Raw genomic sequence first — 107392 nt, forward strand, 5'->3', positions numbered from 1 at the left:
GTTTGGAATGTATGTATGAAAACACAAAGTTTTCGCCGTATCCATATATAATTCGTCTTTCCGGACGTTTTTTACAAGGAATGACACCATCCGGAAAGAAAGGGTTTCACTCTTCACAATTTTACTGCCAACAATGATTGATCGTTGATTAATTCTGCCGAATGTCGCTAACACCACATTCGTTGACGCATATAGAAAACATGGTTAGGATATGGCGTGTGAAAATCAATTTATGCTTCTCAACATACGTTAAGGTTTTTTTATTTCGCTTGCTGCAGACATGTCACTTTCACTGGTGGCCTCTTTGTTAATCTCCTTTGTGTCAAAGGCATGCAACTACTTGTGCTAATCAGGTTATCATGATACACTTCAAGAGTGTTTTCTCATGATAAAAATGAGGAGTGCACTCTTCCTATTTATCACATCTATTTTAAGTGTGAATAAGAGAATTCGTATGCATTCCATGTATTGCATTGAAAAGGTAATTTCAGGTGACATGCAAGCACAAACTAACTATCGTTGGTAACGTATGACCGATAGAAGGTGAAGTGCAATCGAAAGTTGTACGAGTATGTATTTTCTAATTGTTTATAAAAGAGTAACCTCCTTGGACTGACTAGTTGGATGTGTCATATTTGAATATAAATTGTTCTGTGTAGTGCTAAAGAAATAATATTACGATGATTCAAGAAAGAGTTGGGTACAGTGTAACATTTATTACAAACGATCCATTTCTTTTACATGAAGCAAATCAGTATCTACAAAATAGCACCATTGTATATCTATATATCACAGTTACAATTGGCCGTGCCAAGGTGTCATGACACAGATTGGTTGTTTGGCAGCTGATTACGATCAGAATTCATGACATAGTCCACTGGTGTTCATGGGAGACGTCAACGTCATCGACATCCACATTCAGAGGCGATCATGTCCTCGTGATGACGTACAACAACTTCGCCATCCTCCACGTACATCATGCTGAGAGGTTCCAGTTTGGTTGGGACACAACACAGGTCGGGAGCGGCGTTGGAGCGCTTGCTTCTCATGAGTGACTGCAGCATGGCGTGATTGGTGGGTTTGAATCGGATGTCGATGGGGAAGGGACAGTTTCCGTGGCAGAATTTGGAGTTGAAGCGTGTCGGGTGGATGATCCACTGTTCCCAGCCGATCGTCTTGAAGTCGACGTTAAAGTCGTACAGACGACAGCCTTGTTTCTTCCCTGACTTGTTCCATCGTCTGTTCTTGCGTTCTCGACGTCTGCTTGTGGCATGTGCCGATCTTTTAGCGCGTGATGCTATATTACCTAATCCATCAAAAGTGGAATGCTCTTCGACTTTGTAGGTTTCCAAAAGGTTTTGAAGAAAGTGGCGATTTCCAAATAAAATACAAGTAAGTATCCATAAGTTTCGGATGCTGTTTTCAAAAGAATTCTGGAGAATGTCCGTGGTATTTCCACATGAATGGTGGCGTCACCGTGGTAACCGTTGATGAAGGAATTGATGGCTCGACTGATGTCAAATACATAATATTCACCCTGTGTAATAGGTTTGACCCTGATGTTAGCTTTTCGTGCGATATTCTCTCCCTTGCGAATGATGACCTTGACCCTGTACTTCTTTAAAGGAGATACAGAGCGTCTGCACCGGAACTCAGCTAATCGGAGACGTTCGTTCTCAGGTAGACTAGGAATCTTGAACGATAGCTCAATTCTCTTTCTTACATTCTTTTGTGTCATGTCTGGAATTAAACATACATTGCATGAAAACCAAAGTTGTACACATAAAACACTTTCATCAAGAATATTCTTGCAGTGAATGCTTAACGTCTGCGAGCCATTCATCTAATTTCCATCCCTATTTGGCATTTTATGCGCATTGCAATTGTTTCGGCAGACAATCGAGACTGATTATTCCCTGGCCTTGATATATTGAATTTCTTACTTTTTTCATATTGTTTGTTAATGATTAAAATCGTATGTGATCTGACTCCAGGTTAAAGATTACCTTTGGCCGTGAAGCTCCTGATGGTGTCTGCTTTCTTGAAATCAGCTGTGTTCAGCTTTCTGCCTGCCGCTCTTGCAAGTGGTGCCCCTTTTTGAAGAATGTTAAACAATTGTACCATGAATTGTGTTGAAGGCTTTTGAAAATTAACTGGATGACTCAACCTTCCAACAATAGGGGACAGATCTGCAAGAGGTCTTGCACCATTCCCATAAGTATCAGTTAGGACTCGAACATCTTGGGTTAGCAATTGTTTGGGAAAATCAATACCTCGTCCTCCAACATTTCCGACACATATCAGAAAGAAAATTGCCATTTTAAACTGCGACATTTTCAGACAGTTGGATAGATATTTTGGTGTTCAAGCGTAGGATGTAGCAATGCAAGTGATCATGTGATACCTCCCGTGTAGCGTTATATACCAGACCCAACTACTTGTGTATACAAGACAAGTGGTCATTCAATGGCCGGGTGTTGGCGAGGTGTTCATATTCCTTCAGGCAATGCTTATAATCTGCTATAGAGAAATGGTAGTCGCGTGTATTATGTGTAATTGTACGCATCGTATGTAAAATAAACACGTATCTGCTACATTAATATATTTTTAAGCGTTACTGTGATTTGACAGATAATATATTTTGCAAACGAATAATTTGAAAAAAATAATTACATAGATCTTATTACCATATGTTTCAAGCAAGGTGTTTATGAAAATATTCTGTAATATACTACTGTGGAAGTTGTCTTCTTAAGGCATGAAATATAGATTCTCTGACATTAAACATTGTTATTTTAATATACGCATAAGCTATATACAGGAATCCGATGTTGTCAGATTGAATTACGCTTTCTTGATTCAATGAAATTGCACAACTAATTCTGATCTTACATGTATATTCAGTATATTTATATATTGGTGCCAAGTCCCAGAAACTGTATATGCTTCTTTAAATCACGGCTTATGCATATTCACAATTCGTCAGTGTAAGATGGCCTTCATCTTTACAGGTACATACTCTTTTCACTATTCAGTTCCCAGACAGCGGCTATCATGCTCCTCCACAGTAACAAGCCCGTCTCCCTGTCTCATCTGACTGTCGAACAATCACTGTCTGATCCTGTCTCCCGGATCACACTCATCCCGTTAATCTCAGCTAGTTCCTAGTTTCCTTTAAGAAAACACCTCGTCAGCTTTTAGAGTGAACGATTACACGCCTCAGTGAATATTCATCAAAGCGATTCTTAAATGCTGATTGCAAGGTTTCATTGCACTGCTGTTATTGTGAGCACATATTCTCATAGTATGTAACAATCAAGTTAAGCATATAGAAAGTACCCAAATATAAGATATTAGTTTCATATTTCTGAACTACAATGTTCCATTATTGCTATCTCTCTGTTTACATGTTGCTACCTTCTGTAATACACTGTATGTGTTAGTTCCTCGCCAAAGCTATTCATAAGAGGAATTGAAGGATGCATTTCAATTGCAAGCAGTTAAGTTCACCAAGCTTGTTAGGAATCCAAAGTGATCAACACAGCAACATTTTCTCCCGTTTTATGAGGATAAAGCATGTAATGACACATGTCGTGATAAGAGATTATCTATCATCAAAACATCATAAAGATCAAGTATTTTTAATCCTCCTCAACTAAGTGTGTATCAGTATCCCGCCATGCCTTGGTGCAACAACGTCGATGTAGACGTCGCCATGTCAGACAACACACTCAGCCTCAGTATGTTAGCATGTCTCCTGTCTTATTATTATTATCATTGCTCTGTGGCCCTGTGATCTTGAAACAACATGAAATTGTTAACACTGAAAGGACATTATTGACTTCTTTGTTAAATAAATAATTGGCACATCCCTGAATGTTTTACAAATTATTACTTACTTATTGGCGTTATTGGAATTCAAAAATGGATTAAAACTATCAGCTAATCACTAACCCGAGAAAAAATAAAAATTGCCTTCATTGCCGAAATATATATTATAATGAAATAAAAAGAGGGTTCCTGGAACATACCATAATATTCTGAATAAGATTCTTTTGTCTTTGATTTGGAATCCTTAATCATAGTCCACTTTCAATTGGTGGTAAGTAATTAAGGAACAGACAGCTACAGAGGTTTCGAAAACATTGTATGACTTGTAGCCACTCTAGTTAAATGATGCAGTCTTGTTTGGAATGTATATATGAAAACACAAAGTTTTCGCCGTATCCATATATAATTCGTCTTTCCGGACGTTTTTTACAAGGAATGGCACCATCCGGAAAGAAAGGGTTTCACTCTTCACAATTTTACTGCCAACAATGATTGATCGTTGATTAATTCTGCCGAATGTCGCTAACACCACATTCGTTGACGCATATAGAAAACATGGTTAGGATATGGCGTGTGAAAATCAATTTATGCTTCTCAACATACGTTAAGGTTTTTTTATTTCGCTTGCTGCAGACATGTCACTTTCACTGGTGGCCTCTTTGTTAATCTCCTTTGTGTCAAAGGCATGCAACTACTTGTGCTAATCAGGTTATCATGATACACTTCAAGAGTGTTTTCTCATGATAAAAATGAGGAGTGCACTCTTCCTATTTATCACACCTATTTTAAGTGTGAATAAGAGAATTCGTATGCATTCCATGTATTGCATTGAAAAGGTAATTTCAGGTGACATGCAAGCACAAACTAACTATCGTTGGTAACGTATGACCGATAGAAGGTGAAGTGCAATCGAAAGTTGTACGAGTATGTATTTTCTAATTGTTTATAAAAGAGTAACCTCCTTGGACTGACTAGTTGGATGTGTCATATTTGAATATAAATTGTTCTGTGTAGTGCTAAAGAAATAATATTACGATGATTCAAGAAAGAGAGTTGGGTACAGTGTAACATTTATTACAAACGATCCATTTCTTTTACATGAAGCAAATCAGTATCTACAAAATAGCACCCTTCTATATCTATATATCACAGTTACAATTGGCCGTGCCAAGGTGTCATGACACAGATTGGTTGTTTGGCAGCTGATTACGATCAGAATTCATGACATAGTCCACTGGTGTTCATGGGAGACGTCAACGTCATCGACATCCACATTCAGAGGCGATCATGTCCTCGTGATGACGTACAACAACTTCGCCATCCTCCACGTACATCATGCTGAGAGGTTCCAGTTTGGTTGGGACACAACACAGGTCGGGAGCGGCGTTGGAGCGCTTGCTTCTCATGAGTGACTGCAGCATGGCGTGATTGGTGGGTTTGAATCGGATGTCGATGGGGGAGGGACAGTTTCCGTGGCAGAATTTGGAGTTGAAGCGTGTCGGGTGGATGATCCACTGTTCCCAGCCGATCGTCTTGAAGTCGACGTTAAAGTCGTACAGACGACACCCTTGTTTCTTCCCTGACTTGTTCCATCGTCTGTTCTTGCGTTCTCGACGTCTGCTTGTGGCATGTGCCGATCTTTTAGCGCGTGAGGCTATATTACCTAATCCATCAAAAGTGGAATGCTCTTCGACTTTGTAGGTTTCCAAAAGGTTTTGAAGAAAGTGGCGATTTTCCAAATAAAATACAAGTAAGTATCCATAAGTTTCGGATGCTGTTTTCAAAAGAATTCTGGAGAATGTCCGTGGTATTTCCACATGAATGGTGGCGTCACCGTGGTAACCGTTGATGAAGGAATTGATGGCTCGACTGATGTCAAATACATAATATTCACCCTGTGTAATAGGTTTGACCCTGATGTTAGCTTTTCGTGCGATATTCTCTCCCTTGCGAATGATGACCTTGACCCTGTACTTCTTTAAAGGAGATACAGAGCGTCTGCACCGGAACTCAGCTAATCGGAGACGTTCGTTCTCAGGTAGACTAGGAATCTTGAACGATAGCTCAACTCTCTTTCTTACATTCTTTTGTGTCATGTCTGGAATTAAACATACATTGCATGAAAACCAAAGTTGTACAAATAAAACGCTTTCATCAAGAATATTCTTGCAGTGAATGCTTAACGTCTGCGAGCCATTCATCTAATTTCCATCCCTATTTGGCATTTTATGCGCATTGCAATTGTTTCGGCAGACAATCGAGACTGATTATTCCCTGGCCTTGATATATTGAATTTCTTACTTTTTTCATATTGTTTGTTGATGATTAAAATCGTATGTGATCTGACTCCAGGTTAAAGATTACCTTTAGCCGTGAAGCTCCTGATGGTGTCTGCTTTCTTGAAATCAGCTGTGTTCAGCTTTCTGCCTGCCGCTCTTGCAAGTGGTGCCCCCTTTTGAAGAATGTTAAACAATTGTACCATGAATTGTGTTGAAGGCTTTTGATAATCAACTGGATGACTCAACCTTCCAACAATAGGGGACAAATCTGCAAGAGGTCTTGCACCATTCTCATAAGTATCAGTTAGGACTCGAACATCTTGGGTTAGCAATTGTTTGGGAAAATCAATACCTCGTCCTCCAACATTTCCGACACATATCAGAAAGAAAATTGCCATTTTAAACTGCGACATTTTCAGACAGTTGGATAGATATTTTGGTGTGCAAGCGTAGGATGTAGCAATGCACGTGATCATGTGATACCTCCCGTGTAGCGTTATATACCAGACCCAACTACTTGTGTATACAAGACAAGTGGTCATTCAATGGCCGGGTGTTGGCGAGGTGTTCATATTCCTTCAGGCAATGCTTATAATCTGCTATAGAGAAATGGTAGTCGCGTGTATTATGTGTAATTGTACGCATCGTATGTAAAATAAACACGTATCTGCTACATTAATATATTTTTAAGCGTTACTGTGATTTGACAGATAATATATTTTGCAAACGAATAATTTGAAAAAAATAATTACATAGATCTTATTACCATATGTTTCAAGCAAGGTGTTTATGAAAATATTCTGTAATATACTACTGTGGAAGTTGTCTTCTTAAGGCATGAAATATAGATTCTCTGACATTAAACATTGTTATTTTAATATACGCATAAGCTATATACAGGAATCCGATGTTGTCAGATTGAATTACGCTTTCTTGATTCAATGAAATTGCACAACTAATTCTGATCTTACATGTATATTCAGTATATTTATATATTGGTGCCAAGTCCCAGAAACTGTATATGCTTCTTTAAATCACGGCTTATGCATATTCACAATTCGTCAGTGTAAGATGGCCTTCATCTTTACAGGTACATACTCTTTTCACTATTCAGTTCCCAGACAGCGGCTATCATGCTCCTCCACAGTAACAAGCCTGTCTCCCTGTCTCATCTGACTGTCGAACAATCACTGTCTGATCCTGTCTCCCGGATCACACTCATCCCGTTAATCTCAGCTAGTTCCTAGTTTCCTTTAAGAAAACACCTCGTCAGCTTTTAGAGTGAACGATTACACGCCTCAGTGAATATTCATCAAAGCGATTCTTAAATGCTGATTGCAAGGTTTCATTGCACTGCTGTTATTGTGAGCACATATTCTCATAGTATGTAACAATCAAGTTAAGCATATAGAAAGTACCCAAATATAAGATATTAGTTTCATATTTCTGAACTACAATGTTCCATTATTGCTATCTCTCTGTTTACATGTTGCTACCTTCTGTAATACACTGTATGTGTTAGTTCCTCGCCAAAGCTATTCATAAGAGGAATTGAAGGATGCATTTCAATTGCAAGCAGTTAAGTTCACCAAGCTTGTTAGGAATCCAAAGTGATCAACACAGCAACATTTTCTCCCGTTTTATGAGGATAAAGCATGTAATGACACATGTCGTGATAAGAGATTATCTATCATCAAAACATCATAAAGATCAAGTATTTTTAATCCTCCTCAACTAAGTGTGTATCAGTATCCCGCCATGCCTTGGTGCAACAACGTCGATGTAGACGTCGCCATGTCAGACAACACACTCAGCCTCAGTATGTTAGCATGTCTCCTGTCTTATTATTATTATCATTGCTCTGTGGCCCTGTGATCTTGAAACAACATGAAATTTTTAACACTGAAAGGACATTATTGACTTCTTTGTTAAATAAATAATTGGCACATCCCTGAATGTTTTACAAATTATTACTTACTTATTGGCGTTATTGGAATTCAAAAATGGATTAAAACTATCAGCTAATCACTAACCCGAGAAAAAATAAAAATTGCCTACATTGCCGAAATATATAATATAATGAAATAAAAAGAGGGTTCCTTGAACATACCATAATATTCTGAATAAGATTCTTTTGTCTTTGATTTGGAATCCTTAATCATAGTCCACTTTCAATTGGTGGTAAGTAATTAAGGAACAGACAGCTACAGAGGTTTCGAAAACATTGTATGACTTGTAGCCACTCTAGTTAAATGATGCAGTCTTGTTTGGAATGTATATATGAAAACACAAAGTTTTCGCCGTATCCATATATAATTCGTCTTTCCGGACGTTTTTTACAAGGAATGGCACCATCCGGAAAGAAAGGGTTTCACTCTTCACAATTTTACTGCCAACAATGATTGATCGTTGATTAATTCTGCCGAATGTCGCTAACACCACATTCGTTGACGCATATAGAAAACATGGTTAGGATATGGCGTGTGAAAATCAATTTATGCTTCTCAACATACGTTAAGGTTTTTTTATTTCGCTTGCTGCAGACATGTCACTTTCACTGGTGGCCTCTTTGTTAATCTCCTTTGTGTCAAAGGCATGCAACTACTTGTGCTAATCAGGTTATCATGATACACTTCAAGAGTGTTTTCTCATGATAAAAATGAGGAGTGCACTCTTCCTATTTATCACACCTATTTTAAGTGTGAATAAGAGAATTCGTATGCATTCCATGTATTGCATTGAAAAGGTAATTTCAGGTGACATGCAAGCACAAACTAACTATCGTTGGTAACGTATGACCGATAGAAGGTGAAGTGCAATCGAAAGTTGTACGAGTATGTATTTTCTAATTGTTTATAAAAGAGTAACCTCCTTGGACTGACTAGTTGGATGTGTCATATTTGAATATAAATTGTTCTGTGTAGTGCTAAAGAAATAATATTACGATGATTCAAGAAAGAATGTTTGGTACATTGTAACATTTATTACAAACGATCCATTTCTTTTACATGAAGCAAATCAGTATCTACAAAATAGCACCATTGTATATCTATATATCACAGTTACAATTGGCCGTGCCAAGGTGTCATGACACAGATTGGTTGTTTGGCAGCTGATTACGATCAGAATTCATGACATAGTCCACTGGTGTTCATGGGAGACGTCAACGTCATCGACATCCACATTCAGAGGCGATCATGTCCTCGTGATGACGTACAACAACTTCGCCATCCTCCACGTACATCATGCTGAGAGGTTCCAGTTTGGTTGGGACACAACACAGGTCGGGAGCGGCGTTGGAGCGCTTGCTTCTCATGAGTGACTGCAGCATGGCGTGATTGGTGGGTTTGAATCGGATGTCGATGGGGTAGGGACAGTTTCCGTGGCAGAATTTGGAGTTGAAGCGTGTCGGGTGGATGATCCACTGTTCCCAGCCGATCGTCTTGAAGTCGACGTTAAAGTCGTACAGACGACAGCCTTGTTTCTTCCCTGACTTGTTCCATCGTCTGTTCTTGCGTTCTCGACGTCTGCTTGTGGCATGTGCCGATCTTTTAGCGCGTGAGGCTATATTACCTAATCCATCAAAAGTGGAATGCTCTTCGACTTTGTAGGTTTCCAAAAGGTTTTGAAGAAAGTGGCGATTTTCCAAATAAAATACAAGTAAGTATCCATAAGTTTCGGATGCTGTTTTCAAAAGAATTCTGGAGAATGTCCGTGGTATTTCCACATGAATGGTGGCGTCACCGTGGTAACCGTTGATGAAGGAATTGATGGCTCGACTGATGTCAAATACATAATATTCACCCTGTGTAATAGGTTTGACCCTGATGTTAGCTTTTCGTGCGATATTCTCTCCCTTGCGAATGATGACCTTGACCCTGTACTTCTTTAAAGGAGATACAGAGCGTCTGCACCGGAACTCAGCTAATCGGAGACGTTCGTTCTCAGGTAGACTAGGAATCTTGAACGATAGCTCAACTCTCTTTCTTACATTCTTTTGTGTCATGTCTGGAATTAAACATACATTGCATGAAAACCAAAGTTGTACAAATAAAACGCTTTCATCAAGAATATTCTTGCAGTGAATGCTTAACGTCTGCGAGCCATTCATCTAATTTCCATCCCTATTTGGCATTTTATGCGCATTGCAATTGTTTCGGCAGACAATCGAGACTGATTATTCCCTGGCCTTGATATATTGAATTTCTTACTTTTTTCATATTGTTTGTTGATGATTAAAATCGTATGTGATCTGACTCCAGGTTAAAGATTACCTTTAGCCGTGAAGCTCCTGATGGTGTCTGCTTTCTTGAAATCAGCTGTGTTCAGCTTTCTGCCTGCCGCTCTTGCAAGTGGTGCCCCCTTTTGAAGAATGTTAAACAATTGTACCATGAATTGTGTTGAAGGCTTTTGATAATCAACTGGATGACTCAACCTTCCAACAATAGGGGACAAATCTGCAAGAGGTCTTGCACCATTCTCATAAGTATCAGTTAGGACTCGAACATCTTGGGTTAGCAATTGTTTGGGAAAATCAATACCTCGTCCTCCAACATTTCCGACACATATCAGAAAGAAAATTGCCATTTTAAACTGCGACATTTTCAGACAGTTGGATAGATATTTTGGTGTGCAAGCGTAGGATGTAGCAATGCAAGTGATCATGTGATACCTCCCGTGTAGCGTTATATACCAGACCCAACTACTTGTGTATACAAGACAAGTGGTCATTCAATGGCCGGGTGTTGGCGAGGTGTTCATATTCCTTCAGGCAATGCTTATAATCTGCTATAGAGAAATGGTAGTCGCGTGTATTATGTGTAATTGTACGCATCGTATGTAAAATAAACACGTATCTGCTACATTAATATATTTTTAAGCGTTACTGTGATTTGACAGATAATATATTTTGCAAACGAATAATTTGAAAAAAATAATTACATAGATCTTATTACCATATGTTTCAAGCAAGGTGTTTATGAAAATATTCTGTAATATACTACTGTGGAAGTTGTCTTCTTAAGGCATGAAATATAGATTCTCTGACATTAAACATTGTTATTTTAATATACGCATAAGCTATATACAGGAATCCGATGTTGTCAGATTGAATTACGCTTTCTTGATTCAATGAAATTGCACAACTAATTCTGATCTTACATGTATATTCAGTATATTTATATATTGGTGCCAAGTCCCAGAAACTGTATATGCTTCTTTAAATCACGGCTTATGCATATTCACAATTCGTCAGTGTAAGATGGCCTTCATCTTTACAGGTACATACTCTTTTCACTATTCAGTTCCCAGACAGCGGCTATCATGCTCCTCCACAGTAACAAGCCTGTCTCCCTGTCTCATCTGACTGTCGAACAATCACTGTCTGATCCTGTCTCCCGGATCACACTCATCCCGTTAATCTCAGCTAGTTCCTAGTTTCCTTTAAGAAAACACCTCGTCAGCTTTTAGAGTGAACGATTACACGCCTCAGTGAATATTCATCAAAGCGATTCTTAAATGCTGATTGCAAGGTTTCATTGCACTGCTGTTATTGTGAGCACATATTCTCATAGTATGTAACAATCAAGTTAAGCATATAGAAAGTACCCAAATATAAGATATTAGTTTCATATTTCTGAACTACAATGTTCCATTATTGCTATCTCTCTGTTTACATGTTGCTACCTTCTGTAATACACTGTATGTGTTAGTTCCTCGCCAAAGCTATTCATAAGAGGAATTGAAGGATGCATTTCAAGTAGTTTAGTTCACCAAGCTTGTTAATAAACCAAAGTGATCAACACAGCAACATTTTCTCCCGTTTTATGAGGATAAAGCATGTAATGACACATGTCGTGATAAGAGATTATCTATCATCAAAACATCATAAAGATCAAGTATTTTTAATCCTCCTCAACTAAGTGTGTATCAGTATCCCGCCATGCCTTGGTGCAACAACGTCGATGTAGACGTCGCCATGTCAGACAACACACTCAGCCTCAGTATGTTAGCATGTCTCCTGTCTTATTATTATTATCATTGCTCTGTGGCCCTGTGATCTTGAAACAACATGAAATTGTTAACACTGAAAGGACATTATTGACTTCTTTGTTAAATAAATAATTGGCACATCCCTGAATGTTTTACAAATTATTACTTACTTATTGGCGTTATTGGAATTCAAAAATGGATTAAAACTATCAGCTAATCACTAACCCGAGAAAAAATAAAAATTGCCTACATTGCCGAAATATATATCATAATGAAATAAAAAGAGGGTTCCTTGAACATACCATAATATTCTGAATAAGATTCTTTTGTCTTTGATTTGGAATCCTTAATCATAGTCCACTTTCAATTGGTGGTAAGTAATTAAGGAACAGACAGCTACAGAGGTTTCGAAAACATTGTATGACTTGAAGCCACTCTAGTTAAATGATGCAGTCTTGTTTGGAATGTATATATGAAAACACAAAGTTTTCGCCGTATCCATATATAATTCGTCTTTCCGGACGTTTTTTACAAGGAATGACACCATCCGGAAAGAAAGGGTTTCACTCTTCACAATTTTACTGCCAACAATGATTGATCGTTGATTAATTCTGCCGAATGTCGCTAACACCACATTCGTTGACGCATATAGAAAACATGGTTAGGATATGGCGTGTGAAAATCAATTTATGCTTCTCAACATACGTTAAGGTTTTTTTTATTTCGCTTGCTGCAGACATGTCACTTTCACTGGTGGCCTCTTTGTTAATCTCCTTTGTGTCAAAGGCATGCAACTACTTGTGCTAATCAGGTTATCATGATACACTTCAAGAGTGTTTTCTCATGATAAAAATGAGGAGTGCACTCTTCCTATTTATCACACCTATTTTAAGTGTGAATAAGAGAATTCGTATGCATTCCATGTATTGCATTGAAAAGGTAATTTCAGGTGACATGCAAGCACAAACTAACTATCGTTGGTAACGTATGACCGATAGAAGGTGAAGTGCAATCGAAAGTTGTACGAGTATGTATTTTCTAATTGTTTATAAAAGAGTAACCTCCTTGGACTGACTAGTTGGATGTGTCATATTTGAATATAAATTGTTCTGTGTAGTGCTAAAGAAATAATATTACGATGATTCAAGAAAGAATGTTTGGTACATTGTAACATTTATTACAAACGATCCATTTCTTTTACATGAAGCAAATCAGTATCTACAAAATAGCACCATTGTATATCTATATATCACAGTTACAATTGGCCGTGCCAAGGTGTCATGACACAGATTGGTTGTTTGGCAGCTGATTACGATCAGAATTCATGACATAGTCCACTGGTGTTCATGGGAGACGTCAACGTCATCGACATCCACATTCAGAGGCGATCATGTCCTCATGATGACGTACAACTAATGCAGCTTCGCCATCCTCCACGTACATCATGCTGAGAGGTTCCAGTTTGGTTGGGACACAACACAGGTCGGGAGCGGCGTTGGAGCGCTTGCTTCTCATGAGTGACTGCAGCATGGCGTGATTGGTGGGTTTGAATCGGATGTCGATGGGGGAGGGACAGTTTCCGTGGCAGAATTTGGAGTTGAAGCGTGTCGGGTGGATGATCCACTGTTCCCAGCCGATCGTCTTGAAGTCGACGTTAAAGTCGTACAGACGACACCCTTGTTTCTTCCCTGACTTGTTCCATCGTCTGTTCTTGCGTTCTCGACGTCTGCTTGTGGCATGTGCCGATCTTTTAGCGCGTGAGGCTATATTACCTAATCCATCAAAAGTGGAATGCTCTTCGACTTTGTAGGTTTCCAAAAGGTTTTGAAGAAAGTGGCGATTTTCCAAATAAAATACAAGTAAGTATCCATAAGTTTCGGATGCTGTTTTCAAAAGAATTAAGGAGAATGTCCGTGGTATTTCCACATGAATGGTGGCGTCACCGTGGTAACCGTTGATGAAGGCTTTGATGGCTCGACTGATGTCAAATACATAATATTCACCCTGTGTAATAGGTTTGACCCTGATGTTAGCTTTTCGTGCGATATTCTCTCCCTTGCGAATGATGACCTTGACCCTGTACTTCTTTAAAGGAGATACAGAGCGTCTGCACCGGAACTCAGCTAATCGGAGACGTTCGTTCTCAGGTAGACTAGGAATCTTGAACGATAGCTCAACTCTCTTTCTTACATTCTTTTGTGTCATGTCTGGAATTAAACATACATTGCATGAAAACCAAAGTTCATGTGAACGATTACACGCCTCAGTGAATATTCATCAAAGCGATTCTTAAATGTTGATTGCAAGGTTTCATTGTACTGCTGTTATTGTGATCACATATTCGCATAGTATGTAACCATCAAGTTAAGCATATAGAAAGTACCCAAATATAAGATATTAGTTTCATATTTCTGAACTACAATGTTCCATTATTGCTATCTCTCTGTTTACATGTTGCTACCTTCTGTAATACACTGTATGTGTTAGTTCCTCGCCAAAGCTATTCATAAGAGGAATTGAAGGATGCATTTCAAGTAGTTTAGTTCACCAAGCTTGTTAATAAACCAAAGTGATCAACACAGCAACATTTTCTCCCGTTTTATGAGGATAAAGCATGTAATGACACATGTCGTGATAAGAGATTATCTATCATCAAAACATCATAAAGATCAAGTATTTTTAATCCTCCTCAACTAAGTGTGTATCAGTATCCCGCCATGCCTTGGTGCAACAACGTCGATGTAGACGTCGCCATGTCAGACAACACACTCAGCCTCAGTATGTTAGCATGTCTCCTGTCTTATTATTATTATCATTGCTCTGTGGCCCTGTGATCTTGAAACAACATGAAATTGTTAACACTGAAAGGACATTATTGACTTCTTTGTTAAATAAATGATTGGCACATCCCTGAATGTTTTACAAATTATTACTTACTTATTGGCGTTATTGGAATTCAAAAATGGATTAAAACTATCAGCTAATCACTAACCCGAGAAAAAATAAAAATTGCCTACATTGCCGAAATATATATCATAATGAAATAAAAAGAGGGTTCCTTGAACATACCATAATATTCTGAATAAGATTCTTTTGTCTTTGATTTGGAATCCTTAATCATAGTCCACTTTCAATTGGTGGTAAGTAATTAAGGAACAGACAGCTACAGAGGTTTCGAAAACATTGTATGACTTGAAGCCACTCTAGTTAAATGATGCAGTCTTGTTTGGAATGTATATATGAAAACACAAAGTTTTCGCCGGATCCTTATATAATTCGTCTTTCCGGACGTTTGTTACAAGGAATGGCACCATCCGGAAAGCAAGGGTTTCACTCTTCACAATTATACTGCTAACAACGATGGATCGTTGATTAATTCTGACGAATGTCGCCGACACCACATTCGTTGATGCATATAGAAAACACGGCCAGGATATGGCATGTAAAAATAAATTTATGCCTCTAAACATACATTTAGTTTCTTTATTTTGCTTGCTGTGGCCATGTCACTTTTACCGGTGGAGCCCATGTGAATGAGGTTTAACGAGGTAAAAGCGCTATACTATTGCACTGACATGGCGATGCATGTGTGTGCGTGTGCATGTACCAGTCCAGACTAATACTGGTTTTATAGTGCGAGCCCACTGAGATACAATGCCACAGTTTAACATGAATTCCCCACTCAGACACAGTATACTGACTCAAAGCTGACCAGTCCTTGTTTTATCCTCTGTAATCCAACTGTCAGGGTAACAACAAGCACCATCTTATCGTCTCTTGGTATGACGTGGCTGGAGATTGGTATATTTGTGGGAACAATGCATGGCCTAGGAACCTCCAATGCAAGTCGCACCTCATATTAGTATTACAGACAAAAAGACATTTGTTATGACTTTCTTTTATTAATAATCAATGACGCATTTATAACAATACTTATAAACAAAGCAGAATATGACTCTTTAAACAAATGTATCATATGTACCTGGAGAGTACAGGGAATATTGGAACTTGAACAGTATGCATGGGATAACAAATGGTAAAGCTCAAATCTTTCTGATACAATTCAACAACTGGTTTAACCAGGAATGTACTCTCGTATATAATCCCTTGTCTAACAAAGGCCCATACGTGACATAAAATACAGCATTTGATCTTCTTACAACTGTTCTGTAGCTGTCATAAGATGTTGTTTGAACAAACTTCAAACGCTAACCTATGTAACAACAGAATCACCACAATGTCACAATACTGGATAAGGTGGGAACTCTAAACTAAATCAACTAGGGAATTGTCTTTCTTATCAAATCACGTACTAACCATCCTTATCAGTGTCAACATAATACCCACTTTGTCATAACACAATCACAAAAATCTTGTTTATCAAAACACATCGTGAAATTTGTCTTTTCTAAAATAAAAATTTCAAACAAAGTGAAGTCTTATTTGCCAAAATAACTACTATTCACCCCCCAACCCCTACCCAATACACACACACGTCCCTTGATTTATAAGGTGAAACTGAATAATCTATTGTTGTAATAATACACACACCATCCTCAGCCTTAGTAAAATGTCATGAGGAATTATAGAGATGTTACCAAAACGAAAGTACATGTCGATTATGTTAATCAAGGATCAACTACTTTCATTTTTTCAAAACCATTAAAGTTAGTGTTTGTTTGTTGTTTAACGCGGCACTCAGCAATATTCCAGCTATATGACGGCAATCTGTAAATAATCGAGTCTGGTCCAAACAATCCAGTGATTGATATTATGAGCATCGATCCACGCAATTGGGATACGATGTCATGCATCAAGCAAGTCAGCAAGCCTGACCATCCGATCCCGTTTGTCGCCTCTTACGACAAGCACAGACGCCTTTTACGGCAAGCGTGGGTTGCTGAAGACCTATTCTACCCCGGATCTTCACAGGTCTTAAAGTTTGAGAGGTCCACACAACTTGGGTAATGTAATACATTCATTATAACCTGTGGAGGATGTGCACCCAGACATATTTGAGTTCTAACGGTGTTGATATACCCTCAGTTTTATGGAATACAGAGCTTAACACTACGAAAAAAACTTCCCAACCACCCATACTCTGGTTTTCAGAATATCTGAACTACATAATATGTCAATGAATATAAATGTAGAGGAATATTTTGAACTGAGATCAAGACAGGTCATAAGTGATTATCTATGACTGCCTACATTAACATAAGCTAGCTACTAAGGAACATTTCCCAAAAAACAAAATATTGGAAAACACCTTAGACATGGGTAACAACATCAAAGTATCATAACACCAGCAAAAGAATCCACATCACCAATTCCTATCTGATCACAGAACTGGAGATCACACAAATTCAAAAATAATATCTGAACCATCTACTAACATGTCAAAATACTGTTTAGAAAATAAATGCTGATATATGTGTACCCATGTGGCAATTAATTAACAAAACACATGATAAAAATGTTTTTAAACCTTACTGTCAATGTTCTGACAATTGGGATATTTCACAGGGTATATCACTAACTGATCAGTGTTGTGAAATGTCAAGACCAGACCAATTTAATTTCTTGTTGAAAAGAGCGAGTAGAGTTGTACACTGCTTTTAGCAATATCACTGCTGAAGACACAAGAAATGGGAGTGAATGCTTTAATCATAAATTACTTCACTGGCCCATGTGGCAAGGACAAACCTGCCATAAATTATTTTTAAAGAACAAATGTTTTTTATGAGTGAAAATAACATCTATTGGTGAATTATTGTTTGGTTTCAACCTCCACATGTTTAACATGCACAGCTCAACAATCTCGTTTTTCTGAACTTAACCTCCTGCCTCTTGGGATATTGACCGAGAATATCTTTAAACAAGAACCTGAATTGGTCTGGCCTAATGTGTTATTACAGCAATACAAACCTACTAACTTTTACACCCAGTCTAACATAGAGCCAGTCCTGTAATATTGTGAGTCATCACCTGTGCCATAACTTCCTCCTATTTACATTGTAGCAATGGTAATCATTATCCATAAGCTCATTAGTTCCTTAAACAGCTGATCCTGAACTCCCAACTGTTATTGAGTATTACATACACAGCCAACCATAACTATTACCATCACTAATCAGGCACAAACAGCAATTACATGTGTATGAGGTACAAAATTACAATGAAATACATGAAGTATATGACCTGCCCTAAAATACATACATTATTGCACACAAAGAAAATAGAATGTTCGATTTTATAAAAAACTAGGTGCTAACAAAATGGTTCAAGTGTAAGAATTAGTGTCTGTTTATTGCTGCCTAACTCTGCAGTGTAGGTAGAAAAGGCTGGAGCTCCACAGTTTAGCTCAACATGAGCTGATGGTCAGACGCAATGACACACTAGAAAAATGACACACTATTCAGTCAGGAATCTCATGAAGTCTTTGAGAGGCACTTAGACGTTGTAAGACCGTGATGACACGAAACTTTTATGGATCCATCACAACTCCTTTATTATTCATAACAATGTTTCATTCATGTGACATAGCAGTGAAATGTCATTAAAAATAATAAAGAAATTCTTTACCATAAGAAATTTCATGGCAACACAGAATATAAGTAAACAGTGTTGTTCAAATTATTCTTCAAATCTACAATAAATTGAAATGATCTTGCATGTAATTGTAACAGTTGGAACTGTTAGAGGCCTGGGCGTTCACAAAAAACACTATGGCCAGGTCTTTTGAATAAAGCAATGGTTTGTACGGGGGTTTTACACCATTTTCAGAAATATACAACACTATCATGGCAGGGGACACCTGAATGAGTGCCACAACTTGTACCTAAATATGGAATCAAACCCTGGAGATAAGCATAACAATTAAAGAGTTTAACCACTAAGCTACCACTCAGTCCTCAACATCATTCTGAGGCAAGGGAGTTAACTGACCAAAATGTCCAGTTTCAACCTTTGCCGATCTAGGCTGAAATAGAGTAATATTTTGACTGGACTAACGAGTCTATGCATAGTCCAATCAAAAATCTTATAACCAAATTGACATTGACAATTGACAGACATAAACAACATGGCGACTGCCATGCAGATTACACTCCATTGCAGAGCATGTGTACCCTCAACTCGGTGTCAACAGATATTTTCCAAATCTTTTCGTTTTCTTAAACAAGGTGTTTAAGTGATTTGATGCACTTCGCGAGGTAAGACCTGTTTTATTACAATAAAGATCTTGACTGGGCTCTGCCATTTTATTTGAATATGAGGTGTGGAATCTGATTGGTGAATAGGAGGGACAAAAGACATATATACATATCTATATACATCTTCAGAGGGACATAGAAGGGACGGAACTCACAGCCATGAAATTCCAGCTAAGTTTGGCAATGGTGGAAACTGGGCTCATAAAGACTCCCTTGCCCTGGGAAGACGGTCCCCCTTGGCCTGCAGATTCAGATCATGTAGGTCATGTAATATGTTTAACTTCAAAATGGACAGTACACTCATTGCAGCAACTAATGTAAACCAAAACATGTAGCACAACAGCCTGCGACCTGGTGAATTACAGCCTCAAGGTCAACCCCACCGTGGACTGAAACATATGCCACACATGAACATACTGGTAAGTGGAGTCAACCAGGTCTCCATGTGTTGCAATGGTAGATGAAACAAGTGGCCATAACAAATGAGAATGAACCTCCCATTTCAATATACAGATGATTTTTAATAAAATCAAAGAAAATATATTTCAGCATGTAATTTTGCCATTATGAAAAGGAACACCATCTTTTTAATCAAACCTAAATCTAAAAACTGCATTTCATATTTATCCCAATGCATATTTTGTATCTTCTTAAATAAAAATATCGTGATTTCTTTGCAAAACTAAGGCACTTTGACCATGTTCTAAAAACATTAAATATTAAATATAGATATACCCTGCACAAGTGAAAGCATTATTTCATACACGGTACAATAGTTTCACATAGAGCAATGAACATGAAGAAAGCCTGTGATGTATATCAATATATCATAATGATTAGTAACACAGCCACAATACATTATACTCATTACACAGTAGCTGTCATAGCTGCACTATGTTCTCACTGATACAGCATTGACAATAAATAATTTACCGATACATCCATATTGTGATCTATGATGACATGCCTACATAGCTGTATACTGATGTCAGAGTGACTGTTTAATGCACAGATGGTCACTCTCACATTTCATACTGTCTAACATGTAACAGCCTAGTGCTGATTAATCACCATCACTGTTGAAAGGTAATACTCACAGTGGAAGTTATTACTTACAGTAATGAAATTATAACTACTCTACTGGAAAGTGCTACCTGAATCACATGATCGTGACAATCTCAAATATTTATTCAACAACAGAAGAGAAATTACAACAAACACTACATATGCTGATCGATAAACGTAATTATTTTTTTCAAATATATTATCAGTTTTTGTCATCATTTCCTATTTGATATACAATGTACAACAATTTGTCAAATTCACAAGAGTTTCTTGAAATACTTTGATTGAGCACATCACGTTATGTCTGGTGCCAGTCTCTGGTGATGACAAAGACATGCCTAAATAATACAAATATTGTCAGTACTTGGTGTTTTCACTGGAAGAGTAAAACGTCTGTAAATATCGCCTCTAAAATAACACACACTCCCACAAAATAAAGGAACCAGGTCTTCCCCTTGGGTAAGTCTCCTCTTCGAATAAAAAGGATCTGCAAAAAATGTAAGATTAATCTTTTATCTTAAGCTTCCTCGGTACCTGTTTCTTTATTTATCAATTAATTATTTTTTTCGTGGGGTGCTTAATTTTTTTCTGTTTTTTGCTGTTGTAAAACATGACATAATCACATGGTAATGAAGCTCAAGGATAAAAAAATAAAATATACATATATATACCTAAACACTGCTGAAAGTAAGTTAAGCACCACTGGAATATACACTATATATTTCCATATATTATTCAATAGCGACTTTTTAAGACATCATATCCTGTATTAGTTTTCTGACAAGTTGACAACATACTCCTATTGAAAAGGTTAAAAAAAACAGAATCGATTGTGTAATGACGTGTTTTGTGACTCTTCCATGGCAATAGTTATTTAACTACCAATAAGACTGCTTCCTCTGCTTCTGTGCATGATCTGCACATGCTACCATCTGGAAAACATGTTTTTTGTACTAACTATTCAGCAGGTGACATCACACAGACACTTATCAAAAACAGCATATCATAAGTAAATCTTTCCATAAAGATAAGGGGCGGTCGGGTAGCCTAGTGGTTAAAGCGTTCGCCCGTCACGCCGAAGACCCGGGTTCGATTCCCGACATGGGTACAGTGTGTGAAGCCCATTTCTGGTGTCCCCCGCCGTGATATTGCTGGAATATTGCTAAAAGCGGCGTAAAACCGTACTCACTCACTCATCAAGATAAATGAAAATACGAACCATGCAAATCTCTATGACAACGAAACCAATGAGACTGATGCCAAGCATGAAATACATGGACCCTGCTGTTTCCATGATGACGCCTCGGTAGATGCTGAGTATGATACTGATCTGAAGGAAGAGAGAAACTGTTTTTATATCAGACACTTCGAACATTTTACATTTCATAACAGATGATTATATAACACCTTTATAGTATCAAACAGTGCAAACTACATAATCTGTTTAATCAGTGAATCTCAACTATAGTATTATTATATTCTAGAATTATTTGCTCTTGTTGAATTGAAACAAGTGAAGAGTAAATTTGGGTTGAGACTAGGTTACAATGTAAACTACCACTCATCTTACACAGTAGGTCATCCATTGTACTTGTATTAAGAACTGACTTCTATATTTTCTGTGTTTATGGTGGTATAAATATAAAATAAATGGTGTGCAAACTGTACACATTTTTATGCTTGTAACTACACTGTAATAAAAATGAAGTCAATTCTTATAAATATATATGTCAACAATAATAACTTCACAAGACTGCTGTAAAAAATGAATGTAGACAACAGTACACAATCAATGACATGGTTCAGCTCAGTAATGCAACACAAGGCCCGTCCATTCTATATCAGCCAATCAGGAAACATTTTAGTGGGGAAATGACTGGTGTGTCGGGGAAATGACTGGTGTATCGGGGAAATGACTGGTGTATCGGGGAAATGACTGGTGTATCGGGGAAATAACTAGGTGTATCGGGGAAATGACTGGTGTGTCGGGGAAATCACTGTGTCAGGGAAATGACTGGTGTGTCGGGGAAATGACTGGTGTATCGGGGAAATGACTGGTGTATGGGGGAAATGACTGGTGTATCGGGGAAATGACTGGTGTATCGGGGGAATGACTGGTGTATCGGGGGAATGACTGGCGTATCGGGGGAATGACTGGCGTATCGGGGGAATGACTGGCGTATCGGGGAATTGACTTGCGTATATATCGGGGGAATGACTGGCGTGTCGGGGAAATGACTGGCGTGTCGGGGAAATGACTGGCGTAGCGGGGAAATGACTGGCGTGTCGGGGAAATTACTAGTGTATCGGGGAAATGACTGGCGTATCGGGGGAATGACTGGCGTATCGGGGGAATGACTGGCGTATCGGGGAAATGACTGGCGTATCGGGGGAATGACTGGTGTATCGGGGAAATGGAGCAAGTGTACCATCATATATGCGAGACTATCAAGATACAATCAGTGACTTTCGACATTGTCAGTACTTAAAATAACATATTGACTTTAGTGTATACCAGGAAGCTGTATGTACAAACTTACCAGTACCATGACAACCACAGTTACAACAAACAATATCTGCAGGAGGCGCTGAAAGAATAAATCGCATGTTGAAGTAAAAAGTAAAAATCATTTCATTTCAATAATGTGACATACAGTATTTGATGTACTAAGCTCCCTGACCAACTTCTGGACCCATCTGTAAGTAATCCTTGACAAGTGCCCCCTACTCAGACCGAATATTTACATGTCAGTCAACATGTTTTTGCACTTATTTCAGATATGTTTACAGAATACTCGATCACAAAAGATGTATCTATGATTACCTTGTAACTATTAGCAAATTAGTTTGGATGTTTGAACTAGGTTTGTTCACTACTACTCGATCTCTGAACACAACCCAACTTTGCCAATTTTCTAAAGGACCCTGGTGCTTATTTCGGCAAAAACAGTACATTATAATAAACACTGACAACTTGCTTGTTTCGATTCTTCTAATATTTTACTACTTACATTGTTGCAATGGTATGGTTTCAATATGGTAATCGTATTAGAAAACTGTAGAGTAAAACTCTAAATCCTTAACGCATGAATGATTAAATTATGCATTACTAGTGTTGGTTTCTATCCCTGTATAGGTAGTACGGAATAGTCTAATGTCAAGCTTCCTATTACTAGTATTAGTACTTATGTATTATCACTATTTAGACTAGTACCGGTACATCCGGTACATGTAGCCGTACTGTAGTAGTAGATGTTTTAGGTTAATTCCTTCCATTGATGCTCATGACAAGCATCATGAGCATAGATTAGAAGGGACCAATTTAGGGCTGGGACAAGTCACTCAGGTACACAAGTTGGGTGGTACTGAGTTGGACCAATGTACCCACAGGACTACCCGGACCTGTGGTAAGTCACGTGATATATTGTTTTAGGAAAAAAATTCCCTATAACTCCATGCATGGTTACACTACAAGTCACTAATGTTTGCAGTTCTTTCTGACTGTGCACACATTCATTCTGATTTTTATATGTTTGAATAAATATAAATAAATACTTTTTGCTCCGGTAAAACAATTACCAATCGGACACATTGTACCTAACTCTTGAGACCTACAGCGGGTATACCTGGGTAAAAGGGGGTCGGCTACACAGGTAGTAAATTTTGACTCGTCACTGCCCTAGACAAATTCTATCCCAGAATCCCCAGAGTTGTCTTGCAATGATTAACAGCACAGGTTGTGCGCACTAGAAGATGATGATATATTGTCATTATTGATTGGCAGCAATCACTTACGTGGGTTTTTAATATATATGGAGTAAAAACATGCGAGTTTTCTCAGTTTATTCTACACATTATTATCCATATTTATGCCCATTATTATTTTTACAATCTGTCAGTTTGTTATTATCAGATGTTCATTTTTAACAAACACATCTAAAGTATTGACATCAATAATGTATTTAACTGAGAGTGACACTGATATTGTAACTTTCATGAGCTCGTGACAGGAACTTCCGACATCATGCTACAGGTGCGTTTCTGTCAGCAGGTCTTGGTCAGGTGGCTGGCTGAAGATCTTACCGCTTTGGGAGACTGGGAACTGTCATGGTAGATTGCATCTGGGTCACTGGATGGTGTAGTTGAAGTTTGTCTACCTGAAAGAATCGATGACCTTTCGTCCGACATTGTGCGAATCTGCAAATCAACCTAAATATCACAAAATCCAATAATAACTATCGGCAATACTTCCGTGTTGACAGATTGACAGAAATCCTCGTGCCTCGTCTGCTACAGGTGCATGGATGGTATACGAGCGGTGATTGGATAACCTCGAACAGTCAACCAATCAACATAAATGTAACGGAATTCAGTCGTGGCAATGGTCATATGACATCAAGATGGCGGACCCTAGCAGTACAGCGCCAGTGCGTCCAGCTTCAAGTCAGCCAAGTTCAGCAACAACAACAGATACTTCTGCGATCTACTATGACATTTCACCAACCATTGTACGTGTATTCATTTTAATTGTCTATTTTCCCTGTCATATTACCCTGTGACTATGTATCATTCCCCATGCACATGACCGGTGTTCATTACGTCTGTCACGCGCTTTCAGAGATTATTAGGCGCTTCAATTGATATTGAGTTTTGAAATATTGCTTTTGCTCTCGATTTGTTTTTCTAAATTGTTTTCAGATGTGTTCCGTAATTGCTTAATACTGTGGTGCAGGCATTCTTATTTAAATGAGTAGTTTTTCTTTATTTTTTTTCTTTAGGCCTAGATATATCCACGTTTGTTTGGACAAATTATTGTTATTTTAAACAAAAATCTTAAATATCTTAAATTTCTGATATTTTATTGTTGATTTTTTAAAATATTTTTATCTTATTTTTTGGTGAATATGCTTTGAATACCTATTACCGTATTCGACGTAATAAGCGCCAAGGGCGCTCTCAAAATTAGAAATAGGGGGCTCTTATTTGAATAACACGTACGTATTATACACGAATGAATAAGTGTTGTGTACATTGATCAATCGGAAGGGGTGCTAATTGGTATTGTTCACTAGCCAATATATTAGCAAATATCGCCGTGGGCGCTTATTAGAGCAGGGTGCTTATTACGTCGAATACGGTAATTTCTTTTACTTGGCACTATACTTATGTAAATAATGAACTTTTATTAGTAAAATATGCATATCCCGGATATTTAGATAAAATAAATGACAAGTACCACGATACCCAGATACGTTTCTGTATTCTATATTTTGGCTAGGGTACATTTCTGGGCAACAATGCAGTTTACCAGGCGCAGCCCAAGCGCCTCCATCCACTTAATTACCATGCTATAGTGCGACCACTGTCTCGCTATACCGTTACCGTGGCTCATGCTCCAGTGGCTCTCGCTTTATGATCCAAGACCCCTTTTTCGGTCTTAGGGAAACTGACACGCCTTTACAATCAAACATCCCTTTTCAGTCTCAGGGAAACTGACACTCCTTACGATCCAACACCCCTTTTCCCTCTTTAGGGTTAGCCATAAATTCTCACCTTTTCAAAGCGTTATCCTAGTAATCTGATTAGGGTAATCACACGAGTGATGCAATCGAATGTGGTGTGAAACATTTTGTCATACACCATAGCGTTGCTCGATTGGTTCGTCATGTTGATATAAACAATGGCGGGTGTGGCTTCAAGAAAAGATGAATGGGATGGCAGAGCGTGACGTCACACGCATGCGCAAGTCATTGTTTACTTCCTTGCGCATGCATGTTCAGGGGGTGCTTATGACCCGTTAAACGAGCACTGATTACATGTGATAGCGCTCATGGTCCAGAGGTAGAGCATCGGCCAATTAATACATTAATTAGCCAAGCCGGTGAGCTGGCGAAGCACGTTGGATCTGAAAAAGTGCGCCCCGTAAAGTTCACTACTACCCATTTCTGTATACAGAAACATACCTGGGGTACATATCTGTACCCATGCCAACAAAAAAACACCTTCTGCCCTACTTTTCCAAGGTAGGTGTTTAGCCTATAAGTAGGATGGCGTAAAAGGATCACATGTCAAGACTATCTCAATGCATCAATGTGAAAATATCTAAATGAAAAAGAAAAGTTGTTATTGTAAGTCCTACAATTATTACAGTTGCAGTTCTTTAATAAAAAAATCAAGATTTTTCTAATGTTTATAGACAATAAACTTTTCCAATTTGAATTTTCAGTTATGAACTAAATCTTGTTAAAATGCTGACAAAAGTCACATTGATCAAATGTTTTCTACACTAGCAAAGCAATTTTGACATCTGTTGCCATGAATTCTATCACTTCTAACTATATATAGACAGAACCAAACATAAAACATATTGATCCATACTTCAAGCTGTTGCTAATGGTTATGCTAGACCTACATATTTGGTTTATAGGAAATTCATTTTACTAGAGGTCTGGAATATTTTTATCCATACCATTATCATGTTCCCAATTGTTCACCTGGCTGAAAGTCAAGTGAGCATATGTCATGGCTTGTTTGTCTTGTGTCCAGCGTGTGTTTGTCCGGCGTAAGCATCTTCTCCTCAGAAACCACTGGACAAATGAAGCAGAACCTTACAAACGTGTTCCCACAAATGATGACACCTTAAATAAATTTGTTTAAAGGTTGAAATCCAGTTTTTAATATGGCTGCCATGGCCTATTTATGGCCATTATTCCACCATTTCAAATGTGGTATGTATTAGTAGTAGGACTCAACATACTGGTATCTGTTCTGTCTTTTGTGATATTTCAAATTTTCCAAGCTACATATACTTTGCACTTTGACAATTCTCCCAAATTCTCTCCAAATGCATTTCCTCTCACTGAAGGTGTACACATCATCTCCTCAGATGCCACTCAGCAGCCATGTTGAACAAGCAATTTACAGCAATTATGTAGCTATTCTTGTGCAAAGTTACTGTTGAAATTGATGTTTCCAAATGGTTAAGTGTGCCTCATTTCTAAGCTTGTTTTAAGAAGTACCAGTTCTGTATTCCTTAAAAGATGTACAGGCGGTGCGATCATCCAAGACAATGTAATCTGCTAAGCAGAGTTGTGTCCCTTAGTTGTACCAGAATCTGAAGATTTTGTATTCAAATCCCCAGATTTGTCATTGTTTTCCAAATCTTTGGATTTCACCAAACTGTCAAAATCCTTGTTAATCTGCATTGCTTATATAACTGAAATACTCTTAAAACAGTGTAACACCTCTCTCACTCATTCCCTTTGTGCATCGTGATTGAAAAATGGGTAAAAAACTACCAGGGGGAACTATACAGTGATAATAACAAATGTTGTTAACTCCTACAACGATACAAACCTCAAAGACATCCTATTCTACTCAATCTATCAACACATGATTAAGCAGTCAAATATGCTTATGCTTTTGGTGCTTATGAGGTATTATGCTTAGCTCCGTCTCTACATCATTGTTGCACACCATTGATACAAATGAATGAAATAAATAGCAGACATGGAGTTGGTGGTGTATGGCTATAACCAGACATATGTGGTGGCATAAAACTTCATTCAGTGAATTAGTTGCTGGCGATCTATAGCCCGTTTTTATAATGTCAAGTTTTGTATCGTGCTATTGATTTTATGATTACATACTAGTTTTAACTTTATTTCTGTGATAAGTCTAGTTATTTTACTGTCCCTCGTTGGCAGTTTTTTATATAAGCTTCAATATATGTATTATATTTAACCATTGATAGTCACGATATGGCTGAAATATTGCCGATGTGACTTAAAATTTTAACTCACTCACTCACTCACTCATTCACTGAATTTCAACTTATGTATCCTTCGGTTCATCTGGAAATAGAAAAAAATTATGCTTTGGCAGTTTTACCCCAAAAAGTATATCATGAACAAAATATTGATACTCTGATATATTGTTACCGATTTGATTTTAATGATAAATTACGACATTTCAATCAGTTTCTATGGCAAAATTAAAACATTTCTGTCTGGAAAATTTGCTTCATTGATGCTGCTTATTGATTCCGTGTCACTGTATAGATTCCCCATGCTTGTCGTAAGAGGCGACTAACAGGATCGGGTGGTCAGGCTTGCTGATTTGGTTGATGCATGTCATCACATCCGAATTGCATAGATCGATGCTCATGATGTCAATCACTGGATTGTCTGGTCCAGTCTTGATTATTTACACACCGCCGTCATCTAGCTTGAATATTGCTGAGTGTGACGTTAAACAACACACAAACAAAGCATAGATTCAGTTCATGGTATTGTTCATTGATGATGGCTTGATGGGAACTGAAAGGTGTATCCAGCATCAGGGAGACAAATGAACATAGTGTTGGTAAGTATGTGCCGGCTATCAACTATAGCAATTGATCATCGATTCCCTGAATCAATTAGGGGGAAATAGAAAAAGGTCACAGTTACTGAATTATTATTTAAATTTATTGTGGTATATGCCATGATAAACGTTTTGTTTTGAGATTGGGTTGTCAGAGCTTGCTTCGTGTCCTCTTCTTAAGCAGTTCAACACATCACAAAACTCATAAACCAATATTTCTTTGTATACACATCAGTCATGCATGTACTGGAGTAAGAATTTTCTTACTTTTAATTTTTTTTCTGTTTCCAAGGTAACAAGTTAGAATTAGGTTCAAAGAGGGTAAGGTGAATTTCCAGAGTATACATAAAGAAGAGTTCATTATTTCTGTGAAAAACAATTCTTGTTTTACTTATTTCAACTCACCTCACCATTTGTGATAATTTGATTTTGATTTCAACCCTACAGTATTTGTTCTATAATATAATATCCAAACTACATGTGAACTACAGAGCCTAATGCGATATCAACTGGCAGCAAATGTTCCAGATGCTGAGTTTTGATGTTTTACATTCATCTATAGTGTACCGGTACTTGTGTATTTAACTAATTATGATCTATCTTCTTTCATTGTAGGTGTTTCTGGTCCGAATGTTCAATGTCATCGTGCTGCTCATGGTTGGGGTAAGATTTGATGTCCAAGAGAAACTATCTCAGTAAAATATTAGCCAATGACTTCGAAAATAAAATAATCACTCTCTGTGAATATGAAGATCAGAACTGATCACTTCACAGGGATTTATCCAGACCTGCTCAGAGACCAATATTGAGCCCCAAGTCTCCAAATATCAACAAATTCTGACACATATGATCTGGGTGTTTTATGACAATGTGGACAGTGTTTTTCTAGACCTGCTCTGATATTCAGCCACAAGTCTATAGCAAACGTCATTCAGAATTTCCAAATTGTAATTATGCACATTTCCCAATTCATGCAACAACTAATAAATACTTTTATGGCTGTGTAGAGGTAGCCTGTATGTGTATATATATTCATGACATGCTCCATTTGAGGAAGACTGCAAATATTGTGATGTAAATTATGATATTTCATTAAACAAGAATAATTCAGAAATCATGTTACACAGTGATCCTGGTTGTGGTTATGGGAAATTTGTAATTCCAGTTTGGCAATTTTTACTGACAGTTGCTGCAGACTTGGGGCCAAATCAGCATCTGACCAGGTCTAGATAAATCCCCGGAACTGTAACAATGATATGTCTTGAGCAATGGTTTTTTTTCTGTTTGTTGTTAAACGCCACACTCAGCAATATTCCAGCTATATGGCGGCGGTCTGTAATTAATTGAGTCTGGACCAGATGATCCAGTGATTCACATCATGAGCATCGCGATCCATGCAATTGGGATACGATGACATGCATCAACCAAGTCAGCAAGCCTGACCACCCAATCCCATTCCTCTAACCACAAGCATAGTTGCCTATTACAGCAAGCGTAGTCGCCTTTTTTTGGCAAGCATGGGTTTCTGAAGACCTATTCTACCCCGGATCTTCACGGGTCCTTGAGCAATGCCTCAAGGTGGTGGTTGTGTATGACAGTGAAAGTAATTGAATTTGGTATATGTTTATGGTTTACCCAATTCAATGTCAAAAGATATTTTCTAAGTTAACAATATCGCCTTCAGGGTAGGAGAGTTCCAATATAGTTATGGTATTACTGTTTATACATTACCCTGTTTGTTAGAGCTCTGTATTTTTCCCCAACAGATTGCGTTTATCCTGTGCCTTATACAAGCAAACACAACCAATAAGTCCTACTATCTGTTGGCCTGCAATACTGTCAGTAAGTAATCTACTAATGACACTGAAATACAAGGTGAAATAATAGTGAAAATATTGTGGTATCATCTTTCACCTTTGGTCACACGCACTGACAGAAGTTGTTTGTTGTTAATGCCGTATCTCCTGGGGCAGGTTTTCTCACATTGCTCACCGAACCAGTAATCATAATTGTAACGGGAACAAGCAGACACATGAACCTTCCTAGTTTGTTTTATGTTGCGCCGCGATCAGCAATATTACAGCTATATGACGGCGGTCTGTAAATGATAAAAATCTAGACCAGCAAATACAATCATGAGCATCGATCTACACAATTGGGATACGATGACATGAGGTGAGGTGAGGTGAAATTGGGTTTAACATCGCGTCCAAGATTATTGCACTTATATAGCGACGTGCATGCACGTGTATGTGTGTGTGTAGCTGCTTGTACTAGTCCGGACTGATGCCGATTTATAGTGCTAGCTCACTGAGATACCATGCCGCAGTTTAACATGAATACCCCACTCAGACACAGTATACTGACTCCGAGCCGACCAGTCCTTGTTTTAGCCCCTTAATGTCGAGCGCCAGACAGGGTAACAACAAGTACAATCTTTTAACGTCTTTTTGTATGACGCGGCCGGGGATCGAACCCCGGACCTTCCGCTCTCCGGGCGGACGCTGTTCCACTAGACCACGGAGGCGGTCACGATGACATGAAACAACAAAGTCAGCGAGCCTGACCACCCGATCCCGTTAGTCGCCTCTTACGACAAGCATGGGTTGCTGAAGACCTATATTCTAACCCAGATCTTCAGTGCCACGTGTTTCAGTCGTCCATTTGAGTATCATTGTCATCTATGACTTGTAATTGCATGAGACAGCCTGACTGGTTCACTGGCTGTAGTAGGTCTTTCTTTGTATCACTTTATTTGTATCACACTGATACACATCTTCCCGAGTCAAGGGAGTTAACCAACTGTAAAAGTCCAGTTTCCACACTTGCCGATCTAGACTAGAATTATGGAGTTATATGTTGGCTGCATTAACGAGGCTATGCATATTCAAATCAAAATCTCGCAATGAAATCAATATCCGGTTTCGTAAGCTGCCGTGCACATTTCAGTCAATTGGAGGATTTGTAAAGCATGTGTACCGTCCACTCGGCATCAACAGATATTTTCCACATCTTTTCATGTTTATAAACAAGGTACTGACACGATTTGATGCACTTCGCGAAGTAAGACCCCCGTTTTATTGCAATACTGATCTTGATTATCAGTCAGATCGTCTTTACTGGGCGCCACCATTTTGCTTGAAGCAAATGCAAGTGATATGATAGGTGGAATCTGATTGGTCAATTAGGGACATACAAGGGACATCACTCATAATAGCCGCTTCAATTCAAGCCTAGTTTGGCAAGGTGGAAACAGGACTTTTATGGTCAGTTATCTCCCTTGCCTCGGGAATTCCGCGGATACACTATTGTAATCACTCATTTCTTATATTTCAGTCAGCAGTTTTGTTGGAGTCGTAGTGGTAAGTTTGTGATATTTGCATTGCGAGAAACTATTTATTTCCAAACAAACAACCTTGAAATACAACATGTACCAGTTGTAACACAATAACAAACAAGACACAATATTTAGCAAGATCATTTGCATACATGGTATAAGGAATGTATTACGTGTACCTTTTGTCCTCTCCTCACGTCCAAAATATGTTACTGACTTTTTAAAAAAGTTATGGAAAATGCCTTATGTTCCTATTATTGATTTCAATAATATTACATTATTAAAACATTTAGTCTCCAAAGTTTTAGTGTTATATAAAGTCTGTTTTCCAATTTCTGACATTTGATAACAATACAGCTGGTCCAAGACCCTTTGGTTTACCAGACATACAATGTAGTACATGTCAAAAGTCTGCTATGTAAGATTATCATCTTCAGGTCAGTGTCCTCTCATATTTGGATCATCTATAGCACATACTCTAAGTGCCTGTGTTTTATCTCTGTCAGTCTTATCACTTAAACTGATAGGATATAATATTCATGCAGCTGATTTCTTACTTCTTTTTCAGAATTGGTGGTATCGAAATGGAGACTTAGTAAGTATCTTTCTCCTCACCTTTGTGTATATTATTTTAGGTTAGGTATGTTAACTGAGGAATATATAGTCAAGTCCTGTACATCTGACATGGTTGGTTGCATATGGTTAAGTCCTATTAACGAGTATGTCGGATAAACGAAATTTAAGTAGTATCAACGTTCATGATCTAAAATCGGGCAACTACACGACAGGTAATATACAATCACGTTGTAATAATAAAAATGAAAAATGAAATAATCCTATTGTTATGTTACAATGTTAGCGGAATATTTTTTCTAATCATGCAACCTCTAAAGCTCAACACAAGACTGCTGTTACGGGCTGTATGACTGACTCGAAATACTTTAATAAGCTAAGACTTGACATGTAATGGGATGTTCTAAGCGGTAGTGAGAATTTGTATCTGTTTTGTTTATTTAAAGTATTAATTGTTTATTGTTAAGCAAGTTTATCTCTGCAGCCATTGTAATATGCAACTACCAGCTGACTCGTCTCGCATCAAAACACGGAGCTGTGTACTCGCAGGCAGATGACAACGGAGTGTGTCGGTTTAACGAGACTGATTAATGAGTGATTTCGATAATTTGTTACGAATTAGGTGTGTCAGAGTCGGAGTACGTGCCTTTCCGATTAACGGGTCTAAATAGCACTGATTTAATTAGTTCCCATGATTAGTGTCGGATAAAGCCGATTGTCGGATTAACGAGTGTACGATTAACGAGACTTGACTGTACTTGGAAACGTGTACAGAGTGAAACCTTGCGAACTTGATCTTCAGTATCCCTTATGGTCCAGGGAGTATCCTTCTGTATTTATCTAGCTTCTTTTACTCCGCTTATGTTGGAAGTCAGATGAGTCGGCCAAGGTTGTGCTGAACAATAAATACATGTACACAGGTCCTGTACACACCAATAATGAGAATCAATGCAAATAATATTTGCTGCGAATCCCATGGTATGCGGAACAGCATGGCTGTTTGAATCTAACTACAGTAAACTACATTTAAAACGAACACGCTTATAACGAGCTGACCGATATAACAAACTTACTTTTTAGTCCCGACCATTTGTTATGTAAATGCTGTATATATGCTTATAATGAACTACGGTTATTACGAACTAAAATTAGCACTCCCTTCAAGTTCGTGTTAACCATAGTTTACTGTAACTGTTTACTGTAATGCCTGTTATATTTAACTGACATTTCTGATTAGTTCTGACTGTCAGATTTCCTTCACATGATCACTAAGTTTTGTTTCAAGCAAAGAAATCACTTAGTTTATTGACACAGAGATGAGAGCTTTTGTAATATTACGATGTCATTATAATTCTTGAACGTTAATTGTGCCAGCATGTAGAAGATATGTAGTTACCGTGGTCAACCTGGGCTCCCGTTTACATCCCTAGAGTTATCCCTACTGCTCACAGGATTAGAAATTGGCAGTAGTCCTGCAGTCCTTGCCAAACTGCCCAATAGTTAACGTATCATAAGGACTAGTAGAAATTTGCCATTTTGAAGGGTTTTGCTATATGTTATCATTATATGAACTAGTGGACAAAAAATGTTAGTTTCTACCACTGGTTCACAAACAGACAGACCCAGTGGGTGAAGCGCTGTTGAGTAGGTAATGTCCTTACAGGCTGCCATTGAACAAAGTGATCTTAAGGGCTAAGGTGATCGTAACTCCCGTACCTTCACATAGACCTACGACTGTCAAAGTGCTAAGGTTGTTTGTACAAAGGCACCCTGGTCCCTCATTTTTCTCTTCCCAAAGGCAAGGGAGGTTACTCACTATAAAAGTCCAGTTTCCACCCTTTCTGAACTAGGCTGAAGTTTCGGAGTTATGTTATGGTTGGACTAACAAGTCTATGCATAGTCCAATGAAAATCACGTGACGAAATCGACATCCTGTTCGTAAACTGCCATGCAAATTTAAGTCGATTGCAGGATTTGCAAAGCATTTGTACCTTCAACTCGGGGCTACAGATATTTTCCAAATCTTTTCATGTTTTTAATCAAGGTGCTCAAATAATTTGACCCATTTTATTAAAATATAGATCTTTGTTATCGATCAGACCACCTTGACTGGGCACCGCCATTTTATTCGATTCAAAGGCAAGTAATATAGGTGGAATCTGATTGGTCAATAGGAGAGCCATGGAAGGGACATAACTGGTAATAGCTAGTGGTGGCTGTACAATCGTGCCATGGAATTCCAGCCTAGTTTGGCAAGGGTGGAAACTCGACTTTTAAAGTCAGTTAAATCCATTACCTTAGAAAAAGGCTAATAATAACCACTTATGTAGTAAGTTGTTGCAAATGGCTTGCTTTACTTTCCATGTGTGTTTCAGGGCGTAGAGAAGTACTGGTACATTGTCTTGGTGGGCGTGGTCATTCTTATACAGACCATTACAACAGACATCTACGTGTTCCGTCCCGAACCTGCCGACATGTCTGGGCTGTCCACAGCTAAACCAGTTGTCAACGGAACAACGCGTGCCTATACATGGGTAACCATTTCCAACGTGACTTCCAACAAGTCTCTTGACGTCTATCACCACACTCTTCCTGCGGTGCCAGTGGTGCTTGATGCTTTCTAACTCTCTCTCTTTTCACCTGCATGGACAATTTTGGACTTGTTTGGTTTCATTGTTTTTAGAAGATTCAGTTTCTAGATGATTACATTTTGGAACAACATATCTACTCTTTAAAACTTATTTTCATCCAGCCTTCTTTTTTATTGAGATTTGTTCTTTTTTATTGAGATTTGTTTACCATGGATAAATTGACCATCACTGGAGCACAGTAGTCCATACAAGCCAGACAGGTACATATCAGACAAGTGCACTGGAAGTAGGGTAAAGTGTTTTGCTGTGTGATGAAAGAACAGGTTTCCTTGTCAATTATATTTTAAAGAAGCATTACTTCTAAAATTGTATGCAAAATATTTTAGGATTTTTGGGACATACGTGTGTATGTACATTTCATGAATTTTCTGAAAACAGTAACAAAATAATGGTCATTTCAAATCACAAATACGAGGGTAAACTGTGCTCAAAATGTTGATATTGCCGGAAACTGTATTGTATGCATTCATTTCGGCATGCCCCCATAGTCACCTAGAGGGCCTGTTTGCTCCAATGATTTGGTGAAATTGACTACTATTTGTTGCGAGTGCTGTGGAATGCGAAACAGCATGGCTGTATGAATCTAACTAGTTACAATTGTTACATGCCTGTTATATTTAACTGACATTTTTTATTCTGATAATTTCCGACTGTCAGATTTCCTTCAAGGTTTGTTTCAACCAAGGAAGTCACCTAGTTTATTGACACAGGGTTCAGAGCCTAGAGGGCTTGTTAGCTCCAGTGATTTGGCCAAACTGATAACTTGCAGGCAAGTACAGGAATGATTGACAAGTAATAACTAACGAGCACTCGCGTAGTGATTTTGGTACCCGTGAGAGCCCTACCTAGATATAGATGTGTGTGATGGAGCATACGCTGAATTCTAAACATAACAAAGTCACCTATTTCAGTGGAATGTTCTCGTATACTTCAGTATATCTGTCATCTGCTCGTCTGTTTCTTACTTAGTGTGCCTGGAGGACAGACTCTTTGCTAACACTCTTATTGCTTGCCTGTTGTATGTCTGTTTTGCAAATTGTCTTCTTGTTGTCAGTACAAATTATAGTTAGTATGCATGATAGCATAGAATATTATGTGACTGACTTGTTCTCAGCGATCCATATTCATAATTTTCGCCACTGTTTTGACTTTTACGCCCAATGGAATCTGTGAAATGAAATTCCAAATTATGTTTTCTATTCATCATTTCTATGTTTATGTTGAATATCACACTTCCATAGTGTTTAATGCATTCGCTCGCCCTGCCACGCCACAGTTTGATTCTGGTGTCTCCCAATGTGATCTGCCTGGAATATTGCCATAACATTGTTGAAAGTGGCAAAACTGTGTAAACCCCGCTCACTCCATGATGATCAGGGCTGTATTAAGGATGATGTTCACAAGTGACCAACACAGACCAATCACTGTTCTTTTCATTAATTACATGTATTTATTTCATTTATATGTATTTATCAACGTTTATTCAATAAACGAATGATATGGTGTTATGCCAAACAATCTTGAAACTTGTTGCAATGTCTTTTTGTAACATAATACTGTGTTTACAATGTGAAGCTGTAGCTATTGACCATTGTTGACTAAGAATTTATTTCAAATAGGGACAACAGAGAGCTTGAAATTTGGTGCTTCTTTGTCTCTGACTGTGACATAATATCTTTTTTTTATTTTTATTGATGAAATAAGAATCCTCAGCCATCAGTTCTGTTTAGAGATGACATCAGTCCTGAGTTGCCAGGGTTTAAACTTCCTTGGATATTTGAGTGCGGATTGCACGCTAATTAGAAGTATCTGATGCCTGAAGGCCACACTTAGAAATCCAATTTTAATATTAACAGTAACACCTAGTGACATTGTTCTCATGAGATCACCTCCAGGTTGTCATAAAGCCTTTTGGATTTTGTTTCCATGGATAATGGAGAGTGCTATTCTCTGGCGTTGGTGTTTAATGGTTAATAGTGAACCACAAATAAATGTGACAGACAAATCAAAGTGATTAACACGTGAACACGCTTCATGTACAGTACGATTCGCCCAAATATATTTGGTATACGTAATAAAATAGGGTATTATAAATCTCAGTGATAAAGAAGGGAGTAAACTTTCAAAATTACAACAACTTGTTATCTAGCCTTGGTGAAATTACATTTTACCTTCACCGAGTTTGATGATGGATCAAGACTATTTCCACTATACCTCAAAAGGGAACACTAAAACATATTAACGTGTGCCCCATGCCACACTTAAACATATTAACGTGTGCCCCATGCCATACTTACTTCAAGAACATGAGTATGAGACATCTAGTATGATGGCATGTATGCATTTCTGCACTGTCACTAATCAACTCTCCTCAAAATGCTATTGTTACTTATGATGTTCCACTTGAATGCTCTGCTTTTATTGCTGTCTATTGGTGTCCACCCACTTCGCCTAATTTTCACCTATGAGAGAGATACAAGTTATAACGCTAGGAGGGTTTTCTGTGCTTGATTTGGTTTGTACAATACAAACAATCTCAGTGTACACTTAGCATTATTTACCACGTTACCATACAATCCTTTTCCTATTAATGTGGTCAACTTGATCCAGGGGAAGAGATTTGATTCTGCGGACCAGTTGTCGAAATGACATTCGCCATTCTAGAAAATGTCATACACTAACAGAAATAATATGCTTCTAAATATTTCTGTTTCCTGCTCAGAAATGAAGTACATCTCTCTTACCTGAAGTATTGTTGGTACTATTTAAGTTGGAGAAATGAGATTTTTCACACTGATATTGCTGGTCATGATATTAAATGAGTTCGAAAATTGGGGTCTAAATTTATTTTCACAGAGTTATGGCCCTTGCTCTGTGCTTTTCAACTTAGTGTGTAACATGGGGACAGGTTTTCTCAGAAACTACTGAAGTTACATGAATGAAAGTTTCATGCTTATCTAAGAGATTCTTGTCAAGACTTGTCAATATTCTAATGCACCCTATGGCGGGGGATAGTGACAACGCTGTTGTCTTGTTTATGAATGTAGTCAGTCATTACTGTGTGGTAGGCTATGTTCTTTAAGTCATCAGTAGAATAAATAAACAGCAGATGTCAGAATTATAAAATCACCCCTGTCTAATTATTTGGCCTGCTGTAGTGAAGCGCTGTGGTCCAGTGATCACAGATTTTAGGCGATCTGGGTTCTATATGAATTGGGTGATGGGGTCTGTAATTAGGCAGGAAAATTAGGCGATGTGGCTATTTGGTCGCGCTATTCTTTTGTTGCTGGTTGTTATAGAAAGCTGGAATGCACTAACCGATTGCTTTTTGAATGCTGTAGGTTCTGCCCTGGTAGAGGTATGCCTTCTGTTTTCTTCAATTTTAATCTCAACATTTCATTTTTCATGTTCTTCGTAAATTTAAGTCATTAATTCTGAGCTGAATGTCATATTCCTCTTCTGAAATAAACCATCTAACTGAATAACTTTGGGTTTTACTTATATATCATATCATGTAATTACATTGCAACAACAAATTGATGATAGTTGTTTTCTTGCTTCAGACATGATCAAGCATATGACCTTGGGAGCCTGAAGTATTGGACCTACATCTGTGTGATATGTTGCCTTGCCACTGCATGAGAAGTCCGCAGCTGCTTGACTGTGGAATATGACGAGTTCATAACAAGAGACGTGCTATACATGCAACATACATGATGAAACAACATAAAGCAATATTTTATTAAACGTCAAGTTATTATGTATAGCAAACTACATGACATGACTTATATGCATGTGTCGTAAAACAATATGAGGCAAATCTTTGATAGGTATTGAGACATTGGTAGTTTACAGAGGCTCAAGGTGAAGGGATTCCCCCTGATGAAGGTGTAAGGAGGAGCCTTGAGAGGAATACAAAAGTGGAAATCTAGAAGTCTTGTGTCTAGGAATATGGAACAGTATATCACAAAACAACATGAAGTTGCCAAACTCACATTTTCTCCTGTTGGTTCATTGAAACAGTTTGTTTATTTGCTCTGGTATGTTGTGTGTAGCATTAGGTGGAATGGTTAATTAATACTTGGTATGTACATGTCTGTGAATAACTTTGTTCATTCCTATGATCATATTAGAAAGTGTGATGTTATGAAATATATTACCCTGCAAACTATGAAAGAAATCTACTTTTATAACTAAGTATCTAAATGAATCTTCTGTTGCACTAACATATCGCAACCACTCATCCAAGTTTCTGCAGATGCTCATTCTAAGTACATTCCAATTTCTTGTTGTGTGGTGGTGCATCTGCCTCCCTTGTGCATGTACAGTCACTATGGGACAGAAGGTTGCCCAGCATCAAGTGCTGGGTGGTATAACTATGAAAAATACTCAATACAGCTCATTAAATATACTGTTAGTTGGGGGAGGTGGGGTAGCCTAGTGGTTAAAACGTTCACTCATTACACCGAAGGCTAGGTTCGATTCTCCACATGGATAAAAGTATGAAGCTCATTTCTGGGGTCCCCCGTCATGATATTCTGGAATATTGCTAAAAGCGGCGTAAAATCAAACTCGCTCAATCTCTACTGTTAGTGAGAACCTAGGAGGCTCAGTGGACATTGTTTCCCTGGTAACACTAGGTACAATCATAGCGAGTGAGTGAGTAAGGCAGCTTTCAATAGTATTTCAGTTATTTCAGAGAGTCAATTTTATACAGGAGGGAAAACCTGTGAGATATGTCTGTGCATTTTGTTGAACCCACAAGCACATGTGCCATGAATGATAATCAGGGTGAATGTGGGTTCGAACCTTGCGATTCTGTTGAGCCTAAAGGACACAGTACATCGGTTTGTGATGGCTTGGACAACAGGCCACCTGTGCCTGGTCTTAAGACACCATCATATCCCCTGAATAGTTTGATGCTATAGAGGCTGACTATGACTTTTTCTTGATATTTTCTCAAAACATTAACTTCTCCACTTACATGTTATATTGCCCATGAGGTTAGAAAGATCAATTAAATGTTGGCAATTGCTTTTAAGAGAATCTCACTAAAGTTCAATTAAAGCTCTTTGACAGAACAATTCAACATGACATCATCCATTTTTAGCGACTTCACAAATGGATAATATTATGTCATCTGAATAATAAGTTAATTTCAGCAAAGTAAATGTTGATTATGTTTCGTTTCTTGAAATGAGAATGAGTAAGATAGATTATCTTGTGAATGGTTGATGTGCATGTAAGTTCCTCCATAAAGGGTCTGAGCTTTCACTACGGGACAGATAATCTGTAAGTCCTAGTACATGTAGCTAGGTTATTCCCTGAATAATTCAGTTGGCAAATATAGTTTGATTTGTACATAGTCCATGGCATGAACTCACGAGGTAATACTACCAGTGTGGTTGATGTGGAATAATATAGAACTTCAAAGAATTTTATTGGTTATTGTGGCAATTGATCAGCTGAATATTTGGTGCTTCATATTTTGTTGTTTGTTGACCTGTTTTCATGTGTATTATTTGAAGTAAACAATATATTTGTAATTTACCATTTATTTATTTTCACTTTAGTCTTGCATTATGACAGTACCGACTGAACGGCTGAGCGAACAGTTGAGTTGTGATTATTTCAAGTCCTGAGGTCAACGCTATATGAGCAATATTCTGTGTGAGTTGCAACCCTTAATCATGTCAGGATCTGCATGATGTGGTTTCGAATCCCAGACTTTTCCTCATTTCCTTAGTCTATTGGCAACATGCTATTACTTGTGGGATTCATCAAACTTTACCCTGGACTCTGTGGGGATTCAGGTTTGAATAGGTACTCCGCAACCAATGTTTGTGATACAAGGCGACTAAATGGATTGGGATCAGACTTGGTGATTGCCTGTCCTCATAACCCCCACAGCATGGGACATTGCTCAAAATGCCAATCACTGGTTTGATCAATACACGATTATTTACAGGCTGCAGGGGTTTAGCATTAATGCTGTTGACTGTATATATTAAACAAACACATTGTGAAACAGTGGGTACGTTTACACACGCCTCATTTCACACAGTTTACTGTCACTAACATATGTCACAAGGAGTGTATCGAACAAGCTGCTGAAGTCTTACTGTAAAGAACTATGTCGTATCCAGGATTATTCTGTGGCAAATTGTCTCTGGTCCCTCCACGGGATTCAATATTACCAATACATCCTCAATTACTGGAGGTATCCTGATAGCATAATGACATGTTGTGCACCTAACTACAAATGATGTCACGATAACAGTTTCTATGCATTACATACAGCACTTTCCAGGCTTACAGGATGCATTTAAACCAAGTGACTAGGTATTTATTCTCTGTTGAAAATGGACAAAATTGACCAACACACTGTCATCAAGTAATTTAGTATCTCTAACTAAATCTCATCACCCCTGCATGTGGACATGGTGACTTCAGGGGATGATGTTCCTTCTTTTGCCACTGTTAGGCGGTGGGCAGCAGAGTTCAAGAGGGGAGAAGACAGCCTCGAAGATGATCCAAGATCAGAAAGAAATATGTTGATAAAATATATGATACGATTACGAATGATCGACGACTCACCCCGCGACAGTAGGCATCTCATGAGAGTTGAGAACATTTTGAGTAATGAACTGGGCATGACAATCGCTTCAGCACGCTGGTTACAAGGCTTCTGACTTGAGGTTCATCCTCTCTAGTGCGAATATATGTCGTTTTGAAACAGACCCGGCTGATTTTGTTGTTAGTGATTTGTAAGTATGGATGGGCCTTGGGTTCACAATTTAATCACTTAACTGTCAGAGACTAAACAACAGTCAAAGCAGCGGAAACATCTGACGTAACCTAAAAAGAAGGCAGTCTGTTCGATGGCTTCGGTTTTCATGGATTCCAAAGATGGACTACCTCCGGAAGGGTCAGACAAGTAATGAAAAATATTATGCTAATCTTCTTGGGCACCTGCGCGAGAATACCTAGGCCAACCGTCACCGAAAACTCACTGAATGTGTGTTGTTCCACCCGTGCATAAGTCTGCTGTCACCATGGCTGCAACGCATGACTGTAGCTTTGAACTCATTGATCATCTTCAATAAAGACAAGATTTGTCATCGTCAGATTTCCACCTCTTCCCAAATTTGCCAAACGCCTGGCAAGCATTATGCAAATGATGTCATCGTTCATGCTGTGGAGGACGTGTTACACCACCAGGTAGAAGCCATCTACACCAGTAGATCCAGGCACTCCAGCATCGTTCATCCTGTGGAGGACGTGTTACACCACCAGGTGGAAGCCATCTACACCAGTAGATCCAGGCACTCCAGCATCGTTCATGCTGTGGAGGACGTGTTACACCACCAGGTGGAAGCCATCTACACCAGTAGATCCAGGCACTCCAGCATCGTTCATGCTGTGGAGGACGTGCCATACCCCCAGGTGGAAGCCATCTACACCAGTAGATCCAGGCACTCCAGCATCGTTCATGCTGTGGAGGACGTGTTACACCACCAGGTGGAAGCCATCTACACCAGTAGATCCAGGCACTCCAGCATCGTTCATGCTGTGGAGGACGTGCCATACCACCAGGTGGAAGCCATCTACACCAGTAGATCCAGGCACTCCAGCATCGTTCATGCTGTGGAGGACGTGTTACACCACCAGGTGGAAGCCATCTACACCAGTAGATCCAGGCACTCCAGCATCGTTCATGCTGTGGAGGACGTGCCATACCACCAGGTGGAAGCCATCTACACCAGTAGATCCAGGCACTCCAGCATCGTTGGCAGGACTTTGGAGGGGATTATGTCATAAATTATTTAGCAGCAAACTCAGTCCATCCAAGTAACACGGGGAAAATCGAGGAAGCTGCCCACCTGGCTTTGCGACTTCTCACACCTTTATATATCGTTTTGCATGAATCAATGGAAAGAAAACTGTTACTAGCACGTTAGCGGTTTAATGCTAGATTATACTACTCAAAACAAGTTAAAGAACGCCGACATTTGGAAGGCTGTCTGTTACAATACCCACCATCCATGACAGATTAACTATCGGGTGCGCTTTAACGTCTATTTAGCTGCATATGATGTTGAAATATTGCTTCGACCTTCATATGCACACATTGTAAATTATATCAGGAGGGCTAGACAAGTCTTCTGACACCCAATACCCCATGTAGGCTATTAAAAGTGTCTATTTACGAGTATCATTACATCGATATTTGTCCTTATATTGTGGAAGCAAGCTCTATGTCTACTTAGTTAACGCGATTATGTATACACTGTCACTGTGCAGTCAAGCCATGACAGGCGGCATTGTGAATGTACATGTACCATGTAAAATGTATGTCGGAGAATAGATGCGTTGATGTTACCCTTGAAGATCCGGGTGGAATAGGTCATCAGCAACCCGTGCTTGCTGTAAAAGGCGACTTTGCTTGTCGTAAGAGGCGACTGACGGGATCGGGTGGTCAGGTTCGCTGACTTGGTTGATGCACGTCATCGTAACCCAATTGCGTGGATCGATGCTCATGTCAATCACTTGATTGTCTGGTCCAGACTCGATTATTTACAGATCGCCGTCATATAGCTGGAATATTGCTGAGTGCAGCGTTAAACAACAAACAAATAAGATGCGTTGATGTAGTCAAAACAATGTTCAGAGAATTAAATACATATATTCGACAGACAATTATAAAAATATCTGCACTGCTTTATTTCACTTTTGTTCATCTAGTCTCGGAGACGACTCTGTTTCTCGTTTGCCCTCATGTGACCTCATATAGCACTATACAAATCAAAGCGACAAACCTTTCCATAATCTTTACCAAATTGTACGATTCCAACTATGTCACGAGCATTTGTTTATGAAGCACAATCAAATAGACTCGATACTATGTGTTCGCGAAAAGGTGAGCGATTCCTGCCCCATCGGTGGCTTCCGTCACAAACACATGCAAAGGCAAGTCAATTGATCATCGAAAAGACAGGGGAACATATGGTGCAAGGAATTGCATCTGATATCATTCAGCCACTGATGCGTAATCAGTCAAACCCTCTATCATCACGTCATCTGATGGTGTCCCTGTTGTGTCATTCACTCTTGGCGGCAAACCGTCCTCAATATTACACACATGTGGTGATCAAATAAAATGGCTGCATTGCTGTGTCTTTATTCAAATTAACAAAACTCTTAATACAATCCGATGCAGATTACTACTTCTAAAAAGGAGCATTCACACGGTACAACTAGTTGTATACAGTTAGTTGGACCACGTGGAGATTTGGCAGCAGCGAGTTTCATTCAATACGGATCTCCCTAGATCGCAGCTGTAACAATAGAGGGGATGGGAGGCCGAACTGTCTATGCTTGCCTTGGTTTGTCAGCAGCATACACGTGTTCCTAGGCGTGACCAAAGTGGTGAGGCCTGTATCATTTCATGCTTTCCTCCAACTTTAATGGTGTGGGGGGTAACTAATGGTTAAAGCGTTCACTCGTCACATCGAAGACCCGGGTTCGATTCCCAATATGGGTACAATGTGTGAAGCCCATTTCTGGTGTCCCCCGCCGTGATAATGCTGGAACATTGCTAAAAGCGGCGTAAAACCATACTCATTTACTTACTCTCTCACTCCAACTTTGAGCTGACACTCTATGATGTTACTGCTCAGAGCGGCAATACACCAAAGTAACTCATTCGCAATAACGACAAGTTTAGATTTCCAGATTCTCGGTGAAAACTACGCTGTGCGAGAAATATGTCTCGTCTCCTTGTGTCTGATTCCTATTCCTTGGCACTAGGAGCATTTATCCCTCCAATAGGAACTAAGTACCCCTGGTCTTCAGGAAACGCTTCGCTGTCCACCACATAGTCATAATGGTTCTCACTGTCTCTGCATTTAGACTCGGTATCAGTCTTGACCTTGACCACTGAGTTTGTACTCTGCTTCCGCACGACATCTGACATTGTCACATATCTGTGTTCGGGAGCGTCCGGCCTACTGAGGTCTTCATAATGACTGTCGGGGGTCGCGGTCCTCTTAGATTGTCTCCATCTGGAATAGAATCGGGGATCAATGTAACTTTCGGGGAACAATGTAACTATCGGGGAACAATGTAACTATCGGGGATCAATGTAACTATCGGGGAACAATGTAACTATCGGGGAACAATGTAACTATCGGGGATCAATGTAACTATCGGGGAACAATGTAACTATCGGGGAACAATGTAACTATCGGGGAAACATGTAACTATCGGGGATCAATGTTACTATCGGGGAACAATGTAACTATCGGGGAACAATGTAACTATCGGGGCACAATGTAACTATCGGGGAACAATGTAACTATCGGGGATCAATGTAACTATCGGGGAACAATGTAACTATCGGGGCACAATGTAACTATCGGGGAACAATGTAACTATCGGGGATCAATGTAACTATCGGGGAACAATGTAACTATCGGGGAACAATGTAACTATCGGGGAACAATGTAACTATCGGGGAACAATGTAACTATCGGGGATCAATGTAATTATCGGGGATCAATGTAACTATCGGGGCACAATGTAACTATCGGGGAACAATGTTACTATCGGGGATCAATGTAACTATCGGGGAACAATGTAACTATCGGGGAACAATGTAACTATCGGGGATCAATTAACTATCGGGGCACAATGTAACTATCGGGGAACAATGTAACTATCGGGGATCAATGTAACTATCGGGGAACAATGTTACTATCGGGGATCAATTAACTATCGGGGAACAATGTAACTATCGGGGAACAATGTAACTATCGGGGATCAATGTAATTATCGGGGATCAATGTAACTATCGGGGCACAATGTAACTATCGGGGAACAATGTTACTATCGGGGATCAATGTAACTATCGGGGAACAATGTAACTATCGGGGAACAATGTAACTATCGGGGATCAATTAACTATCGGGGATCAATGTAACTATCGGGGAACAATGTAACTATCGGGGATCAATGTAACTATCGGGGATCAATTAACTATCGGGGATCAATGTAACTATCGGGGAACAATGTTACTATCGGGGAACAATGTAACTATCGGGGAACAATGTAACTATCGGGGAACAATGTAACTATCGGGGAACAATGTTACTATCGGGGAACAATGTAACTATCGGGGAACAATGTAACTATCGGGGAACAATGTAACTATCGGGGAACAATGTAACTATCGGGGCACAATGTAACTATCGGGGAACAATGTTACTATCGGGGAACAATGTAACTATCGGGGAACAATGTAACTATCGGGGAATCTACTTATTTCAAAACGCCAACGCCAGAGCATAAGTCATCCACCGAAACAGATTCCATTGGGCGCAAAGGGCAAAATAGAGGCGGGGATTATTTGAAGGGGTCACTGAAAATCAGTGATGACACCAGGTGTTCGCAAAAGGTAACAGATTCAGGATCATATAATGTAAATCTAGAGCACTTACCGTGTTATTGTTTACACATATCAATCTTGCAAGTTTTTATTGGTTAATCAACTTTCCCCGTGTTTATATATGGTCTATCTAAATATATCCGATTCGGTGTTTGTCAAACTTGTCACCCGGAAACTAGCCACGTAGCAGTTGAAGCCAAAGTCGCGTTACTGTTGTTGGTCCTTGTCGTGACCTATTTCAGTTGCTATTGAGTGTTAATAAGAAAATGTCCAAAACATTTATCACACGTCCATGTCAGAAAGATGAGATCTGATTGGTCAACGTGATCTTTATAAATTGTACTTTTTGGAAACGACCAACTTTTGGTAAGGAATTGTACCTGCCTATCCTTCTACATATTACTAAATAAATGTGTTTGTAATTACTGGTATATAGAGTATCTCTGTATGACTTTGAAGGACTGCATAAGGTAAATAACCTTTTAATAGATTCACTTGAACTGTACATAAAACTTTTTCTCATTTTGTATGCCGACGATACTGTTTTAATGGCCGAAAGCCCAGAAGATTTAAGAAAGTGTCTCACTATATTTGAAGAATATTGTACTATCTGGAAACTTAAAGTCAATGTTGACAAAACGAAAGTTGTTATTTTTGCCAAGCGCTCCACAAATAGAGTCTTCAAGTTTATGTTAAATGGCTCGTTTCTTCATGTTGTTAAAGAATATGTTTACCTTGGTATTTTATTTACAAACACTGGTAGATTTTGTAAGGCACTAAAGAGACTGACAGATCAGGCATCTGTATTTCGCTGTATTTCGTAAAATTAGAATATTAGAAATTCCTATTGACTGTCAACTGAAATTATTTGATCAACTTGTTCAGCCAGTATTGTTATATGGATCTGAGGTGTGGGGTTTTGAAAATGCTGTTGTCATTGAACGTGTACATCTTAAATTTTGTAAATATATTCTCAAGTTAAAACAGTCAACACCCGATTACATGGTATATGGTGAACTAGGGAGGTATCCTCTCAGCATTTTCATTAAGATAAGAATTATTTCATATTGGTGCAAGCTAACATCATCACAAACTAGCCTTTCTAGTATAGTATATAAACTTATGTTTCAAATGTCCATAGCAAATCCAGATTACCATTTCCCACTATTCAAAGAAATAAAATGCATTCTTCAAAATATAGGCTTTAATTACATTTGGCTGTCTCAAACCTTTATTAGTGCCGCATGGTTGAAACAAAATGTGAAACATGTTTTCATTGATAATTTTCTGCAAAGATGGCGAGAATCAAAGGAAAATTCATCTAAAGGTTACTATTATAACATGTTTAAAGAGTTACCATCTCTAGAACCTTATTTACTAGAACTACCAATCACCTTACGCATCTCTCTTGCTCGTTTTAGAACAGCAAATCATAGATTACCCATTGAAACAGGAAGATGGTATAATATTGTGAGAGAGGAAAGAAAATGTACATTGTGTAAAAATTTTATATGTGATGAAATGAACTTTTTATTAGAATGTCCAAAACTCTCAGAAATTAGAAACAAGTTTTTGCCTCAATACTACTGTATGTATCCTTCTGCCGTAAAATTCTCTCATTTGATGTCCATTACTTATAAGCCAACTCTATTAAAACTGGCAAGTTATATAAGATCATGTATGGAAATGTTCCACTGACATGTTTTCTTCATTGTATCTTATTCCTGTGTCCAATTACATCTCTGTATCACTGCCGTGATTTACGAGAATAAACATCATTCATTCTGTGTCAAAGAATAGGACATTCCACCCGGAAGAAAACAATCACAAGGAAAACATCAGCTTATGAGATGCGAGATGAGGGGAGTGTTCACCAGTGTTTTTATGTAACTTTTCACGTTTATAGTTTATATGTTTAATATCCTCTTTAAATTTTAAAAAAATGGATCTAGGGTGTCTCACATTAATTAAGTGACGCAGTTGTGTTCCGGTACTCGTGCTCACATTATTTTCGTGACGCATTAATTCATGATTTACAGTAAATAAAGCCAGTTTGAGCCGATATCAATCTGCCCTTTCACTGCCTGTTTAACTGACTTGTCAACAATACTTGTCGCAGTTATTGTCTGGAAAACTGCTTCTGACGAACGTTAGCTTGGTTACATGACCTTTGAAATATTTAAACCTCATCATCTGCCTGGACATGTTTTGACTGTAGTGTATTACACAATAACCAGATTTAGTAAAAACGTAATATTAATATTTGTCAACCACCTTATAATGGAAGATTTGCTTGAGTTCCTGAGAAATATTTTCCTTGTCCTGTACCTTCAGCTGTCGTTAACGTCGAAATGTGATGATATACAGTCAAACACCGTGGTTTCAAAGTTGAAGGGACCTACGTTAATACTCGAGTTATCCGAGGTGTGACACAACCGAAAATGATGACTAAAGAAGGAATACGCAGGGACCATGCTTTTACTTCGAGACAACCGTAAGTTCGACAAATCAAAGTTCGACACAGGAGTGTTAGACTGTATATCATCACGTTTCCATTTTGCCAGTGGGGCGTTACCGTTTGTCTTATTACCTCAGAAAATACAGGAGAGATGAAATAGCAGCTACCAGGGCGATGATAACGGCAAAGGTTATAGCTGTTATTTGGCCTGAAAAACACCAACACACAGAAAGTTGACGACATTAATCATGTGTGGAATAACACAGCACGTACGTGAATAATAGCAAAAGGTTGGTTTAATAACAATGAAATAAATGTTACAGTTCCAATAAGTAGCGACAAAGCCCTGTAGCTCACCTTCTTCTGTATCATTACATTCACTTCCACGTGTGTGGGTGAGTGAGTGAGTATGGTTTTACGCCGCTTTTAGTAATATTCCAGCAATATCACGGCGGGGGACACCAGAAATGGGCTTCAAACATTGTACCCATGTCTGGAATCGAACCCGGGTCTTCAGCGTGACTGGGGGCACAAGTGGCCCAGTCGTTTAAGGCGCCGCGATTCGCACGCCAGAAACCTATGATTGTGGATTCGAATCCCGGTTCGCCCCGATTATGTTTCTAGGTTTGTCAGCACCATACCCGTGCTCGTGGGTTTTACCGAAGTGGTAAACGTCTGAGACCTGCATCACTTCGGGCTTTCCTCCCAAATTAAGCTAACAAGCCGTGATATAACTGGAGTAATGTTTAAAAAGCGGCGTTAAACCCAACTCACTCACTCACTCACTCCGGCGTGACGAGCGAACGCTTTAACCACTAGGCTACTCAAAGTGAAGAAGAAATGAGTAAAAATCATTTAAAGATCCAGTTTCGTATTACAATTATAAAGATGAAACGTTCCTGGCAATGAGTTGGAGAAAGTGATCATGCAGAATACTTTCTCAGCAATTATTTTTCATTCAGCAAATATATACTACAGCAGAATTGTCTCCCTTTACAAGGAACGCGAACTGTAAAAACAGCATAACACAAAAGCGACTCTGTCAGTATTAAATATTTATTTAAGACTAACATCACCCCATGGTAGATCTCGTTTTAACGCGCTTAATGCACTCACCACTTGTAGGTTGATTCATGACATTCCCGCCACCGTTGCTGGACCCCGGGTCTGGTCCCTGGGTAACTCCTCCTATTAAGTCTATGGACGTGGCCTGGCTGATTCCTGGAAATTGAATCTGGCTGAAGCGCACCATACAAATACTGAAACACCAGGCTAGTTACAAACGAGTTGAAAAAACAATCGCGATTCTATTGTTCTCTGATGTTCTATAGTGATGTGACATATTTGAGGAAGCACCAGAGAGTATGTTGGAATTGGACATGTGATGCATTGCGTACACCAGAGACGTTTGCTCCAAAATATCGCCTTCCTGCCGGGACAATTGTAACATCCTAAACTTTCTACAATGTTTTCGCCCGACACTTTGTCAATGATTATTATGCAAAATGTTTCAGAAACTGCCTCTTCACAATACACAACACGCGCTGGATTTTTTACATTGCAAGTGTTTTTCGGACTATTCATGACTGTTCATCTAAATATTATACACTTTGGAAAGGCCTCTGTATTTTGATTTATCAACTTCACAAATGATAATGTACTCACTACCTGGGCGGGGACTTATCGATGCGCCCTGATTGGTTCCTGAAACTGAAAAGAATATGTTATCTTTTCGGAGTAATTTCAGATGTTGTCACATTTATCATAACCATACTGAGCAGATCGTAGGTTGGAGCTGCAACTAAACCTGGTATGTCCATGGGTAGAGCTACAACTAAAATTATGGAATGTCCGTGGTTAGAGCTACAGCTAAACCTGGTATGTCCGTGGGTAGAGCTACAGCTAAACCTGGTATGTCCGTGGGTAGAGGTACAACTAAACCTGGTATGTCCGTGGGTAGAGCTACAACTAAACCTGGTATGTCCGTGGGTAGAGCTACAACTAAACCTGGTATGTCCGTGGGTAGAGCTACAGCTAAACCTGGTATGTCCGTGGGTAGAGCTACAGCTAAACCTGGTATGTTCGTGGGTAGAGCTACAGCTAAACCTGGTATGTTCGTGGGTAGAGCTACAGCTAAACCTGGTATGTCCGTGGGTAGAGCTACAGCTAAACCTGGTATGTTCGTGGGTAGAGCTACAACTAAACCTGGTATGTCCGTAGGTATACGTAGAGCTACAACTAAATCCGGTATGTCCCTGGTTAGAGCTACAACTAAACCTGGTATGGCGGTGGGAAAAGCTACAACTAACGATTTGAAAAAAACAATCGCGATTCTATTGTTCTATGATGTTCTATGGTTGGAATTGGACGTGTGATGCATTGCGTACACCAGAGACGCGCTAGTTTTTAACATTGCAAATGTTTTTCGGATAATTCATGACTGTTCATTTATATATTATCCACTTTGGAAAGGCCTCTGTATTTTGATTTATCAACTTCACAAATGATAATGTACTCACTACCTGGGCGTGGACTTATCGATGCGCCCTGATTGGTTCCTGAAACTGAAAAGAATATGTTATCTTTTCGGAGTAATTTCAGATGTTGTCACATTTATCATAACCATACTGAGCAGATCGTAGGTTGGAGCTGCAACTAAACCTGGTATGTCCATGGGTAGAGCTACAACTAAAATTATGGAATGTCCGTGGTTAGAGCTACAGCTAAACCTGGTATGTCCGTGGGTAGAGCTACAGCTAAACCTGGTATGTCCGTGGGTAGAGGTACAACTAAACCTGGTATGTCCGTGGGTAGAGCTACAACTAAACCTGGTATGTCCGTGGGTAGAGCTACAACTAAACCTGGTATGTCCGTGGGTAGAGCTACAGCTAAACCTGGTATGTCCGTGGGTAGAGCTACAACTAAACCTGGCATGTCCATGGGTAGAGCTGCAACTAAACCTGGCATGTCCGTGGGTAGAGCTGCAACTAAACCTGGCATGTCCGTGGGTAGAGCTGCAACTAAACCTTGCATGTCCTTGGGTAGAGCTGCAACTTAACCTGGCATGTCCATGGGTAGAGCTGCAACTTAACCTGGTATGTCCGTGGGTAGAGCTGCAACTAAACCTGGTATGTCCATGGGTAGAGCTGCAACTAAACCTGGTATGTCCATGGGTAGAGCTGCAGCTAAACCTGGTATTTCCGTGGGTAGAGCTGCAACTAAACCTGGTATGTCCGTGGGTAGAGGTACAACTAAACCTGGTATGTCCGTAGATAGAGTTACAACTAAACCTGGCATGTCCGTAGGTAGAGCTACAAATAAACCTGGTATGTCCGTAGGTAGAGCTGCAACTAAAACTGGTATGTCCGTAGGTAGAGCTGCAACTAAACCTAGTATGTCCGTAGGTAGAGCTACAACTAAACCTGGTATGTCGGTGGGAAGAGCTACAACTAAACCTGGTATGTCCGTAGGTAGAGCTGCAACTAAACCTGGTATGTCCGTAGGTAGAGCTACATCTAAACCTGGTATGTCCGTAGGTTGAGCTACAACTAAACCTGGTATGTCCGTAGGTATACGTAGAGCTACAACTAAATCCGGTATGTCCCTGGTTAGAGCTACAACTAAACCTGGTATGGAGGTGGGAAAAGCTACAACTAATTCTGGTGTGTCCGTAGGTAGAGCTACGACTACACTTGGTATGTCCGTGGGTAGATGTCTTGCAATATGCCAGCATCTCCAGCCTTTTGTGTCTACATTTCACAGCTTTTGAGGTACAATCTAAGAAGATTTCAGATGCTAAAAAGTTGTCTGAAAAGGTTACAATGTCCAAGGCCACAGTGAGGCTTTCAAAAGACTTTATGGGAGACACGAGGAGGACATTTCAAAATTTGACGCATCCGTGACAAAAATGATGTCCGATGCAATTCCCTATTTTGATTTGTATAATGTGTTCCCTTGTTTGTTCGGGTGTTCAATTGACTTGCCTTGTGTGTGTGTTTGTGACGGGGCAGGATATGCTCACTTTTTTGCGAAAACTCCTAGTATCATCACTATTTGATAGTCATTCACAAACACATGCATATTATATAGTCGGAATCGTACAATGGACTCTGCTTTTAGACGAGATTTGTCATGAATATGAAAAGGGTTGTGTCGCTTTTATTTAGAGCTACAACTAAACCTGGCATGTCTGTGGTCGGATTAACAAAGAAATATGGCACGTCCTTTATGAGAGCAACAATGAACTATGATATGCCCCTGGTTATATAGAGCTACAATGATACATGATATGCCCTGATTATATAGAGCTACACTGATATATGATATACCCCTAATTAAATATAGCTACAATGATATATGATATGCCCCTGGTTATATAGAGTAGCTCTGATAAATTATATGCCCCTGGTTATATAGAGCTACACTGATATATGGTATGCCCCTGGTTATATAGTGCTTCACTGATATATGATATGCCCTGGCTATATAGAGCTACACTGATATATGGTATGCCCCTGGCTATATAGTGCTTCACTGATATATGATATGCCCCTGGTTATAAAGAGCTACAATGTAATATGATATGCCCCTGGTTATATAGAGCTACACTGATATGTGATATGCCCCTGGTTATATAGAACTACACTGATATATGACATGCCCCTGGTTATAAAGAGCTACAATGAAATATGATATGCCCCTGGTTATATAGAGCTACACTGATATGTGGTATGCCCCTGGTTATATAGACCTACACTGATATATGATATGCCCCTGTTTATATAGACCTACACTGATATATGATATGCCCCTGGTTGTATAGAGCTCAACTGATATATGATATGCCCCTGGTTATATAGAGCTACACTGATATATGATATGCCCCAGGTTATATAGAGCTACACTGATATATGATATGCCCCTGGTTATATAGAGCTACACTGATATATGATATCCTCTGGTTATACAGAGCTACAATGATATATGATATGCCCCTGTTTATATAGAGCTACACTGGTATATGATATGCTCACGGCTATATAGAGCTACACTGATATATGATATGCTCCCGGTTATATAGAGCTACATTGGTATATGATATGCCCCTTGTTATATAGAGCTACACTGATATATGATATGCCCCTGGTTATATAGAGCTACAGTGATATATGATATGCCCCTGGTTATATAGAGCTACATTGATATATGATATGCCCCTGGTTATATAGAGCTACGTTGATATATGCTATGCCCCTGGTTATATAGAGCTACATTGATATATGATATGCCCCAGGTTATATAGAGCTACACTGATATATGGCATGCCACTGGATAGAGCTTCAAGCGAAGGTTTGTTTCCACGTTAATGCTCCTGTACTTACCTGTACAAACATTTACATGTATTCCGCGTTGTGTTTACTGATGCGTGTAATCGTATCGACAATATACTTATAATAAACTGACTGTGGGCACAACTGCATGGTTTTTTTTGTATTTTTATGTGTGATTTTTTTTCACTTTGCAGGGGGAACGCATTTCCAACATGGGGAATTGGTGACTAATAATTCGATTGTTTAGTATCTAAACATCACGAATAACTATATGATGTATAGAACTTATAATTCATTACCTTGTTGACAGTCGGCACCTTTGAAGCCGCTTGCGCAACCGCTGTCGCATTGACCTGTGACCTTGTTACATATCTCCCGGGGGTCACGGCAGCGGCAGGTCTTCTCACATTGCTCACCGAACCAGTAGTCGTTGCAGGCTGGAACAAACAGACACGTGACCCTTCCTTATTTGTTTGTTTGTTGTGTACGGCCGCACCAAGCAATGTAACAGCAATGTATGACCACGGTCTGTAAATATTTTATTATTAAGAAGTGTAGACCTGGCAATCCAGTGATTGACATCATGAGCATCTATCTACGCAATGGGGATACAATGACAAGCACGAAACAAGTCAGCGAACCGACCCCGTTCGTCGTCTCATACGACAAGCATGAATAGCCGATGACACATTCTAACCTGGATCTTCACAGGTCACAAGCATGGGATCCCGATGACCAATTCTAACCTGGATCTTCACAGGTGACAAGCATGGGTTGCCGATGACCAATTCTAACCCGGATCTTCACAGGTGACAAGCATGGGTTGCCGATGACCAATTCTAACCCGGATCTTCACGGGTGAAAAGCATTGGTAGTGGATGACCAATTCTAACCTGGATCTTCACGGGTGACAAGCATTGGTAGCTGATGACCAATTCTAACCCGGATCTTCACGGGTGACAAGCATTGGTAGCGGATGACCAATTCTAACCTGGATCTTCACGGGTGACAAGCATTGGTAGCTGATGACCAATTCTAACCCGGATCTTCACAGGTGACAAGCATGGGTTGCCGATGACCAATTCTAACCCGGATCTTCACTGTGTCACCCTTGTTAATAAGTTCTGTGTTTGGCATTATTAAAGAGGCACTAGACTCGGGGCAATTGGTAGTCACAACAGAGTTGAATAAAGTCATTAAAACTTTTATAATGTTTATACATCTGTCAGGTGAAGATTACCCTATATACACAAAGAAGATGTCTCCGCTTCACGTACCCAGACCTTTACTGGCTTTAGATTGTCCCTTTTCCAAATAACAACATTTAACCTCACAATTGAAATATGTCCACTTTTGCGTTTTCTCAACCAGAGGAAACTGGTCTGGCAATTGCGTTGTAGGTATTGTAAGATGGTTTAAATGTTTATATTTCAAATGTTACAATACAACATACCGAACACTAAAACCTCACATAACGTGAGAATCTGTAAGGCACCGTCTTCCCGCTTTGGCAAGTCTACTGTGACGTTTTGGCCTCTCATTGGTTGAACGCAGTTTAGGGGTATCCGAATGGGTGGAGCCTCTTCGCTTTCCCATCGATAACACCGTCTGCCATCAACCTTCACCTCGAAACCGGTCAAACGTTCGGTTACTTCAAAATGAACAAAGCTACGTATTAATAACAAAGCGTTCTTTAGATGAACATATCGCTTGCAGAAATTATCTGGCATTTATTCTATAGCTGGACATCATAAAGTGTTGATTAGTATAGCTGTCAAAGAAAATAAACCATAACTACAGTCCTTGACCTTGAGGGTCTGGGAAGGTAACTGTGCAATATAGTGTTGTCTGAAGTGATTGCAGTCACTTTTTCCTTTAAATAACACATGTTTTTCGTTTTGAACCCAACGCTTTATTTAAAACGTTTTATTTTATTTTATTTGTTTTATTAAACATATATTGACGTTTTATCAAAATGAAACGTAAATGGTGACGCGATGAATGTTATTCCAACTCACGTGTACTCCTCTGATATATGACCATTCTGTACAAGTCATACGCTTGACCAAGATCCACCGTCCAGTAGGGTGCCGTCTCGGTTAAGCCTGTATGTGTACACGAACGCCGCGAGTAGAACGTATTTGCGTTTCCGTCGACTGCTCTATCCGGTGTATTGGGGATAGATTTACCCAATTTCCCGAAACGCCTTAAGAAATCTGTATACGTACTGACTTGCCAAGCCCTTCTCTCCAGGGCAACGTTTCCTGAAACCACCAACAGACTATGAGCATGTCATCAGGGATGTAACTACCAGTAAGGATGGGTAGACTTGGGTAGGGGGATGACTGTGTGGGTGGAGGTGATGGCAGTCAGGGTGGCGGTAACTGTGCACGTGGTGGTCACAGCGAGGGTTGTGGTAACAGCGAGGGTGGTAATGAACAGTCAATGACTTCACCTATTTATTTTTGTATATAATTACATGTTAACGGAAACGTTTGTTCATCTTAAAATCGCCACAAGGCACCATGACATAGCAACTACAGTTAAGCTGAATAAGACGTCACATGTCCACACTCACAACATCTGCAAAGGCACCGACCAACACTTTGGTGACGAAGCAAATATGAATCTGACACAAACATGTATTAGAGTTCACACATATTAGATATGACTAGAAGCTTGTTGCATTAATATATGAACACAGCCCTCCTACTACTCACTGTTCTGACAGTGCATTCCGTAGAACCCACGCGCGCATCCTTCCTGGCAGACTGCTGATGGGAGGTTGTCAGACTCCGCAGGACACTGCGTCTTACAGTGACACGTGTACTGCGCTGAAACACAAATGAGTGAGTGAGTGAGTGTACAGTGATAGTATAGTCGGAACAGTGGATTTTCATAGGATTATGGACATACTTTCTTCGCTTTTTTTTGTTTTCGAACAACAGTTTTTCTGTTATATCCACCGCCTCCGTGGTCTAGTGGTAGAGCGTCCGCCCGGAGAGTGGAAGGTCCGGGGTTCGATCCCTGGCCTCGTCATACCAAAAGACGTTAACAGACGTTAATAGGGAAAAAATTGATGTATTTACTTTTCCTAAGGGATGTCATGGTAAAATGTCTGTACTTTTAAAAACATGTATGCATCAGTCAGCGCATGTGTAAAGGTCAATAATGAACGTAAGGACTGCTTTCCAACATCCTCCGGTGTACGACAAGGTTGTGTTTTAAGTCCGTTGTTGTTTATATTTTTCATAAATGAATTTGCTATAGAGCTGCAAAATAGTTGTCAACATGGGATATTTGTAACACAAGAAATAATGTAAATAATGCTCCCTCTCTTTGCTGATGATGTATTTTTTTCCTATTCTGTAAACGGCTTGCAAAAGCAGTTAAATGTGTTACAGAGTTACTGTTCAAAATGGAGACTTGAAGTAAATCTGAATAAAACAAATGTTATAGTTTTTAGAAAAGGTGGTGTTGTTGCAAAAAGTGAAAAGTGGTTTCTTGGTTCGTCTGCCTTGAGTGTAGTCACTTACTATATATATTTAGGTCTTATGTTCTCCTCTAGATTGTCATGGTCTATGGCATGTAAGCAATTAGCTGCTCAGGCGTCAAAATCCATTATGCCTCTTTATAATTTATTCAGGAAAAATAGTCGTGTGTCTTTTTTCACAGCATGTACAATTTTCTTAAGTCAAAATTGTGCCTATACTTTTGTATGGTTCTGAAATATTGGGTGCTAAGTATTACGCTGCAATTGAAAAAAGTTCATACTTCATATTTCAAATGTTTAATAGGTGTTGGTAAGTTTGCCTCAAACAAGGCAATCCTTGGTGAAACAGGCCGTAGTAATATTTTTGTAGCCAGCCAATTAAGGGTAATTAAGTATTGGATTAAGTTACTTAGAATGATGCCTGATAGATACCCATATCAGTGTTACAAAATGTTAAAGGTACTTGATGATAATGGAAAAAATAATTGGGTTTCAGATGTGAGAAATCTATTATTTGTTAGTGGCTTTTCATATGTATGGATTTCTCAAGATGTGAAAGATCCACAGTTATTATTATATTCATTTAAGCAAAGACTGAAGGATATATTTTGTCAACAGTGGCACCAAAGTATTTCTGAATCACTTTTTCTTAGCAATTACAGCAAAGTAAAATCATTGTTACAAACTGAAAGATATTTAACTTGTTTAAATGAAAAAAAGTTTAATCAGAGTTATTGTAAACTTAGAATTTCATTGCATAATTTTAATGCAAATATATGTCGCAGGTCCAAAGACGGTGATATTGTGAACTCTATTTGTACAAACTGTTCATCTGGAGAAGTAGAGGATAATACCATGTCTTACTTATATGTGAAACGTATTCCTATTTAAGGTATAAATTTCTCCCCATGTTGCAAGATATTTTTAAAGACCGTCAGTTAATGTTAAAGCTGCTAAACTCTGAAAATCCTGATATGATCCATGCTGTTTCTGTATTCTTTAAACATGTCTTTATAATGAGGAATGTGTAACTAGATTTAAAATCTTATCATGTACATCACGTGACAAATGTAAATATCCAATCTGCATTGTTCAATGGGCCTTGATGCCTAAACAACTGAATAAACTGTCTGTCTGTCTGTTAAAATATGGTACTTGTTGTTACCCTGTCTGTGGCTCGGAATTAAGGGGCTAGAACAAGGACTGGTCGGCTCTGAGTCAGTATACTGTGTCTGAGTGGGGTATTCATGTTAAACTGCGGCATGGTATCTCAGGGAGCTAGCACGATAAATCGGCATGAGTCCGGACTAGTACAAGCAGCCACACACACACGTGCATGCACGTCGCTATATAAGTGCAATAATCTTGGACGCGACTTTAAATTTAGCACTTTGTGAAAGCACGGGTTTGGTGGTCACAAACCTAGACACACAATCAGGGAAAACCGAGATTCGAACCCACGATCATTGGTTTCCGATATGCCAATGGAGCAACTCTGCCCAGCGTATTCCAAATACTGGGAATGTGTCAAACCTTACAGATCGATTCTTCTGCCAATCTGAACAAGTTTATTTTCTTCAATGTGTGCTCTGCTCATAGTCTTCTCGTTGGTACGTGCATCTCTCTTACGCAAATAATTCATCTTTATGATTGAAGACACATTTGTGTTCGTCAGCTGTTTATATTGCTTCTTATCATTACGTTAGAACATGATTGACTTAAATTTGTATTTCTTTACTTAAAATAATATCCCTTGGCGTAAAAAAGCAGCATGAATGCTTGCTAGTAAAAACTATAGTATCTATTTGATAAGTATTAAAAAGGAAAATCCTCTCTCATATGAATAGTTGGAAGACATCCATAACATTTATGGGTTTATGTTTAAAAGAAACGATTTATGTGTTAATTAAATGAGCAAATGGGAAAATATAAAATATTTTGAATTAGTATTATCACTTGCCAACAAACACTTTAAATTATCTTTATTCAAATAAACCAAAGTATAGTGCAAACGATGTTAACTTAATGTTTGTCTCTAAGGTCATCTGATGCCTAACATTACTGTGCATTATTACATGTTAATAATGTCTGACACCAGCCTGTAGTGTTGTGTAGCCAGTTCCTCACGGGAGGCGTGTACTCACATCTATAGATGTATGTCCACTGTACACTATTGACACTGAACGAAACACCTACTGCTCCCAGATAAACAAAAGTACTGGCGAAACAAATAATAATAATAATAATAATAATAATAGTAATAACTGATTTGTAAAGCGCCTAATATCCATCGACAGTTGCTCACTGGCGCTGTGACAAAGTAAAAATGTAATGTCTATGTACATATGCCAACAATCAGGAGATCTATTGAAAAGCTGAGGTGAAGAAGTGGGTTTTGAGGAGAGACTTAAACGTTTCCTTAGAACCAGAGTTTCTCAAATTCAAAGGCAAAGAGTTCCATAACTGTGGACTGCAAAAGGAGAAGGCACGGTCAGACATAGCAGAAGTAGACAGCGGCTGATACAGTAGAGTTCCACCAGAGGATCGGATAGCACGCTCTGGAGAGTACCACTTTTTATTGGAGTATACCTTTTAAACAAAGCAAATAATCATGTAGTGCACGTGCACGTGTTCAGCATTTAAATATCATGTTCCCCATCGTCTCAGACATATTTAAAATTTACTTTGCAGCTTTGTAGCGATCGAGAGTTAATTACAGGTTCACTGTAAGTCCGAAGGGAACCAATCATCCTGTGATTACGTTCCAAGATGTATCACAGTTCATGCATACTTGGGATGCTATTTCGCGTTCACCTGGGAACGTAAATGTCAAGTAGTGATTAAGCCATGTATTGGCCCACGTTATAAACTGCCCGCACGTGACTGTAACTGGAATTATATTCCAACCAATCAACATAAATGTTTCAGATGCGTCGATTCAAAACTTTGACAGCCCTAATGTGCTGTAAAACTACGGACCGTTTACAGCTAGAGCTATCGGGGTGGCAAAATATTATTTATTTACCTGGCGGAAATGAACTCACCAGAATACATGCACAAGTTTTCCAAAGAAATTAGTGAGTGAGTGAGATGGTTTTACGCCGCTTTTAGCAATATCACGGCGGGGGACACAAGAAATGGGCTTCACACATTGTACCCATGTCGGGAATCGAACCCGGGTCTTCAGCGTGACTAGCGACTTAACCACTAGGCTACCCCACCACCCATCAAAACACTTGAAGAAACAAAGAGTTTGAATTATCATAAGATAAGGGTGTATATACCCTTGTCCCATCCAAAAATGCACTTTTATAAATTTCCAACTTCTGATTTCTGATGCAATTCACTATTGTGACTTGTGTCATATGTTCCCGTGGGTTTTATTTAGGTAATTAAATGACTTGCCTTTGCATGTGTTTGTGACTGGAGCCACCGACGGGGCAGGATACGCTTACCTTTTCGCGAGCACCTGGTATCATAACTACATGGTAGTGATTTCTAAACACATCCTTACGATAAAGTCCAAATCGTACAATGGACTCAGATACGTTTTATGAATATGGAAATGTGTTTTGTCAGCTTGAAGTGTACCACCGGGAATTTCGCGTAGGCATGTCGAAGTAAAACCATCATGCAATTACATATATATACAATCAATGTTATCATATTGCTTACCCTTTGCTCCGAGAAATCCGCAGAAAAATAGAACCCAGAAGGCACGGCGGCCGCACATCCCCACCATGGCAAGACGCTAGTATCAGTCCGTCTCTCTAGCTGAGGCCACCAGTGTTTCCGCTTATCTATTATGACAATGTGTCATATCCAAAGTTTTACAACGCCCTCCTCCTCTTCCTACCCCTCCACACATCCTCCCCGTCTTTTCCTCCTCGGCTGACCCCGTTCATATACTGTTACGCCTGTGACAAGTAGTTCTATGCTCATATTGTATTTGTTTTGCCGATTGAATATATTCGGGGCTAACGCGGGCCTGTGTATCCATCTTCTTCAATAAGATCATGTAGAGAAACTAAATACAATGAAATGTGTCACAACCGGACTGTGGCTAATCCGGACTCCTGTCAGTACCAGACCATATTATGGTCCCAAAATTACTGCTATAACATAATATTTCGTCACAACCGTATATTTTCTTTTTATTCTATTTCTTTATCTCCTGTTATAATCTCTCTAATCCGGACCTCTGTCTAAACCGGACCTAACTATTGGACCACAGAAGTCCGGTTTAGACAGAGCTCCGGATTAGTGAGATTAAAGTAGGGGAGAAAGAAATAAAGATAAGGTGGAGAGAAAAATTGTATGTAAAGTGAAATTTTAATGTGCATTAACATTAAACCGATACATATTTCATGGCAGTTTGTTTAGTCGGTGATTGTCAATAATGTTTATCCCCGCGCTCAGCAATATTCCAGCTATATGACGGCGGTCTGTAAATAATCAAGTCTAGAACAGACAATCCAGTGATTGACATCATGAGCATCAATCTACGCAATTGGGATACGATGACATGCATCAACCAAGTCAGTCAGCCTGACCACCCGATCCCGTTAGTCGCCTCTTACGACAAGCATAGTCGTCTTTAACGACAAGCATGGGTTGCTGAAGACTATTCTATCCCGGATCTACACGGGTCAGTCAATAATGAGTAGAATCTATAAAGTGATATCAACTTATATCACAGACGTTAGGTATTAATTGAACGAACTGACTTTGGAAACATGCATTGATCGTCTGTTTATATTTGTATTTCATAACATGACACGCCGATGACATGATCCAGGGGTTAATGAGATCTGGGTTCTATATGAAAGGTCTCGCGCCTTGAAATGGCTGTAATATCAGCAAACGCGGCATACAATCTAACTCTCACTCATTGTGACGAAATGATAGTAAACACGCGGGTGATGAGGCTGATAGATTATCTTTTCTAAATATTGAACACCTGGTATCATAACTATTTGATAGTGAACCATAACACGTGCTAGTTATATTGTCGGGATCGCACAATGATTCTTTTTGATTAGGGAAATGGTTTTGTCGACTCTATGTAGATATACCAGTAATACATAGCCGCCGACATATTACAAAGATTATGACAACATGACGTAAAGATAAGCGGACTTCTTTATTCTCAGTATCATATATTGCATGTGAATGATAAAAGATGAAAAAAATATGTATAGAAAAAGATATATTTAACTATTTTGTTGCCTCAATGAATGGCAATATAAAAGATATAATCAGTAGAGTAAAATCATTGCCTCAATGAACGGCAATATAAAAGATATATTCAGTAGAGTAAAATCATTGCCTCAATGAACGGCAATATAAAAGATATATTCAGTAGAGTAAAATTATTGCCTCAATGAATGGCAATATAAAAGATATATTCAGTAGAGTAAAATCATTGCCTCAATGAACGGCAATATAAAAGATATATTCAGTAGAGTAAAATCATTGCCTCAATGAATGGCAATATAAAAGATATATTCAGTAGAGTAAAATCATTGCCTCAATGAACGGCAATATAAAAGATATATTCAGTAGAGTAAAATTATTGCCTCAATGAAAGGCTTTATAAAAGATATATTCAGTAGAGTAAAATCATTGCCTCAATGAACGGCAATATAAAAGATATATTCAGTAGAGTAAAATAATTGCCTCAATGAATGGCAATATAAAAGATATATTCAGTAGAGTAAAATCATTGCCTCAATGAACGGCAATATAAAAGATATATTCAGTAGAGTAAAATAATTGCCTCAATGAACGGCAATATAAAAGATATATTCAGTAGAGTAAAATCATTGCCTCAATGAATGGCAATATAAAAGATATATTCAGTAGAGTAAAATCATTGCCTCAATGAACGGCAATATAAAAGATATATTCAGTAGAGTAAAATCAAATAGAATATAATCAACAGGAAAATGTATCTGCATTATTCACTGATAGCTGACAACCACCGTACACATGGCAGCGATATAGATTCTGTAAAGTATGGACGCACCCATTGACATGGTCGTCCTCAACACTAGACAATGTCCTCACACATTTCAATAGACATGGTAGTCTTCAACACTAGACAGTGTCCTCACACATTTCAATAGACATGGTAGTCTTCAACACTAGACAATGTCCTCACACATTTCAATAGACATGGTAGTCCTCAACACTAGACAATGTCCTCACACATTTCAACAGCTGTAAGTGACAAAGGGATGTTAGAAAAACATTTCCATGTCCATTGAAACATGGTTAATTGATGTATAATTACACGTGTTACCGAATTACTTGCTATAAAAGGAGTGAGTGAGTGAGTGAGTGAGTGAGTATGGTTTTACGCCGCTTTTAGCAATATTCCAGCAATATCACGGCGGGGGACACCAGAAATGGGCTTCACACATTGTACCCATGTCGGGAATCGAACCCGGGTCTTCGGCGTGACGATCGAATGCTTTAACCACTAGGCTACTCGACCGCCCCTGCAATAAAAGGAGTATCGGGTCATAGTAGTGGTGGTAGTAGTGGTAGTGGTAGTGGTGGTGATGTCAATGTTGGTGTGTAGATTCGAACCTAACACTTTACCAACTGGGCTAGGTCCATGATCTAACGTTTAGTGTCATGTACTATGAATTGCATTAAAAGCTTAAAACTTAAAACATGATTAATATAACATTGTATAATATTACACATGGCAAGTATCATGCTATACTTTTACAGATACATTTATTAATTTGAACATTTCATTAATTTAAACATTTCATTAATTTAAGCCTTCCTTTGAGTAATCTGAACCTACTTGACAGCAACATATAACCACGCAATACCTTCCGCACATTAATACAAAAATCAGACAATATCATAATGACATAGCAAAAGAAGAAATAACAAAGTAGGCGAACGAGAAAAAGAAACGTATGTTGTGAATAGGTCGTTGCTTAAATGCGTGCGTTCTCACTGGTCGTTGCTTAAATGCGTGCGTTATCACTGGTCGTTGCTTAAATGCGTGCGTTCTCACTGGTCGTTGCTTAAATGCGTGCGTTCTCACTGGTCGTTGCTTAAATGCATGCGTTCTCACTGGTCGTTGCTTAAATGCGTGCGTTCTCGCTGGTCGTTGCTTAAATGCGTGCGTTCTCACTGGTCGTTGTATAAATGCGTGCGTTCTCGCTGGTCGTTGCTTAAATGCGTGCGTTCTCACTGGTCGTTGTATAAATGCGTGCGTTCTCGCTGGTCGTTGCTTAAATGCGTGCGTTCTCACTGGTCGTTGCATAAATGCGTGCGTTCTCGCTGGTCGTTGCTTAAATGCGTGCGTTCTCACTGGTCGTTGATTATAAGCATGTGCTACAACCGGTCGTTGATTATAATCGTGTTTTGTCACTGGTCGTTGATTAACACTGTGTGTGTTATCACACGGTCACATATAATCATGCACAGGTCCCCGATGTCCCCTGCTCAGAAGCAGGTTGTCCCATGTTGGCATAGACGTTCTCTGAGCGGATGTATTCCTTTGCCAAGTCGTAGCAGTACTTGTAGTCAGCCTGCAGGGACAAGGGCTGAGCTATAATCATTTCATATTAAACATAGAAAACACTCTAAGAATGTCACTTAAGTGATAAACCACTTAATAAAATGGAAATACAACCATAGATAACTGAATATACAAACACACATTAAACTTTAGAGAATATGTAAAGTTTCCTGATTGTTATCCGGACACAATCCCTTCTCATGGTCGAGCCACTGATATTATCGCACTACCACCGCTCTACCACAAACTACCTTTATGGAAAGCGGCTGTGAATATTATACGAACGTTTCAGTTGCTTCTATCAAGTGTGTTTGTGTGTTATTTAACACCGCTTCTCCAGGCATATGACAGCGGTCTGTAAATTTTAAAATCTGGACCACAAAAACAGTGATTGATACCATGAGCAACGTTCCAGGCGCAATGACTCCGGCAACCAAGTCACCCACTCCACTCTGTACAACCGATCCATCATTGTGTCCCCTTTCACAACCAGCATAGTTTGCCGATCTATTTCAACCCGACATCCCCTCTGGGTAGCAACTGTTATATGTAACCATCAACTTAAACAGACAAATTTAGTGTTTACCCTACCGGAATGAGGTATATTATGTGATGTGAACTACCTTCTACTCAAACACGACGAAACTGTATCAGAATATCTCCGTCATACCTGTACATATATTATTGTCAACCACAACATGCTTATGTCTGTCCATAATTTCATAGAAAATAGTGTTAGGTTTGTACACTGAGTTTACATATGTAAGAGTGTTACGTTATATATGTATCTGACAGTAGACTTGCTGGCCTTCTTAGTGGTCTTTTTAACATACAGACCGCCTCCGTGGTCTAGTGGTAGAGTGTCCGCCCAGAGAGGGGAAGGTCCGGGTTTTGATCCCCGTCATACCAAAAGACGTTAAAAGATAGTACTTGTTGTTACCCTGCCTGGCGATTGGCATTAAGGGGCTAAAATTGGTCAGAGTCAGTATACTGTGTCTGAGGGGGTATTCATGTTCAACTGCGGCATGGTATCTCAGTTTGGTAGCACTCTAAAATCGGCATTAGTCCGGTCTAGTAAAAGCACACACACACACACACACACACACACACACACACACACACACACACACACACACACACACACACACACACACACACACACACACACACACGACGCATTCACACGTCGCTATATAAGTGCAATAATCTTGGACACGACGTTAAGCCCAATTCACCTCACCTTAATATCATTTGTATTGCTTCTTCTTAACCATCAAGTTTCACACTAATGTATATATTTAACAGGGAGCGGTATTTCAATAAGCCAGTTAGGCCAATTTATCAATCCCTTTCAAGTTAAAACAAACAAATTATATTTAAACAACACATTAATGATTAAACATGCAATTGGTAGTCCGGATCGGAACAGTGCAAAGCCGGAGGCCAGATGTTATTGTTGATTCGCAACTTTAATTACTGTGAACTATGGTTATAACGAACACGCTTATAACGAACTTGCCGATATAACGAACTTATTTTTTAGTCCCGGCCATTTGGTGTATATATGTTGTATATATGCTTATACCGAACTACGGTTATTACGAACTAAAATTAGTGGTCCCTTTGAGTTCGTTATAACCGTAGTTTACTGTACACTGAAGTGAGGATGTTATACCAGTACATACTTCCCACACGCAGTAAAGAAACTGATACGACATTGCTGTGTGTTGTCATTGTCTATAAAAGACAGACTGAACGTAAACAGTTGTAGTAACCTACATGTACAGCATGTCTTTCAGTCAGGAACACATTTTCACAGGGAGTCGTAGACAGACATAACCAAACACTGCCAGGAGATATCATGACAGGAGTCATACGTCCACCCCCCTCTTCAGTTTACTGACATTAAATTACACCTCCTATCTGGGCGTATATTAATGTAAGCTGATAGCCACATCTTCCCGTTAAACTATCCGACCACCGAGCACTGCCAGTGCTATTCATTCCGGACATCACGATAAGGGATCCGCTGTCTTCATCATGGCCGAAATGGCAAGAAAATCCTGTGGATTTAACTTTCGATCGTCCACGATTCGTTCATGTTACTCATAAAGTGTCAAACATTATTTGCTTATCATTTTCCAGTATGTCGACACCGACACTGGTTGCTCGCCGTTGCTGCAGAGGTACTACCGTTACACGTATCACAGCACTTCCTGTTGATCGATGCGTCGACCTCCATTGACGTCCGAGACTTTGGTCTCACTTTCAGAGTCTCTTCCTGCACCACACGCATGCGTATAACGTTTCGGTTGGTCTATCGCCCGTCCCGGATAAAACGGACATACATGTACGGTCTTCCTATCTAACGGCAGTCGTACTGTACACGCGGTTGTGATGATGCCTGTGGCAAAGCCCACTGTGGCCCCATTACTTACTTCTAGCATTTCATTTATTCCTCCATCCTCATATCCTTTTACTTCTACGCCTCAAATTATATAACGCATTCAGTTCTACACACTCAGTTCCGACGCTATTCAACAGAGGTTAAACTGTGTCCATTATTAAACACAAAATGTTTCAATTACTTGTATATATCAGATCTACCCCTGATGTGAATAATACACATTGAATATATATCTCCGTATATTCCTTGTAAGGACTGTCAAACATTGCTGTATACTATTATGTATTTTTTATGAAACTATGTACGCATGTATATCGACAGGACAGTTATTATTATGTCATGTTCATTGATATTAGAAGGAAAACGTTCATGTTTCTTGCATTGTGTGTGGGTGGCGGAAGATACCGGTCGCGAGGTTCATTTCACCATTTTCGCGAACACCTGGCGTCATCACTTATTCTCAGTGATCCATCCACATTATTTTCACCGCTATTTTGCCTTTTTGACGACCAAAGGAATCTGTTATCGGCGGATAATCGAGACTGGTTATTCTCTGGCGTTGACGTTTTGTAGTTACATTATGGACGGGCATACCGATAATTCCCAATTCAAGTTGCACTTACGAATGCCTGTATGAACTGTGGCCTGGCCAACTGCAGCTCCCTGATGGTCAGATAGATGTCCACCACAGAGTCCAGCCTCAATCTGCTGATGGTGTTCAGGACACCGCAGAACACCCCACACATCCGGGCACCGTCACTGAAACATCAATCAACATCATGTTCAACAACATCCTCACCATCTATGTATGCAGATTGTGACAGTCTATGTTCAAGCATACTAGTTGTGTCTGGGAAATAACGACGGTTGTAAGTTCTGAGGTCAAGTGTAAGAGAAACAACCGCCGCACGTCTATATTGTTCGTTTGTTTGTTGTTTAACGCCGCACTCGGCAATATTCCAGCTATATGACGGCGGTCTGTAATAATCGAGTATGGACCAGACAATCCAGTGATTGACATCATGAGGATCGATCCACGCAATTGGGACACGATGACATGCATCAACCAAGTCAGCGAGTCTGACCTTCCGATAACATTAGTCGCCTATTACGACAAGCATAGTCGCCTTTTACGACAAGCATGGGTTGCTTAAGACCTATTCTACCCTGGATCTTAAGGGGTCGATATGGAAGTAAACGACAGTCGTATGTCTATGTTCAAGTATACGCTTTATGTAACAGAGCCTAGGGAGGTAACGACGTAACGACGGTATCGGATGTGAGTTTCGGGTGAATGTTGAAACCATCATCACGTGTGAGAGTAGAATTCAAGTGTAGGATACTCTCAGCTTTTGCACAGGATGCTTTTGTGTCTTCCCAAACACGTCGTTCACTGTGCCAGCGGCTCCTGTGTCCACACTCCGTGTGCGCGTGTAACCGAGGACTCAGTGGTGAGAGGGTGCTGAAGCAGCACTTGTATATCTCTCTGTATCCCCTCACAGGAACATATCGAACATCAGATACTCACGCACAGTGGACGAGGACTTTGTGCTGATCTTGACTGAGTGTCGTATCCACTCTGTTGACCAGCTCTAGCAGCCCAGCAGTGTCGGGCGACATTGAGACAAGCAGAGAGTTAAGGCTCAGGACATTGACAGACTGAGGAGTTCGTCGCTGAAATATATTACAGTCAATAGTTAGAATACACACAGAAAGATACAAACATATTTGTCCGTACGAAAGCGGTGTCGGCATAATTTCAATGCAAGTAGAAACTTCGTGACGTACGTGTTTGAAAATCGCTGAACTGAAATAGCATTGAACACACAATGCCATTTAGAAAGTGGTCAAATGTAACAAATGTTATATTTGGGACAACACTTTCTTCGTAAAGTACAGATTCTCGTACATTTTGGGGTTGAGTCCCTTGCGGGATTCGAACCCCCACTGCTGGCGATTAGGTGACTCACTCAGGCCGTGTGGGTTTGAATTCCGAACGTGACTCAAGCCCCAAAAGTACGAGTATCTGTACTTTACAAAGAAAGTGCTATCCCAAATATAACATTTGTGAAATAGCATTGTTGTCTCGGGATAAACCTTTGTTACAGTTATTGTCGTCACTTCGCCCAGCAGACTTGTACCTTCTGCCGATTTTCCTTTAAAAACGCAGCAGTCAGACCTCTAAATAAGATGAAAAATTGAAAATAATTGGAACAGTTTGGCAAATTGTCCGAGCAATCGGTTTGTCTTAACCATAATGTTGTCCTCATCTCAGCTGAGTTAATTAGTAAACACCTTCAGCAACATTCCTGCTATATCGCCAGAAAGGACACCAAACATTCACCTCATATAGTTTACTCATTGGGGGACATGAAACCGGATCTTTGGCGTGACGAGAGAAAGCTCAAGGACTACCCCATCCCACCAACCTGTTTAGTATTGGTCAGCATCAGGGTCTTCTCTGTTAAACTTCCCCTACTTCTTTCTTGGGCATGCTGAATGTGGAATGGACCTGCTTGGAGGACCCCCTTGCTGCCAGGGTATAGGCGCTCAACATCCTGAAGGAAAGATTATGTTGGATTTATCATGGCCTCGGTAATTCAGAACATTGCCATTCTAAGGACCGATCAGTTGCTATATTCCACGTGTGTCACTTGTACAGTCGTTGTGTCTTCGTTTGTTTGTTTGCTTGTTTGTTGTTTAACGCCGCACTCAGCAATATTACAACTTTATGACGGCGGTCTGTAATTAATCGAGTCTGGACCAGACAATCCAGTGATTGACATCATGAGCATCGATCCACGCAATTGGGATACGAAGACATACATCAACCAAGTTAGCGAGCCTGACCACCCAATCCCGTGGCCTCTTACGACAAGCATAGTCACCTCTTACAGCAAGAATGGGTTGCTGAAGACCTATTATACACCGGATTTTCACGGATCGTATTCGCAATTGAGTGAGTGTCATATTCAACAATATTCCAGCCATATCACAGCGGACTGTAAATAATCGAACCTGGGTCAGGCAAAATCAGCAGCCTCACCGCCATCGGAGTCCGATGTCAACAATTCACCAGGTTACAATTTGTAACCACCCTGGTGACTTCTTACGACGGCCCTTTGAGTACCTCTTCTTCCCGGGACTGTATTTATCACATAACTATACAAATTAAACAAAGATTGAAATACTCATCTTACATTACTTCTTTGACATAAAACAATGTCTATTCAACAGTGCGTGTGTAGGGGGGCTGTGAGGGTACATTGGTCACGTTACCTGTGAATCATCCAGACACACAATGGTGAAGCAGTCGTGATCGTGCACCAGTCTCCAGAAGTCTACCACGGTGTTCTCCATGGGCGTCTGAGTAGCGATCAGCATGGAGGACCTCATCACGGACTGGCGGTGGAGGAAATATATATTTTGAGGAAACAGGATGATATGTTGAAACGTCACATAAAAAATCGTTGAAAGTTGGAACATGATTATTATTTCTTTGTGAGTCGGTAAAGGAAATATTTACAAATATTTATGTCAATATCTCATTGGCCAATCACCAGAACATATGAGTCCTGTTATTTCAGACAGCTGAAGTTAATAAAGCTACCTTAAAGTTTAGACACATATAGAAAAGTTGGAAATATTGTTCTTCATCTTCCTGCAAAACTAGTCAGATGTTTCGGATTGTAGTTTAGAGGTTAATCATACCGTCTGATTATTCTAATCAACATCTCTTGTTTGATCATATAGACTTTTCCCTTGAAAACCCGAGTTAGTATTCAACAACCCATGCTGGTCGTAGGAGGTGACTGATGGGATCGGGTGGTCAGACTCGCTGACTTGGTTGGTCATCGTATCCCAATTTGCAGATCGATGCTCATGATTTCAATCACTGGATTGTCTGGTCCAGACTCAATGATTTACAGACAGCCGCCATATAGCTGGAATATTGCGGAGTGCGGCGTTAAACAACAAACATCATATAGACGTAGGCAGTGAATCTATAGCAAATTAAAGAAAATGAATGTTTAACATACTGGTAGAGTGACAGCATTGATGTAATTGTTGTAGCCTTCAACTGGGGTGGATAAATAAGGACGTGACTTGTTCCCTGAAATCAATTACATTGAATTATTTAAATAAAATTGATAAAGGGGGCTTCATCAAGGGGGTAGATAAAAGGCAGTTACAAGGTCACGAGCGCTTTACTATTTTGCGGCAAATCATGGAACCTTTGTTTTATGCCGACAAAGAAAACGTCCTGTAAACGAGATACCTGGAAGTATGGCCTTGTTCTTGTTTTTGGACACATTTTCTGGAAGCATCGCATCGGAAATGGCTTTTTCCGTCTGTTGTGGTCTTTGTGATTGAATTGACTAAAAGGAGAAACATACATAAATGGAACGAGCTGATGTTTTTCTTTTTGAAATCTCAGCTAGAAAAGAGGATCCGTTTAGGAGTAATGAACTGTAAAGTTTTAACTTCAATCTTTTAATATGTTTTATCATTCTAATCTTTTGTGATTGTGATCTTATTTTAATTTTGTTATCTGCGAAACGGCCCTACCTTAAATTCCTTCTTCAAGCTTGTGTCTTGCTGTTTGCTGTCACTTTTCTCACTTCCGAAAATGCTTTCAAAATCAGTCATTTTGTAGAATGTGTCTCTACTCTCCAGGGCTTCCAGAACCGCCAGATGGACGAACTCGAATTGATTCTGACACACAGAGTGAAATACATGCATAAAACAAGCAATCCTGTAGTGACAAACATATTCTTATGAAGGTTGTCCGGTTTTGCCATAGTGTACATGTACCAATACGAAACTGTTACAAACTATTTTCTGTGTGGTTTGACTGTGCTGGGCAGAGTTAGTAGTTGACACTGTTTATGTGTACATACTCACCACGGTCTGGACCATGTTCATCCTGGCCTGTCTCATCCTTGACACACACTGGAACACGTTCACCCTGTGTTCTGCCTCAGCCTGGTCCATCAGATAGTCCAGAGCAATGAACGTCCCCGTCCGCCCCACTCCAGCGCTGACATTCGAACATGCCAAGTATCTCATGGTCACCGTTACTGATTGCCTTTAGTTCAGGTATCTTATATTTCAGAGGACATACCGTGTTTTACGTCGATCCCCACCCACCACCCTCTCGCTCTAGTATCTCCACCACTCCTTCATTGACTAGTATCATGTCACTATCACTGATTGTATTTAAGCACCTTACATTTCAGGGGACATTACTAGTTTCAAGCACCTCTAACCACACCCATCGCCACCAAATCTGATCTCTCACCACCTTCTCTCCACCACTCCTTCATTGACTAGTATCATGTCACTATCACTGATTGTATTTAAGCACCTTACATTTCAGGGGACATTACTAGTTTCAAGCACCTCTAACCACACCCATCGCCACCAAATCTGATCTCTCACCACCTTCTCTCAATCACTCCTTCCACCTATCGCCACCCCATCTGACCTCTCACCACCTTCTCTCCACCGCCCCTTCCACCCATCGCCAACCCATCTGATCTCTCACTACCTTCTCTCCATCACTCCTTCCACCCATCGCCACCCAATCTGATCTCTCACCACCTTCTCTCCACCACCCCTTCCACCCATCACCACCCCATCTGATCTCTCACCACCTTCTCTCCATCACTCCTTCCACCCATCACCACCCCATCTGATCTCTCACCACCTTCTCTCCACCACTCCTTCCACCCATCGCCACCCCATCTGATCTCTCACCACCTTCTCTCAATCACTCCTTCCACCTATCGCCACCCCATCTGATCTCTCACCACCTTCTCTCCACCACTCCTTCCACCCATCGCCACCCCATCTGATCTCTCACCACCTTCTCTCCACCACTCCTTCCACCCATCGCCACCCCATCTGACCTCTCACCACCTTCTCTCCACCGCCCCTTCCACCCATCGCCACCCCATCTGATCTCTCACCACCTTCTCTCCACCGCCCCTTCCACCTATCGCCACCCCATCTGATCTCTCACCACCTTCTCTCCACCACTCCTTCCACCCATCGCCACCCCATCTGATCTCTCACCACCTTCTCTCCACCACTCCTTCCACCCATCGCCACCCAATCTGATCTCTCACCACCTTCTCTCCACCGCCCCTTCCACCCATCGCCAACCCATCTGATCTCTCACCACCTTCTCTCCACCACTCCTTCCACCCATCGCCACCCCATCTGATCTCTCACCACCTTCTCTCGAACCACTCCTTCCACCCATCGCCACCCCATCTGATCTATCGCCACCTTCTCTCCACCACTCCTTCCAGCCATCGCCACCCCATCTGATCTCTCACCACCTTCTCTCCACCGCCCCTTCCACCTATCGCCACCCCATCTGATCTCTCACCACCTTCTCTCCACCACTCCTTCCACCCATCGCCACCCCATCTGATCTCTCACCACCTTCTCTCCACCACTCCTTCCACCCATCGCCACCCAATCTGATCTCTCACCACCTTCTCTCCACCGCCCCTTCCACCCATCGCCAACCCATCTGATCTCTCACCACCTTCTCTCCACCACTCCTTCCACCCATCGCCACCCCATCTGATCTCTCACCACCTTCTCTCGAACCACTCCTTCCACCCATCGCCACCCCATCTGATCTATCGCCACCTTCTCTCCACCACTCCTTCCAGCCATCGCCACCCCATCTGATCTCTCACCACCTTCTCTCCACCACTCCTTCCACCCATCGCCACCCATTTGATCTCTCACCACCTTCTCTCGAATCACTCCTTCCACCCATCGCCACCCCATCTGATCTCTCACCACCTTCTCTCCACCACTCCTTCCACCCATCGCCACCCCATCTGATCTCTCACCACCTTCTCTCGAACCACTCCTTCCACCCATCGCCACCCCATCTGATCTCTCACCACCTTCTCTCCACCACTCCTTCCACCCATCGCCACCCCATCTAATCTCTCACCACCTTCTCTCCACCACTCCTTCCACCCATCGCCACCCATCTGATCTCTCACCACCTTCTCTCCACCACTCCTTCCACCCATCGCCACCCCATCTGATCTCTCACCACCTTCTCTCCACCACTCCTTCCACCCATCGCCACCCCATCTAATCTCTCACCACCTTCTCTCCACCACTCCTTCCACCCATCGCCACCCATCTGATCTCTCACCACCTTCTCTCGAATCACTCCTTCCACCCATCGCCACCCCATCTGATCTCTCACCACCTTCTCTCCACCACTCCTTCCACCCATCGCCACCCCATCTGATCTCTCACCACCTTCTCTCCATCACTCCTTCCACCCATCACCACCCCATCTGATCTCTCGCCACATTCTCTCTACCGCTCCTTCCACCCATCACCACCCCATCTGATCTCTCACCACCTTCTCTCCACCACTCCTTCCACACATCGCCACCCCATCTGATCTCTCACCACCTTCTCTCCACCGCCCCTTCCACCCATCGCGAACCCAATCTGATCTCTCACCACCTTCTCTCCACCGCCCCTTCCACCCATCGCGAACCCCATCTGATCTCTCACCACCTTCTCTCCACCGCCCCTTCCACCCATCGCCACCCCATCTGATCTCTCACCACCTTCTCTCCATCCCTCCTTCCATCCATCACCACCCCATCTGATCTCTCACCACCTTCTCTCCACCGCCCCTTCCACCCATCGCGAACCCAATCTGATCTCTCACCACCTTCTCTCCTCCACTCCTTCCACCCATTGCGAACCCCATCTGATCTCTCACCACCTTCTCTCCACCGCCCCTTCCAACCATCGCCACCCCATCTGATCTCTCACCACCTTCTCTCCATCACTCCTTCCATCCATCACCACTCCATCTGATCACTCACCACCTTCTCTCCTCCACTCCTCCACCCATCGCGAACCCCATCTGATCTCTCACCACCTTCTCTCCACCGCCCCTTCCACCCATCGCCAGCCCATATGAACTATCACCACCTTCTTTCCATCACTCCTTCCATCCATCACCACTCCATCTGATCTCTCACCACCTTCTCTCCAAACCCCCCCCCCCAAACCCCCACCCTACCACCCCCCCCCCCACTCCCCCCCCCCCCCCCCCCCCCCCCCCCACCACCATCCCCCAACCGAACCCCCCTTCATGTTCACTTCTTACCTGCAGTGGACCAGCAACGGCCCCTCCTCTCCACCGTCCAGCTGTTTGATCCTCTTCCAGAAGCTGACCAGAGCTGGAGCAGATGGGACATCGTGGTCTGGCCAGGTCAGGAACTGGAAGTGGAGGACCCTTCTCGTCTCTGACCCCTGGTTATTAGAACACTGTCAGTTAGAAAAACATTGATGCCTATTGAATTAATTTTCAGAGTCCCTGTATAAACATAATCACAATTCAACATGAAGAGACGGGAAAGACACGAGGAATTAGTCTTATTTATGCTTTTTTGTACAGATAATGGTATTTCTATTAAGCATGTAATACACACTTGTAAATCACTTCATAGAGAATGCACTGATACCAAAATCGAAACGTCACATTGACAGACGAAATGTAGTTCAATCTGTAAGCCAATATGTTATTATAGATGCTTCAGATTCTAAATAATACTTAAAATTGCAACTTGTACGGTCGCACAGAATTCTTAATCTAGACATAGGACAACCAGTTGGTATAAGGACGACACGATTAATAGTGAGTCAAGCGCATAACAACACTTAATGGCACAATACGTTACATGATAAAGTCATCACAAAATTGCGATAATGCTTACCTTACCTTACCTTACCTGACTTTACCTTATTGGAAAACTTAATACCTTGGCATTCTTCACGGTCAGTTTCCTGATCGTGTAGTCAGTCCTTGTCACCGTGGTTTCAAGTCCTATAGTGAGATCGCCGCATTGTTTGTTTTTGTCCTTCTCAGGCCAGTACCGCTCGCACTTTACCTGTCAACCATCGAAATAACCCGCAGCCATTTGTACTTACATTCAACATTGAAGAGTCGAAGCACAGGGATGAGACAAATGGTCCCATATTCGCCCATGTATTCCTTCAGTATGCAGTAACAGAGCTGTGGCCGTCCAAGACATTTCTCTTGTAAGTAGTTTATGGATACGTCAGTGAGTGAGTATGGTTTTAGGCCGTTTTTAGGAAATTCCAGGAATATCACGGCGGGGGACACCAGTAATGGGCTTCACACGTTGTACCCATGTCGGGAATCGAACCCGGGTCTTCGGCGTGACGAGCGAACGCTTTAACTAGGCTACCCGACCTCCCCCACTTTATGGATAAATGAGGATCTGCCGATTGTATGACACATCATGTCCACAATGAAAGTTCGACTTTAAAACATATGTTTACTTAAAGGATATAGCTTGGATATGTTTTACCTTGTCCTAGTATATATTTAAGCAAAAACAAAACAAAATCAAATTCTACAGCTTGACCTTCATGTACCTTCTGCATCTCCTTCAGCTGTGTCACCATGACTACTTTCCCCACCCGCTGCTGCCAAACCATTCTCCAGAAGTCCCCCACTGTCGCTGGCGTAGGACCTGTTTATAATTATGTGGTCGTAATGAAAGAGGAACTACCAATGTGTAAATGAAGGCGTGGTGTATATTCTCTCAGAGCATCACCAAAAAGTGTGAATTATTGGCATTTCTCCATTAGTCGATTGAAAAACAGAACTTTTCTTGGCCAATAACGTCAATATTATCACCATGATGTGCAAGTTTGGTGTTTTCAAGCATTATACATACGACACACACTGAAACAGAGAGAAGAAGTACCTTGTGTGGCGATGTATTTAGAACCATCAGGGAAGCCCTTCAACAAACGAGAAAACGCAAAATGTAGTATCCTAAACATGACACAGACATGTATTACAATAATGTGTCTGACAACACTAATGTAGACTGTATTTTGAATTCCTCTCTATTTAATATGGGATTATTGAATTTCGAAAAATGTACAATGGATATGTTTGTTTTTTCTGTCCGAAACGGATTGTGAAAAATGACAGCTATATAAACAGCTATACGAATTAAATAAAATCCTTAGATCTCTGTTTTACTATGCAAGGATCTGATACGAAAGCACTAACCTGAATGTAGTTAGCGTTGATATAGCCTGATGTAGCATTTCCACTGCTCTCAAGAATCACTCGCGACTCATCGTCTGAGATGTGAAAAGTTAACTCCTTTTAGTCTTTGTGAAAAATCAGAAATTGCAAAGAAAAAATAATTCCACCCTGTGCTTCAAGACGATATTCGTGTTTGTTATGTTTTTTGTGTAAATGAAATATTTGTTAAAATATATTCACATTTTGAGTTCACCTTAAACACTTACATGGGTACAAAGCAGCAAATCTATTTTTCGGTTTGTTTTCAGGCTTTTTTCCTTCTTCAACGTGGCCTCTGATCCCGTACGGAAGCATCTGGAGGTTCATTGGATTAATGATATACACACCGTTACATCGCATTGGAGCGGGTTAAGTACAACTTATGGACTCCATTAGATTCCATAATATGTAAATTAATAAAGAGGTTGCGTTGTTTAGTTTTCATAAAATCAGAATTTAATAGTTATCACGTTATCGTTGAATACAAACCAATTTAGCACAAAAAACGGGATAGTATAACGTAATTATTAGTTACCTTGTATTCATTTTCAAAGGACGTGTCGTCCTCTTGTTTCCTTTTTATGTACTGAGCCAGTTTCTCCAGCACGACATAGGGGGAGACCCAGTTGCAGTAGGTTGCATCCTCATCTTCAGTAAAGTCAACTTCTACCTCCACAGAGAACGCCTCGTCCTCATCCTCAACATCTGAAAGACGCACACTTCGTTAATACATTTAGCAGTAGTTTCCGGGTGATTATCGAACTTAGTTATGGACCAGTTACCTGCATGGTATCAATGTCCTGTTGCTGGTTACCTCCACTCGACAGGTTACAGCTGCCTCCGGTTAATTAGAAGATGCAACCCCTGAGTTTAACAACAATGTATAACACAATTATTCAGGTATAGAAGAAGATTTATCACTACAACGTACGGATATGTAAAACCACTTACTAAACACTTGACCTGGAACATATGGGGCTGTGTGACTGTCAGATCTCAGTTGTCTCCTGTAATACAAGGGAGATACCTGCATGATTCGCAATATACGTTTTATGCCCATGTCTTTTGGAGAAGGAGGTTTCTTTGAACGCTGTGCATATGCCAGTGGTTATCTTTATTTGCTGTAGGTTTCTTTCTAACATACCTTTTCAGCAATATCACAGCAACAACAACAGCAACGATGATTACTACAGTCAATGCCACACCAACCACGAGATTGGTCATCCCAAAAATAGATGTTCCGCCATTGTCATCCAAACCTGAATAAAAGAGATGGACCTCGTTTCACGAAGCGATCTTAGATCTGCGACTGTCACGGCTCCTGCAACATGACTATGGGAATATGTGTCTTATGTAAAGATGAAGGATAATGCTTCCAATACAAACACTTCCTGCTGTGAAGAAGGTAACTGTTCAAGAACGTCGACTCTACAATGATATATAATACAATTACAGTATAATGCCTCTAACCTTCACGCTCAGTCTGATCATGACACGTCGTTCCATTCCAACCCGACAGACAGCCGTTGGGGCAGGTGCCGTCGACGTGGTTGCAGCTAGTTCCGTTACAGCGTCCACATTCCTCCGTACAGTTCTTACCATATGTGCCATTGCAAGCTGTGAATGGAGTATTTTGAGAAAAGTTGCGGAAACTGCATTTCATTATTAATGTAGTGAAGTAGATTTGTTTCACTGGACGGCCTGGAAAAGTATGTATTCTTGGTCCCGGAAATATTGCAAGACTCCTGCTTATAGTGAAAGAAATGTCTAGAAGCACTGGCTTTAAACATTTAAAAGAAATCCTATTGTTTGGGAATCCTGTGACTGTCACACATGATTTCCATCCTACCCTTGTCACATGTAGCGTCGGTCCACCCGTCGTCACAGCCGTGGGGACAGATGCCGTCAGTTCTGTCACAGAAGGTGTTGTTCACGCAGTGTCCACACGAGAAAGTGCAGTTCGAGCCATAGGTGCCACTTACACATTCTGTAAGAAACCATTTCTGTTGTATGTTTGTCTTTAGGCTATTTGATCGTTATTGAGACCTATTATCCAAACATGCGAGTGGTTCATGCATGCTCACATATGGTTGAGATCGTACACGAGATTATTAATATGAATATTCTTTTCAGATGACACCAATCTGTTGTTCCCTCACCTTGAAGACAATCTGTTCCATTAAACCCTGGTGGACATCCGCTTGTGCACTGACCTTCTACTTTGTCACATATCTCCGACTCGTTGAAACAGTTGCACTGCTTGTCGCACTCTTTTCCAAACCAGAAGTCACTACAAACTAAACCATGAAGATACATTCCTAGTGATTTCGGTCTGAGGCCGTTATTTAACAGTATTTCAAACGTATCGGGACAGACATATGAGCTTATCATGTTGCATTATTCAATATGTAATAAAATAGAGTTCATTAAGTAACGAATCAAATCTATTTCATTTGTTATTTCACTGTCGGTCCCAAGTGAGTTGACCGCATATTCCAGTGTAGGAGAACAGCCTCCGTGGTCTAGTGGTAGAGCGTCCGCCTGGAGAACGGAAGGTCCGGGGTTCGATCCCCGGCCGCGTCATACCAAAATATGGTAAAAGATGGTACTTGTTGTTACCCTGTCTGGTACTCGGCATTAAGGGGCTAAACAAGGACTGGTCGGGTCGGAGTCAGTATATTGTCTGACTGGGGTATTCATCTTACACTGCGGCATGGTATCTCAGTAGGCTATAAATCGGCATCAGTCCGAAATAGTACAAGCAGCCACACACACCACGATTAAAATAATCAATTTCTGAAAACTTAAATATTTTCTTCACATTGCGTCTTAATCACACAGCTACGATCTACACATGATATAACTCATACTAAGCGTTAGGCTAACTGTGGGCTAACTTTGACCTGCTGAATAGTGATACAAACTTGTACATACGACGTACACTACCAACACCCACACGGTCACCGTGTTCTGTACACCTGAAGTCATACTTGGCATGAAAAGGGCAGAGCGTTGCGCCCTACTGAAAATGCGTAGGGGAAATACTACAATGACCAGGTTAGAAAATCAAATATTGTGATAATATTTAAGTTTCAATTTAAGAGTCATTGTGATTCGGCTTATAATAGTTAGGGGCGGTGGGGTAGCCTAGTGGTTAAAGCGTTCATCGTCACGCCGGAGACCCGGGTTCGATTCCCCACATGAGTACAATGTGTGAAGCCCATTTCTGGTGCTGGAATATTTCTTAAAGCGGCGTAAAACCATATTCACTCACTAGTTAGTAGATCAAATCAACATGGACACATTTTGTAATTTACTAACTTTCGATAGATGAAAGAGAGAAGGGTGCTCCAACGAACTCACCAAACACTTGTACTTCACATAGGCTGAGAAAGGCTGAAGGAGTTGTTATTGTAACATTTCTTCCTGTCAGAGTTTTGTTACAGGTAACATTCCAGACGGTATCAGGAGTAGATGTATTGTCCCATTTGAAACATCGCTTCCCGCCCACCTGAACTTCCATTCCTTTCCGTCTCTGGGCGTCTGTATGAATCAGATACAGCACAGCATCAGTTCCTACTCATCAAAATGTACCTTCAGAATACAATCAAATGCATAACGTCTTTTAAGTCTCTAACATTTGACTGATAACACATCATGATATAGATAATGATGTGTTGTCAGTAAAATGTTAGAGATGGTATATGTTGATGATGTGTTTTTAATTAATAGTATTTTCACGCTTCTAATTAATAGAAAAGGGTGCTTTCTGTGGTCTATTGCCAGGTAATGCCAGGTATATTCCAAGATGACTGCGTTATCGGTTCCAAATATGCGACCCCAATTATGAGTATAACAATTTGGATATTACTTGTCATCTGTCGGTTACCCTGTGCTGTTCCGGGATTTGAGATGTGAATAAATATAACGACATGTAAGTGTTTCAAAACAGAGCGGGGAGTCAGCAAGAACTCAGCTTGTGCAGCAATGAGGGGCGACATATTGCCCCCTTAATACAAAGTTTATACCGAGGCAGCCCGGTTGTGGTGTAGGCTTGAAAGATGGATTAAGGTACACTTACAAGAGTTATACATCAGTGGTCTAACTACATGAATACAACATCAACGCAAGATGATAAACAGAAACATATTCCATTGAGCGTAAAAGTTAAAATAGCGGTGAAAATTATAAGGATGGATCACTGAAAGTCAGTTCGTGAAAATGGTAAGCATGTCCTGCCCTACCGGCAGAACCCGCCACTCACACAATCTGCATGAAGCAAATAGTATTAAGTGTTTGTTGCCTGACGCAGCACAGCAGTACTCCTGCCTGGCGACGGCGGCTTGTAAACAAACAACGCACGTGATCGATCCATGGACCAGAAGATCCAGTGACCGACAAATAAACAAATAGGAAAACAAGGTTGTGAAAATATTTGAGGACTTACATTCAATTTATTGGTATTCTAAATGATTTATAACGGGGTGCGGCATGGGCGTAGTTTAGGGTGGATGACGGATGAATGAGTTGGTAGATATTACGCATGCATGTTTGGTATAGGGTGTGTGAATTCGATGCTGATGTTTGGATGTTGCGGGCAAGATGTGCACTGTGCGATTGCGTGTAGGAGTCACGTTGGTATGCAGTGAAGTATGTTGTTCGTGTGCATGCGTGTATGTTGTTGTTTGTTTGTTGTTTAACGCCGGCAATATTCCAGCTATATGACGGCGGTATGCGTGTATGTATAAATGTAGGCATGCACACTTATGTATCTTAGTCTGCATGTTTGTTTGTTTCATGTTGTTTACCGCCGCACTCAGCAAAATTCCAGCTATATGACGGCGGTCTGTAAATAATCGAGTCTTGACCAGACAATCCAGTGATTACCATCATGAGCATCGATCTACGCAATTGGGATACGATAACATGTATCAATCAAGTCAGCCAGCCTGACCACCCCATCCCGTTAGTCGCCTCTTACGACAAGCACAGTGGCCTTTTACGGCAAGCATGGGTTGCTGAAGACCTGTTCTACCCCGGATCTTCACGGGTCTGGTATGCATGTGTTGTATGTACATGCAAGTAGTGACGTCACCTTTGATGTCATACAGTTATTCAAACTGTAGAAATGTTGATTGTATGTAGTATAGAGCATCTCGAGCTTTGGATTTCTTTGGTTTTGACACTCTTTTATAGTTTCAAAACTTGGAATTCCGACAGAAGTGATTAGTCATTGGAAGTTCATATATTAAGTCGGCGTGTCCTGTTAGTACTTAATTATCTCCGAACAGCGGTAAGTATTTTTTCCTGTTGTACAGCTGTTTATGACATTAAGAATGCGAAAATATGCTTGGGTTTTCTTGTTAGTGGTGACCTAAGGATGCTCGCTATGTTTGAGACAGAAATGCACAATTTACTTGCATGTTCCTCCCGATTGTAGATTGTGATGTATTTTATCTGATGGTCGTTTGATAGTGCCACATTCCACCATGAGTTTCTTTCGGGTCCAGCATGTGCGCATGTCAGAGAGTAGAATCTTGTAATGGTGTTGCCGTCAAGAGCCAAACCAGCATTGAAATATACATGCTTGTTATCTGTGTCACTATTATTGACATTGTAAGTGCTCTTCTGTGTCGCTGTGCCATGTAACGCGACATTTTCTGGTGAGATGAAAGAACGAAATGCAGCGACACGACATCAGAGATCTGATGTATACAAAACAATAAACATTAACATAAGACTGGAAACTGGAAACTGGAAACCGACGATATTTATTGCAGAATGGTCAGCACCTATAAAACATTACATATGGCCCTATCATAACATATTGTACAAATAATGGAAAATATAATGGGTCTCACGTCATTATGCAACAGACATACTTGTACGCATAATACTGAGCAGTTAATACCTTAAGATAAATGAACAATGTTGTGCAACGAACATACATGTTATCTATGAAACTGGATGCATTTAATATATGTTGGCATTTCATTACTATTTGGTCAACAAGCAAGCACAATACTGGGGTACTCAGAAACATTTTCATGCATACTTACAGTTTTAAGCTTGAAAATCTCATTTGACTTACGTTTTTGACAGTAGTTTCCATACCAGCCTGTGTCGCAGTTTCCGCTACAGTATCTCGTGGCGTTACAGGGCTTGTTGCGACAGTGACATTCGAGTACTCGGCCTGTATTAATAATAATAATAATGATAATAATACAAGTGCATTTATAATGCGCCAAATTCCATAACCATGTGGATGCTCATAGAGCTACAATATTATTACCCCGGTCAATGGATCAGTGTGCACTCAATTTTCATTCTCAGCTCCCTGGGGAGTATGCCACTCAAGCTGACTGTGAGGCGCTAGAAGATTAACAGCCACATAACCATCTCATCCTAACGAGTACCCACTTACTTCTTGGTGAACAGTGGCACATTTCGAACAAGATTACTTACGACGTTACTTACTTCACCTGATTTGTGGCCTGTGCACAGGACCACGTGGCATCATTGGGACAAATGTAGGTACTAGAGGCCAAATAATACATTCGTTGGGTAGCGCGTCAATGATACTGGTGTGGTACACTGAAGATAAACTAAATACATTCTTGCACATCAGGGATATAACAGTTCATATCATGATTATGATTTGTATATACTCAATCTATAGTGAAGCATAAGGTTACATTGACCTTGATAAAACAACACATATATAATCTGAACAGAAAAACAAAGTAGTGTCTGACCTTGTGCATGTTGTCGTGTGCTTCTCATGTCTACCATGCTATTCATCAGTCGAAAGCACACCAGCACAATCGTCCACCAGTGGGTAGTCATTCCAAAGGCTGCAACTACACGTGGATATGAATATGTCCACAAGGCACACGGATGTATGATATGAATAAACAGTGATCGATAAACCATCAGTAAATGGGATAATCAATCAATCCCTTTATTTAATCAATATGTCAAAGTTGTATTATCAGTTTTCCTACAGCAATACAGGAAGTGAAGTCTGAAGTGAATGGGTGTGTTGATATTGTAACAAGAGTATTTCTAACTGAAACGTACATGTGGATTTATCAACTTTAAGTGATACAAAACCTTTCGAAATAAAAGTCGGCAAGTGCTCCTCCTTAGGCAGCTGAACACCCAAACACATCCTATTTCTCAGTGTTAAGGACTTGACACTCACAAAGACACGGGGTCATTTTTGTGACCAAACGAGTTGGCTTGTGGCAATATCTACATCAAACCTGACGACAAACCTGAATTCTGTTTCGAACCAGCTGGGGTATCTGATCTCGTAGGGAGTGAACTACCCGACTTGTCAGAATTTGAACCGGTGGAACAAGATTACTAGTACCGACTGCCCTGTTCTGGGATTCCCCTGGCCAATCCTGGGAGAGTAACCATACCGCCTAAATACCACTATAAGTAACAAAGTAATCATCTGTCAAGGTTGCAGCCTGGTGTAACTGATCTACCTTCTGTTCATCCAGACAAGTCTCAGCATTACATTCCAACAAACTCAGCTGCCTCAACTTGTCAAAATTCAGATCAACATCCTTCGATAAACAATGTCTCCTTTTCCCCTGCAAACTCCACATACAAGTAGAAGTATCATCACCTCTTTACTTGTCTAAATCTTTTCTTGTATGCTCCAGATACCAAGTCATAAGCTTTCAAAATAGCCCTTTTTACCTCATCATAAGTTGAACTGATATCAGCTGTTAGTGCTGAAAAGACTTCTTGAGCTTTGCCTTTTTATTAGCTTTGCAATAACATATTACCCAATTTTCTGATTTTCCTGAAACCCTGATTTCCTCCTCACTTGGAGACTTACCAAATTTCTCAACCTTAAATTCATTATTTAAAGATACTGATTTCACAATAATCCTGTTTAAAAATACGGGGATAGAATGCACACTTATCAATACGTACAGAACTGAATTTTGAAATCAGCAAATGCCCACACGAAATCGATGTGAAGTAAAAAATATACATTCACATACACAGTTTTTGGTTTTCAATCACAAACGGTACTACCACCGGTCAAATAAATGGCAGCAGAAGTACGTAATACGCCATTTAATAATTTATGTCCAGAATTTGTCACTGTCTTAAGGGCAGAATAATGTTGGAACCTTGAAGAAAGTTGTTGTTTTTCAGAAAGGTGTCAAATCCACACTTCCCAAGTAGATAAGACTACAGTCAAGTCGAAAAAGGCATCGAATCGCACCCTGTTTGCTCTTAAATAGGTACAGGTAACCTTCCAGAAACAGTCCCATCTCCAGACTTTTTCAAAATGATCATGTTCACGTTTACACAAAGGCGGATAACTTTACTAGATGACGCAGAATGCCGCTAAAACTGCAATCACTTGCTGCTACAAATATATTTACATCCGTCTCTACTGCCACACAACAAGAGTGTCATGTCCTCGTCGTTTTAGTATGACATTCAATAATAGTTGAGTCTACCATTATCTGGCATAAATAAACAAAAGGTACCTGGTGAATGCTGGACACTGAAAGCACGCCCATGAAGGTTTAGATAGTTTTAAATATGTCATCCAAAGTTTGGCTGTCCTACATGAAAAGCTTGTAGTTGATTGTCCACTGATAATGTCTCAAATAACATCACCATTGTATGAAAGCATCACTACATTAATTGTTTGATCAAAGAACTTGGTGTAAGCGACATATCAAATAATGCCACATATAAGGCCAGTTTGTTAATTGAGGAGGAAATCTGCCCAAAATATGCATCAATATTTTCAACTTTTGACTTGACTCTAAAACCTGAAGACATATTTATTCCTTTTGTACTGGATCAAACGCCCTATAAAAGGCCGTACAGAGAGAGATACATGTATGTTGATGGGTCCACCAAATGTACCACCAAATCCCCATCTCACTCATTAACCATAACCCTTAAAACCATCAAGAAAACGCTCTTTTGTGTCATCTAAAGTGTGGCTGTCCTACATGAAAAGCATACCTTTTGGATCTCAAAAACTCAGAGGATTGGCGTGCATTTGGACAATCCCCATAGGCACCCATTGTGCTCCCCGTCTTGCGGATCTGTTTCTTTATGCGTGTGAATGGGAATTTCTGAACAGAACAAGGTGATTTGGCCAAGAAGTCTAACTTAAGCTTCCGGTGTAGCAATGATCTGATATCGTACAATATCCATTAAATAGTCAATTCCCTTCCACCGATTTACCCACCTAAACTAGAAATAGAGCAGACCAGTAAGACCACATCGTCCATTTCATATTTCGATCTATGCATTCAGAGTCACAACACAAATCTCCACAAGACTGTGTGACAAGAACCGATGACTTCAACTTTCAAATAGTCAACTGTCCCTTTATGTGAGTATTAATCCTGCATCTACGGCCTTTAGAGTCTACATGTCACAAACAGTGTCATATGACTCTTGCTTAAAAGTTGTTTTATCAAAGTTACAACATTCAATGCCTCAGTAAAGCTTTCTCATGAACCCGCTTCGTCTAAATTTTTAAAGCAGGTAAACAGTAGCTATTAGACAACCCAGGTATAGTCAGGGATGAGTGACTTTGATAGTTAGACAAAGTAGGCACATGGATCAATCCATTTTACTGTAAACAGGGATGCACGAAATTATAACAAAAAGACAAATGTTCTTGCATCGTTAATGTATCTATCTTAGCACTTCAAAAGAGCAACAAGCATAATGTTGTCAACAATTATTCGACACAGACACTTCACTTTTCACAACAACCATAAGATTCAATAATTATTCCACACAGATACTTCACTGTGCGCAAGTATAACATTCAAGTGTACTGTTGAAATGCTAGAAAAATGCGTTTAAAACAAGATCAAATGGCATAGTGAAGCTTTAAAAACTAGACGTCCTAGGTTGTAATCAAAGCTTTCAAGACATGGACGCATCAGTGATCAAAACGATACCCGTTGCAACTATATTCAAGGCTAACAATTATGATCAACATGCACTCAAAAATACTATATTTTATGTAATTCTTTCACCGCGTTACAGTTTCGTTTGACAAGACACACGGCCAAAAGAAATTTAGATGCGTTAAAATATTAGTTGTATCAAACCAAAGTGTAATGTAACGGAAATTCCGTTTGTTATTGTTATTAAACCAATCTTCTACCATGACAATGAAGAAAGCTTGATTCTGATTGGTTAAAAAGAGTTATCCTTTTTCACTGCTGATACCCCTTTTAAATCAATCCTCCGCACATTAAAAACCAGCGATTTTTCGACAGCCTACGCATCGATACATATAACAATGGTCGCCGATATCCTATTAGTACATTGTACACGATCGCTATCAGAACGACACCTAATCAAACATGATGAAATCTATTTCAGAACTCACACTCACACAAAACCAAAATAAACCACTGCGTCAGGCCATATAATCATCCGTCACAAAAATGAGCAGAATATCTCGTCTTGTCGTCTGCAGCTAAAATTCAGCCGGGTCAAAGTTCGTGGTGGAGAGATAGTCATTCGTTATATGTTTTACTGTTGGGGAATTATTTCAAACCAACTGCTACATATGTACAACTTCAAAAAACTAAACTCCACTTACTTAATAAAGTTTGTTGGCGACATATATTCATTCAGCATTCCTTTCACTGTTTATAGAGCCTGTCACCCCTACAATGGGAGATGCCATGTCAATTTCAGAGAAATGACATGGATGAGTCCAAATAGTGCAATATGCAACAGGTTGCGATGAAATTAATACATATATTTTGGGGAGGCATTTGACAACATCCTTTTGAAAAAGTATTTGCTTGAAACCGCTTTTTTAAACCGCTCTTGACGTCATGGTAGAAATTTGAACGAGTCCCAGTGTAGATTAGATACCTCTTATTTATACATTTGAAACCTCGCGCTAAGCAAAGCTCGTGGTTTTACAAATTTGGGCACTACATGAGACATGAGACATAAATATGCTGAGAATATAGAGTTGAAATGATGTTGCGTAAGGTCGATTGTTTATGCATGTGGATGCATTATTACTATCTATGAGTTTGGATCTCCGAAATATGTTTTCATGTGTAAAGCTTCTAATGGACTTGAGTATATTTTCATGTAAACACTGGAAGTGGGCTGATAGAAAATAAATACTTATATATATTCATTATCTTTAATCATAACTATTACGTCAATTCCGTTGTAGAATGTATGGCAATATTATTTAGATATGGAAATTTGAGGAGAGTTGGAGTAGACCATGTGCTTATGTAACTGTTTGTAGAAATAAGGCTTGGACACCTTCAACTACTCACAATGTTTAATTTGTATTGTTTGTTTTTGCAGATACCTAACAAAGTCATGCAAATATTGAACACCTGGTGTCATCACTGCTTTTCAATGATCCATTCACATAATTATCACCCATAATTTGCCTTTTATGCCCAGTGGAATCTGACTCGGCAGATAATCGACACTGATTATTCTCTGTCGTTGACGTTCTATATTTCCAAGTGTGAAAGAACAGAACGGACGTGGTTGGAAGACAAAATCCTCTTCCGACAACTGTCTCCCATGAATATATATATAATTATACTATTGCCAAGCAAATAGGTAGGGCGGTCTGACAAACACCGTAGATGAGACATGGAAATATAGATAATCTCCATTTCAACATCGAACGGTTTGGATCAGTTCAGTCGTATGTATATAAAGCATGTACGTAAAGTGGAGCTGTCTGGACAAGTTATTTCATTTTGCTTTCGACCACAAACTAATCCCCTAATAAACCAAAACGCTTAAACATGCATTGATAACTTGAAAACCATGCTTCTATCTCCAAACCGGCTTTGCGTTGAGCTAAAACCAAATGTATCATTCAACTATAGAAATTAACTTCCGCTTTAGTAGATAAACATCTTCGTTCCGAAGATAAAATCTAGGAGATAAAAAGTCCTACGTAGGTGATAAAAATATGTTAACATGTGGCACTACTACGCTTCCGTAGTTATTCGTAGTATTATCAAGTACAAAAACGTAGTTCAACTGCGTGAAAGAGAACTGATTTTTTGTATCCTTCTGAGGAAGGCTTTCAGCAAATCTGTCATCAAAGATTAACTTTTCACAAGTAGCCTTACTGCTTTAAACTACATGTCTTGTGTGGTCGCCAAATGTAATGCTATTTTAATGCTAGTTCTCGGTCATGTGAACGTTTACAATAACGTTCTTTTGGACAAAAGAGACCCTTATTGTACAACATCGTTTGTAGAAGTGCCTCTTGAAACACATTTTAGCTGTTGTTTCCATATTTAATTTGGGTTATAACTGAAACATTTACAAGTGTTGTCCATATGACCACATCTATCATTATTCCCCTTAATGTTTCAAGACAAGAAATAAATTCCTCTTAAAATATTTCCTTTGTCAGCTAATTAGAATATATATTCGATTTTATTATACACATTCAAATTCATGTCTTAAAATAGTAACCCCATAGGTTACAATTAATTTCCCCGTACAGAAAACGTTCAATGCTATTATATGCGTGTCTATACAACTGACTGCGACGATTCCATTGACAGGGCTGTTACATCAAAACTGTCTCTGTGTTTTTTCTCACTCCCTCAAACTACACCTGGTTGACATAAACGCTATCACAGAGAAATATTCGAACATCCATTCATCAACGAGAGCCGAAGAATGTACTACTTACATGGACCGAACGACAGCAATGCAGCACACGACTAATGTAGTGTCTGTCCACAAACTGCATGTACACGAGGAAGTGAAATACACACAATTTATACTCGGAGTCAGTCGCGAGTACGCCCATCAGTGACAACCACACTACCTCAACATAGTCCAATATACATTTGAAACGAAAACTGAACCACACACCATCATTGTAATACTAAGACACCGTCCACTTGCACTCGTGTGATATCTGGTCTCCTCTCCTTATTTGTAGTTATTGCCATGTAGGATGCTCCGGAATAAAAACGTTTGATGGCATCAGTGCCACTACTGTGCTTGCAGTCTATTAGTATGTTGCCAGTGTGCCAGAATACGTCCAAGCTTTGTAATAAATAGCAAACATCTACTCTTTTACTGAAAACACTGACATCAAAAAATGACTTTCAATCATCACACTATGCCAATAATGACGGTTTCCCCTAAAAGCACTCTCACATCACACTATGCGAATGATGACGGTTCCCCTAAAAGCACTCTCACGTCAAACTGTGCCAATGATGACGGTTTCCCCTAAAAGCACTCTCACGTCACACTGTGCCAATGATGACGGTTCCCCTAAAAGCACTCTCACGTCACACTGTGCCAATGATGACGGTTCCCCTAAAAGCACTCTCACTTGTTTATTTGCACATGACAATCGTCCCCGTGTTTAAAAAAATATGATATTAAAAACCAACATTGTGTACACAGAAGCTCCGGTCAAGTGTCTCTAGGGTATCATTTCCCTGTGTTGAACCCAGACAAGTAGTTTTATATGTCTCTAAAGTATTTTTTTAATCAGTTAACATTTTCACCAAAATACAATTTGAAGCCTGTTTAATGCGAGTTTCAGCGGACATCTACATGGAAGTGCATGGCATTTGTCACTTCAACTCAAGTATATGATCTCAAGGTATACTATGTATCGGTTCCCCATGACGGCTATCCAGACATGAAGATATATCTCATCTAATATCTTCGGGGTTTGTTTGCATATAAATTATCATTATCATTTTGACATGTCGTACCAAAGTAATACAACTCCTATGTTAAATAAGAACTAAACGACGAGTGGGAAGTGTTTATCTGACAATAAAACACTGCGTTGTCAAGCTACATCTATGGGGAATACCTCACTGAACATTCCCCTCTCAAACATAACGTCGTCCAATATACGACGTCATCAAGTTGCCAGCGCATGTTGTAATCTCTAGACATAACGACATCAAGTTGCCAGCATGTTGTAATCTCCAGACATGACGTCATCAAGTTGCCAGCATGTTGTAATCTCCAGACATGACGTCATCAAGTTGCCAGCATGTTGTAATCTCCAGACATGACGTCATCAAGTTGCCAGCATGTTTTAATCTCCAGACATGACGTCATCAAGTTGCCAGCATGTTGTAATCTCCAGACATAACGTCATCAAGTTGCCAGCATGTTGTAATCTCCAGACATGACGTCATCAAGTTGCCAGCATGTTGTAATCTCCAGACATAACGTCATCAAGTTGCCAGCATGTTGTAATCTCCAGACATAACGTCATCAGGTTGCCAGCATGTTGTAATCTTCAGACATGACGTCATCAAGTTGCCAGCATGTTGTAATCTCCAGACATAACGTCATCAAGTTGCCAGCATGTTGTAATCTCTAGACATAACGTCATCAAGTTGCCAGCATGTTGTAATCTCCAGACAAAACCTCATCATGTTGCCAGCATGTTGTAATCTCCAGACATGACGTCATCAAGTTGCCAGCATGTTGTAATCTCCAGACATAACGTCATCAAGTTGCCAGTATGTTGTAATCTCCAGACATAACGTCCTCAAGTTGCCAGCATGTTGTAATCTCCAGACATGACGTTCATTGTTCTTTGCGATTTTTTACACATTTTTATCAGGGCTGGGACGATACACCAACTGTGCGATCCGATACATATCACGATACGTTGTTCACGATCCGATACATATCACGATACGTTGTTCACGATCCGATACATAACACGATACGTTGTTCACGATCCGATAAGTATCACGATACTTGTATGTGCACTTATCTCTGGCATGTAAGCCATCTTTTTCATAGACAGGATAGCCAAATACCTGGCACACTGACGATTTACATTTGGCAGTGGCGCAATGTATCAAAATAATTACTTTTACAGTACTAAATATCACTACTAATTAGTGTTTGGTGTAACAGCAATTAAAGTAAACATTTAAGGTATAAATTGATATTTTTTACTTAGTGTGCGACGGCGATCGATACTTGTATCGGGAAGTAAAATATCGCGATCCACCGATGCATCGGTGTATCGTCCGACCACTATATTTGATCATCAATAGCACTATGCAAACTAAATGAAATAAAAAAGTAGTTCGTCTGTACATATAATTGCTGTTATTCCACAACAAGGAATTACCTCAAAAACACAGATGAATGTGATGTTTTAATTAATCATGTCTCAAATATTCAGTGTCATCATGGAAGATGACTGCTTAGGGTGTTGATATTCCGTTATGTTAAAATGTACTAGCCTCACGTCGATATATGTGATAATATAAGACACTAGCGTCACATGTTGATATTCTGTTATATTACAATGTACTAGCCTCACGTCGATAAAGGTCATAATATGACACTAGCGTCACATGTTGATATTCCGTTATGTTACAATGTACTAGCCTCACGTCGATATGTCATAATATAAGACACTAGCGTCACATGTTGATATTCCGTAATGTTACAATGTACTAGCCTCACGTCGATATATGTCATAATATAAGACACTAGCGTCACATGTTGATATTCCGTCATGTTACAATGTACCAGCCTCACGTCGATATATGTCATAATATAAGACACTAGCGTCACATGTTAATATTCCGTCATGTTACAATGTTCTAGCCTCACGTCGATATATGTCATAATATAAGACACTAGCGTCACATGTTGATATTCAGTCATGTTACAATGTTGCAGCCTCACGTCGATATATGTCATAATATAAGACACTAGCGTCACATATTGATTTTCCGCTATGTTACAATGTTCTAGACTCACGTCGATATATGTCATAATATAAGACACTAGCGTCACATGTTGATATTCCGTCATGTTACAATGTACTAGCCTCAAGTCGATATGTCATAATATAAGACACTAGCGTCACATGTTGATATTCAGTCATGTTACAATGTTCTAGCCTCACGTCGATATATGTCATAATATAAGACACTAGCGTCACATGTTGATATTCAGTCATGTTACAATGTACTAGCCTCACGTCGATATGTGTCATAATATAAGACACTAGCGTCACATGTTCATATTCTGTCATGTTACAATGTACTAGCCTCACGTCGATATATGTCATAATATAAGACAATAGCGTCACATGTTGATATTCCGTCATGTTACAATGTACTAGCCTCACGTCGATATGTTTCATAATATAAGACACTAGCGTCACATGTTCATATTCCGTCATGTTACAATGTACTAGCCTCACGTCGATATGTCATAATATAAGACACTAGCGTCACATGTTGATATTCAGTCATGTTACAATGTTGTAGCCTCACGTCGATATATGTCAAAATATAAGACACTAGCGTCACATGTTGATATTCCGTCACGTTACAATGTTCTAGACTCAAGTCGATATATGTCATAATATAAGACACTAGCGTCACATGTTGATATTCCGTCATGTTACAATGTTCTAGCCTCACGTTGATATGTGTCATAATATAAGACACTAGCGTCACATGTTGATATTCAGTCATGTTACAATGTTGCAGCCTCACGTCGATATATGTCATAATATAAGACACTAGCGTCACATGTTGATTTTCCGCTATGTTACAATGTTCTAGACTCACGTCGATATATGTCATAATATAAGACACTAGCGTCACATGTTGATATTCCGTCATGTTACAATGTACTAGCCTCACGTCGATATGTCATAATATAAGACACTAGCGTCACATGTTGATATTCAGTCATGTTACAATGTTCTAGCCTCACGTCGATATATGTCATAATATAAGACACTAGCGTCACATGTTGATATTCAGTCATGTTACAATGTACTAGCCTCACGTCGATATGTGTCATAATATAAGACACTAGCGTCACATGTTCATATTCTGTCATGTTACAATGTACTAGCCTCACGTCGATATATGTCATAATATAAGACAATAGCGTCACATGTTGATATTCCGTCATGTTACAATGTACTAGCCTCACGTCGATATGTTTCATAATATAAGACACTAGCGTCACATGTTCATATTCCGTCATGTTACAATGTACTAGCCTCACGTCGATATGTCATAATATAAGACACTAGCGTCACATGTTGATATTCAGTCATGTTACAATGTTGTAGCCTCACGTCGATATATGTCATAATATAAGACACTAGCGTCACATGTTGATATTCCGTCACGTTACAATGTTCTAGACTCAAGTCGATATATGTCATAATATAAGACACTAGCGTCACATGTTCATATTCCGTCATGTTACAATGTACTAGCCTCACGTTGATATGTGTCATAATATAAGACACTAGCGTCACATGTTGATATTCAGTCATGTTACAATGTTGCAGCCTCACGTCGATATATGTCATAATATAAGACACTAGCGTCACATGTTGATTTTCCGCTATGTGACAATCTTCTAGACTCACGTCGATATATGTCATAATATAAGACACTAGCGTCACATGTTGATATTCAGTCATGTTACAATGTTCTAGCCTCACGTCGATATATGTCATAATATAAGACACTAGCGTCACATGTTGATATTCAGTCATGTTACAATGTTGTAGCCTCACGTCGATATATGTCATAATATAAGACACTAGCGTCACATGTTGATATTGCGTCATGTTACAATGTACTGGCCTCACGTCGATATGTCATAATATAAGACACTAGCGTCACATGTTGATATTCCACCATGTTACAATGTCCTAGCCTCACGTCGATATGTCATAATATAAGACACTAGCGTCACATGTTGATATTCAGTCATGTTACAATGTTGTAGCCTCACGTCGATATATGTCAAAATATAAGACACTAGCGTCACATGTTGATATTCCGTCACGTTACAATGTTCTAGACTCAAGTCGATATATGTCATAATATAAGACACTAGCGTCACATGTTGATATTCCGTCATGTTACAATGTTCTAGCCTCACGTTGATATGTGTCATAATATAAGACACTAGCGTCACATGTTGATATTCAGTCATGTTACAATGTTGCAGCCTCACGTCGATATATGTCATAATATAAGACACTAGCGTCACATGTTGATTTTCCGCTATGTTACAATGTTCTAGACTCACGTCGATATATGTCATAATATAAGACACTAGCGTCACATGTTGATATTCCGTCATGTTACAATGTACTAGCCTCACGTCGATATGTCATAATATAAGACACTAGCGTCACATGTTGATATTCAGTCATGTTACAATGTTCTAGCCTCACGTCGATATATGTCATAATATAAGACACTAGCGTCACATGTTGATATTCAGTCATGTTACAATGTACTAGCCTCACGTCGATATGTGTCATAATATAAGACACTAGCGTCACATGTTCATATTCTGTCATGTTACAATGTACTAGCCTCACGTCGATATATGTCATAATATAAGACAATAGCGTCACATGTTGATATTCCGTCATGTTACAATGTACTAGCCTCACGTCGATATGTTTCATAATATAAGACACTAGCGTCACATGTTCATATTCCGTCATGTTACAATGTACTAGCCTCACGTCGATATGTCATAATATAAGACACTAGCGTCACATGTTGATATTCAGTCATGTTACAATGTTGTAGCCTCACGTCGATATATGTCAAAATATAAGACACTAGCGTCACATGTTGATATTCCGTCACGTTACAATGTTCTAGACTCAAGTCGATATATGTCATAATATAAGACACTAGCGTCACATGTTGATATTCCGTCATGTTACAATGTTCTAGCCTCACGTTGATATGTGTCATAATATAAGACACTAGCGTCACATGTTGATATTCAGTCATGTTACAATGTTGCAGCCTCACGTCGATATATGTCATAATATAAGACACTAGCGTCACATGTTGATTTTCCGCTATGTTACAATGTTCTAGACTCACGTCGATATATGTCATAATATAAGACACTAGCGTCACATGTTGATATTCCGTCATGTTACAATGTACTAGCCTCACGTCGATATGTCATAATATAAGACACTAGCGTCACATGTTGATATTCAGTCATGTTACAATGTTCTAGCCTCACGTCGATATATGTCATAATATAAGACACTAGCGTCACATGTTGATATTCAGTCATGTTACAATGTACTAGCCTCACGTCGATATGTGTCATAATATAAGACACTAGCGTCACATGTTCATATTCTGTCATGTTACAATGTACTAGCCTCACGTCGATATATGTCATAATATAAGACAATAGCGTCACATGTTGATATTCCGTCATGTTACAATGTACTAGCCTCACGTCGATATGTTTCATAATATAAGACACTAGCGTCACATGTTCATATTCCGTCATGTTACAATGTACTAGCCTCACGTCGATATGTCATAATATAAGACACTAGCGTCACATGTTGATATTCAGTCATGTTACAATGTTGTAGCCTCACGTCGATATATGTCATAATATAAGACACTAGCGTCACATGTTGATATTCCGTCACGTTACAATGTTCTAGACTCAAGTCGATATATGTCATAATATAAGACACTAGCGTCACATGTTCATATTCCGTCATGTTACAATGTACTAGCCTCACGTTGATATGTGTCATAATATAAGACACTAGCGTCACATGTTGATATTCAGTCATGTTACAATGTTGCAGCCTCACGTCGATATATGTCATAATATAAGACACTAGCGTCACATGTTGATTTTCCGCTATGTGACAATCTTCTAGACTCACGTCGATATATGTCATAATATAAGACACTAGCGTCACATGTTGATATTCAGTCATGTTACAATGTTCTAGCCTCACGTCGATATATGTCATAATATAAGACACTAGCGTCACATGTTGATATTCAGTCATGTTACAATGTTGTAGCCTCACGTCGATATATGTCATAATATAAGACACTAGCGTCACATGTTGATATTGCGTCATGTTACAATGTACTGGCCTCACGTCGATATGTCATAATATAAGACACTAGCGTCACATGTTGATATTCCACCATGTTACAATGTCCTAGCCTCACGTCGATATGTCATAATATAAGACACTAGCGTCACATGTTGATATTCAGTCATGTTACAATGTTGTAGCCTCACGTCGATATATGTCAAAATATAAGACACTAGCGTCACATGTTGATATTCCGTCACGTTACAATGTTCTAGACTCAAGTCGATATATGTCATAATATAAGACACTAGCGTCACATGTTGATATTCCGTCATGTTACAATGTTCTAGCCTCACGTTGATATGTGTCATAATATAAGACACTAGCGTCACATGTTGATATTCAGTCATGTTACAATGTTGCAGCCTCACGTCGATATATGTCATAATATAAGACACTAGCGTCACATGTTGATTTTCCGCTATGTTACAATGTTCTAGACTCACGTCGATATATGTCATAATATAAGACACTAGCGTCACATGTTGATATTCCGTCATGTTACAATGTACTAGCCTCACGTCGATATGTCATAATATAAGACACTAGCGTCACATGTTGATATTCAGTCATGTTACAATGTTCTAGCCTCACGTCGATATATGTCATAATATAAGACACTAGCGTCACATGTTGATATTCAGTCATGTTACAATGTACTAGCCTCACGTCGATATGTGTCATAATATAAGACACTAGCGTCACATGTTCATATTCTGTCATGTTACAATGTACTAGCCTCACGTCGATATATGTCATAATATAAGACAATAGCGTCACATGTTGATATTCCGTCATGTTACAATGTACTAGCCTCACGTCGATATGTTTCATAATATAAGACACTAGCGTCACATGTTCATATTCCGTCATGTTACAATGTTGTAGCCTCAAGTCGATATATGTCATAATATAAGACACTAGCGTCACATGTTGATATTCCGTCACGTTACAATGTTGTAGCCTCACGTCGATATGTCATAATATAAGACACTAGCGTCACATGTTGATATTCAGTCATGTTACAATGTTCTAGCCTCACGTCGATATATGTCATAATATAAGACACTAGCGTCACATGTTGATATTCAGTCATGTTACAATGTACTAGCCTCACGTCGATATGTGTCATAATATAAGACACTAGCGTCACATGTTCATATTCTGTCATGTTACAATGTACTAGCCTCACGTCGATATATGTCATAATATAAGACAATAGCGTCACATGTTGATATTCCGTCATGTTACAATGTACTAGCCTCACGTCGATATGTTTCATAATATAAGACACTAGCGTCACATGTTCATATTCCGTCATGTTACAATGTACTAGCCTCACGTCGATATGTCATAATATAAGACACTAGCGTCACATGTTGATATTCAGTCATGTTACAATGTTGTAGCCTCACGTCGATATATGTCATAATATAAGACACTAGCGTCACATGTTGATATTCCGTCACGTTACAATGTTCTAGACTCAAGTCGATATATGTCATAATATAAGACACTAGCGTCACATGTTCATATTCCGTCATGTTACAATGTTGCAGCCTCACGTTGATATGTGTCATAATATAAGACACTAGCGTCACATGTTGATATTCAGTCATGTTACAATGTTGCAGCCTCACGTCGATATATGTCATAATATAAGACACTAGCGTCACATGTTGATTTTCCGCTATGTGACAATGTTCTAGACTCACGTCGATATATGTCATAATATAAGACACTAGCGTCACATGTTGATATTCAGTCATGTTACAATGTTCTAGCCTCACGTCGATATATGTCATAATATAAGACACTAGCGTCACATGTTGATATTCAGTCATGTTACAATGTTGTAGCCTCACGTCGATATATGTCATAATATAAGACACTAGCGTCACATGTTGATATTGCGTCATGTTACAATGTACTGGCCTCACGTCGATATGTCATAATATAAGACACTAGCGTCACATGTTGATATTCCACCATGTTACAATGTCCTAGCCTCACGTCGATATGTCATAATATAAGACACTAGCGTCACATGTTGATATTCAGTCATGTTACAATGTTGTAGCCTCACGTCGATATATGTCAAAATATAAAAAACTAGCGTCACATGTTGATATTCCGTCACGTTACAATGTTCTAGACTCAAGTCGATATATGTCATAATATAAGACACTAGCGTCACATGTTGATATTCCGTCATGTTACAATGTTCTAGCCTCACGTTGATATGTGTCATAATATAAGACACTAGCGTCACATGTTGATATTCAGTCATGTTACAATGTTGCAGCCTCACGTCGATATATGTCATAATATAAGACACTAGCGTCACATGTTGATTTTCCGCTATGTTACAATGTTCTAGACTCACGTCGATATATGTCATAATATAAGACACTAGCGTCACATGTTGATATTCCGTCATGTTACAATGTACTAGCCTCACGTCGATATGTCATAATATAAGACACTAGCGTCACATGTTGATATTCAGTCATGTTACAATGTTCTAGCCTCACGTCGATATATGTCATAATATAAGACACTAGCGTCACATGTTGATATTCAGTCATGTTACAATGTACTAGCCTCACGTCGATATGTGTCATAATATAAGACACTAGCGTCACATGTTCATATTCTGTCATGTTACAATGTACTAGCCTCACGTCGATATATGTCATAATATAAGACAATAGCGTCACATGTTGATATTCCGTCATGTTACAATGTACTAGCCTCACGTCGATATGTTTCATAATATAAGACACTAGCGTCACATGTTCATATTCCGTCATGTTACAATGTTGTAGCCTCACGTCGATATATGTCATAATATAAGACACTAGCGTCACATGTTGATATTCCGTCACGTTACAATGTTGTAGCCTCACGTCGATATATGTCATAATATAAGACACTAGCGTCACATGTTCATATTCCGTCATGTTACAATGTTCTAGCCTCACGTTGATATGTGTCATAATATAAGACACTAGCGTCACATGTTGATATTCAGTCACGTTACAATGTTCTAGACTCAAGTCGATATATGTCATAATATAAGACACTAGCGTCACATGTTGATATTCCGTCATGTTACAATGTTCTAGCCTCACGTTGATATGTGTCATAATATAAGACACTAGCGTCACATGTTGATATTCAGTCATGTTACAATGTTGCAGCCTCACGTCGATATATGTCATAATATAAGACACTAGCGTCACATATTGATTTTCCGCTATGTTACAATGTTCTAGACTCACGTCGATATATGTCATAATATAAGACACTAGCGTCACATGTTGATATTCCGTCATGTTACAATGTACTAGCCTCACGTCGATATGTCATAATATAAGACACTAGCGTCACATGTTGATATTCAGTCATGTTACAATGTTCTAGCCTCACGTCGATATATGTCATAATATAAGACACTAGCGTCACATGTTCATATTCAGTCATGTTACAATGTTCTAGCCTCACGTCGATATATGTCATAATATAAGACACTAGCGTCACATGTTGATATTCAGTCATGTTACAATGTACTAGCCTCACGTCGATATGTGTCATAATATAAGACACTAGCGTCACATGTTGATATTCAGTCATGTTACAATGTTCTAGCCTCACGTCGATATATGTCATAATATAAGACACTAGCGTCACATGTTGATATTCAGTCATGTTACAATGTACTAGCCTCACGTCGATATATGTCATAATATAAGACAATAGCGTCACATGTTCATATTCCGTCATGTTACAATGTACTAGCCTCACGTCGATATATCTCATAATATAGGACTCTATCGTCACATGTTGATATTCCGTCATGTTACAATGTACTAGCCTCACGTCGATATGTGTCGTAATATAAGACACTAGCGTCACATGTTGATATTTCGTCATGTTACAATGTACTAGCCTCACGTCGATATATGTCATAATATAGGACACTATCGTCACATGTTGATATTCCGTCATGTTACAATGTACTAGCCTCACGTCGATATGTGTGATAATATAAGACACTAGCGTCACATGTTGATATTCCGTTATGTTACAATGTACTAGCCTCACGTCGATATATGTCATAATATAAGACACTAGCGTCACATGTTGATATTCCGTCACGTTACAATGTTCTAGCCTCAAGTCGATATGTGTCATAATATAAGACACTAGCGTCACATGTTGATATTCAGTCATGTTACAATGTTCTAGCCTCACGTCGATATATGTCATAATATAAGACACTAGCGTCACATGTTGATATTCCGTCACGTTACAATGTTCTAGCCTCAAGTCGATATGTGTCATAATATAAGACACTAGCGTCACATGTTGATATTCCGTCACGTTACAATGTTCTAGCCTCAAGTCGATATGTGTCATAATATAAGACACTAGCGTCACATGTTGATATTCAGTCATGTTACAATGTTGCAGCCTCACGTCGATATATGTCATAATATAAGACACTAGCGTCACATGTTGATTTTCCGCTATGTTACAATGTTCTAGACTCACGTCGATATATGTCATAATATAAGACACTAGCGTCACATGTTGATATTCAGTCATGTTACAATGTTCTAGCCTCACGTCGATATATGTCATAATATAAGACACTAGCGTCACATGTTGATATTCAGTCATGTTACAATGTTGTAGCCTCACGTCGATATATGTCATAATATAAGACACTAGCGTCACATGTTGATATTGCGTCATGTTACAATGTACTGGCCTCACGTCGATATGTCATAATATAAGACACTAGCGTCACATGTTGATATTCCACCATGTTACAATGTCCTAGCCTCACGTCGATATGTCATAATATAAGACACTAGCGTCACATGTTGATATTCAGTCATGTTACAATGTTGTAGCCTCACGTCGATATATGTCAAAATATAAGACACTAGCGTCACATGTTGATATTCCGTCACGTTACAATGTTCTAGACTCAAGTCGATATATGTCATAATATAAGACACTAGCGTCACATGTTCATATTCCGTCATGTTACAATGTTCTAGCCTCACGTTGATATGTGTCATAATATAAGACACTAGCGTCACATGTTGATATTCAGTCATGTTACAATGTTGCAGCCTCACGTCGATATATGTCATAATATAAGACACTAGCGTCACATGTTGATTTTCCGCTATGTTACAATGTTCTAGACTCACGTCGATATATGTCATAATATAAGACACTAGCGTCACATGTTGATATTCCGTCATGTTACAATGTACTAGCCTCACGTCGATATGTCATAATATAAGACACTAGCGTCACATGTTGATATTCAGTCATGTTACAATGTTCTAGCCTCACGTCGATATATGTCATAATATAAGACACTAGCGTCACATGTTGATATTCAGTCATGTTACAATGTACTAGCCTCACGTCGATATGTGTCATAATATAAGACACTAGCGTCACATGTTCATATTCTGTCATGTTACAATGTACTAGCCTCACGTCGATATATGTCATAATATAAGACAATAGCGTCACATGTTGATATTCCGTCATGTTACAATGTACTAGCCTCACGTCGATATGTTTCATAATATAAGACACTAGCGTCACATGTTCATATTCCGTCATGTTACAATGTTGTAGCCTCACGTCGATATATGTCATAATATAAGACACTAGCGTCACATGTTGATATTCCGTCACGTTACAATGTTCTAGACTCAAGTCGATATATGTCATAATATAAGACACTAGCGTCACATGTTCATATTCCGTCATGTTACAATGTTCTAGCCTCACGTCGATATGTGTCATAATATAAGACACTAGCGTCACATGTTGATATTCAGTCATGTTACAATGTTGCAGCCTCACGTCGATATATGTCATAATATAAGACACTAGCGTCACATATTGATTTTCCGCTATGTTACAATGTTCTAGACTCACGTCGATATATGTCATAATATAAGACACTAGCGTCACATGTTGATATTCCGTCATGTTACAATGTACTAGCCTCACGTCGATATGTCATAATATAAGACACTAGCGTCACATGTTGATATTCAGTCATGTTACAATGTTCTAGCCTCACGTCGATATATGTCATAATATAAGACACTAGCGTCACATGTTGATATTCAGTCATGTTACAATGTTCTAGCCTCACGTCGATATATGTCATAATATAAGACACTAGCGTCACATGTTGATATTCAGTCATGTTACAATGTACTAGCCTCACGTCGATATGTGTCATAATATAAGACACTAGCGTCACATGTTCATATTCTGTCATGTTACAATGTACTAGCCTCACGTCGATATATGTCATAATATAAGACAATAGCGTCACATGTTCATATTCCGTCATGTTACAATGTACTAGCCTCACGTCGATATATGTCATAATATAGGACTCTATCGTCACATGTTGATATTCCGTCATGTTACAATGTACTAGCCTCACGTCGATATGTGTCGTAATATAAGACACTAGCGTCACATGTTGATATTTCGTCATGTTACAATGTACTAGCCTCACGTCGATATATGTCATAATATAGGACACTATCGTCACATGTTGATATTCCGTCATGTTACAATGTACTAGCCTCACGTCGATATGTGTCATAATATAAGACACTAGCGTCACATGTTGATATTCCGTTATGTTACAATGTACTAGCCTCACGTCGATATATGTCATAATATAAGACACTAGCGTCACATGTTGATATTCCACCATGTTACAATGTTCTAGCCTCACGTCGATATGTGTCATAATATAAGACACTAGCGTCACATGTTGATATTCAGTCATGTTACAATGTTCTAGCCTCACGTCGATATATGTCATAATATAAGACACTAGCGTCACATGTTGATATTCCGTCACGTTACAATGTTCTAGCCTCAAGTCGATATGTGTCATAATATAAGACACTAGCGTCACATGTTGATATTCCGTCACGTTACAATGTTCTAGCCTCAAGTCGATATGTGTCATAATATAAGACACTAGCGTCACATGTTGATATTCCGTTATGTTACAATGTACTAGCCTCACGTCGATATATGTCATAATATAAGACACTAGCATCACATGTTGATATTCCGTCACGTTACAATGTTCTAGCCTCAAGTCGATATGTGTCATAATATAAGACACTAGCGTCACATGTTGATATTCCGTCATGTTACAATGTACTAGCCTCACGTCGATATATGTCATAATATAAGACACTAGCGTCACATGTTGATATTCAGTCATGTTACAATGTTCTAGCCTCACGTCGATATGTGTCATAATATAAGACACTAGCGTCACATGTTGATATTCAGTCATGTTACAATGTTCTAGCCTCACGTCGATATATGTCATAATATAAGACACTAGCGTCACATGTTGATATTCAGTCATGTTACAATGTACTAGCCTCACGTCGATATGTGTGATAATATAAGACACTAGCGTCACATGTTCATATTCTGTCATGTTACAATGTACTAGCCTCACGTCGATATATGTCATAATATAAGACACTAGCGTCACATGTTGATATTCAGTCATGTTACAATGTTCTAGCCTCACGTCGATATATGTCATAATATAAGACACTAGCGTCACATGTTGATATTCAGTCATGTTACAATGTACTAGCCTCACGTCGATATGTGTCATAATATAAGACACTAGCGTCACATGTTCATATTCTGTCATGTTACAATGTACTAGCCTCACGTCGATATATGTCATAATATAAGACAATAGCGTCACATGTTGATATTCCGTCATGTTACAATGTACTAGCCTCACGTCGATATGTTTCATAATATAAGACACTAGCGTCACATGTTCATATTCCGTCATGTTACAATGTACTAGCCTCACGTCGATATGTCATAATATAAGACACTAGCGTCACATGTTGATATTCAGTCATGTTACAATGTACTAGCCTCACGTCGATATGTTTCATAATATAAGACAATAGCGTCACATGTTGATATTCCGTCATGTTACAATGTACTAGCCTCACGTCGATATTTCATAATATAAGACACTAGCGTCACATGTTGATATTCCGCCATGTTACAATGTACTAGCCTCACGTCGATATATTTCATAATATAAGACACTAGCGTCACATGTTGATATTCCGTCATGTTACAATGTACTAGCCTCACGTCGATATACGTCATAATATAGGACACTAGCGTCACATGTTGATATTCCGTCATGTTACAATGTACTAGCCTCACGTCGATATGTGTCATAATATAAGACACTAGCGTCACATGTTGATATTCCACCATGTTACAATGTACTAGCCTCACGTCGATATGTGTGATAATATAAGACACTAGCGTCACATGTTGATATTCCGCCATGTTACAATGTACTAGCCTCACGTCGATATGTGTGATAATATAAGACACTAGCGTCACATGTTGATATTCCGTCATGTTACAATGTACTAGCCTCACGTCGATAAGTGTCATAATATAAGACACTAGCGTCACATGTTGATATTCCGTCATGTTACAATGTACTAGCCTCACGTCGATATGTGTCATAATATAAGACACTAGCGTCACATGTTGATATTCAGTCATGTTACAATGTTCTAGCCTCACGTCGATATATGTCATAATATAAGACACTAGCGTCACATATTGATATTCCGCTATGTTACAATGTTCTAGACTCACGTCGATATATGTCATAATATAAGACACTAGCGTCACATGTTGATATTCCGTTATGTTACAATGTACTAGCCTCACGTCGATATGTGTGATAATATAAGACACTAGCGTCACATGTTGATATTCCACCATGTTACAATGTACTAGCCTCACGTCGATATGTGTGATAATATAAGACACTAGCGTCACGTGTTGATATTCCGTCATGTTACAATGTACTAGCCTCACGTCGATATATGTCATAATATAAGACACTAGCGTCACGTGTTGATATTCCGTCATGTTACAATGTACTGGCCTCACGTCGATATGTCATAATATAAGACACTAGCGTCACATGTTGATATTCCGTTATGTTACAATGTCCTAGCCTCACGTCGATATATGTCATAATATAAGACACTAGTGTCAAATGTTCATATTCCGCCATGTTACAATGTACTAGCCTCACGTCGATATATGTCATAATATAAGACACTAGCGTCACATGTTGATATTCCGTCATGTTACAATGTACTAGCCTCACGTTGATATGTGACA

At 39.5% G+C, this 107392-nt stretch overlaps 4 protein-coding genes across 15 annotated transcripts; 1 reads left to right on the top strand and 3 right to left on the bottom strand.

Annotated features, from left to right (window-relative positions):
- Window positions 1-15989: 15989 nt before the first annotated feature.
- Window positions 15990-24695, bottom strand: LOC124110857. The gene is made up of 4 exons (XM_046470323.2): window positions 24464-24695; window positions 22921-22968; window positions 21600-21710; window positions 15990-20867 (listed from the first exon to the last, which is right to left on the bottom strand). Exons 1-4 carry the CDS (start codon window positions 24566-24568, stop codon window positions 20754-20756), a joined length of 378 nt encoding a protein of 125 aa, XP_046326279.1. The 5' UTR covers window positions 24569-24695; the 3' UTR covers window positions 15990-20753.
- Window positions 24696-24743: 48 nt separating this feature from the next.
- LOC124110856 lies at window positions 24744-40851 on the top strand. 2 transcript variants are annotated; one of them, XM_046470321.2, is made up of 7 exons: window positions 24744-24888; window positions 29360-29407; window positions 30511-30586; window positions 32081-32106; window positions 32650-32676; window positions 35030-35188; window positions 38869-40851. In XM_046470321.2, the coding sequence occupies exons 1-7, from the start codon at window positions 24781-24783 to the stop codon at window positions 38872-38874; spliced, it is 450 nt and encodes a 149-aa protein (XP_046326277.1). In that variant the 5' UTR covers window positions 24744-24780; the 3' UTR covers window positions 38875-40851. The 2 variants fall into 2 exon arrangements, with proteins under 2 accessions (XP_046326277.1, XP_046326276.1); XM_046470320.2 differs by lacking the exon at window positions 38869-40851 and having other exon boundaries at window positions 35030-36831.
- A 3159-nt stretch (window positions 40852-44010) lies between these two features.
- On the bottom strand, window positions 44011-61828 carry LOC124110855. 11 transcript variants are annotated; one of them, XM_048386927.1, is made up of 10 exons: window positions 61708-61828; window positions 57260-57373; window positions 56558-56803; window positions 55993-56190; window positions 54839-54976; window positions 51732-51773; window positions 50878-50913; window positions 50326-50430; window positions 49342-49417; window positions 44011-45369 (listed from the first exon to the last, which is right to left on the bottom strand). In XM_048386927.1, exons 1-10 carry the CDS (start codon window positions 61772-61774, stop codon window positions 45099-45101), a joined length of 1293 nt encoding a protein of 430 aa, XP_048242884.1. In that variant the 5' UTR covers window positions 61775-61828; the 3' UTR covers window positions 44011-45098. The 11 variants fall into 11 exon arrangements, with proteins under 11 accessions (XP_048242884.1, XP_048242883.1, XP_046326273.1 ...); XM_048386926.1 differs by having other exon boundaries at window positions 50875-50913; XM_046470317.2 differs by having other exon boundaries at window positions 50878-50919.
- A 1439-nt stretch (window positions 61829-63267) lies between these two features.
- On the bottom strand, window positions 63268-91297 carry LOC124110853 (receptor-type tyrosine-protein phosphatase epsilon-like). The gene is made up of 26 exons (XM_046470311.2): window positions 90848-91297; window positions 84879-84983; window positions 84215-84316; window positions 83541-83783; window positions 81487-81666; window positions 80283-80420; window positions 79973-80110; window positions 79594-79740; window positions 79268-79382; window positions 79075-79130; window positions 78659-78828; window positions 78351-78438; window positions 78106-78179; window positions 77792-77828; window positions 77457-77554; window positions 76817-76945; window positions 76162-76307; window positions 72894-73029; window positions 72558-72704; window positions 72268-72367; window positions 72029-72102; window positions 71268-71390; window positions 70418-70546; window positions 69517-69662; window positions 68612-68747; window positions 63268-65591 (listed from the first exon to the last, which is right to left on the bottom strand). The coding sequence occupies exons 2-26, from the start codon at window positions 84967-84969 to the stop codon at window positions 65478-65480; spliced, it is 3057 nt and encodes a 1018-aa protein (XP_046326267.2). The 5' UTR covers window positions 84970-84983; window positions 90848-91297; the 3' UTR covers window positions 63268-65477.
- Window positions 91298-107392: the final 16095 nt, after the last annotated feature.

Source organism: Haliotis rufescens, unplaced genomic scaffold, assembly GCF_023055435.1.
Source record: "Haliotis rufescens isolate VD_foot unplaced genomic scaffold, xgHalRufe1.0.p SCAF_62, whole genome shotgun sequence".
NCBI lineage: Eukaryota > Metazoa > Mollusca > Gastropoda > Lepetellida > Haliotidae > Haliotis > Haliotis rufescens.

Coding starts and splice junctions, on each gene's coding strand:
- LOC124110857 (XM_046470323.2), bottom strand. CDS start 24,568: ATGTCGGACGAAAGGTCATCGATTCTTTCAGGTAGACAAACTTCAACT. Junction 22,969..24,463: donor GTTCCCAGTCTCCCAAAGCG/GTAAGATCTTCA, acceptor TTATTCTTTCAG/CGCCTCCTGCAGATATTGTT. Junction 21,711..22,920: donor CTGTGGTTGTCATGGTACTG/GTAAGTTTGTAC, acceptor CTCTTCCTTCAG/ATCAGTATCATACTCAGCAT.
- LOC124110856 (XM_046470320.2), top strand. CDS start 24,781: ATGGCGGACCCTAGCAGTACAGCGCCAGTGCGTCCAGCTTCAAGTCAG. Junction 30,587..32,080: donor GTTGGCCTGCAATACTGTCA/GTAAGTAATCTA, acceptor CTTATATTTCAG/TCAGCAGTTTTGTTGGAGTC. Junction 32,677..35,029: donor GGTATCGAAATGGAGACTTA/GTAAGTATCTTT, acceptor TGTGTGTTTCAG/GGCGTAGAGAAGTACTGGTA.
- LOC124110855 (XM_046470314.2), bottom strand. CDS start 61,774: ATGGTGGGGATGTGCGGCCGCCGTGCCTTCTGGGTTCTATTTTTCTGC. Junction 57,374..61,707: donor CGGATTTCTCGGAGCAAAGG/GTAAGCAATATG, acceptor TTTGTGTTTCAG/CGCAGTACACGTGTCACTGT. Junction 50,920..51,728: donor GATAAGTCCACGCCCAGGTA/GTGAGTACATTA, acceptor TATTCTTTTCAG/TTTCAGGAACCAATCAGGGC.
- LOC124110853 (XM_046470311.2), bottom strand. CDS start 84,969: ATGACTACCCACTGGTGGACGATTGTGCTGGTGTGCTTTCGACTGATG. Junction 81,667..83,540: donor CAATCGGGAGGAACATGCAA/GTAAATTGTGCA, acceptor TGATTCATACAG/ACGCCCAGAGACGGAAAGGA. Junction 70,547..71,267: donor TGTGTCTGGATGATTCACAG/GTAACGTGACCA, acceptor TCTTTCCTTCAG/GATGTTGAGCGCCTATACCC.